General features: G+C 43.5%; 7 protein-coding genes across 9 annotated transcripts in view; 5 read left to right on the plus strand and 2 right to left on the minus strand.

Moving 5' to 3' along the window:
- The first annotated feature begins 11,898 nt into the window (after window positions 1–11,898).
- On the plus strand, window positions 11,899–48,747 carry rreb1b (ras responsive element binding protein 1b). 2 transcript variants are annotated; one of them, XM_063219082.1, is made up of 13 exons: window positions 11,899–12,275; window positions 25,021–25,127; window positions 30,902–31,009; window positions 31,610–31,920; window positions 35,344–35,433; window positions 35,863–36,026; window positions 39,567–39,711; window positions 40,279–40,421; window positions 41,123–41,312; window positions 41,499–44,274; window positions 44,462–44,623; window positions 44,937–45,710; window positions 45,830–48,747. In XM_063219082.1, the coding sequence occupies exons 2-13, from the start codon at window positions 25,124–25,126 to the stop codon at window positions 46,420–46,422; spliced, it is 5,460 nt and encodes a 1,819-aa protein (XP_063075152.1). In that variant the 5' UTR covers window positions 11,899–12,275; window positions 25,021–25,123; the 3' UTR covers window positions 46,423–48,747. The 2 variants fall into 2 exon arrangements, with proteins under 2 accessions (XP_063075152.1, XP_063075153.1); XM_063219083.1 differs by having other exon boundaries at window positions 11,899–12,084.
- A 451-nt stretch (window positions 48,748–49,198) lies between these two features.
- Window positions 49,199–58,706, plus strand: riok1 (RIO kinase 1 (yeast)). The gene is made up of 17 exons (XM_063219085.1): window positions 49,199–49,421; window positions 49,885–50,065; window positions 50,613–50,700; window positions 52,837–52,906; window positions 54,398–54,440; window positions 54,715–54,807; window positions 55,043–55,155; window positions 55,256–55,336; window positions 55,545–55,631; window positions 55,989–56,126; window positions 56,246–56,349; window positions 56,453–56,559; window positions 56,737–56,802; window positions 56,925–57,044; window positions 57,192–57,245; window positions 57,597–57,734; window positions 58,383–58,706. The coding sequence occupies exons 1-17, from the start codon at window positions 49,366–49,368 to the stop codon at window positions 58,491–58,493; spliced, it is 1,650 nt and encodes a 549-aa protein (XP_063075155.1). The 5' UTR covers window positions 49,199–49,365; the 3' UTR covers window positions 58,494–58,706.
- A 3,187-nt stretch (window positions 58,707–61,893) lies between these two features.
- Window positions 61,894–64,410, minus strand: nebl (nebulette). Its single transcript, XM_063219088.1, has 7 exons — window positions 64,143–64,410; window positions 63,858–63,952; window positions 63,656–63,740; window positions 63,072–63,179; window positions 62,806–62,980; window positions 62,407–62,522; window positions 61,894–62,233 (listed from the first exon to the last, which is right to left on the minus strand). Exons 1-7 carry the CDS (start codon window positions 64,209–64,211, stop codon window positions 62,057–62,059), a joined length of 825 nt encoding a protein of 274 aa, XP_063075158.1. The 5' UTR covers window positions 64,212–64,410; the 3' UTR covers window positions 61,894–62,056.
- A 1,053-nt stretch (window positions 64,411–65,463) lies between these two features.
- Window positions 65,464–94,720, plus strand: pip4k2ab (phosphatidylinositol-5-phosphate 4-kinase, type II, alpha b). 2 transcript variants are annotated; one of them, XM_063219086.1, is made up of 11 exons: window positions 65,464–66,215; window positions 80,290–80,387; window positions 81,697–81,793; window positions 83,537–83,689; window positions 83,901–84,047; window positions 84,195–84,233; window positions 87,507–87,614; window positions 88,489–88,602; window positions 90,367–90,619; window positions 92,082–92,185; window positions 92,485–94,720. In XM_063219086.1, the coding sequence occupies exons 1-11, from the start codon at window positions 66,072–66,074 to the stop codon at window positions 92,563–92,565; spliced, it is 1,338 nt and encodes a 445-aa protein (XP_063075156.1). In that variant the 5' UTR covers window positions 65,464–66,071; the 3' UTR covers window positions 92,566–94,720. The 2 variants fall into 2 exon arrangements, with proteins under 2 accessions (XP_063075156.1, XP_063075157.1); XM_063219087.1 differs by lacking the exon at window positions 87,507–87,614.
- A 4,214-nt stretch (window positions 94,721–98,934) lies between these two features.
- On the minus strand, window positions 98,935–105,076 carry bmi1b (bmi1 polycomb ring finger oncogene 1b). The gene is made up of 10 exons (XM_063220322.1): window positions 104,740–105,076; window positions 101,920–102,047; window positions 101,700–101,796; window positions 101,540–101,595; window positions 101,410–101,460; window positions 101,204–101,312; window positions 100,766–100,805; window positions 100,546–100,641; window positions 100,284–100,364; window positions 98,935–100,146 (listed from the first exon to the last, which is right to left on the minus strand). The coding sequence occupies exons 2-10, from the start codon at window positions 102,032–102,034 to the stop codon at window positions 99,700–99,702; spliced, it is 1,092 nt and encodes a 363-aa protein (XP_063076392.1). The 5' UTR covers window positions 102,035–102,047; window positions 104,740–105,076; the 3' UTR covers window positions 98,935–99,699.
- Window positions 105,077–109,375: 4,299 nt separating this feature from the next.
- dnajc1 (DnaJ (Hsp40) homolog, subfamily C, member 1) lies at window positions 109,376–119,244 on the plus strand. Its single transcript, XM_063219089.1, has 11 exons — window positions 109,376–109,681; window positions 110,504–110,605; window positions 111,118–111,164; window positions 112,230–112,395; window positions 112,577–112,674; window positions 112,778–112,971; window positions 114,094–114,260; window positions 114,640–114,759; window positions 115,373–115,421; window positions 116,266–116,858; window positions 117,941–119,244. The coding sequence occupies exons 1-11, from the start codon at window positions 109,535–109,537 to the stop codon at window positions 118,007–118,009; spliced, it is 1,752 nt and encodes a 583-aa protein (XP_063075159.1). The 5' UTR covers window positions 109,376–109,534; the 3' UTR covers window positions 118,010–119,244.
- A 22,987-nt stretch (window positions 119,245–142,231) lies between these two features.
- Window positions 142,232–144,179, plus strand: part of si:dkey-29d8.3 (uncharacterized protein LOC556220 homolog) — a 9,474-nt gene continuing 7,526 nt past the window's right edge. Inside the window, exons 1-4 of the mRNA XM_063219091.1 lie at window positions 142,232–142,520; window positions 142,640–142,784; window positions 143,000–143,113; window positions 143,319–143,463. Of these exons, the coding sequence (XP_063075161.1) occupies window positions 142,421–142,520; window positions 142,640–142,784; window positions 143,000–143,113; window positions 143,319–143,463 (504 nt within the window). The 5' untranslated portion in view covers window positions 142,232–142,420. The remainder of the gene's footprint in view (window positions 142,521–142,639; window positions 142,785–142,999; window positions 143,114–143,318; window positions 143,464–144,179) is intronic.

Genomic DNA, 144,179 nt, shown 5'->3' on the forward strand with positions numbered 1-144,179 from the left:
ACTGAATGGGGTAGTGAGGGCAATACTCAGTGTTCATGGATCTTACATTAAACTGTTATCAGTTCTTATTGGTGTCATTGTCTCCTGGTATACCTATGCTTACCTAAAACAGTAGAGAACCTTGTTTACTGGCACTAAAGTCAAGATCTTTAAACAAACAGCAAAATGTGAAGAGTGCAGGCAAAATGTCGGTCATCCATTCTAAAATGACCACTACAATATGGCATTAAGTCTCACCACAAGTCTAAACATTGTGTTAAAACAGGGGTGGGGAAACCTTTTGCATTCGAGGGGCCACTTCAAATTTTCTTAAGTCCTCCAAGGGCCGAACTATGAGCACAAACCAGGATGTCAGCCAAAAGTGGTGCAACCTTTTAGACAATTTATTCTAAAAGTGATGCTCACATGTATTGTACAAAATCCACTGTCACATACAAATATAGCTCACCGTTATAACTCAATGTTAAGTGGTAAGTGTCTCAACTAATTCATTTTCAGAAATATGTTAACATTTCCTCTTTATATTCATTTTAGCTTAATATGTTCATAATATACTTCCTTGGTCTTAAAACATGTGTTTATTATAGTAATGGCCTTTTTTCAATTTATTCAGGAATTACGCACATATACGTAACTAAATGACATGTTAAGCCTATCAAAAGTGCAAAATGAAAAACATCAAAGCAACACCAATCCAACATCAAGTAATTCACTTAGGACAGTCCCTGGTACCACAGCAATAGACATAAAACATATTACCAATTTCTTTCTATGGCACATTTTGCCATAACTTTCTGTCTAAACACCAGTTGAATATGTGCCATAATTCAGCTATTCGCCCAAGGTGGGTTGGACTTCATATTTCCTGAGTATGACTTTCACCTGTAAATTCCCTGTAACATCTATAGTTTGCTTTCAACTCCATTTGGTCCACATCAAAACTGACAGCAAACAAAAGAAAAAAACACTACATTGTGCAATTCATTTGTAGCAAACTGTATAATCATCATGTATCATGAGATAGTGCTTCGAAAGCAGCCAATCGTTTCATGCATTTGAGGAACTGGCACACTACAGCATACTTGTTTGCGATAATGGCCTGCCACATGCCATATTTCCATAATTACATGTCCTGCTTCATGTGATGTAGTTGGCAATTGGGCTTGGTTGCTTCATGTTGGTCCTTGATTTCGTTTTTTGTGCTTCCTCCTTAGTATAAAAGCCAGATTACAAGCGTGGAAAGAGCTGTTAGAATTGTTGTCACTCCATAAGATGAGCTGTGTCTAAGTGCCCCACTGCCCCCGCCACAGAGTTCAAACAGACTTCCCTCAAAGTTCAAGCTCCTGGACTGATGTTTCAGCTGCTCCCAGACCTCGGATGCGGACTCCGGGCAGTCAGCAAGTGCTGTCGTGGCACAAGAGTGGAAGTCATCCCAATACCTGCAGAGGAAATACAGAGGACATGGATAGCTACATACAGTAGCTGTGCACCAGCAGAATCGGTGTGTGGTTGTGTGTGAATGGATCTAGACAGTGTGGGCAGACTGCGCTTAATCAATGGATTATATCCTCAGTGTTACGTAAAGAAATGCCACGACTTTGACATTGATTACAAATTCATTTAGATACAATTAATAAATATCTGTACTACACGCTAAGCAGGCAAAAACACATCCGCTCTTTCACAGATGCTATGGGTAGTCTCTGCCATGGATTTAGCTATCCACTACCGTGATAGCTAAATCCATATGGCAGAGGAAATATTGTGTCCTAAATCATAGTTAGACTCACATTAGACATACAATTGTGGTTGTTCAACAAAACTGCTTGTGACACTGAATCCATACAAAAAAATTCTGTTCATGGCCGTGTGAGTCTAAATGTGGTATATTTGTCATGGTATTATGAGAGTCTGAGTCCTACAGTGACGCAGACCAAAACGTGCTTGGGCCATCTGCCTCTATCTTGGCAGGGTTGCCAGGTGCCTGTCCCTGGTTGCGACAGCGCCCACTGCCTCTCTTTACGCATACTTTGTCAAACAGAATAAATGTTTAGGTTATGGGAAGATAGGCTAGCAGTAGCCGTATCAGGGCCATACATACGAGCAGAGGGTCTGAAGATTTTCCCTGTCGTTCAGGGCCTGGGGATAGTTGACCATGTTTTCTCCAAGGCTTAGCAGGCAGTCAGAGAAACCCCTGAACACCGCCTCACACGCCCCTGTCGCATCCACTGTATGATGTCTAGAGGCTTGAAAATATAAAAAGAAAAATCATGGTTAGAAAGCTTTCCCGGGTCTGTCACTGTTAGCTTGTGTTTTTTCTAGGTTTGACACATTATAAAACTATGTTGGGGCAATGAGATTTGCTTAGACTGAATTTTGCTTAGACTGACCTTAGAGTCTACTCCAGATGTGGACCATGGCGAGAGTGCATGCCATGGACACACATTTGTCGTGGTCAACTAATTGAGTAGGCCTATATTGAAGACATAAAAAAAATCTGGGGCCTAAATCCAGACATTCCCAATAGGAGGACACACACGCCGGTCGTGCACCACGACTTCAGCGTGGATTGCTCAATTAACTAGACTACTTCATAAACTGTACAATAAACTACACTGACAGAATATCGAACCTCCCGCGTGTGGGTCAAGCAGTGTGAAAGCAGAGTAAAACGGTTTGAACCAATTTACTGAAAAAAGGAGGCAAATGTACAACCCCATGCAGCTTTACAAGTCAAAATGTCTCTCAGCATCCGACCTCGTTATCAGATTCTCCACTACAGCATCCAGGCATGCCATACAAATTACCCTAAAGTTTATCCATAAGTATTCAATAAAGAATGTAGTTTTATTAAATTCCATAATATCCTTCGAAATATTTCCAATCATTTAAAAAAAATGACGATGAACAAAGGCAAGGGAGGTCTATAAAAGCTTTCAAACATTCCTGTCGATCAGTTTGTATGAACTTTTCTGACGGCAGCTAATTAACATCCTTCAATATTTTAATGCACAACTAGACTTTTTAGTAATCGACGATAATTCAAGGATGCGCGTAAAGAGAGATGCAAAACATCTTACCTAATAGTTCCAAAAAGAGAAGTAATGAGATATATCTAGTAGCCAAACTTAATCCCATTGTAGGCTCCAATCAGTTGAACCACTCAAATATGACGTGTTTCTTGAAAACACCAGGAATTATATTACAAGACATGTTCGAGGAGTTCAGGATGCCCAAAGTCTACCTTGCTTTCCGCTTGTCTCCGCAGTCGATAAGGCGAAGTGCAGCGTGAGCGGCAGTACACATCACTAGACAAGGGTGGAGTGGCCAGCGATGATTCAGTGACGTAAATATTTGTCCGTTGCACTGCCTCCTACACCCTCCAACACTGTCTCTCTCACCAAAAGGTCACGAGCCACAGTGGTTAGTGTAGGGATGAGTGCGCCGTGCGGTATTGATTAACGTCTCCGGTTATTAGTCATTTCGCAGGTAGGATAAATGACAGAATTTGGCGGACGGACGACGTTATTCCTAAGTACTCACATGCATGAACTCACATTGTTGGCGAATTGAATATAAGGAGTGTATATTTTGGCATGCCAGCTATGGGGTTGGGAATGGTCCCATGTTACCTGACCCATAGTCTGACCGCAAGTGCACCCGACAGCGAGGTAATTGAGTCCCTTGACATTTGCTACCCCGATTGCATTCAGCATTCGAATACAGGATATGGGGAGGGGGTCCATGACAATCCGAGCAAATCAGCATGGCGTGAGTCCTTTTAGAACACAACAAAAGCACACAATAAAAAGGAGAATATTGCTCTCTATGCCAATCTGTGTGTTCTCTCCATCTCCTGTCACTTTTGCGTCCAGAAGAAACTGAAACCCTCTGTGTGCCCTGCAGTTATGAGTCGATCACATTCTTATAGAACTTAACACACTATATTAAATCGCTCTGTTAATCAGAACAAGTTAAAAGAAAGGGAACTTTGAGACACAATTAGGCAACAAGTTCTTCATCATGACTCACTTCTTGTAGGCTATAGATTGTATTACAGTTGATTGGTGCATTTATTTATTTATTTATTTATTTATTTAAAACCTTTGTGCATTTTTTTTATACAAAGTGACACCTATTTGCTCTGTCCTTGAAGACAAAACTGTCCTCAAACAATAACTGTAAATGCCAGCAGAATAAAGTTAACCACTCAATAAAATGTCCAACTTGAACCAAAATCTTTTTTCCCCAGTCCTACAGCAAGGCAATACTGCATTACTTATGGGAAGAGTACAAGCTATAAAGCTGACAAAGCACCTCATGTTGAACAGAGATGGGCCCATACAAAATAAAAAGCAAATGTGTTCAGGATCATTCACATGAATAAATTGCAGCAACCTCCAGAAAAAAGATGGCCAGTCAGTATGAGCACATGTAAACCTTTTAAAAATGTCCTTGGGAGCACCTGAAAAGATTCTGTAGTCCGAGGAGAATTACTCACAGACCGACTGTGTGTTAAGGACAGTCTGTAACACACCAGAGACATTCAGCAACAGTTGCTCAGACGCTTGTGTTCTGGGGTAATAAAAGAGATGAACAAAAAATGTGGAAATTCACCGACATTATAGTTCAGTTTAAACTACCAGCCCCACACCTACATACACCAATGCTTTTTCATCAATATTTCGTCTTCTCGTCTCATCAATGCTTCGGTTGTTTACAAATCTTGGCTCATACTCCACTGACATAACTATAATTTTTCTTTAATGTACGGTTGAGAAGTATCATGACACAAAATCAGATGTTTGCTTTTGGATGCGCATAACTCAGCCCTGCCCAACAAATTCAGTCGCGCTATTAGGCATGTGCAATAGATTTCTGGTTGGAAACATTCTCCCCACACACCTATGGAAATGCTGGAATAACAAGTGATAATTGGGCTTTATCAGGGCTGCCAAGTCTCACTCATCTGGAGTGACAGTCTTTCAGCCTTAATCTCACACTCTCACTCACACTCTAAAAATAAATCTTACTCTACATGTTTTTTCTTTCTTTTTTTAATTTGTGCAATCATTTCAAATCCTGGCTGGACCACAGTTGGGAATTGGTGATACCAGTATGAAGTATGAGATGTAATATCTAATACATATCTGTTTAAAAATAAAATAATTCAGTCTGTAGTTATTTGTGCACAAGCAACCAGCTAGCAAAACACCCCATTGGACTGGCATTATATTTATCAGTGTATTTAGCAAGTGTTTTCGTCTTGTGTCGATAATGAAGATAGGTAGAGTAGAGTAGCGGTTCCCAAACTGTATTATGACAAGGCCCCCCATATACCAGTAGATTCCAACCAAGGGCCCCTAACATGTGGATCGTGCCACACCCCCCCCCCCCCTTTTACAAGTCTTTTTTAGTCTGTGAATCAGTGCCCCATTGAGATACTGTATATAAAATAATAGTAATGTTCAATGCAATGCAATACATTATGTTGGTCTTGGGAATATTCATAAGCTCATTTTTGCCTTATTTTGGAGTACATTTATTATTCAATTACTAATTTTGCTTTGCTATACTTTTCCTGCCAACCTGCTCCCCTCACGGAACCCGCAGGGGTCCCTGGCCCCCACTTGAAAACCACTGGAGTAGAGTATATCACTGTATATGGAGAGAGTATGAAAACTGGTACCCAAGAAAAAGTAAAAAGCATTTCATTTAGAAGGAGATCTCCCTGAAGGAGATGTCTCAAAACTCATCACAGAGAGCTGTCCCACTACCTGCCTACTGGACCCAGTGCATACCTGCTTCATGACATTGCCGCAACAGTTGTCCAAGCGATTACATCCATCATGAACTCCTCACTGTCCTATCTGGCACTGTCCCCACTGTGCCTTCATACAAGCAAGGGTAACGGCTAAGCATACACTCAACCCTGCACACGTTGAAAACTAACGCCCTGTCTGTCTCACTGGTTCCCATATTCAAAACCCTGGAAAAGGCAGTTACACAACAGGTTACCAACTACCTAAAGCAGAATGGACTACTGGACCCAAAACAATCTGGTTTCAGAAGTGGACACTGAAACCGCTTTACTCTCAGCAACTGAAGCCCTAAGGACTGCAAGAACGGAAGGACTATCCTTGGTCCTCATCCCACTAGACCTATCTCCTGCCTTTGACACAGTCAACCACAAGAAACTCCTGACGATAATCACTACTGTAGGAATCACTGGTGTTGTCCACTCATGGTTCAACTCCTACCTCCTTTCTGGACGCACCTTCTCTGTGTCATGGCAAGGAAAATGGTCTTCAACTCACATCCTCTCCAAGGATCAGAGCTGGGCCCCCTTCTGTTCGCAATGTAAACCTCCTCCCTGGGACATGTCATTCGAAAACATGGGTGCTCCTATCACTGCTAGTCTACCATGATGACACCCAGATGTACCTGTCGCTCCAGCCAGACGACTCCACGGTTTTGGCACACATCTCAGCCTCCCTCATCGACCTGTCACAACATGGATGAAGGAACACCACCTACAGCTGAACCTGTCTAAGACAGAGCTCCAACATCAGTCTCAAAGTTGCCAAAAACCTTGACGTCATGATTGATGACCAGCTGTCATTTTCCAACCACATCAATTCAGTCACCCGAGCCTGCCAATTTGAGATGTTCAACATGCAGAAAATGTGACCCTCTCTAACCCAATATGCTACACAACGACTGGTTCAGGCTACGGTCATGCCCCGCGTTGACTACTGCAACTCCCTCCTAGCAGGTCTACCTGCTTGTGAGTTAAGAGTTGCACTGGCTACTGATCGCTGCACGGATAAAGCCGGAGGAACGGCTCCATCTTATCTGAAGGACATACTAGGCCTTATGCTCCTGGAAGAGACCTACTCTCCCCATACACAAACCGTCTGGCCCTGCCGCCTGCTCGCTATAAGTGATCCCAGTCAAGACTGTTCTCTGTCTTTGTTCCTCAGTGATGAAACAACCTCCCAGAGGCAGCAAGACTAGGCACATCTCTCTCAAACTCTTAAGAAGCAAGTGAACTTTCGTGACTATCTACTATACTAATGCTTGAGCTGCCCCTGTCTCTTGCCAGACTCTATAGCAGGGGTGGGGAACTTATGTCTCGAGGGACGTTTTATCCGGCCCCTGATATAATTTTAATGTTAAGCAGCTTCACATGAAATATTGAATATTTTGTAAAGGAATCTTTTCAATACAATTGGAAAAGGGCTATGGAGGATAGGGGTCTTGAGCGCACATTTTTGTGACATTTCTTATTCTTCACGCAAGGCGTAGAAAGTTGGCCCTAGTCTATCTATCGTAGGCTATGATATTTGAAATATTCATGCAGCGGTCTTGCTTTTCACGTCACACTGTGGTTAATATATACTAGCTAAGAAATGGTTGAAACACCATCCTCTTTGGCTGGGAATTTATGCAACCCATTCACATTTTTTGTTCTTTTCAGACATATTTACTAAGTAATAAACTAATATTTACTGGTCTGAAAAGTGGGTTTTGCAGCCGATGATGTCTATAGGCCTAACTGGTCATTCAAAATGGCATGACATGAAGAAGATCCACCTGGGGGGCTCCTCATTAAATTGTATGTATTGGATGGGCCCCCTTTCAGATGACTTTGTCCTGTGTCCCTGCCTGTATAAAAAAGTGTACATTTCTGAGTTAAATATTTAAATGGATGGTGAGGGTGAATATATAGGCCTATGAAAAAATAACATTTGTGAATGGGCAGCAATTCTTTTGTAAATAAACTACTAAAGAATTTACTATACCTTTAACTAATTACCAGTTTAACCCCCTTAAAACATGATGTTATACATTTGCTGTTATCAGAATGGCAATGACCGAGTCATAGTGCATTACTGTTATGTCATCGTAGCAGAGTAATGCTATGCTAATTAACCTTTCAATGACTATTACAGCGTGCCACTGGTGGTATGGTGTTCAGTATGGGGCTACACTTTACTGTGGTATTAGATTAGTGTTTCTCAACGGGGGCGCTACAGCCCCCAAGGGGTCATTTGGGAGCCCTAGGGGGGACGTTGAGATGGATACAGTTGAGAGGGGGCAGTATACTTATTTGTCATAGGGGGCAGTATACTTATTTGTCATAGGGAGCATTAGTTAATTCTTTTTCATACTAAGGGGGGCGTTGGCAGGCTTATGAAGAAGTCCAAGGGGGCGTTGGGAGGCTTAGGATGAGGTCCAGGGGGCGTTTGTTCTGAAAAGGTTGAGAACCACTGTATTAGATGAAGCAATGCATCATGCTGATAACCTGTCTCTCGCCAGACCCTTGTGGTTTCCACTCAGCTGCAGTAGAACCAATCAGGATCGCAGAATTTTCAGAGATGTGACGTTGTGAGTTTAAACATAGCGGAGAAGGAAAAGTAAATAAAATGTGACAGTTGTTCAAAATTGACAGACAACAATGACCACTCGCATGGACTCACTCATCGCCATTGATTCTGTAATTTCAGCTGTATTTTCGAATCTGTGACACCTAAAATGTCAGAAAAGGGTTTTCCCAATCATGGGCGCATTCTGTGATAAAACGATGCATTTGCAGACATATGCATATGGCGTAGCTCCAGATTTAAGTTTGTGGAGAAATTGCAGAACAAATTAATCTGGTGAGAGTCAGGTTATCATGGTCATTATTCACTCACTCACTCACTCACTCACTCACTCACTCACTCACTCATTCATTCATTCATTCATTCATTCATTCATTCATTCATTCATTCATTCATTCATTCATTCATTCATTCATTCATTCATTCAGTCACTCAGTCACTCAGTCACTCACTCAGTCAATCAGTCACTCAGTCACTCAGTCGTTGAAAATATAAGTATGTCAGTGTAAACAGTGGCATGGTGGTTTCTCTTGGACTGATACACTGTGATACAAATGAATTGCCTTATTCAAACCTTTCTAATGTTGGGCAATGATCTTTGATATGTCAAGATGCAACATGTTCATTCATTCATTCATTCTTTTGAAATGTTAGTAATGATATACATTACTCTCTGTAAATCCTTTATTGTGCGAAGCCCTAATCATATCATCATTGTTTTGGGCACAAATCATGGGCCTGCTTCACCCCTGGTGAGAAGATAAGCATTGTGGTGTCAATGGCTTGCAATCAAGTCCTGCACCTTTTCACACAAAAGATGAGGGGGGGGAGGGGGGGAGGGTGGAGAGAGACAGAATGTGGGCATCAAATGCAGCCCACCATCAATAGTTCAGTGAAACCACCATGGGAGGGCAATGTACTTCACCATTTCTCTTGCTGAACATGGTCCATGTGCTACCTTGATCTCTATGTCTGACTCTGTAATATATGTCTCTTCAGTTTAAGATTTGCAGCTGCTCTGATGAGCAGCAATTGCACTGAACTATACTCTACATGCACACCATATGTATGTACTGAAAGACTTTAAAATAAGTTTTCAAAATAATGCTCATAAAAGTTTGTAGCTTAACTAATGGCGTGGAGGCGGGAGGGAACTGCTGATATGAAGTCACTGCAGAAAGAGTGAATTCCGTAAGCACTGCAGTGTTTATTGTAAACCTTTGACTGGGAGAGATGAGATACAGCATGTAGGCCACAGGCAATTCTTCAGGTTGTAGTGTGTCAAAGGCTGTACAAACACAAGGTCGGGCTTGTACTGTTACATAAGGCCTTCGCAAGGGAGGGCTGCCACCTAGTGGCCAATGAAACTGAAATCCACAACTCAGCATTTCCTCAGCATTCCTACAGACACCCATCCACATATAGGACCAGGAGAGGTGGCCAGTTAATGTACAACTACCACAACTTATTACAGCACATGTCGTTTTATCCAGACCTCTGCCAAGCGATGGCAGGCGCAGTTGCCTTATGTTGTCAAATGAAGGGCACCATTCAAAACTGCAACCGCACACCTCCCTACCCGAGAGAGAGAGAGAGAGAGAGAGAGAGAGAGAGAGAGAGAGAGAGAGAGAGAGAGAGAGAGAGAGAGAGAGAGAGAGAGAGAGAGAGAGAGAGAGAGAGAGAGAGAACAGATGTTTGTCAATAATACTTGCAGGGATAACCACACTATGGCCCCAGTGATATCCTTTAGGAACATTTATTTTGTCAGGTTCGTTTAGAGAGACAGAAGCAAAGTAGGCCTATTGTAGACTTAGCAACAAGTTGTAATGATGTGTCACTCAATTAAACGCTCAATAAGAGACACAACTTTGATGACACCAGTGAAGACACCATTCCATCTGGTTAGATTTGGCAAATAGTCCGGATCCTGTCTCCCTGATCATGGAGAACACTATGCTGCCATGAGTGGTTATACTGCTGCAAGAAAAGGGTTTAAGACCAGCTGTTTCCACACATCAGCTATATGCTTGATAGGCTATATGACGGATTTTTTTTTAAGGACAGTGTCTTATTCAGGGCCAAATCACACTGAGTTCACTTGTCCCTAATATTTTCAAGTGCCACCGTAGTCTTTGTCTTAGAAGAAACAATAATAAACCATAGCCTAGTTGGAGTAGGCCTATGATTTAAAAAAAAAAAAAATGTAGGTGGTGTCCATTTACTTCACTCTGCTGTTTTCAGCCTGGTCTCTGTCTTTATTATTATATGCTAATAATAGGCCTAATAATAATAATCATAATCATAATAATCATAATAATCATAATAATAATAATAATGTTATTATTATTATTATTATTATTATTATTATTATTATTATTATTATTATGGCCTACTAGGCCTACTGTTATTATGAACCCCTCATCACCACATAGCCTAAAATCTTGCCTTCTTGGCCAAATTCATCACATTTTGAGGATAGTAAGGATGGGACCTCCCAAATGATAAGGACCTGCCAAGATCACATTTGTCTTGTAGGGTGGAGGCCATTCTTATTTAGTAGGCCTATAGGCTATAAAAAAAAGAAAGGCCTTGGTCAAGTGGGCTGTCACTGTGGGTGAAACTGCTCGATTTCGTTTAAAAAGAAGCCTAATAAATAGATGTGTCGTTTGATGTACAAGCCTGATAGAAAAAAATGCAGACTATTGTAAAGTTCTTTCAATAAGTTCTATAAAGGTCTGTTAACCGATGCTGGTTTGCAGTACAGTGCACCTGTTGAAAAGAAATATAATTTCTTTCTTTTCAGGGCAGAACTATGAGTGATGTTCTCTGTTGCACTAACGACCAACAGGTGTTCGTCTCATGTGATGGGCTGGAGGCGCCAGAGCGCGAGGCTGGGGGAAGATTGCATCACCGTCACAAACATGGCATCGAAAGAAAACTTCTACGCTACCGTTTCACTTTAACTAGAAGGTTGCGGTACCCCACCTGGGTCTAGCCTATCATGTTAGCAGATATCGATGAATTAATCCACAAAGGCTAATAAACTAGAAGTCCATTGGTGGCGCGAGCAGTTTAACTTTTTCTTTCCTCTTTGCCTTCAGGTTAGCCGTGTCTTGGCAACGACGGTTTATCAACAGAAATTAGATTAGGCAAGAGAACTCTTGTAGTGGGCATTTTGAGTCAAGTAAAGTTAATGTAACCAACTAATGTGTATAATATAGGTTGAAATATCTTAAGCACGACTTTACTTTCTCGTTCGTCTGCAAACTTTTGTGGTTTAGACTTCGAGGAGGACAGCCTATTAAAGTTGGTCCTTAGCAGCTGATTATTCAGGAAACTTTATGTTATCCTATTAAATAGGATGCTTGTTAAGTCTACTATTTGTTGCTACGTGAAACTTCAGACAATCATCCCCCACTCCGTGACGCCACTGAAGCAGTTTCAGACAGGGAAGATAACAATTTGGTAACTTCTCCACCCCTCCTCCCAGCTCGATGGAGACCCCTCCCGTAGAGATGCTCACATGCTGAACCGCAGTGGCAGCAGCCTCAGTAACACGTCCCCTTGGAGACTAGGAGCAACACGTGATGCGTCTACTTATCAGGTTTAGTGAGCAGCGCCTAGGAACGACCTAAGTGGGAGAAAGAGAAGAAAAAGTGAGTTTTCTCACTCTCTTCGACTGTCGACACCCTTTATCGTAAGTCTACTTCTTTGGAAGACAAATCAGAGGGGGGTTAAATTATTGAGTTGACGAACTTTGAACATCATCAGAAACGCCATTTTGATTGCTCTCCGGAACAAGTTTGCAGTTTTTTTTCTAACTCCATCATCTCCATTCACCATCATCTATGCCTCGGCGCAAGCAGCCCAACCCCGACAAAGTCAAACGTAAGTAGGCTAGTTTGAAAAGTTTGCCCGTGCAACAGGCATCTTGGTTATATCATAGACATTGGCAGATGTTAAACGAAATGACTTTGTAACAACTAAAGTTTACAAGTTTCGAATGGTAAAGGGATGAAGTTAGCTTTCTTTAGCCTACAGGTCGGCAGCGCTTCCTTGTTTCACTCGCATCCATAGCCTAGTCCATAGTTTGATCGCCTGACTACAGGAATTTGACTGTCCGTCCTTTGCGCACATGTATTTATAACTACCTGGGCTGCGGTAACTCGAGATGGGGGGAATTGGAGAATATACAGTGTTATCATCTCGTATCTGACCGTATATTGTGTATTTATATCGATTGGCTACTTGAAAACTTGAGGTTGAACCAAGTTTGTGTCGACGGAGTGGCTAAGCATCCACATCTTTCAGTGTACTTTGATCTGAGCCAACGTGAGGAGGCGAAGGGGGGTGGGGGTGAACACGCGTCCTTTTTACGTTTTGACCTTGCGGAGATGTTTTCCAATAGTTTGTTTGCTGTTGTCTTTAACTGCCGTGAATACTAGCTGACATTATCACCATCCCTTCTTTGTGACTTTTGCTACTCGTCAACTAAGAGGGATATTTAGGAACAAATGTCGTCCCAAAGGAGGAAGTATTATACGGGCGTCGATTCAACGGCGCGAGTTTCCTCATCAGATAGGCTACTCTCCTCAAAGATGGACTTAATATAGAAGATGTCATGGCTGATTGGTGGAGAATATAACGCGCATATGATCTGTTTGTAGTGATGGGTCTAAACGATGAAGCTGTCGACGTGGTGTTCCAGTTTGTAAACAACTTGGTAGCCTTTATACCGGAGTTGCCGATAAGTTGCAGTTTAGTACATGTTGTACACGATGAGTATCCTGCTTCTGGCGTTTCAATCGCTCTCCTCCCATCTTTCTTCCCATGATCGTTTAACTTTCGAGAGTCAGGGAAGAGCAGAGTGCAGATCCGGATGAACAGTTCACATTCCATTACGAAATTCTACACGGGTCTCCAGGAGGCCTAGGGAGGCAGTATCACCCACTATTTTACTCCAGCTCAGCGCTGATTCTTTAACCATCAGTTTGTAGATGTGTAGCCTATTGAGAAACACAGTGGGCAGGTAGACATGTTTCAAAGTGGAACTGAGTGATTGCAAAGCAGAAAATGATGCGTGGTATTGTGAATAAAAATCATCATGTGTACAAATGTTAATGTTGCAACTTCCATCACAGTTGCAGGCATTAACAAGAAAGCACCCCCCACAGCAAACCTAGTCCTGTAGCCCAAACGTATCCTCTCTATTCCCCATCTAACCTCAGTGAAAAGGCTGCTTGCACAATAGAGCTAGGTGTTGGGTGGAGATCTGTTTGTTCGGTGCGAATAAGATGTGTGAAGCCTGAAGCAGGCTGAAAAGCCAGAGGCACATTAAGCTGAATGGTCCAACATGAAATGGGGGGAATAATCTCTCCGATTTTAAATGGTTGTGAACGGGGGATACAAAGAAACAAACTATTGTCAAGAGAGCACAAAATCTTGCGGCCAAATCAGTCTGTAGTTTGCCCACAAAACCTTAAAGTTAAAAAGTTTAGGCTTGACTTGATTTGGAAGGTCACTGATGGGAGGCACACGGATGTGCCCGTAAGAACAAATGTGTTTGGGTACACTTGTGATTAATCAGCAACTTTGATAGTCTTAAGAACTAACGGGCCACACCTTGAGGTGGGCTGGCCCTTTCCACTTGTGTTCATTTCAAACAGCTGTAAAGTCCATGTTGAAAATCGTGTTACACTTTTTTTTTTTGTTCCTCTTAAAAACTTTGTATGGCATCTTCTCCGTAAAACTCCACACAGTCAGGCTAGTAGGTCAGAGAGTTAACTTGTGGAGGATGGAGAGTGTCGGGTGGGTCACCTCAGTAGGCCTTTTCTTCCCTGTGATGGGTGCTCTCTTCACTCGGCCATGAGTATGGATGGGCATCCTCTTTCGCTTGGGGCCTATTTTTAACACGCCTATTTTGGATAAGATTATGTTCCCTCTCCCTCACAGGGGGAACGGGATGCCTGTTTAGGTGTGAGACATGATGTAGAGTGTGCTACGGTACCTGCGTGGGCTGGAGAGATGTAGCTGGAGTTTTTCATCAGGGATGCTAACTTGTTTTGTGTGTAAGATTTTTTTTTTCTTGCAATCACTTGTTGATAGTTTTGTATTGTTTTGAAAAGTTTGCATTAACTCAATGCTACGAGTGTTTACATTTGTAGAAAAGCCTGCCAAATGTTATGTAATGTAAAAAATATATATTTTTTCTGTGCTCTCAAACTTTGAGGTAGAAGAATTCACATAGTTTGGCCAATATAGTTTAAGCACATAGCACATAGTTATCCACTCCCAGTGAGTTGCAAAAGAGTAACTTCTTTGTAACACTTTGTGTAACGGTGACCTTTAAGCCCATCACTGATGCTACAATGGAGAAAAGAGGAGAGAGAGAGAGAGAGAGAGATAAACAGATCTGAAAATGGAGGCTGTGTGACTAGAGCAGGGATGTGGTTGACAGGAAATGAAACAGGCTGTGCATGAGGAAGATGGAGGAAGTTGGATACAGTGACCTCCCACTTCAGCTCACTGGTCCTGTTGAAGGGAGGTTTTTTAAGCCCAAGTCCTGTAAACTCATCTCTGTCCGTGTGTGTGTGTGCGTGTGTGTGTGTGTGTTTTGAAAGTGCGCAAAAAGAAAGAAGACAGAGCACGATTTACCCACAACTCTTACTAGTTTTTCCTCCTCACCCCCGTTTCCCCTCCCCTTTTCTCCCACCCTGGCTCTGTTGCTGACTAAACAGTTTTGTCAGCTGGCAGTTGCTCACAGTCTGTGGATTTGTGATAGCTTCTCGAGGTAGAACAGAGAGGGGGAGGGCTGGTACTCCAGAAGAAGTACACTTGTTGCTCATTTGGGATCAGTGCAGGGGGAGGGAAAGAGGCTGGGAGGTGGAGAAGGGGGGAGAGAGAGAGAGAGGGAGAGAGAGAAGGAGGGAGGAAGGGAGGGAGCGAGGGAGAGAGCGAGAGAGATGGGGGAGGATGGCAGGCAGGCAAAGCAGCATCGTATAACCTGTTTCTCTAGAACAGGCCATCGCTAGTGTGAAGTTGACTCTGCCTGTTACTGGGGTATTAGTAATGCATTCATTAGCCTAGTCATGAATGGCTGATGAGTGTGTTTAAGTTGTGTGACCAAATTCAGGTTAACATTAGGTCAGCATGTCAGCTGCCACTAAAACGGATGACCCATCATTTATAAATACTTCTACTTTTTTTCACAAGACAACATAACAATTTTAGGCAATGATTTTATTGATGTCATCATTAGCAGGAAAGCATAACGCTAGTGGGTGTTTTTCACTGTGTGATGAATGATAAAGAGAAGGGAGGGAGAGGGGCTTAAAAAGAGATGGAGCAGGATGGTGTCGAGGGATTTGGCAGTAGTAGCTAATATATCCTCATCCTGACCAACGAATGAGATTCCTCTGGTCCTGCCCTACATACATGCCACATCAGGGATGTTTATGAACTTGTGCATTGTAGAAGTAGCCTGACTAAGTGTCTGTGTCTCCGGGGGCACTCCTCCTAATGACAGTAGCCTCGCAGAGAGAATCTTGACCGGTGTCGGTGTTGGGAGTCGGGAGGAGGAGGCGTAGATGCTAATCTGGCACGGCAGCCATGCCGAGTCTTAACAGCCGAGAGCAGACTCGGAGGGAGCCGCTGAAGCTCTCGCTTGGGTTGGACAGATCCTCCTCTGTGTCTCTGAGAAGGCTGAGCAATGGGAAACAGATGTGTTGGGGAGCTTCAGCTCAATACTCCTCTCATAGAGCTTTCCATCCCCAGACCCAGACCTTACCAAAACTCCAAACATTCAGCCACGGCATCATTCTGCCACTGTTAACTGTTTTGGTTTAAATTAAACGGCAGCAGCAGCCCCCCCCCCTCAGCTGCTCTACTATCGGCAGTGAAATTTAACTAGCATCAGTTTGTAATATATAAGAAGCGAATCACCTGTAGAAGCACAAAGCAATGATGATGATGGCTACCTTTTAAAATATTGCGAAGATGCTAGCCACATGTCTACTGTTTCATCAGAATGGAAGGACTTGCATCTGAGTTCTTTTTTAGCCCCCTAGTGTTCTAAAGAAGCTCTCCTCCCGTCTCTCATCAGAGAAATGTTGCTCCTCCTTTGTCCGTTGAACGGCATAGAAAGAGACACCTGGAGATGTTTGCTGTGAGAGGGAAAGAAAGGCATGGATGCGGGAGGATGTTAACACTGCGCTCTCGCCATCCCAAGGGATGAAGCCAAGTCAGCTAGGCCTTTTGCAGCCTATCCCAACATGCCCTGAGGTGATGCAGACAATGGGCTAGAGAGGGCCTCCTTTCAATGATGTGAAACCCAGCCGCTCCCGTCTCCTAACCACACCAACACACACACACACACACACACACACACACACACACACACACACACACACACACACACACACACACACACACCCACACCCACTCACATAATGGAGGACAACTTGCCTGCAACATGCAGTGCATTAGTGATGCTCCTGAAGCAAGCTCCCTCTCACGTAGCCCTTAGGTCTCTCTTAACCTGTTGAGCTCATCAGTTATGTGCAAACAGTTTAAAGGTTCACTGCCAATCACTGCTCTCTAAAAACAGCCCAAACTAGATGACTGTTGTGGTCAAAAACTTTTCGTCTTGTCAAGATGGGTGAATGAATGTGTGATGGTGAGTGAGAATAGCATCATAGCTAGCTCGTGGGCTACCTCTTTTCGAGAGGGTGCAAGAGAAGAATGAATAACATGACCTTCAGTGGGTTAAACAAAAAATATAAAATGGTGCTCGGAAACAAGGCAAAGGTCACTTGTGCCTCTTGTAGCCTGGTTCGTTCCAGAGTTTCTGTAAATATTAACTCCCTTATCACAGGGTATGAGACGTGTGCTCCTGGCTCAGAGGAATTCTACTGCGAGCTCATCAGAACAAGAATGGCAAAAAAGAGGACAAGAAAACCAGGCTGGGTCTTAAGTGGTCTTAAAACAACTTTTTTTGTCTTTAATACAACCTTTAGTTTGCCATTAGTAAGTTAGTTACTACCAATGGTGTATTCACATATTATATACTATTGAAAGACTAATTATATGAGCGATACATCAATATTACATTATTAGAATATTACAATAACAGTTAATTATTAATACAATTATCAGATAAAAAAAGGATGCAGTTTTAAAGAGTAATGTTAAGCCAGGGAGCTATTGGCAAAAGAGGACCTTCCTATTTTGCGCAGTCCAAGTGATGTGTTGCAACCCCTGTGCAGTATTGTCAGGGTGAGGCAGTGAAGTATTACTAAAGGAACATAATAGTGACAGACCTGTAATGAACGAGAGCTCCTAGTCTATAGGAGGTCTGTTTATGGTCTCCAGGTTTGTTGAGTGGGTGTGCCAGTGCAGTGCAGTGAGCGCCGCAGCACACAGGGCCGTGTCGTGCAGTGAAACGGGAGAACGAATGGCGCCCATACAGTGTAGCGAACGTCTCCGTCTTCCCTCCTCTCCCCTAGCCGCTGACCCTGACCGGTGACCTGACATAGCAGCGCAGTTCCCTGATGGACCCGCTGACACATGATGTGTGACAAAACGGAGCCATGAAGGCCCTGTTGACTAAACAACACACACAGGCATAAACGTGGGCCATCAGCATCCCGCTGCCAGGGAGACCGGGGGTTGTTTGTTGCACTGAGGGGATCTGAAGGACCTACAAATACAGGCCTGGCGGACGGTCAGCACAGACGGCTTCTCTTCCAATGAGGGCTAACATGCCCCCAGCAGGAGGGCTGATTTGTATGTGGGGATAACCTCCCACAATTAGCCACACAGTAGGCTGGTGTCTGTTTTGGGATGGTTAGTTGATTTCTTTCAGGTATTACCATTGTAAGATGATAGCTGTGGTCATTGCCTTGATCCATTGGCTCAGTGCACACCAATGCCACAGTTACCATCTCGGGAAAAAAAAGCTTTTCATGTACTGTATTTTATGACGTTGTTTGTCACTACAACATCCCTGATTATTGTCTCTCCATTTAGCAAGTGGTGTTTTGTTTTCAGTTTCATTTCATTTGGGTTTTCAAATGCGTGTACAGTCACAGCAATAGAAATCCCATCAAGGCTTCACTGCCTGTAAATCTCACCGTTGTGCCAGCCAGAGGAAAGTGCATGACACTGCTTTTCATATTTGCGGCTATAGTTAGCTTAAGGTGTGTGCTCTTGCTGATGGATGCCCACAGTGCCTGGCTGGCTGCGAGCAGAGGGAGCTTGTTTTTTTATTGTTCGGCACTTGTCATTGCCCTCGCCCTTTCTATAATCCAGATGAGACTGAAGGAGTGACTGAAAAGTGATTCAGCGCACCTTGCTTTTATCTTTGTGGCTGCACCTCATTTTCAATTCAAGATGCCCTTTAAATAAATAAAAAAGTTCTGAGTATCATCCGTTTTATCCTTGCTGCTAGTTTGTCTACAGTTGTGCAGGTAAAATGAAGGATGGTGTTTGTCCAAGATGATACAGTATATTATAAAACAGGTTTTCTGCACCATATATAGCAAATGTCAATGGGGTGGTAGTCATGAACAGGATAATAGGCTGCTCTACGAACAGGGATGCTTGTCACATGACACACATTATTCAGCAGAAGCATCAGTGTGGTCATTGAGCAGCAAGCGTGTAAGAAGGAGCAAGGGTACCCAGTGAAAACATGCATCTTACTAGTGGTCATCTCATCTGTAAGTGATGTCTAGACTGTTTTTTTGTGGTCACTAGTGTGGACTTTTGCTGTTGAAAGTAAAGGAGGCAAAATGGATGCTGGTAATTTGAGACTGGTCATGTGATGCAGTGTCATCCCAGTGATGGGAGTCGGTCCACCCTAAGAAACCTATTCTGGTGTGGAGGGCAAACTGTGTGCAGGGTTGAGAGAGGACTCTCTGCCTAGTAGTATCTGTATAGCACATGCTCATTTGGCCCTGGGCTTGTGGGTTTTCCTGTGCTCCGAGCCCTCAGACCTGCTAGTGTGTATTCCCCCAAAAGACTGAAATGAATTGCCTCCTCCAGAGAGGCAGTAGAGCTATTGCCCCCTCCCCTGTTCCAGATGAATTGCCCTCTTATACAGTAGGAGCTTGTCCCAAGGCTCTGATTCTCATAAAGCCCACTGCTACAGCGGAGCTGCCCAAGCACAATGTGACTCTTATTTCGGAGTGGCAGTTTTGGCGTGTGTGTGTGTGTCTGTGTGTGAGTGTCTGTGTGTGAGTGTTTGTGCGTTTGGCATGTACTGGTGAGTCCAAGCGCGAGTGGACATATGTGAGTATGTGTGTGTGGGTCTCTGTTTGTGTGTATGTTATTGCCCATGCCTGTTGCTGTGGTGGCAGTAGTAGTAGACACACACACTTGGTGATTGATGGATAGTGTCCTGCTGTTTCCCAGGTGTCACTCGCGCCCACAACCCCCACTCCTGAGCTTGGCCGGCCTCTTGTCATCTGACCTGCCTTCATTGGATTGGTCAGACATGGGTCACATGACACAAGGGAGACAGAGTGGAGATTGGATGAGAGTGTGTGTGGGTGGGGCTAGGAGGTGGTAGCCTGAAGGTGTAGGTCAGTGGATGGGAGTTTCTATGGGAACCTCAGGCCCTAGCTGATGATGTGGCTATCTCCGACCGTCCTGGTCCTGAAGTTTTTAAGGATGTACCCTAAACAAAAAAAATCACACTGAGCGAATACCATTCCCGTCAGTGGAAAATCAAATTCTGTTGCTTTGACGTGTACACCGAGCATGATTTCAACCAATAAAACCGGATCTCTTGTGTTAATAATTTAGTCAGCTCAGTGACTTATTCACATTCCTGTGTAAGTGTGAACATGTCTGTGTGACTCTACAGAGCGGGGAGTACTCATCAGGAGTTGAGCACCCAGGGAGAGTGAGTGAGTGAGTGAGTGAGTGAGAGAGGGAGGGAGAGAGAGAGAGAGAGAGATGGATGGATAGATAGAGAAAGAGAGACAGATAAGTACAGAGTGGAGAAGCTGTGTGTGTGACGGAGAAAACAACAAAGGCTGAAAATGACCAAAGAGACGACATGTAAGTGGGGAATAAAGAGCAGGATGCTAACGGCAGTAAGATGATCAGGTGTATGCTTATAGCAGCAGAGGAATAAAAAGGGGGGCATAGTAGACGGCAGACAGACAGAGCTGAAACTTTTGGAGCATGCGAGTATTTGAAGAACTGGATGCAGCAGAAGACCGAAAAAGAAAGTGAGACAGAAGGAGGGAGGGAGGGAAAGAGGCAGAGAAAAAAGAGAGCTGTGAATCACAAGGCTTTGACTGGGGGGGTGGAAGGCTGGTCAGACTGTGGGGAATACGGTAGAGAGGCAGAGGGATCTAAGCATGTAAACACGGCTCATCACTGCCAAATAAACTTTCTGCCCTACTTCAACTTCCAACTGTTGCTGTCGCGGGATTGTCTGACGTGCCGTGACTCGGCCCGCGTTTGTGCCCCCCCCCCCTTCTTCTCATTGTCTGCAGTCAGGAGAAGAAGGGTGGAGGAGAGAAAGGTGGCGGGCGGAAAAAGGAAAACACAAGATAAAAAGCAGTGAGGGAAAGATGGAGGTAGAGCAGGAGAAGGGGGGATGGGATTTGGGGATGGTGGTGGTGGTGGTGGTGGTGGTGGTGGGCTTGGTGAGACGGGGGTAGAGAGGGATGATTATGAAATAATGAACAGAAGTGTACGCTTGGGTAAATCTGCAAGCAGGCTGAGTTTTAAATAGCTTGGAATGCACAGTGCTGGAAATGGGTGGCTCTGCAGTGGGCTGCAGCCCGGCCATACAGCTATACGATCACAGCCACTGTGCGTGTGTTTGTGTGTTTGTGTGTGTGTGTGTGTGTGTGTGTGTGTGTGTGTGTGTGTGTGTGTGTGTGTGTGTGTGTGTGTGAGCCTGTGTGTGCCTGTGTGTCAACAGCGGTGTGCTCAAGAGCTCCTCTGGACAAAATAAACCTCCCCGTCAGCCACAGCATCATGTGTGAACGTGTTTTGTGTGCATACTGCCTTTAAGCGTTTGTGTGCCCACCATGTGTGTTTGCTATTCTGTCTCCTCAAATAACCAAACGGTGTTATTTAAAGATGCTGAGGTCTTTATACAGGTGAGGCTGACCTAGCATGTCCCCCCCCCCACTCCACCAGGAATATGGCATTGGCTAGTTTTGCTCACCACATCCGTCCACATTCAGACACACGCGGTCATTCACGGGGAATGCACTGGTGCAGAGCAACATTTGGTGAGCATCAGTTCATCTTGGACGCGAGAGAGCCCTCTTTAAGGAAAAGATGGTAGAGCCTAAAGCCTTGAAGCCTCAAACAAAATGGAGTCTCTATGCAAAAGAAGCCAAAGGTCGCGTCAGGGCCACCTGTTCGGACTGACAGCTGAGTGCAGCTTTGCCAAGGGCTTCCCACTCCGCCCCTCACTGCTCTTACTGTTAACCCCTTAGGGGTCCTCACATCTCTCTCCCGTCCTCCTCTCTTGCTCTCCTTCCTTACTCCCTCCTCCCCTCCTCCCCAGCTCTCTCTCTCTTTCTCCCTTCTTATGGACTCCCTTTCCACGCTGCCTCACCCTACACTGTTTGTTATTCTTTTGCTTCATCTCATGAAATAATGTTGAGTCTTCCTATATATTTTTTTTAAATGCACATGAAGTTGTTACTTTGTGCAGTTTAGTAGCTGGAATACGTATGGCAATATATTGTTGGGGGATGTGCATGCATGCACGCGTGTGCCTGCACGCGTGTGCGAGGAGAGAGGCGGTGTTTAGTCTATGTTTGTGGGTATGTGCCTCTGTATACATGTATACATTGGTGCATATGTGTTGTGCAGATAGTGTGCAGATAAAGTGACGTGAAAGAGGGAATTTAAGCCAAGGCTTTCAGAGGCACACAGAGCAGCAAAACCAGTCAAGCCAGACTCTATCTGCTCTCTCTCTCTCTCTCTCTCTCTCTCTCTCTCTCTCTCTCTCTCTCTCTCTCTCTCTCTCTCTCTCTCTCTCTCGCGCTCTCTCTCTGAGTCTCTTGCTCGCTCGTTCTCTTGTGGCTGCGTTTCTCTGCCTGCTGCCGGATGCCATCACTGCTGCTTCTGCCACTATTACCCCTGCCCCCACTTCTCCCCTTCCTCCTCCCCCTCCTCTTCCTCCTCCTCCTCCTCCTCTTTCTCTTCCTCATCCTCCCCCTCCTCTTCTTCCTCCTCCTCCTCCTCTTTCTCTTCCTCATCCTCCCCCTCCTCTTCTTCCTCCTCCTCCTCCCCCTCCTCTTCCTCCTCCTCCTCCTCTTCTTCTTCCCCCTCCTCTCTCTCCTCCCCCTCTTCCTCCTCCCCCTCCTCCTCCTCCTCCTCTTCTTCCCTACTCTTGTGCTGCACCACACACACACAGAGCTGAACTGAAATTGATCCAGGAGGCAGAGCGGAGTGTAGTGTAGTGCAAGCAGAACGCGATACAGCTCCCCCCCAGCCCCAGCACCTGCCCAGGCCCCAGCCCCAGCCCGAGCCTCCTGCACTTGCCTGTGCCTGTCACTGGCCTGTGTGGCGGCCGCCGGCTGCTGAGACATTCCGGCTCACTCCGGTCACTCCCTCACTGACTCACCCCCATTCATGCACCCTCACTCACTCACTCACTCACTCACTCACTCACTCACTCACTCACTCACTCACTCACTCGTAGTCACTGTCTGTCAGGCCTTTTTTTTCCTCCTCCCTCTCCTCCTCATCTCCCTCCTCCTCCTCCTCTTTCAGTCCTGTACTGCCTCTCCACTGTTGAGCACTATTGTGACATCATCCTCTGTGCTCATACGCAATGAGGAGGAGAAAAAAAAACAGAGAGAGAAAGAGAGAGCAAGCGAGAGAGAGAGAGAGATGTTAGTCGTCTCATTTCAATTGCATCTTTATTTTTTGTAAATGATGCCCTCACTCAAGCATTTTTTTTCTATCTATGAAGGTGAAGACTTACAAAAATACATTAAGAAAATTGAGTCAGTCATACTCAAAAGTCGGGAGAGTTTTGAAAGTGGTACCTCTTAGCCTCCTCCTCCTCCTCCTCCTGCTCCTCCTCCTCCTAGCTGAGTTGATTGCCTCACTCATTGTCTACTGGTCCTTTGTAATCCTCCTCCTGCCTGCCATTTGTTCACTTAGCCACGCTGTTGGGAAAACTGATGACGAGCTGAAAGTGCTCACCACCGAGTTTGTGCTCATCAGAGTTTAATTAGCCAGTTGTCTCGCCTCCAAATCCCTCTGATCTGTGCTCCATCTGCCCCTGCGCTTCCCCAGCCTCCCTGGTCTCAATCCCCAAGCTCCCTGGACCGTACTCCGCGTCCTTTCCTATCTGCCCTGTGTGTGTGTGTCGTGTGATGTGACTGGGTGGCTCTGAGGGATGGCTGGTCGCATCTTGCCGCTGTGTTTAGCCCCGTCGATCCTGTCGGTCTGTCGTTCGGCGTTTTGTCTGCCTCCTCGCCTTGGAAAGGAAACTTGGCAGGCAGTGGGGCTTTGATGTGTTATGGGGTGGCAGGAAGTCTCAGTTTACCAGCTTAACAAGGGACCAGGAGCCCTAGGCCGGGTCTCTCTTGTTACCTTTGCTCTGCTCTGCCATCACGTCCTGGTGAGCAGGGGAGCTGTGCTGCTGGTGCTGGTGGTGTGACGTCACCCTTTATGACCAGGCCAAATGGGCCTCGCACCTCATCTCTGCTGCTGCTGCTGCTCTACAAGCATGCTCTTGGTCTTGCAAGCCAACAGGATGCTATTTTCCCATGTTGCCACTGCAAGGATCTTCTTTCCAATTCATTGGAGACATTTTTGCTGAAATTTTATCAATTCTTTTTAAGACTACAACTTTTGCAATATATTGAGTATTCTTCATTTATTTACATATTGAATGAACAAAATGCAAAGCCACAGTCTTTAAGCTTAAACATTAAAACATTCTAAACTATATTAAAACTTAATGGTGCACTGCAGACCTGTTCAAAATATAACTTTTTTTATTATTTTGGAGCTAATTTCTTTGATTCCCGTTCTCCAAGGTGTGTATAGTTTCACTACCAATAGTCATAGAGTAGGTCGGCCTACGACGTGATGGCTGACAAAATGTACTTTGGTGATGCCCTATTGGTACATTATGATGACATATTGGTACATTATGCATATTTGTCTTAATTGGCATTTAGTGCATTTTAGGTGAGTATTGGAGGTGTTGAGTCAGATATTACACCATGGACCATGGGTCCATCTTATTAAATGTTACGGACTCAACACAACACAATATACTGTATATTACATAATCAAAGTTGCATGATTTCATATGGTACCACTCACACTGCTCTATGACTAATGTTGGTGAAGTTATAAGGCAAGATGGCACAACAGGAAAAAAAACAAACTTCATGACTCATAGGGCACTCCTTCCTTCCCATCAAAATTATTGTGTATCTGGTCGTTCCACACCTTATAGAATGAGAATCACAGCAATTCGCTTCAAACTAATTATTTTTTGATCTGGTCTAGTGCCCTACATGGATGGGGCTTAGCGCGCTGCACAGTTTACACCACTTTTTAACATGCTGTTCTGTGACTTGATAAAGTGTAGTTGACTAAACTGACCTATGTGTTTCTCTCCTTGCAGTATGAACAGAAGCTGCTGAGTGTCTCTGCTCTGCCCTCTCACCTACCCGACTGTGACCCCACCACTCCATGACCCCTTGACCCCCGTGGTCCCGAACTCATAAATGGGTAAATATGCCACCACCACCTGACAATCCTCACAGAATTGTGTGTGTGTGTGTGTGTGTGTGTGTGTGTGTGTGTGTGTGTGTGTGTGTGTGTGTGTGTGTGTGTGTGTGTGTGTGTGTGTGTGTGTGTGTGTGTGTGCGTGCGCGTGCGCGTGCGCGTGCGTGCGTGCGTGTGTGTGTGCGCGCGCATGTGCGCGTGTGCGTGTCGTCTTCGCCGTCTTCGTCTTGCCAGCCCATGAGGGTTCCATTCATTTTTCTGTGATCACCCTTTTTGCCATCTACAAGCAGTCGCAAAACTCCAGAACAATTTGATGAGAGTCTGAAAAGTACTGAATTGAGATGCTCTAAGATTAGTAGCTTGGTGGAGGTTAAAGAGAAGGAGAAAAGCAGCAGAGAGGAGTGATGGAGGGAGGGAGGGAGGGAGGGAGGGAGAGATAGAGAGATGGAGTGTGCCCTCGAGGTCCTTCTGAGATGGTTATCTCTCTCTCTTGCTCTCTCTCACACACTCTCTCCGTCTCCGTCTCTGAAACACACTCTCTCTCTCTCTCTCTCTCTCTCTCTCTCTTTCTCTTTCTCTTTCTCTCACTCTCTCTGACTCTCTCTCTGACTCTCTCTCTGACTCTATCTCTCTCTCTCTCTCTCTCTCTCTCTCTGACTCTATCTGTCTCTCTCTCTCTCTCTCTCGCTGACTGTCTCTCTCTTTCTCTCTCTCTCTCTCTCTCACTCATTCCTCTCTCTCTCTCTCCCCTCTGTCTCTCTCTCTCTCTTTCCTCTCTCACTCTCTCTCTCTCTCTCTCTTCTCTCTCTTCCCTCTCTCTCCTCTCTTTCACTGCTCTCTCCCTCTCTCTCTCTCTCTCTCCCTCTCTCTCCCTCCCTCTCCCTCTCCCTCTCCGTCTCTCTCTCTCTCTCTCCCTCTCTCCCTCTCCCTCTCCGTCTCTCTCTCTCTCTCTCTCTCTCTCTCTCTCTCTCTCTCTCTCCGTCTCTGTCTCTGTGCTGTGCTGAGAGATGTGGATGTTGCTCAACTGCCGCTGTGTGATCTGCTGGCTCTGACTGGTAGGAACGCTGCATTCCAAACCCCTCCCAGCTTCCCACTGGCTGGTGCTGCTCGCACTGCCACTGGTCTTACAGAGGGAGGGAGCGTGTGTACGCATGTATGGGTGGCTGTATGTGTGTCTCTCTGTGTGTGTGTGTGTGTGTGTGTGTGTGTGTGTGTGTGTGTGTGTGTGTGTGTGTGTGTGTGTGTGTGTGTGTGTGTGTGTGTGTGTGTGTATGTATGCACGCACTCTGAGAAGGGATCAAGGGTTGCTTAACACTGCTTAACAAAATAGTGCAGTTCGTTAACTCGTAGCTGTAGAGGAGGAGGTTATGAATTATGTTAAGTTTGTGTTGAAGTGTGCGCGAGTGTGCATCTCTCTCTCTCTCTCTCTCGCTGTGCGCGTGTGTGTGTACGTTAGTGAAGAGCAAAAGACCAAGATGTTAATATGTAATTCCCTTGCAGAAAGTTGTGATGGTTGTTGAATGTTAGAGTCTGGGGTCATGTTTAGTGAAACGTCCAATGAGAGTCAAGGTTCTCTCAACAGAGGCAGGTCTCAGAGGACTGAGCAGCCAGGGATGGTGGGATGAGAGTGGGGGAGGAGAGGCGAGTAGGAGGGGATGAGGGAGGGAGGGAGAATGAGGCAAAGAAGAAGAAGAAGAAGAAGAAGTAGAAGAGGGGGAGGGGAGGAGGCGAGTGTAGCAGACCGTTTGAGGCGCGCCCCGTGCCTCCAGAGTCGACTCTGAAAAAGCGGAAATGCTCCTGCTCTCTGCTAGTGACAGGATGGAAGGCTGGGACAGCCAGAGAGTGAGGGAGAGCAAGAGCAGCACTGAGGGGGGAAAAAACTTTCCATGCCTCCTTTGTCCTACTCCTGTTGACTCTCGCAGGGATGTGTGAAGAGGAGGAGGGAGGGAGAGAAACTGCGTGTGAGTGTGTGAGGAGAGAGAGAGAGAGAGAGAGAGGGAGACTGTGTGAGTGTGAGGAGAGAGAGAGGAGGGGGGGGAGAGGGAGAGGGAGAGGGAGAGAGAGATGGAGGGCCACTGCCTCTGGGTTATCAGCCTAGCAGGGCTGGAGGTGGGGGAGCGCCACTCTTGTTGCAGCCCTCTCCCCTCATTCTTCCTCTGGCCATATGAGGTCGTATCCTGGCCAGAGCACTATCCATCAGAGCCGCTGCTCTGCTCCGCTCCCCTGCACTTCCCTCTTGGAGCTCCCCCTGACCAGTCTCCTCCTTTTTCCTCTGCCTCCCTCTCTTCTTCCCTCTCCATCTCTCCCTTCCTTTCCTCTCTCTCTCTCTCTCCCCTCCATCTCTCACCCTCACCCTCACTCTCTCTCTCTCTCTCTCTCTCTCTCTCTCTCTCTCTCCCTCTTTTCTCCACTCCCAACATCCTGGTGCTCCGTCTCCATTGTCTGCTTTCTGCATCACCCTCCCAGATTATGGCACATGGGAGGAGGACGCGAGACATATATCCCCTTTAGTCTGCTGTCCGGCCCGAGCTGTGCATCAGGGCTCCATCTGGTCGTGATTAGCGTGAGTCGCTAATTAATTAGCGTCTCGTTTGATCCCGTTGCAGCGTACAGGGATGCCGGGCTAATGGCAGGCCATTAATCCTGGGCTAATCTCAGGCTCTGCTCTGCTCTGCGCAGGCCCTCGCACCCCAGGCCACTGAGAGGAGGCCTGGGCCCCTTTAGCCAAGCCGCTGCTCCCTCTTCAGCCAGGCTCGAACAGCGCTGCAGGCAGCCCACAGGGCTAAAGGCTCGAGGGGGGAGAGAAGTCAACGACATACTAGAGAGAGAGACACACACACACACACACACACACACACATCTGTCACGTGTCCATGCATTCATTTTAGAAAGGCTTTCACGTGCAATGCTGCAAAGTGAAAATAAGTATTTTCACAGTTTCGACGATAAATGATGTACTACACTCTCATTTTTCTGTTCCTCCTTTTTAGTCATTCAGCCAGCACGAAGTAAAAGCAAAACAAAGCAACAACAAAAAACTTGCCAGAGACTGCACATCACATGGACTGCAGACAGCATAGTTTGCATTCTAATGGCTGGCACAATTATGTGTTGTGGACAAGTATTTGCATCCTTAAACACTGCACTTAAAAGTGATAATGTGGCATTGCAACCCCAACATGATAAGCAGCAGCAGCAGCAAACTTGAAGTAACAGCCGCTAGTTTAAGTGTGCGGGTGCAGTTGCCAGCGACTGGGGGCAGATTTCGAAGCTCAGCCCACCTCACAAATGTTGGAGGGGCGGTTTTTGCCTGACGGAGCAGTCACGCTGCTGGCTGAGCTAGATAGGCTCCTCGTAACGGCAGCACATGTTGAAGGAACCGACAGCAGACAACTATCTATCTGCCCTGTCTTGCATGCGCTCACTCGCTCCGTCTCCCTTTTCCCAGTCGCTCTATATTTCACAGTCTGTCTCTTTTGTTGTTTCTCTTTTCTTTTCTTCTCTCTTTTTCGCTTCTCTTGCACAGTCTCTTTTTTACTCTGCCACTTCCTGCTCTAACTTGCATCCCCTCCATCCCCATCCCCATCCCCACCCCCACCCCCATCCTCTGTGCTCCTCAGCTGTGTGTGTGTGTGTTAGTGTGTGTGTTTGTGTGTGTGTGTGTGTGTGTGAGTATGTATGTGTGTATGTGTGTGTGTGTGTGTGTGTGTGTGTGTGTGTGTGTGTGTGTGTGTGTGTGTGTGTGTGTGTGTGTGTGTGTGTGTGTGTGTGTGTGTGTGTGTGCGCGCGCATGTATTTCACTCAGTGAGGAGGAGAGTTCCAAGCCTCTCTGTCTCCACTCCTCCTCCCCCATCCCTCTTCCTCTCGCCTCTCATTTCTCTCGCCTTCCTTCCCTCCCTCCTTCATTCCTGTCTCCCTGTGTATCTCTCTCTCTTTCTCTTTCCCTCCCTCTCTCTCCCATTCTCTCCTCGCCTCACCATCTCTGCCTCTCCACCATCTTTTTGTTTTGCTCTCTTCCTCAAGTGAGGTCTTGTCTTGCCTGTTTCGGGCTGTTTGCTCATGTCCTCTCTTGCCTCCCCCTCCCCCCCCCTCTCCCCCCCTCTCCCCTCCCCACCCCCACCCCACCCCTCCCCTCCTCCGCTCCACTCCTCTCCTGGGGGTGGGCCTCACTGCTGCTGCTGCTGCTGCTCTGTGCATTGCTATCAATGGAAACACCCACAGCTGTGGCAGATAGAGCAGGGCCTGGGAGTTCTCTCTCCGCAGCCCTCTCAGATTGCCCTAAACAGGACTCATAGGGTTTCTTGCCACGGGATGCTCTCATTGGTCCTGGTTCGGGTTGCTACCCAACTGGTCAACCTGTGCATCAGGAGAGGAGAGGATCTTTCTGCAGATGCAGTGTCCCTGAAGTTTTGAAAAAACAACTTTTTGGGAGACGCATGCCAGCTGGGCAGCCATTTTTTTTTCTCTTTGCAGTTTAGTCTTCCCAGCCCTCCTGTGCACATCTCAATGCTGCTGCTGCCACTGCTGCAGATGTTGTCACCGTGTGGGGAACTTAAAGGTTGACTCAGACCTCAGGGTTTTGGGTAAAGAGAGGAAGGCACTTTCAAGAGTGATGAGTTGAACGACGCAGCAACTTGTCTGGTCCGATAGAAGAAAAAAAACCTAAACATTGTTTTTCTTAAGCTTAAAGCAGATTCAAAGGGAATAGGGCAGCCTGCGGGGGATACCACACTTGACTTTCATATCTATATCGACTGCTATCTGTTTTGCAGATGTCTGCGATTTACAGACAAACTGAAGCCACAGTGACTAAAGAGCTTCCTGGAATGTGCAAACACGCACCGTGCGCATGTGCTAAAAGAGGAAGTGTCCGGAGAGGTCCTTCCTGTGGGTGTAGCTTTGGGCCCTGGGCTTGAGCGAGGGGGGGGGCGCTGTGTGTGATCCTGTGCTGCCTCAGTGCGTCTGTCAGATCAGCCGGACCCCCCACACCCCCCCCTCACCCGCACCACCCCCCTCTGACTCCTCGTTCGCCACAACCACCCACATCCTTTCAGGAAACAGTCCCAATCTCCGCATAGTCTCAGTTTCATACCCTTTACACCCGCCATACATCCCCCCCATACATCCACCCTCCACCCCCACCCTTCCAACATCTATTAGCCTTGGCCACTGCTATGTCACTGTCCTAAGTGTGATGGACTTTGTAGGGAATTTGGTCCATTGATAGTTTTTGACAACAAGATGACATGGCATGCTGTCTGACACCATGACAAAAACATTTCAATAACTGGCTAAGATGTGAGTTGTGGTATGATGACACTCTCACCTCTGCATTCACGGCTAATGCTGAACTGTGTTGAACACATGTGGTAAATTCTTTGGCACTGTTGTGATGTGCATGAAATATAAAGCTGCTTTTGCTGTTCAGTTTTTTGCAGTGCATGCAAAGCCAGTGCTGTGCCATCCTCTCCTGATGCTGTGCTCACTGTAACCTGCAGCAGCTGCTGCTGGCTGCCATGTTGTCTGCTACAGGCAAACAGTCAGGGACGGAGCTTAAGGGGGGCAAGCAGGGCATTTGCCCCTGGGCCTTCCCGTATTGGTGGTGGGGGCCCATTTATGACCTTTGCAGGCCATATGAGGGGGGCCCACCAGTGTTTTTCCCTGGGGCCCTGTGTCCAATTGTTCCTCCCCTGCATACAGTAGCATGAAGGTGCAGCCTGTTCCCTCAATCCGTCCCTCATGTGCTCTATTTGTACTTTTCTTTCCTTTTTTCGCAGATATGAACGGCGGCTCCACTGAACAGGCGGCGAGCGTTGGAGGCGGGGCCACAGCAGCCATGCCGAAGGACAAGCTCCAATTAGACACAACATGCGAGGATCTCCAAGGTGAGTGGGGCTGGCTGTTGGCGTCGACCTGGCCTGATAGTGGTGGAAACGGACACACATGGGGCCGCTGGCTCTGCTCCGATAAGGCCCGATACAGAGAAGGCAGAGAGGGAGAGATAGATACAGTGTGGCTTTTCCCGTTCCCTACCGAGGGCCATCTCAGGGCCTCCTCACCTCTAGAGCCTCACGCTCTTACGCAATACATGCACACAGCACACTCCTCCTCCTCCTCCTCCTGCTGCTGCCTTTATGGCTTATTAGCACATCACTTGAATGGCCCAGAGAGAGAAAAAATGGAGAGAGAGAGAAGAGAGAGAGAGGGAGAGAGAGAGAGAGAGAGAGAGAGAGAGAGAGAGAGGAGGGGGAGAGAGAGAGAGAGAGGAGAGAGAGAGAGAGAGAGAGAGAGAGAGGGATAGAGAGAGAGAGGGATAGAGAGAGAGAGGGATAGAGAGAGAGAGGGATAGAGAGAGAGAGCGAGAGAGAGCGAGAGAGAGAGAGAGAGTCCAAAAGTCAGCCTTTCAGTATCCCTGATTTTCCAAACAGCTTCTTTTCTTTTTATCAGTGGGTTGATTGCAGCTGTGTCTTTACCTTTGCTCTCAGGGAAGGCCGAGGACGACAACAGTGAGGAGGCAGCGGCGGTGGAGGAGGAGGAGGAGGAGGAGGAGGAGGAGACGGTGCCTCGGCAGGATCATGTAAGCGCTCGGGAGATGGAGGAAGAGGAGGAGGAGGAGGAAGAGGAGGCGCGGGGCGGGGAGGAGGGAGGCGACCTGACGCCCATCAACTCCATGATGAACACTGTCATGAACGCGGGGCAGATCAACGGCGGCGTGGACCCCATCTCCACCAGCACGACGCCCAGCAAGACGCCCAGCAAGTCCCCTTCTGTGAATCGCACGGGGAGAAGGAATCAGGTACACAGAACGTATTACATAAGCATCCAGGAAGTGCACTTGCTCACACGCCTACTGGCATCCAAGACGTTCTTGTTTTCCCTTTCAATCTTTGTCTTTCCATCTTTCCCTTTCAATCTTTTCATTCACTCTCAGTGTTTCCCACAGAAATTTTGGAAACTATGGGGGCAGCCGGGATTTTTTTTTGTCGGGGGGGGGGGGGTTGGGTCTTTTCACGGGCCTTTTTTTTGGAGGGGGGGGGGGGGGGTAATTCATGCAGTGTAAATCCAAAATGGCAAAACAATGAGTACAGTATGACATTGGCGCATGGAGAAACTATAGGCCTACGCCTACATTTCAGCCATTTATATTTGGAGAAATAAGGCTACATAATAGACATGCAGGGGTCTATGTAATGAAAAAAATAATAAAACAAAATAGGAGCAGAGATAAGAATTTAAGATTGCTGTGAAATTGTTAACGCATAAACAAAAAGGGTCTAAGAGGGTAGGCTATGCCTATTCCCCACACACACATAGGCGTACACATTCTACATGAGGGGTGCTGGTCACAGGGCCAGTTTTTCAAAATTCCTCCCATTAAAAGGGCTGAACAACATATTACACATTTATGTCTATATTCACATTCATTACACATTCATTTCTATATGCAGCCCGATGTCTCCTCTGCCTTGTCAATGAAGGCCTGTCACCTAACTCATTACAACTGTAAAACAAAGCCTGGGGAGTGTTATGCATTCCAACTGTCCCTTCTCGGAAGGTTTTTTTTTTTATTGCTCCCAAACCCAAGTTAACTACAACAACTTGACAAGGCTTTTGATCCCTCTCTCTTTCAAGCACTTGTGGTTTTCTCTATAGGATGTATTTACTCCAGGAGGAAAATGCGAAGGAAACCGTAATTGAAATCGCTTTTAACAAACACGGAAATCGTAAAAAAAAAAAAATAAAAAAAAAAAAAAAAAAAAAAAAAAAAAAATTTTTTTTTTTTTTTTTTTTTTTTTTTTACATTTTCGGAAACTATGGCGGCCAAATTTAAACTATGGCGGGCCGCCATAGTTTCCTCAATGTATGGGAAACACTGACTCTTCCTCTACCTCTACCTAACTGATTCATTAGCTGACTTGTGTGCATTTATCCACACATTTATATATTTATAGACATTTATTTATATTTATAGATACATTTCCTTTTCTCTCCATCTACCTTCATACAATTCAATAAAACCTGATGCCTGTGTTGGCGATGGGTGGCCAACCTTTAGACAGCCACTTGATGTTTTGTAGACACAGGGATGGGCAGATGCATTGTACTAGTGTGTGGTGCGTGCGCGTGTGTGTGTGTGTCTGACCACGCTGCTCATGCTCCTGACTGGCCTGAACTCTTGGCTGAACGAGCGGCAGCAAATGGTCCCTGTTGCCGTCTCAATCCCCCCTTTGTCAGCGGCCGTGCGTGTCTTATGCCTCCAATTAAAGTGTGGGGCTTTTCAGTGAAGCACTCCTCTGTGGAGCAAACAGGTGTCTCTGCCCCCTCACCACTCCAGCCCCATGGCCTTCTTCACCCCCACTTTGCCCCCCCCACACACTCCTCCCCAACACCCTAAAAACCCCTCTCCAGCCCCCACACAAGTCTGTTCTGTTCTGTTCAGTGTGCGGTTAAGCACGTTTCCATACGTGGTGGTGTTGGTGTTGGGGAGGACGTTTGGGGTTAGGGGGTATTGGCTGTTTGCCGACGGCAGGGGTCTGGCCTTGTCCCATCCTGGTGAATTAGGGATGCTCCGGCCCAGGCCAGAAGTGCCGCTTGTCAGCGCAGCCACAGACAGATGGGGAGGCCACTTGTGATCCGCCATAACGCCAGCGCTGGAACAACTGTTCCTCCAGCACACAGCGCTCCGTGTGTTCACCTCGTCGGGCAGGCAGGCGGTAGGCAGGCAGGCAGGCGCACACCTCCTACCACCCATCCCCCATCCCCGTCTTCCCCCACCACGCTCCCCACTACCACACCGACATGACCCAACACCCGCTGCCACATACACACACACACACACCCTCGTGCAAAAACACTACCCATGTTAAGAGGGATTCAGCATGGAAGAAAGTGCGCAGATGAATTTTAAAAGTTTGCTAAATGTGATTTGCTTCATTATTGTAGCTGTTTGGCTAAAGCGTGTGGCGTATGTGTGTGTGTGTGTGTGTGTGTGTGTGTGTGTGTGTGAGATTTGAAGATGTGTTGAGGATAGGAAGTTCAGTGGTGTGCTGCTGTGGCATTGCAGGTTAATCATTAGTCGCAGAGTCAACATGGCAAGGAATCCGACACACTGTGTCTTCAGACTAACAGCCCCAAGATGATGAGATGGGATTGAATGCATACAGACTTTTTTCAATCATTTATTTGTTTCTGAAATCGGCTAACTGCATTTTTAAATAAAGCATCATCTGGAAAAAGTGTCCCCCAATCATGAATCTGATTTAGATTTTAAAGTATATTCTGATGCTGTTAAAAGTTTAAAACTATGCTAATTAAACTCCAAAAGCATTCCACGTAAAATAAAGGGACATATTTAAGAATCACAAAGAAAAATATTTGAACTGAATGATCTAAATTATCCAGTGATTCTCAAATAGACTGTCTCTCGAAAACATGAAGTTGCATAATCACACATGCAGCCTGGTGATGTTCTGGAAATATATTTGAAAATGACGTACCAAACTTTTTATATACTGTACATCCAGTAAAAAATCCAGGAATATTAAAAAGTAATAATTATCACATAGTGTGTTGCGCATTCATGTGCCAATTTGTAGCATCACAAGCACGACAGATTATCAAATTAGGCCACTCAGGCCATGGTTCTGACGGAATCATATTGATGAAATGCAGTTACACTACAGTAGAGATCACTCGAATCCATCACACGGAAATGTGCTGGCTAGTAACCCTCAAGAGTCAAAATAGAAGATGCACCAGTTAATGACACCCTGAACTGCATGTGACACAGTATATGACACTCAGCAGCTGTGATTAGCTATCTCTCTATTGTAACTGAATCACATTGCGGGAGTTGTCACTGGTCAGTGTGTTCGCCCTGATGTGTTTCATGCGAAAGTGATTGATGTCCTGTGGAAACTTAACGGGGGGATAACAGTCAGCTGCTGGTGCCTGTCAGGAGGGGTGTTGGGAGTGGAGTGGAGTGGAGTGGAGTGGGGGGTTGGATGGAGAGGCAACAGTGGGGGGAGGGGGTGCAACTGGGCTGCATCGTTCGCTCCCCCCTGGCTGACTCTCTGTCTCTCTCTCCTGGGCTGGTTTATATGGAAGGAAGAGAAGGTTGTTGAGGGAGGGAGGGAGGGGGAGAGAGAGATGGACGTAGAGGGCGCTGGAATGGTATGCCCTCACTGAGATGCTTGTTCTGTCTGCCTTCATGTTGCAGGAGGTCAAAGAGGACCGCTCGCAATTCATTTGCCCCCTGTGCGACAAGAACTGTCAAACCCAGCACTCGCTCACTATGCACATCAGACAGGTAATTGCACATGTTCATGCCAACGCTCCAACATACACAATGAGTGTTTCCCAATTTCCAGTGTTCTAGCCTTGCTAGGACATGACATGCCCAGTGATTTTATACTTTGGTGAACTCCGCGAAGTATCCAATCACTGGGCATTTCACGTCCTAGCAGGGCTAGAACTCAGTCACATGACACAACTTAAAATGGATGTCCAATGAAAATACCATTACACTCACTTGACACAACTGAAAGTACAGTGAAAAAACGCTATTGCACTCACTATTACACAACTGAACTGAATATGAAATGAAAATGTGCATTTAATGTGAAACTTTGCAACTGAAATGGATGCACTGTAAAAAAAACAAATGCCAGCAATAACAATAATAGTCAGTTCCCTTGCATGCATGCTAATTCTCTACCCTTTGCTATCCCTCCGATAGCACAACACTGAGAGTGGGGCCACGGACCACTCGTGCAGCATCTGTGGCAAGGCCCTGAGCTCGGCCAGCTCCCTGGACCGCCACATGCTGGTGCACAGCGGAGAGCGACCCTACAAGTGCTCCGTCTGTGGACAGACCTTCACCACCAACGGCAACATGCACAGGTGAGACAGACACCTGTGACTACTTTGTCTACTCCTGTAAACCAATTACACATACTGAGACAAAGAAAAGTTACTACTACTATTATTACGACTACTACGACTACGACTACTACTATTACTATTACAATTACTACTACTACTACTGTCTACTACTACTACTACCCCTACTTATCATAATAATAAGCCTTTGGCTACACCTGTGAGACCTGAAGAGGTGTGAATGTTGATTGCTGATGAGGAGGGAAAAGTGTGACGGGGCGGGAGAGGGGATATTGAGGGGTGAAGTTGGAGTTGGTGATTTAAATGGTGCACTTGGAGGCAACACGTAGCAAAAGATGCTCCTCCAGCTCATGCTGCTGGGATTGGTTGCTGCGCGTGTGTGCCTGTGTGTGCCTGTGTGTGCCTGTGTGTGCCTGTGTGTGCCTGTGTGTGTGTGTGTGTGTGCGTGTGTGTGTGTCACTGAGTTTTGGTGGGGGCCCCTAATGGATTGTCAGCGAAGCAAAGGAACAGGAAGGGTGGATGTGGATGGGGGGTGGGGGGTGATGGGGTTGGCTGAGGAAAAGGGGGTGAGGAGGAACAGGGGGATCCCTTCTCAGATCTGTGGACTGCAGTCAGATGACTTCCTGCTTCTACTTGCAGTGTGATTGCAGTTGTTTACTTAAGAGAAAGGGTGGATAATTCGTTGTGTGTGTTTGTTTGTTTGTTTATTACGACGTTTTTTTGTGTGCATCACTGTTGTTGCATCTAGCCTTTGGATTTTTGGATGTATGTGTGGAGGACCCTTTTGTAGGCCATTGCAGCCATTCCTTATATGGATGGGAGGTGTGTGTTTTGAGCGAGCGAGTGAGCGAGAGGGAGGGAGGGAGGGAGAGACCTAGAGAGCGCAAGGCAGGAAGAGGAAATGGGAGAGCTTGTCGAGGATGCTAGGAGGCCATTTGCACACATAAGCCGTAAGCTCATTACAGCATGGCTTGTTGGGCAAGGATATTAACTCATTCACCCAACACAGAGAATTAATCATGTCTAATCCATTCATTGAAGAAAGGACACTCTAGGTCATAGATAAACACATCCCCTCACCGTTCGTGTGTCCCCCTCTGCAGCCTGTAGATAAATTTGAGAGAGAGGGGGGGGAGCAACAGAGAGAGGGAGTGGTAGAGAGAGAGAGAGGGGGGGGGGCAACAGAGAGAGAGCGAGAGAGAGGGAGTGGTAGAGAGAGAGAGGGGGGGGGCAACACAGAGAGAGAGAGAGACAGAGGGAGCGACAGAGATAGAGAGAGAGAAGAGTGTGAAGAGTGGAGGGGGGGAGATAGAGAGAGAGAGATAGAGAGAGAGAGAGAGGTGTGCTGTGAAATCTACAGTGCCCTCTGGCACATGTGCCAAGACGCTGCAGTAAAAGTCCCTCAGATAAAGTTTATGATCCTCTATTAAAGTAAATCAACAACACATCTCCATTTTTTCCCTCCCTTTCGCTCCTTTTCTCTCTCTCTCTGTGGGCACACTCAGGAACACGCTGTCCGTTTCTGTTTCTTAAATGCTTGTAGTAAGCCACTGAGACGTTTTGTCGCTTGACCCAACAGTAGCACTGTGCGGCTGGCCAATGAGCTGCAGTATATCTCCCATGACAACGGGGCGTGAGCAAGGCCAGAGGGCTGAGATGTGAGATGGAACAGGATTTGGGCTGTCAGAGTCGGGTCCACATATGGGCGGCCATCACGCTGCCTGACTGCTATTAATAACCTTGGCTGCCGAATGTAAAACAAGATTCACACCACTGCGCTTGCTGACATTTATACACTCCTCTCCTCCCTCTCTCTCGCTCTCTCTCGCGCTCTCTCTCTCTCTCTCTCTCTCTCTCTCTCTCTCTCTCTCTCTCTCTCTCTCTCTCTCGCTCTCTCTCACCCTTTCTTTCTCACTCATCTCTCTCACCCTTTCTTTCTCACTCATCTCTCTCACCCTTTCTTTCTCACTCACCTCTCTCTCTCTCTCTCTCTCTCTCTCTGTCTCTCTCTCTCTGTCTATCTCTCATACTTTTTCTCAATCAGTGTTGGTCTCTCTCTTCCCTGTTCTATTGTCTGGCATGTGGGTATACATAATCATACATACAGACAGAGGCCCACAGACACACACACGCTTGCACACATGCACACCCACACGTACATAATAGCACACTATACCACAGGCTTTTCATGCTGAAGGCTCTTAGTGTTTTGGGTGTGCGTGTGGGAGGAGTGGGGGGCACACAAGACTTGTTCTGAGATGAATAGGGACATGCCGAAGCACACACTCGGTTTAACAGCGATTGTGAGGGCTCCTCGCTGAGCCCACATCCAACGGCAAGCCTAGAGTCTCATATGTGGTAGAACCTGAAAGGTGGGTTTGTTCCTGCTCAGGCACTTCGTGCTGCTTGTGGGGTGGGAAGAGCTGCAGCTCAGAGGAGCAGAGAGAAGAGAAGAGAAGAGGAGAGAGCAGAGCAGAGAGTGCAGAGGAGAGGAGAGAGAAGAGAAGAGAAGAGAAGAAGAGAGGAGGAGGGGGGGGGCACGTCTCAGCATGTTGTAATGTGACTCTTCTCTGCATCTGACCTCTTGAGGAGAAAGCCCTCTGCTGTCCGTGTTTATGCCATGCATTTTTATCTTCCCACACTCTCCTCCCCGCTCTCTGTCTCTCTCTCTCTCTCTGTTGAGGAGACACACACACACACACACAAACACACACACACACAAACACACACACACACACACACACACACACAAACACACACACACACAAACACACAGGGATAAACACCACATACACAACGATTTACATACCAGAAGCTCATGCTTTTGAGTTTGGGGCATTGAATTAAATTAATGTGTGACAAGACAGTGAGGACTTGTGTGAGAAACGAGTGTTGTAAACACATTGTGGCACACTGTGGATGGATGATGGCGTGTCTCAGCCACTCGTGCACAGGGAGAGAACTTGCAGCGAGTGTGCGATGCAGACCTGCATTTTGGCGTACCTAAGAATAGAAACAATTAGGCCCAGACTAGCAATCTTCCCTAATGCTGGGTAGCTGCCCGGGATAATCTCTAACCTCACTCTAGTCTGGGATTCTGGATGACACAATGAAACGGCAACGGTGGAATTTCAGTGCCCATGCAAATTTGGAGTCACAACAAAATTATTTAACACTCCCTCTGTGACCTTTTGCCGTATAAATGTGAAATGCTGTTGTACAGTGGCCAAGATGATCATGAGGTAGTGCGTCTAGGAGTGTGTTTCTCGAAAGTGTTGTTGCTAACTAAGTGCAATGCAATGCCAATGTCCCATTGGCAACCTACTTAGTTGCTAACTGGTTAGCAATGATGCTGTCGAGAAACGGGGTCCTGCTTAACTTGGGGGGAAAAAAACAATAAATAGTGCTTTTGTTTTACTCTGTCATCTCTGCAGATGATGGCACCAGCACCATCTCTGAAGATGATAGCACCCTAAGTAAGTGTGCGTGTGTGTGTGTGTGCGTGACTGCGTGTGTGCCTGCGTGTGTGTGACCTTGCAGACACATGAAAATCCATGACAAGGACCCAAACACTGTCCTGAACACGAGCCCGCCCTCCCCAACCAAGCGCAGACGTCTGTCGGTCAAGCGGAAGCCCAGTGTGGAGGATGAGGAGGAGACAGCTGACCACTCGCCCAACAAAAAGGTACCTTGACCAACCTAATTTGTATGCACTGTTTAATTCCATTGTTTACTTTTTATTTTGCATATTTCATTGTATATATTTTCTATTTTATTTTGAGAGTTTGCCCCCAAGAATGCTCGAAAAAAAAAACTGTTAAAATGAGACGTAAAAGTCTTTATAAAACTATAAGTCACAGCATCAGTAATGGCAGACTGCAATTGTGTACTTCTTTACCACTTAACTACAGTATGCCTTAAGTCAAATTTGTGGTTTTAAAATGGCGGTTGTTCTCACCAAATCTTAATTCTATGTTGTTCCATCTTCCTGGTGTCTTGTGCCATCACTTGGGAAGTAAAGCTTACTTTTCAAATTAACCAATACATTCATCCACAAATATTTGTGGTCAGTGTCAGTATGTTACACATTGTGTATCGTGATGAATGCAGGATGCGGATGCTTGAGTGCACTGGCGTTGCCAGGCTAGGTTGGTGTAAATGTGTGATTACCTACCCTGGCTCCTAGACTGAGCATCTTGTGTTGTGCTATTTTGCCGTCTCCCCTCCCCTCCCCTCCCCTCCCCTCCCCCAGGTAATGATGGAGGATCAGGCAGGGGAACGAGGTCGAGGCAAGCGTGAGGAGGAGCTGCTGCACTGCCCCATCTGCTTCAAGACCTTCATCTGTAAATATGGGCTTGAGTCCCACATGGAGACTCATCCAGACACTACTCTGAGGTAAGAGCCTTACCACAGACCACACACACACACACACACACACACACACACACACACACACACACACACACACACACACACACACACACACACACACACACACACACACACACACACACACACACACACACACACACACACTTCCATACAGTACACACACACACTTGCATACAGTACACACACACACTTACCACAGGCATATACTACACACACACTATTGCACACACACTCTTTCACTCACACACTGTTGCATGCACACACAGGCGCACACTTGCACACACACATAAATACACACGCATACGATTGCAGGCGCACACACAAACACACACATTCTTATGCAACCTGCTCGACAGGATCAAGTAAGAGCAAGTAACATGTACACACATTCTTAGACAAGCACACACTCACAGATCACTGTTGGAGCATAGTCAAAGCATATTTCGTTGATCGTTGATCATATTTTTCTTCCCTCATTAAAAATTAAAATTAAGGCCCTGCCTTGGCCTAACGGTAGGGCACTGGGTTACTAAAGCGGCGACCCGGGTTTGATTCCAGCACGTGTCATTTGCCGATCCCTCCCTGTCTCTTTCCCCACTCATTTCCTGTCTGTCCTTCGCTGTCCTGTCAGGAATAAAAGCGAAAAGCCCCCTAAAAATACTTTAAAAAAAAAGAAAATTAAAACTTGCTGTTTGTTGCTGCAGGTGCAACCTGTGCTGCATCAGCTTCCGCACCCATCGTGGCCTGCTCCGGCACAACTCCGTCATCCACAAGCAGTTGCCCACCGACCCCTCGGGACGCCCCTTCATCCAGAGCAACCCCTCAGTGCCTCTGGGCTTCAGTGACCTGGCTTTCATCGACTTCTCCTGCCACAAGTTCCCTCAGATTGCCCAGGTTTGTGTGCTTGTTACAATTAACCCTAGGGAACAATTTGAATGAAATGAAATGGATGCACATCTTTGCTTTGGTGAAAATCAAATTTGATTGCTCTCTGTTTGTCTACCATGTAACACTATTTTAATCATGACGGATCCTATTAATATCACATTTCAATGTCTTGTTGTTGCTTTTTTTCCATAGGTGTGGTGTGAGACCAACTTGCGCAGATGCTCGAGCAAGTTTCACCGGTTTGTGTGCGAAGTCTGCAACAAGGCTTTCCCCCTGCAGGACTCCTTGGAACTGCACAGAGTCACGCACAAATCCATCGCCGCTACCGACACCAACACTGCCACTGCCACGGCCACAGGTGCAGCTGAGGCTCCGAGTGCCGATGACATCACTGCTGCAGATAAACCCGGGATTAGCTCCACAGAAGAGAAGCAGGCCGAGGGCGAGGGGGATGGGGATGGGGAGGCGGCCGTGCCAAAGGATCCGCTGCCCTCAGAGGATGAGCACAAGACTAGCTTTATGGACTATCTGGGCCTCCAGCACTCGTCCAAGGTGAAGGCCGGCCCGTCGGAGGAGGAGCTGCAGCAGGCCATCCTAGATAGCATCCGGGTGATCCGCGTGGAGCCGCCCGTGACCAATCTACCTCAGGAGGCCAGCAGCAGCCTGGGCCTGCCCCTGGTGGAGCCCCTCTCCCTCCAGGGCCTGACCCAGAGCAGCGCGCTCAACCTGCTCTCCCTGCAGCCCCTGCCGCGCGGCTTCGTGATCGGGGCCGACAGCAGCCTGCTGGTGCGTCCCATCAGCGGCCAGGCCGGCGTGGACGTGCAGCAGATCCTGAAGATGGCGACCACGGTGTCTTCGCAGATGGCTGCCGCCATGCCTGCTTTGGCCAAGACGTCCGCCCACGCGCAGCAACAGCAACAGCAGCAGCATGCTGACGCCAAGCACATTCCGCCGCTGAAACCGAAGCCACCGGTGACGCCCCGCTCCAACGTGGGCACCTCCAACCCCCCGCCGCCCCCCATGAGTGCCCAGCAGGCCTCTCCCGGCTGCATCAGCCCCAGCTTGCCCCCGCCCACCGGCCACCTCCTCAGGACCGCCAAACAGTCCTCGTCTTCCTCTGCGTCCTCCTCCTCCTCCTCGTCCCCCATCAACCAGGGCTACAGCTGGGAAAACGCACAGCTGGGCTCCGACAGCGCTGTGACCGCGGTGCCTTACGACGCGGCCGCCGGCGCAGAGGAGGCGGGCGGCAAGGACGCCAAGAGCAAGGCCCCCTCCTCCAAGACGGAGTACCCGTGCCGCTTCTGCACGCAGGTCTTCTCCTTCCCCGCCGGCCTCCAGGCCCACATGCGCCACCACCTGGGCGCCTCCCCGTACCAGTGCAGCATCTGCAGCTACGCCGCGCCCGACAAGGCCACGCTCATCCGCCACCTGCGCACGCACAGCGGCGAGCGGCCGTACGTGTGCCGCCTCTGCCACTACCCCTTCACCGTCAAGGCCAACTGCGAGCGCCACCTGCGCAAGAAGCACATGAAGAGCACGCGCAAGGAGATCGAGAAGAACATCGAGTACGTCACGTCCTCGGGCTCGGGCGGCGTCGGCGGCCTCAACCCCACCACACTGGACCTCCTGGACCCGGCCGGCACCAGCGTCACGGCCTGCCGCTACTGCGGAGAGGACCTCAAGAACTACCGCGCGCTCCAGATCCACCTGCGCACGCACAACGGCTGCCAGCGCAAGCCGTACGAGTGCCGCCAGTGCGGCGCGGCCTTCCTGGCCAAACGGAACTGCATTCACCACCTGCTCAAGTGCCACCCCGAGGTCCCCGAGAGGGAGATCGAGGAGCACATCACCGCTCTGGCGCCAGTCATGGCTCCCGCAACCATCCCGAGCTCTACCCAGCCCCTGTCGTCCTCAAACGGCCTCCTGGCGGGGACTCCGCTGCCCTGCGTGAAAAGCGACACCAGCTCGTACACCATCACTGCAGACCAGGACCAGCCCCTCGACTTCTCCAACAAGTCCAACAGCGTCCCCATCAAGCGTGAATCGGCGCCCTCGCCACAGCCGTTCGACTGCTCCATGGAGCCCATCGACCTCTCCATCCGCAAGGACCCGGAGAGGAAGCGGATGAAGCGCGAGGCGGCAGACCCCATGCCCTTGCATTGCCTTGCAGTGACCGATCTCAAAAAGGAGGTTCCGTTCGCTGCCAGCACCACACACAAAGGGCCAGAGGAGAGCCACAGCCTTCAGCGGCCCTTTCAGATCTCCCCTCCGCTGCTCACCTCGGCGCTGACCAGCGAGCAGCTCAAGACCACCCCGAGGCTGAAGCCGCTGCTGCCCAAACCCAGCGTGGTGTCCACCGCCACCGCAGAGCTTCCCCCTCTCGCCTCCATCGCCCAGATCATCTCCTCGGTCTCCGCTGCCCCATCACTACTCAAAGCAGGAAGGAGCGCCAGCAGCAGCCCTTCTGTCTCGGACAGCGGCAGAGGGCTGGTGAGTGTGGAGGTTCTGAGTGAAAAAGCCGTCGTGTCTGCCACCATTGGTCCTGAGGCTGCCCTCGCTGCATCTGAGGACTCGATCGCTGGCGGCAACCCTAAAAAGAGAGGCAGGAAGCGATCGGTCTCTGAGGACATTGACGAGAACAGTCTCGGCCTGGCCTGCGGGCTGGACCTGGAGTCCAGCGGGGAGTTCCCCAGCGTGGAGAAGATGCTAGCCACCACAGATGCTAACAAGTTTAGCCCTTACCTGAGGCCGACCGGCGTGGACTCGATGCCGGGGGACATGGAGAGGGAGAGGCAGTCGAACAGCGAGGAGGAGAAGGACGGGATTAAGGAGAAACAGAAGCCTAGACCTCAGAACAAAGTTAAGAAGAACGCTTACTCTAATTCAGTGCAAAAGATGACTTGCCCCTACTGTCCAAGAGTGTTCCCCTGGGCCAGTTCTCTGCAGAGGCACATGCTAACACATACAGGTATAGTATCATACATACAGCTCATACATAGTAAAGACTAAGTTTACAGTTACACTTTACTAGTGATCTTATTTTTCACTGTTGCTTCTGCCCACCATACCAGTTAATCCAACTTTTTGGTTTCTCTGGAGGTTTTAGGCAATGCAGGAATGTTATTTCATAATTGTGAATGTTTTGTGCCTTATAGGTCAGAAGCCATATCCATGTCCACAGTGTGATGCATTGTTCTCCACCAAGTCCAACTGTGAGCGTCACTTGCTCCGCAAACACGGAGTGACCAGTCGCCTGCTCCAGAACAATGGGTCTCGCTCCAAAGGCAGAGGAGAGGAAGGTTCCCAAGGAAGTGCAGGTATGCACGGCTACTAAGATGGCCAAAAAATCACTAGCCTAGCTGCATCCTCCAACAGCAAATGTTTCTATGCTACCATTCCTACTGTCTTATGGCTATTCTGATTTTACCTGAAGAAGGTCTGATGACCGAAACATTGTATTTAAGTTTGTTGGTGGAATGGACAGTGTTTTGCAGATTTATTTACACTTGAATGACAACCCCACTGGGATAATATCCTACGCACCTGTCTACCTACAGAGGTGTACAAAAGCGTCATTTTGATCTATTCTGATTCTAGTCTGATTTTAACACTTTTGTTGGCTTCTTCCAGAGAGCATATCTGACACCGAGCAAGGAGGGTCTTCAGAGGCGGGGGACCTGAACCTTAACTATGATGGCAGCAAGGGGGGTGCTGAGGATAAGGATCTGGATCAGCTGGACCAGTCCTCCATGGCGGGGCAGCCCGAGGACGGGTCGGACAACACTGATGACAGAGCGGAAGACATGGAGAACACTGTGGCCGAGGACAGCGACGACACTCAAAGCAACAAGAGCCTGGACGTGAATCTGGCCTGCAAACTCATTGACTTCAAGCTGACGCCCAGTGGCCAGCCCCAGCACATGGGGGTGGTCGCCGCGGCCTCCGCTGCCAGGGCAGAGCTGGACAGCGGCTCTGCGGACCATTTCCAGCACACCTGTCCCACCTGCAAGAAGAGCTTCCGCCACGCCACCACCCTCAACCGGCACCTAAAGTCCCACCTGCAGGAGGCCCAGGCAGAAGAAGCCGCCAGAAAGAAGGCACGTCAGCCCAAACCCACCACCAGCAACGCTGGCGAAGCAGAGGCGGAGCAAGACGGAGCGGCTCTGGAGAAGGACAACATCAACAGCAGCAGCAGCGCGGAGAACTCCGGGGGAGAGGAGGACGATAAGGAGCGGGAAGATAGGAGTGATGAGGAGGAGGACAGCGCCTCCACAGAGTCCAAGGGTGGGAGCGGTGAGAACGGCGGAGCAGGGAAGACGGACAAGAGGAAGAAGATCTGCAGCATGTGCAACAAGCGCTTCTGGAGCCTGCAGGACCTCACCAGACACATGCGCTCACACACAGGTTAGTACAGTACATCTGTTAAGTAAGGTTTATTTAATTAATCTTAGGTGTTGTTTTTGTTTGCTTGGCCATCCAATCACCTGACCAGTTTGTGATGTCTCCATCTCCCCGCTCTCCAGGTGAAAGGCCTTTTAAATGCCAAACCTGCGAGCGGACCTTCACCCTAAAGCACAGCCTTGTGAGGCACCAGCGCATCCACCAGAAACCGCTGGACAACAAAGACATGGAGGTCGAGGGAGAGGGAGAGGGAGAGGACGAGGACGATGAGGTGAACGAGGCCATGCTGAGGGACGATATGGGCTCTGAGGACGGGGAGGCTTCCCCCTGCCACCCTGGCAGCCTGGGCGAGTCGACCGCTTGCAGTGCCAATCCCGCTGCACTGGACGAAAATGAGAGCAAGGAAGAGGAGTCAGCAGGCAAACACGAGCCTGTAACGGGAGATGAGAAGCAGCAAGAAGAGGAGGAGGAGGAGAATGAGGATGAGGATGAGGAAGGGGAAGGAGAAGGGGAGGAGGAGATTGGAGACAAGAGGGAAGAAAATGCAGAGACGGCAGCTGTGGAGGAGACAGAGGCACTGTCTAAAGAGCCAGTCCAAGAGCCTAAAGCCAAGAGTGCTTCCTTAGAGGACCAGACAGGTGGCGCTATGGAGGCCGCTGAGGACCAGGCTGATGACATGGCAGAAACTGGGGAACAGCCAGAGTCCACTCAGTGAGTGGGGATGGACTACTGTGGGCTCTGGCCCAATCGTAACATAGTCTTGTTGTGCCATACGTCAACAAAACTGGTGCAAAATGGGTCTTGGTTCTAGGTATTTAGTACTTTTTCATGTTATCTCGTAGCTGTGGAAAAATTTAAACAATCAGTTCAAAGATAATTTTTGAGTGCCTTCATATTTTTCCCCAGACCAGATTTTTTTATAAACTGGAGAGAGTTCTTATAAATATTTTACTGTTTTGATAATTTTGAAATTAAATGATAGTTCAACAGCATTTATATCACATTCTATTTGTACAAATTACATTGAGAAGATATGGAAACATTTAAAATGTATTATTCACAATTGAAATTCCATTTTGTCTTTAGTATTAATGAGACCTTTGGCTTGAATGTGTTTTTGTCTCGTATGGGACAAGGCAGACCTTGAAGTGCCTTCAAAGTGCATCCTCTTTTTGAATATCTTTTGCATCGTCTTTGAATGGATGCTCAATGGAGGACATGGACCTTTAGAAGAGATATAAATACTAAGATGTTCAGTTCATACTTTAACACCTCTGACAGTTCACTGATGGAACATTTTTGGGGCAATATTTGCTCTTCTTTGAGCCATTCAGATGGAGACGAGAACCCCCAGTCAAGGACAAGCTTTTGTGGGACTGTTCCCCCTGCTGGCTGGGATTGTCATGCTTTATGTCGAGACACTAGCTGTGGTGCTTTGTCTTGCAGCTAGGAAGACTGTGTGCTTGTTTTATGTGTGAGTGTGTGCCAGTGTGTGTGTGTCTTCGGGTGAAACTTCTGCGTTTTTAAGACAACAATGTGTGTTTGACAACAATAAGTATTTCATTTACTGTGTTAACTGAAGTGCACTGCGTGCATCTGTTCAATGCTGTATTTGAGCTGGAAGGGTTAGCTTGTATTCTGTTGTGTGCCCTGCTGGCCCTATTGCCTTACGGAATATGCCTGTCTTCGTTTGTACTGCAGTCTTTAATAAAACAAGCCTTTTTAGTAGCTAACAGAAGCAACCTCAGTAGCTAACGAAACAAACCTCAAAATGTGTGACAGCCGAAGCTGGGAATGTGTAGGTTGTGTTTGGAGTGTTGAGCAATTGGTGAGTTGGGCGAAAAGCTCAATTCTGAATGACTAAGAACAAAATGGAGTTGCAGAAAAATCCAGTCCTGCACAGTCAACAGTGTCAACTTTAATATGCATCATTTTCAGATGAACAGATAGAACTGCTTGATTCTGAAGCAAGTATTGGTATTATACTAAACATAGCATCTTCCATTGTAACTAATTATTATAGAGGTGGCGGTTGGTTAGGACACTCCTTTAGCCATTACTCTGGCTTGTTTGTATTGCATTTATCTGCAGCAGAAATCAGAAGGCATCGTTGATTCACCCTTGAACTGTATTTGTTTTTTATTTTTATTTTAGATAACCGGTCTTCATTGTGTCCCGAATGACTGTGTGCGTGTGTGTGCGCGTGTGTTTGTGTGTGTGCGTGTGTGTGTGTGCGTATGTGTGCTTGCATGTTAACAGCTAGTCTGATCATTAAAACACACTGAATGAATTGTTTTAATCTATTTATTGGGGAAACTAGAAAGCGGTGAAAAGCAATCCTGAGAAGCCATGAGATCACGTTCATGCTGCTAAGAGGGTTGGAGAGATGGAGTGATGTTTGGATTTTCATTTAGCCGTACATGTAATGGGTTCTGAAGCATGAGATACTGTATAGGCCTTAAATTACATTTGTTAATTTTTTGTCTTGTTTTGTTGCAATTACTTCAACTCTAATTCAGAAAATCCTTTAAAAAACAAAAGAAAAAAAGGAAAAAGGAAAATGACAAAAAGTGGGTGTTGGTCTGCGTTTCCATAGACATATTTTGAGTTTGGATCTTAGAATAGTTGCATGTTATTCTACATTTTTTTTGTTATTTTTGTCAGTTCTCTTCCTCAGGGGCTTTTCTGAATATGCATACACTCTGTTATCATTATTTTGTGGGGGGAAAACCGTGATCTTTATTATAGTGAGAAAAGCAATCACTACAATTACATGTGCACTTGACTGTGAATTTTTTCAGGAAAGTTTGCCAATGGCTTCATCTCAGCTTCTTTGTATCTTTGCCTTCATCTTTTCTTGTAGCCTATCCAAATTGACTGTTGAAATCACCATAGAATATTTTAAGTTTTAAGTGGGCTTGAAACATATTGGATCTGACGTATGGTTTGATTTTCTATTTTTCTTTTACTCTGTACAGGTTCTTTGTAATGTCATTCTATGTTGAAATCATTTAAACAATAAATGTACACTAAGAAAGAAGTCTTCTTTGTGGTATACTTTTACTGTCTTCTCTTCTTGCACTAGGCATAAGTAGGACAACAGCCTGTTCTCTTTTCCAGTGAATTCCCTTAGAAATAGGCAAGTAGGCCTATTCTAGAGAGCAGAAGCAGCATCATTTCGAGGAACGCCTGATGTAATATTATTGGTCCATCCATGTGCTCTGGGAATTATATTATAGGCCTGCCAAACAACGAAATGCGAAGCACGGAACTGCACCCTTGTGGTTGTGGTAGTTTCCACAGGACAACTCAAAGATTTTTTTTTATTTTTTTTTTAAATATACAAGTTGCCAAGAGTGGATGCTATCTACTTCCCAGAGCACATGTAAGGCCCATTTAGGCCTAAACCAAAGAGATGGGTGACGAAACATCGCCCAAAAGAAACAAAATGGCGTTTAACAAATTTCCAGTTTGCATCCCCAAGCTGGACCCTTTTCGGCACCCGTAAACACATGGGCGGAAGTATTGTCTCGCGATTCACGAAGTCAGCATGGGCTACGAAGCCAAGCTGCTTCTGTTTCACCCACATCGTCGATAGTGTTAAAAACAAAGCAGTATTTCACTCACATTTTGTTTCATTCGGTTACATTTCATAATAATGGCTACGGACCACGTTGTGCCTGGACAGTTTGATGACGCAGAGGAATCGGGGAGGTAGATATGTTTTGATTTTGGGCTCATTGACTATGCTAGGTTTACGTTAGCAAACATGTCAAGTTATTCTTGTCATTAGTGTCAAAGAAGAGTATTTTCCTCTGTTGTTGGTTGTTTTCTGACCAGCAAATACAGACAATATATCCGTGTTGTACTGTTAATTAATCTACTTTTCAAAGGAGGTCTGTGTTGCCAACCAAACTTCTAGGGTAGCCTATCATCTGTTTCTGGGCAGCTATATACTGAGGACTGAAAATGTGAAAATCTTGGAGGCGAGACGCATGGCACAATATATTCTACAAAATTGAATATATTGAAATGGCTTTTGCTTGTAAAAGTGTGTGACGTAAGGGCTACAAGACCTAATGTGCTGTCAGATATGGAGCGCGAGGGTATCTCTAGTTCTATCTCTTGCTACATTGTAGCCTACAGTTAATTTGTTGTGCTATTCGTCACATTGTAGCGAAATCGAAGCCCCTCAACAAAGTGGAACTGGGGTCCATACCACAAAACAGGACGACCTTGTGCAAGATGCATTCGATGAAGACGATGATGACTACGAAGATGATGATGAGGATGACTGGGACGTGGATGGAGATTTCATCAAATGCAATACCGCCCTAAGGACAGGGAACGTTCAACAGGTTGCTTTTCTCTGCGACTTAAATTCCCATTAAAATGTATAATATGTGGTAAACATCCCCAGCATTGCCGTGTTGAGGTACATTATAGAATTCCCTTTATTCTTATTAACGTTCATATTATCTGATGCTGATTATAACCTTAAAATAGACCTAAGTCTTGTTTTAAAAAAATCTAACGCAACATGCATCAAAGTGCAGCATTAAAGTGCAGCGCTTTCTTGACCAAAACGCCACATTAACTACATTAATATAGCAATATTCCTGCCGTTATAACCATGTAGTACTCTACATTAGTACAATAGTGACTGCAGTTGTGAAACCACAGTAGAGAGCAGAATGTTTTTTCACAAGGGAACTTAACCCATCCAATTAACATCTTTCCCTACAGTGTAATTATAATAATCTCACTCTCAAGACTTGTTACATTATTGTCCTTTTATAAACACACGGTAGCATTACTTAAAAATATTGCCCTATGCACTAATTGTTTTGCAATGGTCTGATTTGAATGCCTCCTCTTGTTTTTGTTTTGTTTTGTTTTTTTCAGGCTAATCGGCAGAACCCAAGTAACAAAGCAAAAATGTCTACTCCCTCTGACAAAGTTCTACGGAAATTTGAACACAAGATCAACCTAGGTAAATTCACATGTCATACAAAACCCAACATCTGTCAGCTAAATCATACAGTAGTTCCAAAAGTGCTCAGTAAGGAACTTAAGTTGAACATTCTGATTCTCACTAGTAGAGTCGATTCTTCCCTCCCACATAACAGTTCACTCCCATCAAAGCCACCTGCATGCACAAAGGCATGTGCAGACTTGTCAGAATTTTATCAGTGCTCTGACCAGAAAGTAGCATTGAAAACATAGCATTGCTTCCACACCAAAGAGTTGTGTCTGTGGTACCCTGGTGTGCCCCTTCACAGGTGCCTGGACACTGCAACTTGGAAATAGAATTAAAGTCTATTTTTCTATGCTGGCTTTAACAGGCAGTAAGTGGAGTGCCATTGAAAGCAATGGAGTCATTACATGGTTTTATTCATTACGTGGTGGTGTCTTGGATGAATGAATGCCTTGTGAGGCAGTTATGGTGGATGTTGGGCTAAGATCGCAACAAGACATTTGGCTGTGTTACTCACAGGAAAGCTTCAAACAAATCATGCTGCCTCATGGTTCATTAATAGAATTTTGAATGTCAAGCACACCTGCCTAAATATATTTTGCTAGGTGAAAATGAATCTGGTCATAATCACAATTATCACATGCCTTCTTCTCATTCAGTAAGTTAGCTTAGTTTGTTTGCCCATTTCTTTTTTGATTATTCCATCTCTGTGCTTTATGATTTATATGATTGAGCTAATGGGTGATGAAGAACATTTTCATGTGCAGTATTCTACAGCACTGAGTGACGCATCATTATTTCAAAAATGAGGTATGGTAGTTTCTCTGGAGATGACACCATTATTTGAGACTTGGTCGTTCTGACAGTTTTTCCTTATGCCCTCTATGTCGGTGATCATTGTGCCTTAAAGGGACACTGTGTGATATTTTTAGTTGTTTATTTACAGAATTCATGCTGCCCATGCATTAATGTTACCTTTTTCATGAATACTTACCACCAGCATCAAATTCTAAGTTTTCATTTTGACTGGAAAAATTGCACTTTTCATACATGAAAAGGGGGATCTTCTCCATGGTCCGCCATTTTGAATTTCCCAAAAAATAGCCATTTTTAGCTGCAAAAATTACTGCACTTGGACCATACTAGAAAATATTTGTTTAATACTCCGTTAACTTTCATTTAATGATCAAATTTGGCAATAGGCAGCCCAATTTCAAGAAGCAGCATAGTTGCAGTACCTTTTTTGACCATTTCCTGCACAGTGTCCCTTTAAATCGGGACAAATGGGTGGTGGGAAAGAGAAGTAATTATAAATGGAGGACCAATATCTTTGCTGTCTTGAAAATGAGCAGTTCAATATTCTGTGTTCCCTTGTTCTTGCTGTATGGTGGCATGTTCATACCATAACAAAAGGCAGTGTATAGATAGCAGGGTGAGTGTGCAGAATCAGGAGGGAGGCCAGCAGAATGTTCCTTAGATAAGCCACAACCAGAATCATTGAGGAGCAGCACAAGCGTAGAAGCAAAGAGCCTCAAATGCACACACAGATATCGCAGGTCCATGTACAATGCGAATCAGCATTTTAAAAAAAAAAAAAAAATGTAAACCTACATGATGTAAAGTACATTTGTTTGGATATTTTCTCATACAAAAGTCTTACTGGCTGATGATAAGTCATTAGTTTATCTCTTTTATTTGAATCCCATGTGTGAAACATTTTGATAGTGTTTTACCAAAACTAGATTTCATTGCATGCTATCCTTATGAGGTTGTTGCCTTTGGAGGGATTGATGTCTCCATACTTGTTGTTTAATACGTATTAACAAGGTAAGGGATAAATCTATGAAGTATGCATCGAAAACCTTTGTTGGTCTAAAAAAAGATCGACACAAACCAGTTGTGCTTATCATACGTGTTGTTATTCTTTGTGTAGCACTGGCATATCTTAATGTTTTGTCATGGCTGGTGCCGTCATACACATCATTTGCATCAGTTTTCACCTTGCCTGCTCTTTGATGGCAGAGTGTAGAGTATTGTCATATTGGCACTGCATCTTCCACAGTGAAGACGTGTACCGCAACATCTCCAGTAATCCTTCTTAAAACAGGTCCGACCAGGCTGCCACTGACACTTTGTGCTGTTCTCTTACAGATAAGTTGAACTATGCCGACTCTGTCATCAACAAGGTGGTGGCCCGGGAAAGACAAAGAGAAGTAGAAACGTATGTACAGCCCTACATTTTTACAAAGCGGATTCCAAAAAAGTTGGGACATTTGGTATTTTGTGTATAAAATCAATATACTGGTATTTTCAAAACATTCAATCCATGCATAAGATGCACAATGCCACAAGGTCAACATAGCAACTGTTAAATTGAGGCAAAAGTATTGTTTTGAGGGAAATAAATTCGACCCATGCAACAAATCTCAAAAAGGTTGGGACAGGGCCAAAACATGTTGTAATAGTTGGATAATTCTAAAAAATAACACAAAGAAGAATATTTTAAAGGAACTATATTGACAGCCAACATGCACGCACAAATAAAAGACCATCACAGAGAGGCTGTGGTACTCTGTAGCGAAGATGTTGAGGGACTAATTACTAATCTATTACACAGAAAAAAATAATTATCAAAGTTGCAGGCATATAAGGCCTATTTCTGTAATGTAGAGTTCTGTGAAATCATTGCACGAGTTATTAGATCATGACATTATCATCGTCAATAAGCAAACTATGTCACTCCAACAATGACAGCTGTTGAAAAGCTGACCATAAACACAACACTTGATTAATGCATATGATGCAGACATTTAACAGTGCTGCATGTGGCAAAGCTCATTCTAAATGGACCCAGGAGACATGTGAAACTGTCCTCTGATTACAGAAGGGAAAATATTTCCTTATTTTGAAATATCCTTATTTTAAATCATGGAGTCATGCACATGTTACATAGAAGATTAATACTTCAGCTTGATGTAGTGGTCAGTCTGAAAGACAGTGTATATGATGGTAAAGGGGCGCAGTAGTGTCTTGGTTATGGTTTTCTTACGCATGTGGAGCGTTAAAAAGAAGGCTGAATGATATATACAGACTTTAAACAGCATACATAGCGACCAAGAAATTATATTTTGGCACACAGCCTTTAGATATTGCCACATAATGATCGCAAATTGCATTCCCTACTATGTTCCAACTGTATCGTTCCATCATAAGAGTTAACAGGTGACAAAATTGTTTTATTGCAGTCAGGATATGCCACATATTAAGCATAACAAGAAGGTAAACAAGTTGAAGAACACACCCATCAGTTGAGCTGCTGAAATCATGTCTCGCGCAGAAAAATATCTTTTTTTTTTTTTAAATAAAATGATGCCATCAGTCAAAGTGTTTAACTGTTAAGTCTCCTCTCTTGTTGTTAAGTCTTATGTAACTTTAAAAGCATTTTACTGGCCCTGTCCCAACTTTTTTGGGATTTGCTGCAAGGATAAAATTTTAAATTATCACATAATTACCTCAAAACAACAATTCTTCTTGACTTAAACAACTGATATATTGTCTGTGCATAATGCTCTACCTTATTAACATATTGAATGTTTTGAAAATGCCAGCATCAAAACACCAAGTGTCCCAACTTTTTTGGAATACGCTTGTAAAAAAAGGTTTTTAGTGTAGCTGCATTGAAAATAAGCTTGATGTGCTTTCTTTCACCCAGGTATCGAGTCAAGGACAAGTCAGACAGGGCAACAGTGGAACAGGCAAGTTAGAGAGCGCACACACCGAACACAGCAGGCGCAACACGGTGACATCTTTAGCCGGATGTCAGTCAGCTGTGTCCCATCGGGATTGTCATCATTAGCAATGCAGTATTGACTTTTGCAGTTGTTGTCATGCATATTTGATGGTGTTAGAGTGCATAGGCATGTTCAAGAGGTTATTCACAGGAATACCCTGACACTTGATGAAGTTTGACCAAAAACAAACAAACATGATGTAGCTAGCTGAGTGTCGTAAAGCTCTTCGTGTTTGCAGGTTTTGGATCCAAGGACGCGCATGATCCTTTTCAAGATGTTGAGTAGGGGTGTTATTTCCGAAATCAATGGATGCATCAGCACAGGAAAGGAGGTATACCTTTCAGCATGTTCCAACTGTTTTCCTAAATACCCAGTACAAACACAATATGTTACATCACAATGATGTAGCAATGAGATAAAGTAAGTTGAGGACCAATAGACTCTTTGCTATTGCGAGTGTTGGTATTGTTAGAGTTTCACTATTAATAAGCTGCTGATTACATAAAGGTATGACCTGTATTTTCCTCTGGTCTCTTATGCGTATTTCCTTTGTTAATCCCTATTAGGCAAATGTTTACCATGCAAGCACTGCAAAGGGAGAGAGCAGAGCTATCAAAATATACAAGACATCTATTTTACTCTTCAAAGACAGAGACAAATATGTCAGTGGAGAGTTCAGGTAAGGTGTTGATTTTACGATGGCCTTTACCTTCAGCTTCAGACATCTTCAGCATCCAATCTTCATGCAGTGCACTAATGAATTCCACCTGTCATTGCAGATTCAGACACGGCTACTGCAAAGGAAACCCGAGAAAGATGGTGCGCACATGGGCAGAGAAAGAGATGAGGAACCTCAGTAGGTAAGTTTCCCAGGAACAGACAAGCACTTCACTCTCTCTCTCTCTCTCTCTCTCTCTCTCTCTCTCTCTCTCTCTCTCTCTCTCTCTCTCTCAAGGTCCTTCTTTTTTAGGTATAACCACAGTCGTTAATGAGCATTCCTGTGGGATCAGTGTTGGCGTGTGATGCAGATGTGACTGTCTATGTTGGGTTTTTTTTTTTGCTTGGCAGGCTGCACACAGCTGAGATTCCCAGCCCTGAGCCCATCATGCTACGCAGCCACGTCCTCGTCATGGACTTCATCGGCAAGGATGACATGTACGTAGAACGGCTGTTGATTAGTTTGAGAGTATCCATGTGCCAATGCCTTTGCTTTTAATGAATGGTGTTAAGTAAATGTACCTCTCAACTCTAATACAGGGTTAAAAAAAATAGAATATGGATGCATCGTACTAGCAGGTTTTTTTTCTGGTTCTGTTTGTTTTACACAGTTGATGCCATGTGCCTTTGCAACATTTTGCGCAGCTTCCATTCGCCTCAATCTGTGCATAAACACAGAAGAGGATGGTGTTCAGTGAAAAACGTGGATGCATCTCTGTCTGCTGACAGGTTTTTCTGTGTTTTTTGCTTTTTGCTTTTATGTTTCATATTGCTGCTGGTGTCTTCGTTTTTTAGGCCAGCTCCGCTGCTAAAGAATGCAGTGCTCTCAGAGTCCAAGGCCCGGGAGCTTTACCTGCAGGTCATCCAGAACATGCGGAGGATGTATCAGGAGGCGCGACTCGTCCATGCAGATCTTAGCGAGTTCAACATGCTGTAAGACACATGAAGAATCCTTGTTCTATGTTTTGTTGGGCACAGATAAAACCTAACACAATAAGCAAAGAGTCCTTTTTGAATTCAAAAGATTCATTCTTTTTTTCTCTTTTTTTAAGATATCACAACGGAGACGCTTACATCATAGATGTATCCCAATCTGTGGAGCACGACCACCCTCACGCCTTGGAGTTTTTACGGAAAGATTGCAGTAACGTCAATGGTCAGTAGTAGTGATATACTTGTGCCACAGCAGTTCTTTCGTTTTAAATGAGAGGTTGTTTGATTTTGTTCATATTTTAAATGGCCCTTTGTGCCTTCTACAGATTACTTTCAGAAGCATGACGTGGCAGTGATGACTGTTCGCGAATTGTTCGAGTTCATCACGGATCCCTCCATCACCAATGACAACATGAACCAGTACCTCGAAAAGGTCAGCATAATCCTTTGGTGATGGCTCCACCTCTACCAGGCACATTTGAAAGGACATGGGTTTTCTCTTGTGGTGGTCATATTTTGGGAACATTTATTGAGTGTCTGTTAACACTGCTTTGGCCACGCTATATGACGGTCTTTATACTTAAAAGCGCTTAACTTTCGTTGCCTTTAGGCAATGGAGATATCTTCGGACAGGACGGCAGAGGAGAGGTCTAATCAAGACAAAGTTGATGAAGAGGTGCGTAACATAAACATTGCCGACATGTCTTCGCAAGCATCATAATCACATATTAAAAAACTATTTGCCGAAATCGCTTGAGGCTATTGTTTTTTATCCTTTGATATTTGTGTTGAGTGCAGGTGTTCAAGAATGCCTACATCCCCCGGACACTAACAGAGATCAGCCATTACGAGCGTGACGTGGCCGCCATGGCAAAAGCAAAGGAAGAAGAGTCGGCTCTGAACACACAGAATGACAATGTGAGTAGGAAACACAAGGGACACACACGTCTTAGACTTTTCTAAGTATTCTCCTCTGATTTCTCAGTCACCAGCCATAAGGGGTGTTTCTTGGGTTTATCTATCATATCCGCAGTGTAAACAACTATGTAAAACTCTATATTGCAGGTCCTATACCAGACAGTCATGGGCTTGAAAAAAGATCTGTCAGGAGTTCAGACGGTAAGTGGTTGAGTTTTACAATTATTCATTATTCACGTTTTCCTTATTCATGCTGCTTACATGCAGAATGTTTTTATTCACTAAGGCACATTGACATTTCAGGCAATATTAGTCTGTCACCAATACCCCAATGAGCTGATTAGACTATACTTATTGTACTGTGAAATTATACAGTATAACGCTAGCCATAATTCATAGCTCAAAAACTTGTATTGAAACTGGCTGAAGACGTATGAACTGCTACTACAGTGAATATTTGCTAACATGTAAAGTAGGAAGGATATTGCTTAGAGAGCTTCATATTGCCTGCTTCAGTTTGATTCATGCTCGTTTCAAACCTCTCCCTCCAAGGTGCCTGCCCTGCTGGAGGGCTGTGAAGAGGAGGGAAACTCGAGTTCATCAGACGAGGACAGTGAATCAGATGGTTCAGAAGAGGAGGAGGCAACCACACAAGACGGTCAGAGTGAAGTGCCACCAGTGGACAGAAAGGTACGGACTATTTATTGAAACTGCCATGATTGTACAACATCTTCAGATTTGTGTTACCACTCTTCACCACTCTGATATTGTCTTAAAAATGCCCCACTACCGCCCCCTCTAGGCCAAAACACGCTACTGTCAGTTGGCCAGCCTTCTTCTGTTGTGTCCTTCCATGTAATAATAATAATAATAATAATAATAATAATAACTTGGTTTTATATAGTGCCTTTCAAGTAACCCAAGGTCGCTTTGGCTGGTGGTGATGTAGGATTACAGCATATGCACAAAATCCTCATGCACTCAGGTTGTTACGTCCGCCAAGGAGGTTCTGTTTTTGGTAGCGGTTTGCCTGTCTGTCTGTCAATAGAGTTGTTGGAAATGACAAAAGGAAGCAGCGATTACATTTTGGTGGTGATCCAGCCAATGATCCGGATCCAGGATTTAAAAAAAAAAGATTCTTCAACATTGCGGAATAGGGCAAATTTTGACATTGCAATTTCTATCTCCACAAAAAACAAGGCAGACTAGGGTGTAACACATAGTCAAATGTTCTATCAAACAGCTTCCTTGGCGGAGGTCTGCACTCTATGAGTGCATTTGTAGTTCTGTATATAACTTACGATTTTTTGTATGTTGTTATGTCTGTCTTTTTTACAGGAAAGGAAGAAAATGGTCAAAGAGGCTCAAAGAGAGAAGCGAAAGAATAAAGTTCCAAAGCATGTGAAGAAGCGTAAAGAGAAAACGGCAAAGACAAAAAAGGGACGATGAAAAGTTGAGTTGAGTTACAAGAAATATGAGATATAATTTTGTTCTGACGGACTTCACACAACTTTCCCCGGTGGTTACCTCCCCCACATGAGTATCATTTTCCAGGAGATTGCTCCATTGTGCTGTTTTTAGTAGTGCGGTTTTCAAAAGATCCAAGCAGGGATTGGTTTCGTAGAAGTACACTAAGACGAATAAATCTGCGTAATTTTGTAACATCCATGTAACTGATTTATTACATTGCACAATTTTTGATACGTTGAATGCATATGTAATTACAAATGTCCCTTAGTTTCATTACATGAACATATTCCTTGAACTAGGGCAAGCAGTATTTTCATCAATGAAGGCAAAAAGTAAAAAACAGAATACAAAAATAAATAAAGTACAGGACTGTCAGTCAAGATCACAAAGTGCCTCTTATGCATTTTCAAGTATTACAAGCATGTACATTAATTAACCCTATTAAATCTGGCCTATGGCTATCATTTCACAACATAATGGTGAGATTCCATTTGTTAGTCTCAGAAGACCTCAAAGAAGTTGATATACAAACCCCAACTCCATAGAAGTTGGGACATTGTGAATTGTGAATAATAACAAAATACTGCCATTTTCAAAACGTCTGATTCTTACATTAGATGGAGAACAGCACAAAGAAACATATCAGCCATCGAAACTGACCAAAATGATTGTTTTGGGGGATATTCATGAATATGTAAAAACAACACGTCTCAAAAGAGTTGGGACGGGGACAATAAAAGGCAGCAAATGTCGAGGAAGACTAAAAACAAAACAAAAGACAACACTTAACAGTTAAATACATTGAGATGAGATGATACATTGACATGAGATGATTTTATATATAAAAAAAGTGTTAATTCCTATCTTGGACATGATTTCACCAGCTTAAGTGGTGGATGTATTCCTTGTCATGTTTTGCCATGTTTTCACTGTATTTAACTCTACAGATGAGTGAGAACATCTTAACCAATGCACTACTGCACCCGCATGCCATCATGGAGGCTGACTTTTGAAGTTAGCACTAACACAAGTTGGATGGTCCATTTTCACTGTAGCACAGGATGTGCAATGCTCTATTATTGTCAAAAAGAATTGACTTCTACAACTTCTGCTGACTTCTGTAAGCAAAGGACAGTTTCCCATGTCTTCTGGGTCTATTTCAAGTGAGCTCAGGTGCATAGGAGAATGTTACACCCCTGTATCATTTGCATGCATGAAGCATTCTTAATATGGTCAATTTTCAATAGCTCTAATTCCTGGAGTGCTAGAGTGAGACTACAGCCAATATACAGTGAGTCCAATAAGTATTTGATCCCTTGCTGATTTTGTTGGTTTGCCTACTAACAAAGACATGATCAGTCTTTCATGTTAATGATAATATGTATTATAATATGATGAGACAGAATATCAAAAAGAAAATACAGAAATTAACTCTAAAGAATATATATTAATTGATTTATATTTCATTGAGGGAAATAAGTATTTGATCCCCTGCCAACCATTAAGAGTTCTGATCCCGCAGATCAAATGGCACTTCCAATCAACTTGTTATCTGAATTGAACACACCTGTTAATAGTAACCTGCACAAAAGACACATTGAATCTGCAGAATCAGTCCATAGAATCAGTCAATCAATCAAACTAAACTCGCCAACATGGGACAGACCAAAAAGCTGTCAAAGGATGTCAGGGACAAGATTTTAGAACTGAACAAGGCTGAAATGGGCTCCTAGATATTAAGGAGCAAGCTGTTGGTGCATTTCTTCCCAATTTTAGGACATACAAAATGATCATCAATCATCAATCTTAGGCCTGTCTGTGGTTCCATACAAGATTTGACCTTGTGGGAATTTAATAACCAGAAAAAAAAGAGATAAAGCACCTTAAAACGGTATGGGAGGAGCTAGGAAATGATCTCAAGGCAGCTGGGACCTCAATCACTAAGAAAACTATTGGAAACACTTAATACCACAACGGATTAAAATCCTGCAGTGCATGTATGGTACCCCTGCTTCAGAAGGAACCTGTTCAGGCTCACCTGAAGTTTGCCAATGAACATCAAACTGGATTAGGATATGATTGGGAGGTGCTGGAATCAGATAACACCAAAATAAAACTGTTTTGCATTAACACAACTCGATGGGTTTGGAGGAAGAGAAATGCTGCCTATGATCCCAAGAACAACACCTTCTCCAACATCATACATGAAAGTGGTAACATGTTTTGAGGTTGTTTGTCTGGCCAAGACACAGGACAACTTCACATCGTCAAGGAATGGATGAAGGGAGACATGTAAACGTACAATGCTGCATGCCAACCTCTTTCCCACCACCACTAGACTGAAGGTGGGTCATGGATTGGCCTCCCAATATGATAATAATCCATAACATACAGCCCAAGCAACGAAAGAGTAGCTCAAGCAGAAGCACATTAAGGTCATGAAGTGGCCTAGATAGTTTCCAAACATTAACCCTATAATAATCCTGTGTAGGGGACAAAAGATCCAATTTGCCAAGCTACAGTCATACAACTTAAATGATTTAGAGATGATCTGCAAAGAAAAGTGGACAAAAAACATTTCTAATATATCCACAAACATTGTCATTAACTGAAAGAAACATCTGACCTCTGAATGAGAAAACAAGGGCTTTGCCACCAAGTATTTTGTCTTCTTTGACTAGAGGGGTCAAATACTTATTTTCCTCAATGGAATACAAATCAATTAAAATATATTCTTCAAAGTTATTTTCTGGATTTTCTTTTTGATATTCTGTCTCTCCATATTAGAATACATTTTATCATTAATATTATAGAATGATCATGTCTTTATTAGTGGGCAAACCAACAAAATCAGCAATGGATCAAATACTTATTCTCCTCACTGTATATTTCATGATGTCATGAACCTATACAATGACTTTAATGACAAAAATATGTCTTATATACACTCAATCGTGGTAAATCAACGGGAATTAAAAATGTATGTAATAACTATGGTAATTATTCCCTTTGTATCTTTAATTCTGAGTGACTCAGCCTCTCTGTGATGATCTTATACCTGGACACTCATATTGTCCATCAGTACAATTCATTTTGAAATGTTCTTCTTTGTTGTTTTATCTTATTTGGATGTTTACTAAATTTCACTGATCCCCGTCCCAACTTATTTGAGACGTGTTGCATTTATCAAATTAGAAATGAGTACATATGCCCCCCAAAACAATAATTTTTCTCTGTTTTAACACTTTATTTGTTGTCTTTTCACTATTCCCCATCTAATGAATGGATTGAATGTTTTGAAAATGATAGCATTTTGATTTTACTCACAGTTTACCAAACGTCCCAACTTCACCGGAGTTGGGGTTTGTAGAAGAAGGACATGATGCAACTACCAAGTATTACACTTAAAATATCTGAAAGGTTCACAAAAGCCTCGGAACCATAGGCTGACAATAAATGGTAATGGGTACATCACAATATATCCCTGTATATCAACAGGCCCCTGTACATTTGTAATATACAAGCAACGGCAGGCATAGTCTTTACCGTATGCCCTCTACGTAGTTTGCTGGCAGCATGCCAGAGCGACCAGTTCTCTGCACAGTCCCGTACATCCAGCCATCGTCAATGGGCTGTGCATACTGAATGATGTCACCGTCACGAAATGAAACTTCATCAGTGTCTTGTGCAGTGTAGTCATACAAAGCTCTGTACACACTCTGAGACAGAGGAAAAAAAATAATAAAAGGATAGCGAAATATACATGATCAAAATTCAAGTATTTCTGAATAATGAATAAATTAAATTAGATGATAAATTAATTAAACAGACATTTGTTAACAATTAATAATCATCATCAGTAACACACTAAAATGTGTAATAAATGGCTTACCATTACAGGGTAGGCTCTGTGCTGCTTTGACCGAAGGGAATGCATGCTTGTCTGATGCATATAGCTGTGACTCTGTGAACGTCCACTTGAGTAATAAGCACCAGGCAGGACAGGCGCTGAAAGGTCATCAGAAGGGCAGAAATGCAATTTATGTTATGTTCCTTGAGTTATTGTTGATCTTTTGTTGCGTTTTGTTGGAAAAAATCACCATTACATATCAGTTTGAACCACTCTTTGTAATGACACTAGCCTTCGTTTGAACTCTGTGGGGATATATGCACAGCTGTACATTCTATCACTAAAGCACCACCAAGGTCATTAGGTCAAGCTCTGGGAAATGCTATTTAAAGATACAATACAATGCAGATAATGCATGAAAGACCTGTTCATCTGACATACCTACAATGATGCCTGGCTTTCGGTCCATCTCCGTTATGTATTGATCCAGACCTCTGGGTGACGTGCTTCCAGCCTGTTTGTTTTGTCTCATGGGTGATCGAACCAGGTAATGTCCATACGTCCCTGGAGAGAGCCCTTGCAGTCCGGAGAGTTCATAGTCCCTGTGATATTTCGCCTGCAAGAAAAGTAATGTGAAAGCCATGAATTATATATTCTCAGCATGGAGTCTATATTCTCACAGCCCATGGTATGAAACTTCTCCATACATTGCTTATCTGTTCCTGGGCTCTTCTCAGCCTTTGAAGCTCAGGTGTGTCCAAAACAAAACTGAATCCCCGCCCCTTGCTCTCCTCAAAATCCTTTCTGTATTTGACCTGTGTGAAAGGAAAAAAAGATCACTCGCCTGTTACACATTTTGTAGGGGGTTGGAAACTAAAATGCTTCCGATCTGAGGACAAAAGCAGGGCAAATTCCATCACTCATTTGTTTTGGTTGCATTGTCTGGTCTATTTGGATGGACAGTGAGACCCCTGTAATACAGGCCTGGCACTGCCACCCAGGCAGACAGGTGGACAAGCCAGGGGGGGATCTTAGAGCACTGCAGAGATGGCAGCTGCCCGACCCATCTCCTGCTGAACCCAAAGTGTCACTGATGGCACTAGTACACACACAGACTGAGAAGTCAAAATCGAAATTCTCCAACAGATTTTTGTGTAATCTTACAGCTAAATACATATACAAATACATTTGAAACACCTTTTAAAAATAACAAATGCCACAAGGAAAATCCCATGCACACACCTCAGTGCAGGCTTTGCAACAACTATCAGGGATCACGCCGGTATCTCACCTGGCTCTGGAGCTCACTCTGTTGCCTCAGGCGCAGGTTTTCTGGGGTGTCGGCCACGATGGTGAACGTCTGTTTAGGGTAGTGCCTGCGGAGGGCATTATCACGGCCGATTAAATAGCATTGATCAAGCATGTCTGTGTGATGAGTAGGCTATAGACTATATACTAAAACAAATAAATAATAAGCCGTTTAGGCTACTTACGAATTGCAATAGGGCTTCTTCTCGTAGCCTTTATAGTTATTCATGTTGAGAGGCATTCTGCACACTTCGCAGTGGAAGCATCCTCTGTGCCAATACTGTGAAATAAAAGAGATTTAAAAAATTAGTTTGAAAAAAAGTGTGCAGGCCTATAGCTCGTATAATTTACAGTTGACATCATGCCATGTTTATTAATAGATTCGCATGACCATCGTTGCACAAGGGCAAAGATGTATAATAACAATGTTATTGAGTGATGTCCAAGGAAGAACACGACAGACCGCCTACCTTATCTAGGCAATTTATTTTTTCAGTCGCGTAGACAACTTTGCCACAACGCGCGCAGGATGGATTCATTTTTAATTACGCACGCAGAGCGCAGAAATTTGTTATCCAAGTCCACAAACAAGTCTTGACTTGAATATTCAATTAAACCTTATGGATATGATATATCCCGTCCGCACAGTGTCCAAAACAGTGAAATATGAGCAGAGACACAAAGTGCGCAAAAGCGCGCGCCTCATTCGGTCCAGCCCGTGGTGGCTTGCCAGCCTGTGTGCTGGCACGGTGGCACAACATGGAATCAGCGTGATGAAGACTGATATGGTGCCAAGACAAACCCATACACACAGTGTAGCCTGAACCAGCCAATGAAACGCAAAATCATGTCTTAATACGGATGCAAGCCTAAATTGTTTGGGGGCGTTAACCAGTAGAGTTTCATTTCCCCCATCTTCCTAGGAATTGTTTTATCCTGGTCTCATTGTTGCAGACAATTCATGCTCCTGTCTCCTGCAGGCAAACTGGTGGCCCTTAGACCATACATTTTTCACTTTTACTTGGTGTCCAAATTAATTTATAGCCTAGGTGCGACTATAGTGTAGCCTAATCGTAGATTACGCCTATGCTTGTCCGTTTATGAAGAATGAACGCATAGGCCTATCCTAAACCACCTGTGAGGAGCTTTTAGTCCATAACTCGTTGTTTGATTTTATGCTAAGAGACATCTTATTAGACAATAATATGAATATGCACAGTTCAGGTTAGAAAAACGTTTTCATTGACTGCTCATATAAACTGAAAGTGTTTGATTAACGGGGAGTGGGAGCAGGCAGCCCAGAGTTTTCATGTCTCGTACGCGCTTCTCTTTATTTTAAGATTAAAGTCGCAGACGTCTTCATTCGTGTAGCCTAGCAGCATACACAATCATTTGGTAGTATGTTTAACAACCATTATTGCTCCATTTTCCACAATTTACAATAGGCTGCATTTTATTTTCTAAGTGGCTGGATTTGACCGGCACCGTGTTTTATTAAACAAATTGAATGAGTTCTCACTTTATTTACCCTACCGTCTGTGTGATTTAGATGAATGTTGTGACGTAACCCATAAAATCGATATGTCAACGTGCGGACTCGGAGCAAGAGCGGTCTTTTCCAGCTGCAGCATCCATCCTGTATTCGGACCAGTTCAAAGGGATTGAATGACAGTACGCTCACGGCTTTCCAGTGAAGCGGTTTGAGGAACAAAGTATCCGAGTCTCTAATTATGGTAATAGTAAGCGACAACGTGTTTGTAGACCTAAAGGCAAAGACCCCCTGTCATCTGACGGAGTAACCGGTCGTCGTGCAGTGTAGTGAAATAAGCGCAGTTACCACCGTAAAGGTGATACATTTTTTTCTAGTTCTTGCTTGGTTGTCTATCTGACTGTCGTTTGTGAGACGTGTACATCCTTTGCAGAATGCCTTTGTTTTCTGTTCCCTCACGCACTGCTTATTTGATACTGCAGTGATACCCATTCTGCTTGCCGAAATCAATTTCAGAAGATGGGACGAAGATGTGCTAGCTGCATAGATTGCTAACGAACGATAACCTTCAAGCTGGCGTCAATGACGGCTTATATTGTCATACGTTAGCTAATATACATTATTCTATTATTTTGTATTTCATAACGCGAAAGGCATTGCGGCCAGCCATTCAAGTGGGACACTTTTAAGTCACCTGCATTTGGATATGCGTCTACACATTTGAAGAGGAATGCATGGACCTGAAGAAATAAAGCACGGGGCGACATATCACGCATTATATAGGACTCTTTATTTGATGTATTGCAACCTGGAGTGTCACAGTTAGCCAACATAGCTAACATTAATTCACAAGATTCATCAAAATTCTGCAGTAAATTCGTTCTTCAACAATTCAACAGCTGAACCAAACATGGCTTCTGCTGCCAGCAACCTCGCCGCTGCAATTGCCAGTAAAACTAAGACGAAGAAGAAACATTTCGTGGCTCAGAAAGTGAAATTATTTCGCGCCAGTGACCCACTCCTCAGCGTGCTAATGTGGGGTGTCAACCATTCGGTGAGTACGCCTCAAGTTCTCTTCTTGTTGCTCACTCTATGCCTTATCTATCTATCACTATCATAACAGGTTACCCCGTCATACCTTATTGATTACACAGAATATGGGTCGTAGTATCTACTGTCACTGGTCGTGGTAGAGGCAGTTGGGTTTGACCTCAGGAATGGGACCTGTTGTGATGCTCAGTGGAGGACATACTTGATTTAAATTGGTAACGTTATTGCCGTTCATATATCAACGTCAAAATATTTGGGGTACGATCATTGTCCTTTCGGATGTTGATACTAGAACCCTCTGAGTAAATTGTATCCATTGTGCAGCCAGTTGTTTCACTGTCGCCTCACTGATTAGACAAGTGGCGACCCCGCCCCCCTAAATTGCACACTGAATGGGCTTCTGTGGCTTCGTGGTTATTACAGGATCAGCGGGATAGCTTTTTGAGGCATGCTAAAAGCCTTCACTACTTCCGATGCCTGTTCAACAGAAATGAGAGATTATCTGTTTCCCCTGGCAGCAGTTTGCACCCGCCACCGTGTATTAGTTGAACGACCAAATTATTTTCTTTTCTTATTTTTTGGTTTTTGTTTCATTATACAGCATGGTTGATGTGCCCCATGTCTTAATCCATGGAAGCAGGAGAGGTATTTTACACGATAGTCACTCCACTCCAGTGCAAGAGGTTAATCAAATGTACTGCTTTCCATTCCAGAAAATCAGTGCCTTTCCTTTCTGCACAAGTCATCAGTTATGCATGAGGAGGGCATAGGCCCACGTAGTCACCAAACACTGCTGGTGGTTTATTGCACCTGCCTGGTGTAGACTTCCCCAATTGTAGGCCTATACTGGGTCAGGCTAGTCAATCTCATTTATATTTCATGCAGTAGTACTTTTGTGCGGTATCAGGGACCGGCGGACCACTTCAAGACAAATATCAAGATGCAGTGCATTGAAGCATAGTAGAGAACACAACAAGCAGATAATATGTAACAGTATAGGCCACATACCACAGTTAATCATCACAATGGCAATGGGAGGCTCCCTGGTGGGCTCTCATGAAACCTGGAAATGGATCTAACCACATGTACAGCAGGCACAGATGCATTCAATCGTGACAAAAAAGTTGTCAATTTCTTAATCTCTTCTTTTGTATCGGCTTATGCTTTAATGGTAATCTTATTACACGCACACACACACACACACACACACACACACACACACACACACACACACACACACACACACACGCACACACACACACACACACACACACACACGCACCATTCAGTTCAGTTATATTGCATGAGGCTGGTGGTGTTTCCATTTTGTTGATTAGCACGGCCTAAAAGCCAACCCCTACGACTACACTTGATGGGAGGGCATTAGCCACATATCAGATAAGTATGATTTGATTTAATGAAATGTTCAACTAGCTCAAATTGCCTTCTTTTACAAGACATTGATTTTACCATGCGTCACTGTGCACCTCGTTATATGTAGTAGTCAGCTTTCAATCAAGTTTAGTCCTAGTAAGTGCAATGTTAATCATGGAGCAAGCACATAGTCTATGAGTGCGTCTTAATATGCGACCTTGCCTCCTCCACTTGCGCTTGTCTCCTCGTCCCACCTCCTGGCCCCTCCTCCATGGAGAAAGCGATAAAGTTTCCCAGCTGTCAGCCTAGCCACAACAACTTTTGAGGGACTGTTTTTCATTCACCATCCCAATTGCAAATGAGAAAAAGACTCTACAATTGAGCTTTTGCAAGATATTGAAATATAATGCTGTTGTCAGTGATGTCATCATGACGAGAAGCAAGTGGAGGAGGCAAGGTTGCATATTAAGATGCACTCTATGTGTACTACTACTAGATGCATGGCCAGAGAGAAGAAGCAGGGGAATGAGACAGCAATCTGATCTTTCTTTACAGCTGGTGATAGACTTTAGGCTTATTTTAGAGTAGACAATACTAACCAAAGTATTAGAATAGCGTACTTCTGGGGGCGCTGTGGTGCAGCGTGCTAAGCCCCCCACATTTGGGCTTACATTGCCCACCGGGACCCCGGTTTGAGTCCGGCTGGGGTCATTTCCCGGCCCTGCCCCATCTCTCTCTCCCAATCATTTCCTGTCTACTCTCACACTGTCCTGTAATAATAAAGACCAAAAAGCCAAAAGCCCCCCCACCCCAAAGAAAAGAATAGCGTACTTCTATTTTGGTCTAAACAGGTGTAGTGTGATCTGTGCATTGAATTGGTGCACCTGCTGTACGAGGTAAGTTAAGAGACAGATGGACCTAATCGGCCATTTGTGCTTCCCAACATACAAAATCCAACCAATTGCAATCGCATAGTAACCACATATTGATTTCGAAGTGAGAGTGCTTTTTAGACCAGTGGTCTTTGCACCAGCGCAAATCCATCAGCCACCAATGTGTAGAGGCCGAGCCCATTCATTACTGTTTGTAAATAAGTGACGCGAAACGCTGCCGAGAAGAGAAGGGCCTCCAGCATTGATCAACCCGGTCAGCCAATACGGTGCGGTCAGCCTGTGGCCCCATTGGTGGCAAGACCAGAAAGGCCCATCGTCAGCACACTGCCCAGGGTCAAGGTACGTCCTTGACTGGTCCACGCACCCTCCACAGTGGCCCCTGTACACGGTCAAGAGTGCAGACTCTATCCTATGCGACACTGACTTTCACTGATGCTGCAAATATGGAGCAAGCATGATGCATTAGAGTCTGGGAGCGGTGCTCTCTCCGGAACGCTGTGTTAATATGCATGATGCTATTTGATCAAAAGCCCCCCTGTCACATGCAAGTAGACCAGTGTGGCTGTGAATTGCAGTATGTGCAATTTCAATAGAGTGCCAGAGACATGGGCGTTCACAAAAAAGGCTTGTGCTTCTCGTTGTGCAACATGATTATGTGCATTTTAATATGAGTAAAAGCTGTAATGTATTGCTTCCATGATTTGTAACATCGTACCTTTTTTCCCTTTGTTAGTAGAACTCTGTACAAAAAAAACAACAGCTGTTCATTACCATTTGTTATGCTTTTGTAATTACATTACTGCACGCACTAAAACAGAATGGAGTCTAATTGCAAGTACTTAAATCAAGACTTGTTGACGTTTGAAAGAAAAAACTCTGCGAACTCCACTATGCCTTCCTGTCAGCAGTTTGTGCCTTTGCCTTTTGGAGTTTTAAGCGCCACTAAAACTATCCATGCATCACTCAGTTTCTCTGCAGTGCCTCTTTCTTGTTTTCTTTTTTTCCATTTCAGTATTGCATAAATATTGTATTCGCAATATGCACCTGCACTACATGGTTTTATCACTGTACAACTGTATCACCATCTCATCAACACATTCCCAGGACACCTAAGTGTTTTATTGATTGTCCTCCATCCCTAGCCTAAGGACATGGCCTGTTGAGTTTGGGTTTCCTTTGGGTGGATTAAATCACTGTTCGCAAAAAGAAGATATTTTTTTCAGCCCCCTCCAGCCCCCCAGCCCCGTCAGATTGATTGTGGACTGCCGGCTTTGGCAGTGCTCCCCAGTGGGCTCGCCGCTCCTTTTAGACCGGTTGGAGGGGATTAGTGCGCAGTGTGCGCGGCGAGGGCCGGCTGAGTCATCTTCCCTTCTTTTCCAGCATGGAGAGGGTGAGGAGGTTCACTTCACTTCCACCCTCCACGGAGCCTGCGCTGTGCTAATTAACCATATGGCTGCAGAATATTGTTTTTCAACTATCACATTCACTTCTTTCTGTAATAGCCGCAGCAGTGATAGCGTGTGGTGGAGTGGAGGTGCTGGCAGTGGCATTGTCAGCTGGAAAGTTTTCATGGTGCTTGCCAGGGTGCAGCTGGATGTTCCCAGACAGCAAGGCAGAGTGTTTTGAAGGGCCCGACTCCCTGACTCAGCCTAGGCTGCTGCTGCTGGCTGTGCTGCTCCAACAGTGGCGCGGCTGGAAGCCTTGTCAACACCAGCGGGCTCTGACCTGATTGTTGTTCAGCCTACCTATGCTAACTGTGAAGCAAAGTGTAAGGACAGGACGCATACAGTAACAGCATCATTTAAGGTCGCTGTACGTGCAATGCATAGTGCTAGTTTCCCTTTTCTACCCCTGTTCCGGGCTGTTATTGGGTCAATTTCAAACTGGCCTGTTAAAAATATGAGATTTTGAAACCAAACAAATAGCCGCCTTTTACAAATAGGTTCCCCCCCCCACCTCATCAAATCATGTACTAAAGCATACTGTTTTCATTTCATTTCATTTATTGTTTATTTAGCAGGGACAGTGCACGATATACAATTGAGTCAGATTATAGCCACACAGGTTTTTGGAGCGGAGTTTTACAAAAAAGACCATGTTATTTCTTGTTGGATTGTTTGATGATTTGCCAGATATTTTATCCTTTTATGTTTTACGTTAGAACATGAGGCAGTAGAATTACAATATGTTGAATTGACTAGGTTATCACCTGGGGATAACTGAGCTGAAAATATAGTACGCAGGCAGCAGATTCAGATGCTTCGGAAAAAGCTGTGGGTTGGTTGGCAGGAATTCAGGAAGCACTAGGCTGGGACAGCACAGGACTAGTGCACCTGACATCTTGGCAACAACACTGATAGAGTGGCTAAAGTGTCAGCAGAGCTTTCCTTTTGTGCTTCCCAGATAGAGTACAGCTTTTGTGAGTCGAGTAGGCTTCTGCATCCCACCAAAAAAGGAACTGGGCTTTTCAATTGGCCAGTGTTGGGCCCAGACAGCTCCTCCTGTAGACAATGGAAAAACCTGTTGAAGCACACAACAGTTTCTCTCTTGCAAGTAGCTGTGTGCTGTAGCATGACACTGGAGGCTCACAAGACTCAATATAACCTCAAACGGCATTGTATAGTGTTGGCTAACTAATACCATACATCCCCCCTTTCTGAGAACAAATCTTTCAATTTGTTAAAAAAACCAACCAACCAACCAACCAACCCCCCACAGAAATGCCTATGTGTGGCAGTAGTACATGGCTGCATGTGGCGGGCATCAGTGTTGAGATTTCCTTCTGTTTGTTTTGACGACACGCGTAGCCCGTGGGAGACAGCGCGGCAGGCTGATCCATATGGGCAGCAGGTGCAGAGGCACAGGCAGCTCAGCTCGCCCTGCTCAGCTCACCACCACTGATGGCTGCTGAGGATGCCACCCTGCTCAGATGGTGGCACACTGCGTACAGTTTGTGTCTGTGTGTGTGTCTGTGTGTGTGTCTGTGTGTCTTTTCAGCCTGCCTCCTTCGTGTCTTCGATGGCTTTATTCGAACCACATTGTCTGTGTGTGTGTGTGTGTGTGTGTGTGTGTGTGTGTGTGTGTGTGTGTGTGTGTGTGTGTGGTTACATAACTCTGGTTTTGCCATGAAAAAGAAGTAGCACATGACCATTAATCAAGCCATGCAGAAAACATGCAACCAGCATTTGACTTCGTGCACTGACTCACTAGGGTGAAGATGATGTAGACCCACCTGATGCATGGGATGCATGAAAAAAAAAACATTTAATTCATATTGATATGTGCCGGCACAGGCAAAGATTATGTATGGGGCGTCATCATGCATGGAGGTAAAAGAATACAGTGCTTATAATGGAGACTGATTTGAAAGGCAGCTATTCCTATGACATGAAGTAGGGCTGCACAATTAATCGAAAATAATCGAAAATCGTGATATCGAAGTCGTGATTTTAATCGTGGCAATAGTGACCTACCTTTGAGAGCGTCCTTGAAGCCAGAACATACTGACAGGCTGGTGTTTCTGCCCAGTAATCTGTCCACCTACGTGTAAGTTTTATGCTATTGCCTTTACATACCGGTAATTATTACAATTCATTTTATTTTGCTCATCCCGTATATAATTCATTCTTGGTTATATTTCATCTTGTTATAATTTTCAAAAAAAATCTGCAAAAAAATCAATAATCGTGATTAATAATCGCGATGACGATTTTGACCAAAGTAATCGTGATAATGATTTTTTTTTTTCCATAATCGTGCAGCCCTAACATGAAGTGCTGCTGACTCATTTCATTTGGTCTGTCTGCATTGATTACATAAATGTCGTCCACGAGGCGGAATATGAAAATGTTTTGTGGTAATGAAGAGGTCCCTGTGCGGTAGAGAGGAGCAGCGAGAGAAAAGGTTGACCCTGGATTGTTCTCTTCTGTCTCAGCCTAAGCAGCTGCGGCTTGAAAACTGCTCCCTGTGGGCTATGGAGTGTTTGTGCGTCTGTGTGTGCGTGTTTGTGTGTGTTTGTGTGCGTGTGTTTGTGTGCGTGTGCATGTGTGTGCGTGTGCGTGCGTGTGCGTGTGCGTGTGTGTGTTTGTGTGTGCGTGTTTGTGTGTGAGTCCAGCTCGCCTCTCCTCTGTGACATAATCAGAGATGGCAGGCCCTGCTTTAGACAGCCAGAAGGAGGTGGGGCCATAGGTTCTGATTCATCCTCTCATGCAGTAATGGCCAGCTAACACAGTTGTAGCACAGCTATCACAATGGGACTTCAGCTAACCCAGTTCTAGCGCAGATATCCTAATGTCACTTCAGATAATGTCATGAGAAATGTGTGAAACTTGAAACAGTTTCATTTTGAGGCAAGTGGGAAGTGGCATTGCTTATTGGATTATTTTTCCAAGCAGTTTTATTTATTATATAAATGACAATGTGTTAATACACTGACCCTGTTACACTGTTGCAATAATGGGAATGTCCATTCCATAATGCATTGCTAAAGGCTGTGTAATGTCGTAGCAGGCTAGTGTAATACTATGCTAGTGACGTTAACACAGTGTTCCACCGGTGGAAAGGTGCACATTATGGGGGTACTCTGGCCCATTAATGTCACCAAACAAACAACATAGATGAGCACAGTCCATTTATGGTGACTGTTTTTAATACAGCTGACCCAAATGACCAAGCATGACAAATACTGGCTGGCTCCGTGGCACTGTTAATTAAATATTCATGGTCCATAGCCCCTCTGAAGCCAAAATATGAGTTAGTTGATGTTGGCAACTGTCCCTTTAATGCTGCCCGCTTGAGCTTGCCTTTTAGTCAAATCTTTATTATGGGTGATGATGCGCCATTAGATGATTACGCATGACGTATTGTCACCAGTTAGTTGTCAAAAGCATTTTAATGCATTATTTCAGTTTTATTTCAACACATTACAGAGACATGAATGGGATGTTGTATATTAGATAAATCGTTATGGGGATATTTTTATTGCAGAGTAAGAGCTTAATAGCACTGTGTGTGTGTGTGTGTGTGTGTGTGTGTGTGTGTGTGTGTGTGTGTGTGTGTGTGTGTGTGTGTGTGTGTGTGTGTGTGTGTGTGTGTGCGAATGAAAGAGCGAAAGACAAAGCATTAAAGCTGCAGTAAGACGACTTTATGTGTTTTGTGTTTTATTGCTATCTGTGGGCAGCTCAAGCTGTGCCGGAGAGGGGTGCGTCAAGTGGGTTGTATAATGTGCTCCAACCTGTTAACCTCTGTTCCCAATTAAAGACCCAACAAGTGACTCAGCTGTCAGGCACACACTGCACAGCACTGCCACAGGGCTCGGTGTATGTACTGAAGGCCCAGAGCATCTGTTGTAGTCAGAGATATGTAGCCTGATTGTCTTCGACTTTCAAATCTCTTCGAGACTTGGTCTGACCAAGAGCATACCAATTAACATTTCCAAAATGGCATGGTTGACCTGCCTCCCTTGGTTTGCCAATGGTTGTTTGCTTCCCGACAAAGTGTGAGTTCCCCCCGATTTTTCGGAAGCTCAGAAAGTTCTTGCATTGCTCTTGACCTGACTAGTAGCTACGCTGGAGGTGTTGCGTCACTAGAAGCACACGGCCTGGCTAACGGTAGGGACACATAGATGTGATTTTGGCCAAGCGAAGCGAACTTCGCCATTCATTCCTATGAGAGAGGCGAAGGCAAGCAAACAGGAGCGAAGCGAAGCGAAATCATTGAACAAAGTTTAATGTTATGCAAATGAGGAGCGAATTCGCCTGCGGCAGTCCAATCAAATCAACAACATTCCATTCCATTTGATTCGCCACAACGACCTGATGACGGTTGAGCTGTCAATGAATTTCGCCTCTCTTTGCTTCGCCCGCTTCGCCTGCTATGTGTCCCTACCGTAAGAGATATGCACAGTACTGTGCGAATAGAAATCCTTGAAGTAGGTGATCTGACAGTGGCAGTGACAGACCGCTCAGTGCCACCTAAATTAGTGGGACATGTCTGTCCGAGTCTCACACCCCTCTCATCAATCTCTTCATGGTCACTCACTCCCGCCCTCCCACCACACACCTGACCAGCTTCATCGGGCCCTCAGTGGGGACCACCACTGATATCGACCGTGGCGAGCCACCGAAAAATGCACAGCAGTGCTTTTGGTGGTAGTTCTTAAATCATTCGTACATGGACGCAGTTGCAAATCATATCCAGCCCCTGCCCCATCTACCCCCGCCTTCGTTCGTTCGCAGCCATTTATCATTGAGGATAACCTCACATAATCTACACAGTACGCGCTGCCTGCACTTCGCTTGTCTGGTGGGGAAAAAAAAGAAGCTCGCTCACTCCTCATCATTATGGAGCCTTGCAGAGCTTCATAATGTGGGGGCAGTAAACTTAATCACCCTTTTTATCTGTTTAAACTCCCACCCTCCTGTCCTGTCTGGGGGATGGAGAATGATACCCAATGGCCTGTACAGTACACCTGTTCCACTACCCACAAAGCAATACCATTGCCAGCCCTGCCAAAGCCCTCCCCCCTCCAACTATGGACATGTCCCCTGTATATTATTATTTTGTGTTAATGCTGTATACCCCCTGGTGGGCATTTTCGACATGGCTCGGGCATGGTTGGAAATTCACAGACCGATACAGCACCAACAAAAACACTAACACTGTTAATGTGAGGTTGGTTGGAGAGTGTGTTGTCTCTAATCCATTTAGTGTGGTGGTGGTGGTGGTGGTGTGTGTGTGTATTGCATTAGGTTGTTTTGTGCTACTACCATGTGCCAGAGATAGATGTTACAAAAAAGCTTGTAAAATATGCCGTGGGGAGCAGCTAATCCTCTTGAGTGAAGAGGCAATAGGGAATAGGAAATTGGAAATGATCCCCCTCTCCGCTGTTCGTAAATGAGATAAGCAAGGGGTGACTGTGCATCCGTTTTGGGCTGTGTGTGTGGGCTAAGGCTTGGTTACAAGTACAGGATCGAAAAGATGACATCCTTACATACAGAGAGTAGTACAAAACCTCTGGAGGATTTCAAGCAGTGGTATCCTCAGAGCAATTTCTTGGACATTTACCAGAATGAGGCATGGGGGGCGGGGGTGAGGTTACGTTAAGGATGGTATCGGCTCCCGATACTGCTCATTATACTCGTACTAGTACTCGTCAAGTACTTGCCGATACCAGCTACGAATACTACTATTACTCAAAACAATGCAAAATCTTGTCATGTTCTGTGGACTTGAAATCAGCATGGAAAAAAGTGCCATCTCATACATTTACTAACATTTAAAACTAGACTGCCTGTGCAGTCGCCTTCGACTGCTTAAGGTATATCCCCGAAACGCGACGCTTCCAGTCCCCCATCATTCCTACCACTCCCGTCCACCATTTCGTAAACGTATATACAGACGTGACATGACGCGCATAGGCTTAAAACCAAACGACTATTGTGAAAATGAAGCAAAAAATGGGGCAAATGGTAATACTGTTTTAATGGTTCAGTGGATATACCACATTAGGTACAGTGTAATAACCAGTGTAACAATATTTAATACAATGTAATTTTTTTACTTACATCATGTGTTTGTGCGTAAGTGGTATTACATGGTATTGCATATTGTTACACTGGTATTACACTATATTACATGGTATTGCATACTGTTACACTCGTTACTACACTGTACCTGATATTGCATATTGTTACACTGGTATTACACTAGTATTAAATGGTATTAAATATTGTTACATTGGTTATTACACTGTACCTAATATGGTAGATTCACTGAAATGGTGAACCATTAAAATAATGTGTTACCGGGCAAATCAATCCACCCAGTCAGAAGTTATGTGCCAAATGAAAATTCCGCCATTTTGAAAGTGTTGTCTTCCAAACTCGAATCAGTTCATGAACCTACCCTAGAGCATTCACACACAAAATCTGGGACAAATCCATCCAACCGGTCAGTAGTTATGGGCCAAACAATAATTCGGCCATCTTGAATTCAGCCATCTTGAAAGTGTTGACCTCCAAACTCGAATCAGTTCATGAACCTACCCTAGAGCATTCACACACCAAATCTGGGACAAATCCATCCACCAGGTCAGAAGTTATGGACCAAACAAAAATTCGGCCATCTTGAATTCAGCCATCTTGAAAGTGTTGACCTCCCAACTCGACTCAGTTCATGAACCTACCCTAGAGCATTCACACACCAAATCTGGGACAAATCCATCCACCCGGTCAGAAGTTATGGACCAAACAAAAATTCGGCCATCTTGAATTCAGCCATTTTGAAAGTGTTGACCTCCAAACTCGAATCAGTTCATGAACCTGTCCTGGAGCATTCACCCAAAAAATCTGGGACAAATCCAAACATCCGTTCAAAAGTTATCGCGTTAACACGAAAGACCTTACGCGGCGGACGCGGACGCGGACGCGGACGCGGACGCGGACGCGGACGCGGACGCGGACGCGGCGGCGGCGCACGCAAAACCATTACATCCCCGACGCTCCGCGTTTCGGGGATATAACTACATGGAAATGGACAATAAAAAATATCACAGGTGGAAAAAAAGCCATGCATTTATTTTCATTGTATTTTGGTAAAAGGTATCGGTATCGGTACTCTGTATCGGCAAGTACACACATTAATGTACTCGTACTTGTATCGGTTTTTAAAAAAGTGGTATCGGTGCATCCCTAGTTGCAGGAGTAGAAGAATGACCATGACAAGCAGTGATAGATGGCCTTAAACAAACGCAGTAAATACCTTCCCAAATACCTTCTGCTCTGTTGAGGATAGACCAAGAGGAGAGGAAAGCTGACGTGGCTGACTGGACTGATGCAGTGGAGGTATTCTGCCAGAGAGATAAATCTGAGTCTTGTTGGAGGGAGATGAGGAAGGGAAAGACCGACTGTCTCGTTCCAAAAATGTAAATTGTGAAGTTGCTGCACTGTTTTTGTTTGTTTGTTATGAGGCTAATTAATTACGTAATGGACCGACCAACAGATAATTAGGAAAGTAACTGTACAGTAAATGTTTATTTAGCTGTAAAGAAAAAAAGCTAGCAATGACAATGACTTGCAATTGTTGGTGTGCTCCATTATTATCACAATCATGATAGCGTTTATCTCTCATTCCTGGTTCAGAAAAACATAGCAATAATCATCGTACAAACATCGTAAACATTATAACATCATAATGAGTGGAATACTTTTGGACATTTGATCAATTATGCTTTAATTAAGTTCAGTTAAATATTCTCATGACCTTCTGTAATTACTCCCTATGCAGAATTTGATGGGAACATGGGAATTTGGGTTATTGGTTTAGAGTGATCTAATCTATGATTCCTCTGGAGGTACTCCGGAAAGCCCAGAGACTTTGGTCCTTAAGATCCACTATTATATGTTTGTAAAAGTCAATAAGTAGTCCTGATATTAAGATGTTGAAAATAGCCATTGCCCTTCAGTAACACCATAGGTCTGTCATGAGGACCAGGCCTGCTGCAGTGTTGACTTCACAGATGAGCGCGAACCCCCCTGATGCCGCAGACAGATGGAGGCGACAGGAAGGAGGCAGAAATAGCACATAGTACGGACAATGTGCGTGTGTGAGTGCGTATGTGAGTGTACAAGTACGTAATGTGGGTGTACGTGCATGCGTGTGTGTTTGTATGTGTAAGAGAGTGTGTATGTTTGTGTGCGTATGTGGATGTGTGTGTATATGAAGTGGATGGTGAATACTGTAAGTTGCAGGAGCAGGTTGGACACAAGACTCACTGGCAGTGATATGAGCTGCTTTCTCCCCTTGCCTTGCCTTGCGTGTTCCTGCGTGCCAGATGGACTGAATCGAGCAGTCACCCTTTTCAGAGGTCATTCAGATGGACTCCCACGGGAGCCAAACAAATATCAGTCCTGTCTGTGCTGTATTACCAGATTCAGCTCTCCACCTGAAGGGGACATTTTAGGTGGTGTTGCACTGTAGCAAGCAAGCAATGCACTTAAAAAAAAAAACGCAAGGTGTTTCTATATCGCCTGACCACTGAGGACTTTATCTCATCGATCCTTGGCATTGTGTTGGCTGTGTCTTTGCTTTTTTTTCGCCTGCGTGTTCAAATATTGGATGAAAATAGATGAGCCTTTTAGGCCCCGAGGCTAACGGTGCAACCCTCAGTGTGCTGCTGTCAGTAAGTCTTAGCCGCCTGCTTCGTTGAAAAGCAGCATTTTGTCATCCCCCTTAATATATTCAGAGGCTAAGTCGGTTGAGCCGTTATGACAGGAAATAACTGTTGAGCATGAGGGCTAAACCTGTGGCATCGCTGAGACTTGAGTGCATGCGCTATATTAAGGACCCCAGCAGATGCTGTCTTGCAGTGCTTCCCTGCACAGGATGCACAATACACTGGGAGAACTAGATTGTAGCTATATACACACGCACCACTGTATGTAGGGTATATATACTGTGAATTTTCATTGAAAAATATGTGAGCTTTCAGTGGACTCTATGTGTATTTGTTCAAGCTGCTCTGTGTACAGACGGATAGTCTTGTCTTTTCTAGTCTTGTCTACTTTCTTACGATTTTCATTTTTCACTCGATGACTAGGCCTACCTCCTTGTCCCCATTTTTAGCTTTTGTTCTCAAATGCCCTGAAACGAATCTTGCTTTTTGTGTCATAAGCTGAGGTGACTTCATGTCCTGCAGGATATATAGTCTGGTCTTTCATCCACATGTCTTAAATCAGTGGACGTGCACACACACACACACACACACACACACACACACACACACACACACACACACACACACACACACACACACACACACACACACACACACACACACACACACACACACACACACACAGATTGCTGCAGCTCAGAAGCTCCAGATTTTGCGACCGTTCTTCTCTCCGGCTGCCTCCAACTTACAATACAATGTGTAATTTCAGGGTGTTCATTATCGATACCCAAGTCCCTCATTCATATATATTTAGTGCACCGCTATCAGTGTAATGTATTTCTTTTGGCTTTAAATTGTACACGATAAACATTGACATGCTTTTCATCCTCCATGCCCTCACTCTAACTACATGCTGTATCTACTCAGGAAGATACATGGTTCAGAAGTTCTCATTTTTCATCTGCTGTGACGTGATAAGCTCACAACAGCAATGAGTATCATATTATGACTCCTCAGCTTTGGCAATTGTGAAGACAGAAAAGGGATATTTCACACAGTGCACATTTTAGCATTTTATTTAATGAGTGCACAACTGTTTATCAAGCTGGATCTATTATCATTAGGGGGAGATGGGACAGAAAGATGTGGACTAGTGTGATACTGTGAAAAGCTTTTGTCATTGTGAGTGGACAGTGACTGGTCAGCATATTGGTTGTGTTCTGCTTGGTAACACTGTAAGGTGGAAATGTAAGTGTATTTTAGTGTATGAACATGTAATGTTATGTACTCACACTGTACATCCCCAACCTTAACCCCAACGTAGGCCCATAATGCATGCTGTAATAGTCTTTAAAAAGTTTACAGAGTACAAGTTTATAGTACTACATTACTGTGTAACTGAAACGTTAAGTACCATAGTACTTCACTGCTATGACATAAGACAGGGCCTTTAGTAATGGACTACGACTTGGTAATTGCCATTCTGGTAACAGCAAATGTAACGCTGTGTCTTAACGGGCTAAAGGTACAATGTAAGTACATGTTACATGCTGTAACATCCTTTGTTACACTGTAACAAGACAGCACAATGAAGTGTAACAGGACAGTAAATTAAAGTGTAACAATGTTCTCTGCAGATAAATGAGCTCAGCCACATCCAGATCCCCGTCATGCTGATGCCTGATGACTTCAAAGCCAACTCGAAGATCAAGGTGGACAACCACCTCTTCAACAAGTGAGACTTGCTCTTCATCAGCTTTTCCTGGCGTGGAAATTCATGACGCTGCGTAAATGCAAAACGGCAAACAATGAGTAAAGTGTGACATTGGCGCATGGAGAAACTATAGGCCTACATTTCAGCCATTTATGTTTTGAGAAATTAGTAATTACATAAGATTTTACCCATGGCATGTATAGTAGTACATTGTCATTTACAGTATAAGAAAATGCAGTACAGTGAATCATTTCTGTTTGCAACACACTTTTCATTTGTCCCTCATGCAGGGGTCTGTGCAATGAAAAAAACAAAAAAAACAAAATAGGAGCACAGATAAGAATTAAGGTGCACTGTGAAATTGTTAACGCACAGACAAAAAGGGTCTAAGAGAGTAGGCTATGCCTTTTTCCTCACACACATAGGCAAACACATTCTACATGAGGGGTGCTGGTCACAGGGCCAGTTTTTCAAAATTCCTCCCTGTAAAAGGGCTGAACAACATATTACACAGTTATGTCTATATTCACAGTCATTGCACATTCATTTCTATATGCAGCCCGATGTCTCCTCTGCTGTGTCAATGAAGGCCTGTCGCCTAACTCATTATCATACAACTGTAAAACAAAGCCTGGGGAGTGTCAGTAAACTCATCCCAACTGTCCCTTCTCTGGAGGTTTTTTATTGATCCCAAACCCAAGTTAACTACATCAACTTGACTAGGCTTTTGATCCCTCTGTCTTTCAAGCACTCATGGTTTCCTCTACAGGATGTATTTACTCCAGGAGGAAAATGCTTTTAAAAAAAACGGAAATCGTTTTAATTTTTTAAAAACATTTTCGGAAACTATGGTGGCCAAATTTAAACTATGGTGGTGCGCCATAGTTTCCTCAATGTATGGGAAACACTGTGATTCAATGGAATACTTGAATCATTTATTTACTTACTTATTTATTTGTTTATTTGTTCATTCATTCATTCAGTTCAATACCGCTTCAGTTTAGCGTGCCCTGTGCAGGGTGAACAACATGCTATCCCAATAGGGTTAAGCTTAAAATAGTAAATGAGTACAATGTGTGTCTTCAAAGGAACACAGTAATGAGAAGCTGGCAACCCCAGATTGACAAATTGGCCTGTGTAGTGTCTTCTAAATTGCAAGAGCCATGGGCATTTCCACATGGTAATAAGTCTATTGTATGAGGCAAGTGTTACGAGCGCTGTTGAATTTCCATTAATATCAGCTTGCAATTTGCTTTTGCTTTTGGTATTCAAACTGCATGTTTCTGCAAGTATTAATGGCCTTCTTTTTCATCATGTCTTCAATCCACAGGGAAAATATGCCAAGCCATTTTAAATTCAAGGAGTATTGTCCCCTTGTTTTCCGCAATCTCAGGGAGAGATTCTCAATCGACGACCAAGAGTATCAGGTAAGCTTTATGCAGCTCTGCCTGTACCTAATAAAAATTGCTACATCTCTTTAAAAAAAAGAAAAGAAGAAGACAACAAAGCCCCCACCCTACTTTCTCCTTCCACCACATACTCATACATACACATTAACGTATGCTGAAATAGACATGCATACAATTTAACAGTCAGTCACATTTTTTTTTAATCAAAGGTAGCTGAAAAAATAATGAAGCAATCGCACACAAGGCACATTTCTTCTCTGCCTCTGTGTCACCCTCAGACATGCAGGCACACACACACACACACACACACACACACACACACACACACACACACACACACACACACACACACACACACACACACAGAGACAAACCTGCTCACAAACACTTCCAGACACAAACTTTTCACCCAACATCAAAGGAACATAGACATGAAAAATACTATGATGAGGAGCATTCTTTTTCACATACTCTTCCCTCTCCCTCTCACACACATCACATCCACGCAAGTTCTTCCAAATGAAAGGCAAGCAGAAGCCGCAGCCTTGAGGCAGAGGAGCTTTCATCAGCCTGAGCCTCAGAGAAAAAGGAGTGTCAGCTTGTCGTTTATCAGCTAAGCTCCGAGGCTCCTTAAAGAGGAGTGCAGGCTGCCACGGTAACCGCTGCGCCCAGAGAAGCCATGGCTGGCCTCACTGTCTTGCACTGCGTTTTTCCCTCTTTTTTCCCTCCCCCTATCTTTTTCTCTCTTTTTTTCCAGTTCTTTTTTATGAGAGAGCGAGCGACACCTGGCACCAGTCCCACAAGGGTGAAGCATAAATATTGCCTTTACAGCTTATCCAAAAATAGGACAGATTATGTCTTGTCTTTCATAATAGCATTACTGTCAGCTCTTATAGTTAATGTGCGCGACATTAGAACCCTCTTGCCTCTGTTTGGGCTGTACAGGTGGACAGCGCACAAAAAAATCCCTGCCAAAATTCGCTGCCAGATGCAAGAACAGAAAATGTCCGGTGGCCTTGGCTCCCTTCCCAGAATCCCTCAGCACACCCTCTGTAGTGTGTCCTGTCGCACTTGGTGGCAGTAACCTTTAATCCATCTGGGTTTCGGAGCGGTGGGACAATGGCTCTCCCGCGACCGCACAGCTCATGAAGCTCTCACTCGGTGGCATTTACACTAATCTGTTCTCACTGTCAAGTTGAAACACAATTTAACATAACCTCCATCTTTTTTTCCCCACCCCACACACATCTTTATCACTCCATGCTTTCTTCCCTCATTCTTCCCCTCCCTCCCTCCCTTCCGTCCTTTCCTCCCTTTCCTTGTGCCTCTCTCCCTCCCACACTGCTTTCCTCCCCTCCCTTTGTCTCTCCTTCCCTGCCCTCCTGCTTGTCCCTCCCTTCCCCCCTCTCCCTTCCTCCTCCCCTGCCTCCCTGTCCTCCTCCCTGTCTCCCGGTCCTCCTCCCTGTCCCCTGTCCTCCTCCCTGTCTCCCGGTCCTCCTCCCTGTCCCCTGTCCTCCTCCCTGTGCCCCTCTCGTGCCCTCTCCTTCCTGGCTCCTCCCTGTCCCCTGTCCTCCTCCCTGTGCCCCTCTCGTGCCCTCTCCTCCCTGGCTCCTGGCTGTCCTCTCCTCCCCTGTCCCCTGTCCCCTGTCCTCCTCCCTGTGCCCCTCTCGTGCCCTCTCCTCCCCTGTCCCCTGTCCTCCTCCCTGTGCCCCTCTCGTGCCCTCTCCTCCCTGGCTCCTGGCTGTCCTTGGCTCGCTGCAGAACTCCATAACTCGGAGTGCTCCCATCCTCAGCGACGCTCAGGGCCGCAGCGGCGCTCGCTTCCACACGTCCTACGACAAGAGGTACGTCATCAAGATCATCACCAGCGAAGACGTGGCAGAGATGCACAACATCCTCAAGAAGTACCACCAGGTGAGACTTAAGCCCTACAGCTCCATGGGAATCTGCTGCAGGCCACCACCAGGCTGCCAGCCATGTGCAATTTCAGGAGACATTAGTCATGCTTTGTTGTGTGTGTGTGTGTGTGTGTGTGTGTGTGTGTGTGTGTGTGTGTGTGTGTGTGTGTGTGTGTGTGTGTGTGTGTGTGTGTGTGTGTGTGTGTGCGCGTGTGCATCCTTTCTAGTACATTGTGGAGTGCCATGGCAACACTCTGCTCCCGCAGTTCCTGGGCATGTACCGCCTCACAGTGGACGGTGATGAGACATACATGATCGTGACCCGCAACGTCTTCAGCCACCGCCTAGCTGTGTACAAAAAATATGACCTTAAGGTAAAGAAGGGAAAAAAAGACCAGAGATTCTGTGGGCTTTAGGTGTAAAATAGTGCTGGATGTCCACGTTGTTTAAGTTCTGTGCCACCTGCAAGATGAAATGTACCTGCTGAGTGATGAAGTTAAATTGTGAATTCCTCCTTCTAGGGTTCTACTGTGTCCAGAGAGGCTAGTGACAAGGAAAAGGTAAACAGTCTTTTGCTAACTGATAAAATGGATTGATGACAAAGGCAACTGATATTGCATGCGTGCATCGGGAAACACTTTCAGATATAGGGCATGAAACTTGCATGTGAGATCCATTGCATGTCTGCTTTTGGTGATGTGGCCAGCGAGAGATCTGTTTTCTTTTTGGGAGGTATCCCCTTAACTTGCTGTCCCCTTTCCCTGTGATGCCAAATCTCTATACAAGAAGCCTTGTCAATGCAGTCGGCCATGTTGATTGGTTACTATTATTTATTTTTGTGGTCTCCTCCTCCTTCTTTGCCTGGCTTTGTTTCATGAATGGTCCCCATCTTTATTATCCTGGGTCTTGCTTCTGATTTACACCATGGGCGAGGGTAATATCTGTAAAGCCGCAAAGCGAAAGCCTTGTTAATTACTTGATGCCCAACGCATTACTGACAGCGGCCTGTCCCTTAGGTGCTACACAAGTGAGAAAACTCAAGTGAGATTATTATGTCTGTCATAGCCAACGGGCTCCTCCAAAGCAGCTGTCCCTCCGCATGGCCATAATGCAACCTTGGTGCTGTTTATACCTTTTAAGTTATATCCACAAATAAACATACATTGCTTTGAGTTTTTAAAGGGTTTGCATTTAAACCTCTTTTTTTGCATTTTGCCTTGCATATACAGTACTAAACAAATCTGACTACATAACAATGTAACAATATCATAAAGCTGTGCCCATTTTATTTGCCAATCCAGCTCTCATGGAAAACACTAATAGTGGCAAATCCACTAGCTAATACTCAGAAGCATAGCAGTGTTGATGTGTTTCCCTCATACATGTGTGATGTATGGGCATGTGGATGACATGCATGTGCCTTGTTGTCTCCCCAAAGTTTGCATGTCGACCATTTGATATGGTGGAGAACCCTTGAGTTTGTGTGCCTCTGTTTCTTGCCATGGTACATAGACAGATGTGCCATTTGTTAACATTACCAAATGCAGATCAATTATTTCAATTTGACACTGAGATCTGTGTAAATGTTCCAACTAATTTCTGCTCTAGCAATTTGTTTTGTGTCACCCTATGAGTTTAGTGGAAGTCAGAAATATTACTGTGGATTTCCTTTGTTTCGGATTTCTTTTTACATGTGTCTTTTTTTTTACAGTGTTCCTCTAAATTGCACTTTTGTTATAGTCATATTGGCATTTCTGCTTTGTTATGAGTATATTTCTTCATTACTCATTTCATTACAATATAATTAAGGCCAAATGCTCCATGAGACATGATGCTCACTGTTACTCTAAGACATGCAAATGTTAACTTCTCTGATTACACTACATTTTGAAAGCTGCTTCTTAGAGTAGGCCTGTGTAGGAAATTCGGTAACACTTTACTTAAAGCCAACATTATAAGCGCATTTATAACAAATTATAATGCACATTATAATTACTTACAACGTATTATGACTACACTCATAATGCTTCATGAAGCTTTATATTGACAGTTATGAATAACTATGAATCTAGCTTATAATGCTTTATAAATCCAAGGGTGTCATGAGTGCTCATGACTGGCTATAAACAACAGGCTGCCTGATGGGGCTTATAGTACATTATGAGTACCTATACCCCTCTATGCACAGACCTGGATGATAAACTGTCATAAGGGCTCATACGATGCTATAATGTTTCATGTGAGATCATAAGTCGTCAATGTGTGCTCTAAGTAAAGTGAAGTTCATATGCATGCATCTATAATGCACTGTATAATGCACATCTACAATGCATCATAATGTACTGTAAGCCCCATCAGGCAGCCTGTAGTTTATATCCAGTCATGAACACTCATAATACCCTTGGATTTATAAAGTATTATAAGCTAGATTCATGGTTATTCATTACTGTTAACATAAAGCATCATGAAACATCATCGGTGTAGTCGTAATGTGTTGTAAGTAATTATAATGTGCATTATAATTTGTTATAAATGCGCTCATAATGCGCTATAGATATGGTCTTCATAGAAAGTGTTACCGGAAATTCTAGCATTCTAGCATTCTAATGCTATGTGAAGTGTGGCACATACCAGGAACGATAACTACAACAATAGCTACAATGATAACTACAATGTCTTAAAGTAAAATATAAGTGAATGGCTGTGCAGTGAATACCGCAACTATAAATCACCTGAACAATACAGATCCCTTTTAGAGTAATCTCATCAATTGGCAAACAATTTAAACGATGAGGCCATTGGCCGACCCATCAAAATGAATTTCTTATCTTCCTGATACATTTTCTCATTGTCAAAATTGTACTTTAGTATGAGAATTACAGTTATAGTTGCCATTATTGTTCTTGGATGAGCACAATCATGATAGCATTACTGCTAGTAGGACAGATTGCTGACATGTAGGTAGATTGAGAGATATTACTTGTAGATAACATAGATAAATAAATATTATATATTCTGATTCACTAGTCCAGTTCTATTGGTGCTTGTGCTTGCTGGAATATCATTGTTTTAAAATGATCATGTTAAAATGTTAAACTGTCGAAATCAATAAATGTTTTAAACTTTCAGTTTATGGATGTAAACTAGAACTTGTATTGACAAGCTTGATGCTTGGATATTTAAGGTTAAAAAAAAGTAATTTCTTTCAGAACAAATTTTAACTCTGTGAAGTTATATACAGCGTTATGCGGATGTGTTTCCCCCCTAACTGACTTTTGTACTTTTTTGCACATTTGGCACACTTAACATTTTCAGATCACCAAACAAATGCAAACATTAAACAAGGATAACCCAAACAAGCATTAAAATGCAGTTATTCACTGATTATTTCATTTGTTAAGAGAATAATATCATAAAACCTCAATGAGCCTGTGTAAAAAAGTAACTGCCTCCTTGTTAAATGAGGAGGTATCTGTGATCAATCATATTATTTTGGACAACTGAGTTATATTTCACTGCTGACCAAGTCTGGCTGCTACCAATCCTTTCAAATCAAGAGACAATTGTGATAGAACCTGTTTCACAATGTGTAGTGGCTCATATAGAACCCGTGACATCACACTGTGATCCATCAACATTCAGGAGCAAAAACATCCGCACAGCACTGTACTTCTGTTAAATTGAACACACACACACACACACACACACACACACACTCACACACAGTGGAGTAGCCCTCCTAATGCGATTCCAGGCAGCACAGGCTGGGCAGGGTTGTGAGGAGCTGCTAACCAACCAGCCTTGCTGCTTCTCCCTCCTCCTGACTTCCTTAGCAACCACGTCTAGCCGAGGAGGGCGCGCCCGCACCAACAAAGTCGCGCATGAGCCAAAAGCTGCAAACCATCCGGATCGCCACGCGGTTTTACTGTGCCATCAAACACGTAAGGACCTCTTCGGCCAGCACGTACTACGCCCTCCCCTCCAGTCCTGACCCTCTTTGTTCCTCTGGCCAAGGGCTCTTGCCTAATGGCCGTCTTGTCCTAGCTCCACACTGAACACCCTGTGGACACAAACTAGTGCTTTGCTGGTGTCCCCCACTCACTGGAGAGAGTTTGGGGTGTGACCCCTTATTCATGTTTCTCTTTGGGCAGATTAGAGAGTTTGATTTTTAGCGAACAGCTCAGCAAAGATGGTAGTTGGTAGATGGTGTTGTGGAGCTACAGGTCCAGCAGAGCCAGTGAGTGCCCTTGAGGGGCAGGTGTCGTACTAAGCCACGTCTTGTGTCATGTCGCCATCGATGTGACACATCTGGGTGTGTGGAGTAGTAAGTGGTTGAATGTAGTAGCAAGGTGGCCCTCCCCCAGTGATCTCACCAGCATCTTTCATGGCCTACACCTGAATCTGTTTCAGTGCACTCTTAAAGGTGGGGTTGCAGGTTAACCCATTTTAAGAATATGTACTATTATGACATCCGTTGCGGGTTCCGCAGGCTCATAGGAGTCTATGTAGAACCTTGGAATCCTGGGGGAGTTCCCCCAACCCCACCTTTAAGTTACCTGACACTGTGCGGAATGTTACTTTTTTGTCAGGTATTGTGTGCCATGCTGTTTTAGGGAAGACATGAAATAATAATAATAATGTGGAAATATTTTATTTAGTAACTTAACTCACTCTTTCTAGGTGTAGCAACTAGAGTGTTACTAGAAGTGTAACTAGAAGTGTTACTGTTAATATTACTGAATTGCACTTGATCTTTCAAGTATTGAAAAATTACCGTTGTAGTCATTGTTGAATGCTTTGTATTGATGTGTACAGACAAAAGAGCTCCCTACATACAAAGACAATGACTTCATCAACGACGGGCAGAAGATCCACATTGGTGAGGAGAGCAAAAAGGTGTTCCTGGAGAAGTTGAAGAATGATGTTGAGGTTTGTTTTCATCACAGATCTCAACCTTGTGTAGTTGCTTTTTAGATACTCTTACTTTTTGCCACTGGTCCCTTTGAGCCCTATCTCACGCCTTTCGTAAAGTCTTCACGAAAATAATAGAGTCATTTTCGTGGTGCATTCACGTTATTGCCCGCCTTTCGTAAAGTCTTCACGAAAATAATAGATTAATTTTCACGCTGCCTATTCACTTGAATTGCCCCACTGCTGCTATGGTTATCCAAACGTCTGCAGGGGCGGGGGGGGTGCTGACAGAACACTGCTGATACACTCGGGACTCACTAATTCGACACCCTTTCGGCTCTTACGCCTTATGTGCCCTAAACCTAAACCTAAACCTAACCCTAACCTTAACCCTACTTAACCCTAAACCTAACCCTAACCCTAACCCTAACCTTGACCCTAAACCTAACCCTAAATTGCTTGTTTGAAATGTTTGATTACCATGTGACGGTATCAAACTAGTGGGTCGCTAGGCAACAGTCGGGCAATTCAAGTGAATAGGCAGCGTGAAAATTAATCTATTATTTTCGTGAAGACTTTACGAAAGGCGGGCAATAACGTGAATGCACCACGAAAATTAATCTATTTTTTTCGTGAATACTTCACAAAATGAGTGAGATACGGTTGTCCCTTTTGTTGTTGAGCTGCATCAAAACAGATGTAGACAAGAGAAATCAGAAATGTCAACCTGGCCCCCTCAAAGGGGTATGCCACTATTTTTTGGCCAGGGTTTATAAAGTGGTAAAGTGTCTTATTTTCCATGTTAGACGTTGTCTTGCTTTAAGACAAGTTAAAAGAGGGAATATGTAGCTAAGCTAGTGAAAGTCAATGGATCACTGTAGCATGTGTGATCCATTGACTCTCACTAGCTTAGATACTTACTCCTTCCTCAGAACAAGACAACGCCTAACATGAAAAATAAGACACTTTACCATAAAACCATGGGCGTCTCTCAAAGTGGGCTGGCCCTTCAGTGACCAGTGCAGGGCATGCAGATTGAATTACACTTTGGCATGGTGCATACTCATACGGCTCGCTGTGACCTAGCACATTTTAAAATGAGTGACAAAAAGAGGTTTCCCGCGAAAGTTGTTCTTTAACCGTATTCAGCCCCAAAATAGTGGCATAGTGGCTTGATGCATGTGGTGATGTGTGTTTAGCGCCACACTCAGGCAATCCAAAACACTGCCAGTAGACAGATGGACAGACAGTCATTGCAAGACCTGTCCCAACCTCCTGCGGGGAGTGAGGTGAAAAAGGTGGAGAATGCGGGAACATTCACCTGAAATAGAAAATGCTCAGACTTGTTTTACAATTGTGATGATTTTTTCTTAACATTAATGTCATTAGCATGAACAGGGGTGTATTAGGCGCGGTATGCTGGGATACGCAGTCCACCCACTTCTCCTGGAGTGAGATTTAAAAAAAAATGTTTGCCCATGTTTGAATACGAAAAGCAATGATCACATAGCAGTATTGCAGGTGATTGACCAAACATATGAAAACGTAGAAACAATGACGGTAGATTAAGGACATTTGGGGGGTTTGACATGATAAGTTGCCTAATTATTTGATGACGTTAAAAATTGCGTACCCCCACTTTAATAATCCCCACTACATCGCTGAGCATGAATGACCTAAACTCCAGACTTTTTAATACCCTTTGTTGCCCCAACAATACCACCCTCTCTAACCTCCTCTATCTCTCTCTCTCTCTCTCTCTCTCTCTCTCTCTCTCTGTAGTTCCTGTCGCAGCTCAAACTAATGGACTACAGCCTATTGGTGGGCATCCATGATGTGGAGCGAGGGGAGCAGGAGCAGCCGGAAGAGGAGAGCGAGGACAACGACGCCGGGGAGGAGGAAGGGGCGGAGAGCGACGGGGGAGCCACGGGCACCCCTCCCGACAGCCCCAGCAACACCCTGGACAGCAACAAGCCCCTGGGGCCCGGCGAGTTCGACCCCACCATAGACGTCTACGCCCTCCGCAGTCACTACAGTAAGTTTACTCAGAACAGCTCTCTGGGAGTGTTGTTTGAGATTGTTATTATAGGAAGACATACACAGTCATATGGCATTTCAGCACAGGCTGTTCTTGTGAGTGGAATGTAACAGCAGGTGCTTTAGGTATTAGAAAACAGTGAACTGTCCCTGGAGTACCAATGGGGATACCAATAGGTGCATTGTTCATTGGCACTTTATACATGCATGCAGTACAGGATGCAATCAACAGTCTTTCTGCCGGTACGAGATTCAAACCTGCAACACCACTCACAATAATTGTACACACCTTTTCCGCATATTGTAAGATGGCGAAAAACAGATCAAGTTATCGGTATGTCATATTTGATTTTGTTTAAATTCTGTATAAATGATCTCTGTTGGACTGTTTTTAGTTGAACATTGAATGTCCACTTCCAAATGAATGTACTGGAGGTGAACATTGCAGAAATCACACGTTTAGGGGTACAGCCACTAGGGGGCGTCCACAATTTATAGACCAGAGATGTGTTTTATCTACAGCTCTGGTAGAGGACAGGACAGTTATATACAGTATAAGTATTCCAAGAACATACCTAAGTGGGGTTGCAGGTTAACCATCTTAAGAAAATGTACTATTATGACATCACGTTGGGGGTTCCGCAGGCTCATAGGAGTCTATGTAGAACCTTAGAATCCTGGGGGAGTTCCCCCAACGTGATGTCATACCTGCAATCCCACCTTTAAAGAACAATTAATAATTTTAAGTTAACCTGCAGGAAGTGGTAAAGCTGTTAATAGACAGCCCTCAGGTATCATTGGGTTAAGAAAACGAGGGACCCAGGCTTATATATTACATGATTTACTACTACCTCAAGGTTAACGTAGCCTCTTACTGCAGATGGGGTCGCCGGCGGGCCTATTCACTATTTGCTGAACATACTCAAATACATCATAACAACATTGCTATGACAGTGCAGAGAGCCTTAAGTAACAGATTAAGACATAGACATTACAATTTTGGTGACAGTAAGGTTATAACATAGGTGCTGCGCTAAGGGATTAACTTGGTTTAATACTGAGCCAGGTTCTTGGAAAAGCCCCCCATTCAAACATATGTAATATTTTCAGTCACTTGTGTAAAATCGTTTGATGAAAGTCTCACTCCCAGAGAATAGTATTTGGGGAGGTGTGTGCATACTACTCACCCCACTGTTGTTCATGTATGTGTTTTGGTTAGGAGGGCCTTATAACAAGCCAAGGGTCAAGTCATTTCTTTGGCGGTGGCTGGAAACTACCTCTTGAACTATCTGGATAGTACAGACTCTCCATGGAAAAGAGGGACTGAAAGTATGCTGGGTATTATGCTTGAGACTCTTCCCCAGCCCTGACCTGATTTTGTCTCTTCCTATTTATTAATGTGGTAAAGACTGATTATGTTTGCTCATGTTTGATTATGTTTGCTTGGTGTGTGTCATCAGCTGCTCCTAAGCGAGAGGTCTACTTTATGGGGGTGATTGATATCCTCACGCCGTACGACGCAAAGAAGAAAGCAGCTCATGCGGCCAAAACAGTGAAGCATGGAGTAAGTATCAGTGGAACACATTTATGTACAGAATTTAACAACCTGTGCAACAAATTATGTATATCTCGGTAATCTACAGTAGCATATGGTATATCTACAGTGTATGAAATACAATATAGATATAACACATTAGGTCATTTAGCTTGAAAGATGTTTCTGAAAACGCGATGTGATGCGACGTGATGTTCACCTTGTGTGAAAACCAAAACATTATCAGCCACGAAACTAGCAACACACAGTGGCTAGCCTCTTTCAAGCAGTGAACTAACACCAGCATTCATTTGTTTTGACTCACTCAGTCTGGTGCAGAAATATCCACAGTCAACCCTGAGCAATATTCCAAGAGGTTCTACGATTTCATCACCACCATCATTCCCTAACCTGGTCAGATGTGGAACTGTGAGTGGTGCTTACCCACCCAGGTCAGGGAGACGGACACCTGAGACTGGGCACAGAGGCAGCGCCTCAGGGGGGGAGAGGAACCGGCAGACACTCATCATCCTGGGCTCTCGGTCCAGGGCAGTTTACACCCTCCCCCTGTGTTCTTATTAATTATTATTATTATGATTATTATGATTATGATTATTATTATTATCAATACAAACTGTAAGGGTGGAAAGATGTAATGTAGTTATGTGTCCAAAAAATATATACCTGTATGTTAGATATTGTTGAGTGGGAAGTTGAGTGATGTTCTTGTGCTGAGTTTTACTGTGTTATCCACCCCCTGGCATTGTCAAAGCTGCTTTATATTATGTTCTGTTTGTTTTCTAAAAAAAAAAAAAACTGTTGCTGAGAGGTATGACTAAATGAGCAAGCATGTTGCTGTTTGCCTGTTGAACTGATATTGCTAAGTGATATTCATTTCTTAATTTTGTTACTTTACTATAGTTTTTATCTTGGGTTGATAACTAGGGAAGGAAGGAATATAAGGGAAGAGATGTACATTTTCAGATTTAAACTCCTTTTTTTGAAGGAGGGCTTACCATATGTGCACTTTTAGAGCGCACTGACGCAGCCACTGGAAATGGACTCCAAAAATGACAATTTTATACTTTGCACTTACACTAATGCACCAAAATGTTTATGCAAATAAAGCTGGTTGCAGAAAAACACTAAGATGCAATAGTAGTAGTACTGTATTGAGTGTGTTAGTTTGTAGAGCATTGTAGACAACATCCAGCATTGGCATAAAATCACTATAGTGTAGTCCAGAGAGCTGAACAGAAATATGGCCCTTTGCATTGCTGTTTTTTTGTTTGTTTGCTTGTTTTGTGTTATAGAGCATATAATATATATTTTTACATTTGTTTATTTCAGTATAATAAGATGTGTTTGTTAGTGTGCCATTCTCTTGAAGGGAATGAAGTTGTAACTGAAACTGTAACACTTTATGAAACATTACAGCACTTCAGACAATGAGAGAAAGTTGCCTAAAACAGCTGGACTCCTCCACGCTTCTCTCTACCGGTACTTAGCTGTAATTTATTGTAGTCTTGGCATAGTATTAAGTGCAGTCTGTGGATGTATTTGTTTTCCTCTGCATTTTCATTTGCAATTCTAAGCAATCCTAACCATGCTAGGTAATGTTATAAAATATTTACACTGTGCGAGGGGTGTGCCTTTTTTACTATGAATTGTTTAATTTTGTATTTCTTTTTTTTAACGAAAGATTGAATATGTTATTTTCTAAAAATGGATCATATATATATCGAAAGAATATTGAGGTTGCCCAGCTGTTCTTGTGTAGGTTTATAGTGTATGTTAACTTTGTGATTTATCACTGAATGTTACTCCTTAAGCTAAACAACCCAACAAACCTTGAACATGTTGACTTAACTTGTTGTGGGTTTATTGCCCAATACTAGTCTGATTTATCAGTGTATACCTGTTTTGCTGCTTCTGTTGGCTGTTTGAAATGAGGTTTTTTGAGTCACAATAACTTGGAGTTCAACAGCTCAACAGTGTAGCGCTTGCACTACCACAGGAAGCATTATTTATGACATTAATGTGTGAGCGTATAAAAAGAGAACTTTAAGCCATGCAAGGCATAGGATTTGAAAGGAGGTCAATGTATAAAAAGTGATCCTTTTTATCCGAATTTGACTTTACAACTTCAGCTTTAGAAGATAACACTTAAGAAGTTCAAAGCTTTTTCTAAGCAGATTCGTCTCCCTGAGATTTTTCAACGATTGACTTTGTAACTACATTATTGCAAATTTATAAGAGGAAAAAGTAACTGTACATTCACATTGAATATTAAATACTGTTGAGTATAAACATCAAAAGCCCCTTTCCCCCTGCCCACCCATGGTGATAGCAAAATGTGGCTTTGAGCTGAAGAGGAGCATGTTTCATGATAATGAGGTGCTGTCCATCATCAATCTGGTGACGGGTAGTAAATTGTAATCCATTGTTGTCTATGCGTCATAGTCGTTGTGAATTCAGTCGTGGGAGCCAGTGTCAATCTCATGTTTGTGTGCTGTAATGCACCCTCTTCTCACAACACTCCTCAATAAATCTAAACATTGCTCTGCATAGTGTTCTTTGTCTTGGTGGGTGTTTGCTTTCTTTCTTTGGCATGGCCTGTAGGCCTGCACTCTTCAGTGTCACCATAAAGGTTCCTGACCACTTCATGGCCGGCCATAGGTGAGGCCAAAGTAGGCAATCATGTTGTAATATGGATGTAAAAATAACACATTTTAACAATGTCATGTTAGGAGTTAACTAAGTTGGCACATGTACCACGAGGTATTTTGGCCCATTTATCCATTGCAAATTGTTCTAGCTGGTCCAAATTGCATGGATGTTGAGCACATACATTTGGCACAGACTCTCGATGGAATTGAGGACTGGACTCTTGAGTGGGTCCTTGCAGTATCATGGTTTTAGTATCCTTGAAGAACCTCTGAAATCATTAAGCTGTATGCTTTGGGTTATAATGTTGTTGGAAGACCCAGTGATCCAGACCCAGACTCCCTGTGTCCGAGGCTGAAAAAAAACTTTAAAAAAAAACTTTATGCTCCCACCACCATGCGTAACTGGGGGAACTGTGCTTAGTCTCATTAAACCAAAGAAGCCGGGGGGGCGTTGTGGAGCAGCGTGCTGAGCCCCCACATTTGGAGTAGCATGCCCACGGGGACCCCCGTTCGGGTCTGGCCGGGGTCATTTCCCGGCCCTGCCTCATCTCTCTCCCAATCATTTCCTGTCTACTCTCACACAGTCCTGTAATAATAAAAGCCCCAAAAATTACTTTTTAAAAAAAGACCAAAGAAGCCATGGACACCTGCCTAGATGATTGTTATTGACCCGGCATCACCTGGAGTTTTTATTTCAAGAAAGACAGGCTTGTCATCATATTGGCCTTTGGGGCTATCATCACAGATTAACCCCTTTACTTAAGGCAGTGCATATCAGAGTCTGATTGAGCTTTGCCTGTGAGAATTGAAAGTCAAAAATGTCCTCATATGTTGGAGCTGACTGTACATAGGGTCCAAAATTTGCTAGCATCATTCTAAGGCAGCCTCAGGCACAGGAAGTCTTGTTTGGGTGTATGGCACCATGAAAAGAAAAAAATATGATAGAATGTCAAAGGTGACCATGCAAGAATATGGTCATAGATTAAGCAAAGGTCTTCGCTGGAACTTTCAATAAGATAATAACCCAAAACTAACCAATAACCAAAATAGTTCAAATGTTCTTCAAGGACACTAAACCATGCATGGTCATGGAGTGATTCAGACCTCAATCCTTTAGTTAGATAGTCTTTGAGGAGTGCTGAAAATGAATGTCCATGCTCAACATCCATGCAATTTTGACCAGCTTAACTATTTGCAATGGAGAAATGGGCCAAAATTGTAGGTAGGACATGTGCCAAGTCAACCTAGTTAATAAATCAAAGAACCTGGTGTAAGTTTTGGTCCATACATGGCACCGTATTGACTATTAATGATCAGGGGGCTAATCATTTTGTCGGGTCATTCTATATGCCTGAAGGGGGGTGGCTAATGTCCTCAACTGTACATCTTATTTAGTAAGGTCAAAGATGACTGAATTAATTTAGTAATCAAGGTGTGTGTGTGTGCGTGCATGCGTGCGTGCGCGCGCGCAACATTTCACCAGGTTAAAAAGGGAACGGTGAGGCAACAGAGCCTGTGCAGCCTACCGGTAGGAGGCGACATGTTTCAGGTTTTTACTGCAGCTTCAGTGCCATCAGATTATGTCTGTGCACAGCACCATGCATGCGGAGGCGGATGCGCTGTTCGTCCTCCTGCCAATCATCAGCTAAACAGGCATCATGAACGGTTGCGCGCAAAAATCAGAGCGAGTTGTCAAGCGTCAGTTTTATGATGCGCCATGAAGCCTACAAAAGATAAAGTCGATATAAACAATTATCACTGGTAAGTAGCCTTCAGATGATGGCATCAAACTTGACCTCTGCAAATGACTGTGCAATGCAATGGTTGTCAATCCGACATCGCAACGACTCCCGTAGCCTACTACCCACAAGTTGTGGCCTAATCAAACAATTTAGTCAATGTTAAAAATTCGTTCTTGGTAGGCCTGTAGGCCTACTTGTAACTTTTTGTGCAACTTTTTTTTTTGTCAGTTCTAGTTCGTGGAAAGAAATCACCGAGTCTGGTAAGGATGCACAGGGTTTGTAACATTTAAAATTGACCTACAGAAAGGCACGTTATGATTGTAATGGATGAACATTGAGTAGAAGACTAAATTCAGACCAGACGAAACCTCGTGGCGTAGGTCACAACGCCATGAAGCCAAAGAAGATAGCCTATAATTGGACAAAGGCTATTTCAAATTTCTACGTTTCTGATGTTTTACAGTTTCTCTCTGATTGCTTCCATAGAAGCCTTGGCATTTTCACCGAGTGACTATGGAGTAGGCCGTCCAAGTGGTGCCAGACTGAAATGGATAGGCCTATCTAGCAGGTAGGCTAAATCAAAGTCTGATCGTTGATTTTCCGATTCGTTTGTAAACTTATTAATGGCTGCTGACAATGCTCCAGTAGCCCATCATCCAACAAGAACGCTGGGTACTACTCTTGAAGCGCACAGTAAAAATAATAATAATAATAATAGTAAAGGACACGTCCCTAAATTGTGCGCAAATCAATCAAGTAAATGTCGCCTTTTCCCCTCTTTAATTCACACATATAGTAGGTCTATATCTCCGTCTACCCTTGATTTTATTTATGCCTAATTTAGCCTATCATACTGTTCAAGCAAACTAGGTCAAAATGGTTCTAACTGTAACTTTTGTAAGTGACAAGCTACACTATATTACATACTATGTTCACGATAAACCACATGACGCAGAAAGCAGGTCGGCTATATAGCCTAGTTGGGGGATCAAACCACCATTGAATCATACAAAAGCAACAAACTAACAAAACGTGTGAAGCTGGCCTGCCAAAGCTCAAACCCATAAGAGATAGAATTATGTATGCTACTTAACTGTAAAAACTTAAGTAAAATGTCAGCTATCGCATAGTAGGGTAGAATGCCCTAATGTGGGACAATTTTTGTCACTTCAACTTTGGTGGTTTATTAAAATTTAATGACAACATTTCAATACAAACAAATTACACCCTTTTCATCCTCTAGTTATGCTCTAATCAAATAAAACCTTTAAAAACATGTTATGTGTTTCTAATTCGAACAATTTGGATATTAATGTAAGTTGGTCAAAAACCATGGTTATCCCTAAAGTGGGACAATGGGTTTCCTAATGTGGGACAGTGTATATTAAAAGGTCTCTAAAACATGTTTGTGTAAAATATTAATTTAAAATGTGATCTGCCACTCTTTAAGACATATCAGCTACACATTTAGAGCATGTTTTCTGAATTATTTTTACTTTCTTTTATTGGTAAATATGACTCAGACTGTTTGAACCCATTGCACACAATTGGTCACTTCAACATGGCAGCTCTATTTGAGGAAAGAACTTCCGGTTTTTGGACCCAAATGTTGTGTTGATAGCTGTGCTCCAGTAGATTAGGCCAGAAAGACTGAAATACATCTATGATATAGATTTTAATACCCATTTTCTCATGTGGACATGGTGTTTGACTTCATAGTAATTGTTTGACTTATTAAATTACTACTTTTATAACTGTCCCACATTAGGAAAATCTTGTGTCCCACTTTAGGACGCACCTATCCTAAAGTGGGACACTAATAATATGTTTTAAAAATAAAATATTACGTTATTTTATATACATCACACATTATTTTCTGATGAACATATACCTACCCAACATATTTATCAAAAAATTGACAATGTTGTTTTGATTGGAATTGATTTATACCCTAAAGACAAATTTGGCCAAATGCTATGTAATTGGTCATTTGATGGACTTCACCCAGGGTCCTTCTTCATAATTGTAACCCCTCCCTGGAGTATTACTATACATTTACTAAATCATGATATTATGATAACAGGATGATAGGGCTTTTATTTGGTTATAGTTTTGTAAACATTTACCAACTTGGGGCAAAGCTACACCCCTTAAACCTTAAGGTGTCCCACATTAGGCATCGTCCCACTTTAGGGCATTCTACCCTAATTGCCTTGCCGATTGTCAAAGGTATCTGGCCCTTCAACTTGTTGCACTGAAACAACCAGTACATCTGCAACAGCCTGTAGAGATTAGGCCGCATCACAGCCCTCTCCTTAAACCATTCTCCGGAGCGCAAACGAGTAAAAATGATATCGCCACCGCCGGGTAGGTTTTCATAATAAAATGTAAAAGGTTTATTTTATACAATTTCATCCCCTCTATGCGACAACAGGAAATGGTATAATAAATTCAACAAATGGTACATGTATTTTGAGTGACAGCAAACACTAGACACTGAAATAATCCATATGTTTACACATTCATCTTTTCTGAAAACGATATGACCCCTTCACTGAACTGTTCTTGTCCTCGGCTCAGTTTCATGTTCCACTGGCAATAGTTGACAGAAATAATCTGAGCTCTTTAAAGAAAGACGGGAAAACACTGAGAGCACTTTCTAAGAAGAAAGTCAAAATACATGAGCACATAATACTGTTCTAAATGCTTAGTATTAAGGCTATAGAACAAACCTAATAACTGTGAGGGCAAACATGGGATCATTCATTGATTAAAAATAGGCAACATATAAATGTTATGCAGTTCATAAAGACAGAATGAGTAGACTTCTATATGCCAAAGTCCATGTTAAAAATAAAAAATGAATGAAATCTCCTTCAAAGCTTACTCAACTAAAATAATTTGTCCTAGAAAGCCTTACAATTTCCCTTGGTGCAAAATGACAGAAAACAGAAAAACACTTGAAAACATGTAAGCTTAAATCATGCCGTTTTCATTAATAGCCTACACTGACACACAACATTTAATGTGAGCATGTCAAAACATTATGTTTTTTTTTAATATATATAAAAAAGAAAGAGACTTTCCACAAAAAAGAACAGCTGTGTTGGTGGGCCAGGGTCAGGGCAGGGGGTCAGGCTTTGGTCACGTCATCCCAGAGAGGAGGGGAGCCATTCACAGTCGAGGGTTTACAGGCTTTGCTGTTCAGGGGTAGCAGTCTGTTCGTTGGGGCTGCAATACTGGTAGTAGTAGTGGAGGTGGAGGTGGTGGTGGTGATGGAGGAGGCACTGGCAGAGGATGGTAGGCCATTAACTGTGGAACCGAATGAAACGCCGACATGGGATGGCTGGGCACTGGGGCTGGGCAATGGGGAGGCGGAGGCGATGGCGGTGGTGGGGGTGGAGGTGGTGGTGGAGGGGGGATCTCTCACAGGGGGGCTGCTGGGCTTATCGCTGCCGGAGTCGCTCTCCACGTCAGGCCTGCTGTCCGTGCCGCCACTGGGCCGCTCATCTCGGGGACTGCTGAGCTTCATCTTCTTACAGCTGGGCCGCACCCTGTACTTCAGGGCCATGGGGCCGTTCTGGAAAAGGCCATGGGGTCATGGGAGATAGCGCTGTTATTCATAGTTATTGCTACCTATATACACCTTAAACTGTGCTTTGCTTCACTCAAAAATCAAACAGTAAATGTTTTTGGATCGGATTAATTGGACCATACCCTTCTCCACGTGTAGATATATGCTATGTCCATTAATGTGTAATAATCTTTCAGTGGTTCATCTTCGTACATAACATCAACCTGGAATGAAGAAAGACAGGCAACTTTGACATCCTCCCCAAATCACATAGCATCTTCAATCCTTAGCCTTGTGAATTTTGCATTTGAGCACATAATTTACACACCTTAACAATTATACACACATGTTTATGAACACTTCCCACAGATATACATAACTGTGTCATTTTACAAACAGTCCTACCTGAAAGGTGCATGGTATGTCCATTTTACTTCGCAGAAATTTTCTTAAATGCATGACAGTCATTGCAGCTGGACACTGCAAGTACCGCTTCACAAACTGTTAAAATCACACACACAAAAATTACTTACATGAATTGGGAATTTCCCAATCAACCCATTGTCCAAACATTTGCCATCATTAACTTAAATACTTTTTTTTAACACAATGTTCCAAACCTTACCTCTTTACTGCTACTTTTTAAATGCCCAGATCTCTCTTGTCTACAAACAAAAGCAAAAGGGGTTTAGACACATCCTGTACAGTCAGTACAGTCAAACTCAGTTAGCTGAGATCAGTTAGAGATGAATGAATGAATCTTTAATGATCCCACAGGCAAATGGAACATGTTTTCAGTACAGCATCTGTTACAAGTTCCAACATTCATCAGACATCAAGACTTGAGACATTCCATCATTAATCCTGAAAGCAGTGGGATAGGAATGTTTGAGCAATGCAAGTTCTAAAGAATGTTGGTTGAGAAAAGAATGTTATAGTAGAATGTTTACAATCTTGCATTCTACAACAACGCAAGATTCTAAAATAACACACTATATTCTATAGAGACCAACATTCTTCAGAACTTTCATGGTCCAAAACATTCTCATTGTCCAAAGCTCACCTGTTTTGGTCAAAGAACTCTATGGACAGGCTGATTATCTCATCATCTGTAATTATTCTCTTGTCCTCGTCAGCTACTTCTCCTCTGTCTTCGTTTGAGCCATTTGCAACTGGGCAGTTAGATGAACACAAATGAGCTTCAGTTATTCTTTCACAATGCTTTATGTGATGAACACAACTGTCAAATTATTTTTTTTAATTAATTACCATCTACTGATGGATGGTCCGCATAGAAATCTCTCCTCCGTTTCATTTCATCTGAAGGAAAAAACAAGACCACTTAGTTTTACTGGAAGCAACAAGAAAAGTTTGTCTTTTGTGCTGAACATAAACTTACTTTTGAACAGCCCAGGGACCAACTTGTATACGATGTCTTGAAGAGTTTTGTCAGACCTTAAAAACAACACAGACAACACTGTAGCTCACTCGAGTTCATAAATAATAAGCATACTAATGGCAGGTGTTACATGAATTCTGCACACTGTGCGGCAGCCTACCTTATATTCAGCAATGGTTTGGTTTTGTGGACTTGGACATCACAAATAGGGCAATACTTGCTTGTCTCCAGGTACCTCACAATGCACATTTTACAGACTACAGAAAGAAGGGAAATCATGAATCAAACGCATGTATAGATATGTTTTAGGCATTGGCTTGTACAGTACTGCTACAGTACATGGGAAATTGAGAGTGATAAAGGGTTAAACAGAAACTTACAGGAATGCAAACATTCAACGATGGTTGTGGCATCTATGAAGTAACCCCCACACAAAACGCACATCAAGTGTGGGTTGAGTTCTGTTATCTTAATTCTTGTAGTTCTGTGCATCATGGACAAACAAGATCTGTTGCAAAAACAAAAGCATTAATTGATTATGAAGTGGTTACTTAATTTCTGGGGGGAAACATTTAGAGACTGTAGTGTGGAAACTTCTGGAGATGCGCGCACACGCATACCACAGTACGTAATAAATTAATTATGCAAAGTATGCCTGTATCCTAGGCATAGGCCCACATAGTGCTAGCCTACCGGCACAGACAAGACTGGTCGAATTCATCACGAATTTATTGCGTGAAGACCACTTACTCCACTCCGTTCTAGTAGGCCTATGCGAAATCTGATTCAGTCTGTTTTTAGTAAAAATGCCAAAATACCAGTACTTACAGTTGCCATAGCAACCGGTAATATTTGGCACCTTGCCAGCAGAGGGGCGCCTTGTGAGGTGAGGTGTGGTGAACACACCGCGTATACCAACACGATGCCAAATAAAGCCACCCATAATCTGTTTAATTTTAGCACCACAATTAATCGTTCTTGGAAACTCTACGTGCAACTCATACGTGGCTGCCATCTTGGCAAACAACCCCCTGCAAGTTTGTTCACATGAGTCTGCCAATGTCAACACACAATATATTGGTTTTTCTCTCTCAGATTACAGAATATGGTGTTAGGACACAAATCGTGACGATGTATCAGATTACAGGAATGGAGTTACGCAGAGCCGTAACGATTCGGGGATGATTTTCCTGCAAGTGGGAGACCAAGCTGTTGACTTCTTGGGGATCGTTCTCAATAGGGAGCTACTGGTGGACAACTCTTCACTCTACACGATTAAGTTCTAATATATATAACACGACACGCATGAGAGCAGCTTCTTTCGATCTGCGCAGCCTCCTGCCTCTATTTGCACCGTGCCAACGAAAATAATATAGCCTACCAGTATGCGCGGAACCCATGGAACGTCGAATTGCATATTCAGGAAATCGTGTTCAACTTGGCGCTTTTGGAAATGTGGAGTTCACCACAATAACTTAAATCTACACGTGGACGCTGTAATGGGCTGCAAGCCAGTCCGCTTGAAAGCTTCGCCTTGCTATGGATAGAAAGTAACAGGAAAAGGGCTGGCTTGGCTTCGCTTCGTCTACATGCACGTAACAGCCTACTAGGGGGGAGACAAGGCATTGGCGCCAAAAAATATGGCACCAACTTTCAACGCGTTTAGTTCACGTGTCCAGTAGAAATGTCAGGTCTAGAAGATTACAACCTAAGAAGTGATAACAGGCTTGATATGTTTCTTATTTTGTTCTAATCCAGTGTTAAGTGCTTAAAGTGAAATGAGCAATCTTTTCTTTTCCAGCTCTTTGAAATTCTGATATGAGGCTCATATAGGCTACATCTACATTCTAGAATGTGTTTTATTCCATCAAGTCAATCAACACCATGATGTGACCAACACGACAAATGAGCGACACAGTGACCAGTTGCCAGTCTACCACTAGGCTACAGTCATGACTACAGCACGTCTTTACTGATAGACCTTCTGTTATTTCCAGAGATGATTCCATGGTCATTGGAACCAAAAGGCTGTACGTTTTGACCATAGCAGCTTAAAGGCGAACCTGTGCCAACAAAAAATAAGAGCATCAGTCCAAAGTAGGCCCATTCATCATGGGGAAAAAAACCCAGACAGGAATAGTCCAGCAGCTCTCAATAGAGATCGTCTGTCAAGGCGATGCACCAGTTTGCCATGACAGCAGAACTGTTCACCATCGGTTGACCATCACCATACTGTAGGTTTCATCAAAGGTACACACTTCCATTCCCATTATTTTATTTTTTTCAAAACTTTGAATTATCCCACCAATATTAGGCTATTTATTTAACAGCGCATGTGCGTTGCACTTTCTGTGCGCTGTCTTGTGGGATGATTTGACAATATTCCAAAATATACGACCAACAGTTTGCAGGCTCGGGGGCAATCTACCACAAAGCCATTGATTCTAATAAAATATACCAACCTGACCTACATAAACTGTCATTTTATAAATTTCAAGATGAAAGCGTAAATGTCAAACAAAATAATATCCAAGGATATGACTCCAGTGTTGTATATTCACAAAGGAAAAGCGTTACGGAGAACCACTTTAAAAAGCGCTTCGCCATAAAATTAATCAAAACGTGGACCTGTTGTTGGTGAATAAAATACATGTTATATCTTCATTAAACCATGTGTAAAAACTAAGGTTTACCAGGGAGCACATACACGGGCTATAGGAGGAGCCTCTGCATGCGAATTTAAGTTCATAAAGTCTTAAATCAGTCACCAAAGGATATTATTTTATTTTTGCCTATCACTACATAGCCATCAGTTCTCATTCCTATAATATCAGGTCATCAAGATCATCAGCAAGACTTAAATAACTGTTTCAATATGATCACTTAGAGATATAGCCCTTGCCCACTCAGGTTTTCCACAACCTGATACTTTTTACGCATTAGTTAGGCCGTAAAATGCCAATGTTCCATTAAAGTAACGCGTAAAATACAATCTGCGTGTATTCGTGGAGTTGCATTTGAAGACACAATTACGACGTGTGCCAAAGAGATACACATAATAAACATTTCTGCATTGAGCAAAGAACATGATCGGACCAGGCAAGCAGTCCGCGACATGGATTCGCTATAGCTGCGCGAATACCTCACTGTATCACACCGCTAAACAGTCTGAGTGGTAAGGGCACTTCCATCATACTTACCAGGTCTATCAGAGCCAATATCCAAGCTATTTTACATACAATGAAACTTGGAAGTCGATCAGCAAAAAATGAATGCAACCCACGCGGCCATTTTGGATCGAGCTGCAGACGCTGTCAGAGCGCTAACGCACCAGCGTCGACTTCATTGTAGTTACGCAATTGCCGTTTACGCGTAATTCTCCGGTATTAACGATGGTGGACTGATTGGAGTCCCAGTGCTGATGTTTCTCTTCCCCGATCGAATTCTTGTAATCCTGTACAGGACCAGCGGTTTAAAATATGCCGTGTATGATGGTTCAGTAGAAACTGACACTGTCTCCAAAATGGCTTAGTTCGACCGCCCTGCGCTGTCACGTGATCCCATTCCTGAGGGTAGCCTGGGAATTAGAAACGGTGAGCAGAAGATCATCAATACTCCGGCCCTAGAGGAAGGTTCCCCATTGTCTTCGGATGAGCTCTCTTGCAACTTTTTCGTCTGCCGAGATGTGCAATATTATGGTCATGCGAGATGTGCTTCCGACTTCAGCTTTGTCATTATGTGGGCCGCTATCATTTCGTCTTGGTGTGATCAACGTTTGTGCTTCGACGGATTGGATGTATACAGGAAAGGCGAACCATTCAGGGTACAGCCCAGTGGTTCCACTGAAAAGTTCCAATCCACATAATCAATACACTTTCTCAATTATCTGAACGATTGCGTATTTGTCCACGATCACGGCTTATTGATGGATTATAGCCATGGTTATTCAAATGTTATAATTGTGTTTTACAGTGTAGTACATGGGTAGGTTAAACTTTCCTAACGTTACTCAGAACTGTGCTGCAATAGCCTACTCAACGCTGGGGTTTTTTCGTTTTGTGAATGACCCAGTCTTTCTCCAGTGTGAGACCAAGCACGAGTCCAATACAGTCATCACTTGTCGTCTCAACATCGAAAAGCACAATCAACTAAAGAAAGGGGGAAAGAAATCTTACTGGATTGTTAAACAATATTTACATTTAGACCCTTGAGCGATGGATATGCCCAGCGGTCGACAGAATGACGAAGACCAAACCCCAAAGTCTAAAATTCTGCACATTAAAGTTTCATATGACCTGCCCTCAGAATGGGACGGTGAAGGCTGGCATTCGCTTGTTTATATGAAGTGTCATTTGTTCCGAATAATGAAACAAACGAGACTGGCACCATTTCATACAGCCAACTTACTTAGCAGACGACAACAGTGCGTAGTGCAAGTCATGCAGTGATGGTTTTTACTTTACGATGCAGACGAAGAGAACAGGGTACCAGGGTAGCCCTCCCCAAGTCCACAGATCAAGAAGAGTTGTGCTGTTTGTGATGAAGGAAATGCGAAATGTGGCATGACAGTTCTCCTTTGCCACAGAACTTTCCTCATGCGGCTGTTGGGATTCATTCTGTTCTGTTTGATCCCAAACATTCGGGGCAAAGACGCAGGAGATGTCCAACATCTGGCAATTTTGGATATCGATGGCAAACAAACTGCTTGCCAGGAGGGAACAGGCTGTTACGAAGATGTTAAGTCAACGAGATTCCCTGACGTCATACGCGGGAGCACGTTTGCGAGGAAAACAAAGGACCACAGGTCCACAGCTGAGTGCAGCTGAAAGAGATTTCAGATTCGGAGCATTGATCGTGGGCGAACTTATAGTTCTTGGATGAACTCCATAGTGTGGCCATTAAGATGACCTCACTATGAATTGCCATATTTCAGACAAAAGCAATTCCTGGGCCGAGCTTTCTTACAACATCTTAAAAACAAATAGGCCAAGGTTTCTTATGAGGCAATATTCACATTTCACTCATCCTCATGGTGTTGTCAAGCTCTTTGATTTGATGTGTGCACAGCACCCATATATTTTGAAGATAGAAGCCAGAAGATTATTTGCGTCACAGTATAATAGCCTGTCATTCTTCAAGGCTATCGCGTGTATTATTTATATGGACCAAAGTGGCATCACTTCCAAGCATGTAATGGTTATCTGAGAAGTGGTCGAGGTTTGAAAAGCGGGTCTTCCTGAAGCGGGTCGATGACATGACTTGGTGGGGGGGTCAATACAGCAACTCCTCGCCTCCCTCTCCAGCAACTTATGAGTTTTAGTCTTGTCCCAGCGGCATGACTGGCTGTGCAGAAAACAAAGTGGAAATTGGTGGGTTCTTTCTGTCTCTTTTTTGAACGCCATGCCCCCCTTGGACTTAACTGCCCACAAAGTCTGCGTGTGGAGGTAAACGCGTTCGCACGCCTGTAACCAAATTCATCCAACCGTCAAGTTTCCGTTACCACGCTTTTCATCCCATGCGAGTCCATCTCATCATCTTCCAGGGACGCCACGAAATACTTGTTTAGGGAATAAAGCATGTCTTGTGTACAAAATGCTGACTTGAACGCATCAGTCATAATTCCCTTAAAATATGTTGTTAATCCATCATGTTCTTGGTGACACTGAATGTAGCCCACCACTCCAAAACACGCTTGTTATGGCACGCCGTCTCTGACGGATATAGACTACAATTTACTACGGATATATGTATTTACGAAAATTACTCTTGATGTGGAATCATCCCACAGACGTCAATTTCAACACACGACTGGGATATACTGTTAAACTCACCATGGTATATTGCCCAACTTAAAACGTTTCGAGTAGATCAAGCCCTGTAAAGACCGTTGCGCAAACGCACAGGGAAATATTCTCTAAATATAACCATCGGCCAAAAGCGCTGCATAGTTGTTGTAACATTTTATTCTCTCTCCACCAGCTAAAGGGGCTATATACACAAAAAAGTAAAATTGAGTTAATCTTTAAAATATTTTCTCATGTTAAAGACGCATGGCTCCACAGATAGGGTCGAGCAAGTCATTGTTACGGGGTAGTCTCAATATTTAAAGCTTGTGAACAAATCAGCATTTTTCTGGATATCATGCTCCTCCTCGCTCGGAGTGGACTAACTTTTGTTTCGGCGTTTTGGCACCTTGCTATTCCATAATCCTTGACATTTAAAAGGCTTGCACCAATCACGAGTGTTATTGGCTTCCACTCACTGTTATGGTAACCACACAAAACACCTGCCCTTTGGATAGGCTGCGTCTGTATATAGAGGCCCATGCAAGAGCTGTTGGGCATTGGTTATAACAACATTTATGTCAGTCAGAAAATGACAGTTTGTCTGTTTGTAGACTACTATCTCGTGCAACGATGTTGTGTATGCTATATATTTGCATTTTAATAAGCGTTAGGTGCTGCGGAAAGTGTCAATTAAGTTGCTGCCACGAAACCCCAGCTGCAGTCTGGCAAGGACAATATGAAGTGTCAGTTAGAAGCCTTGAAAGGTTATTTAATTCTCACATTGGACTTTCAAGACTTATCTAGTTTTCAAATCAGCCTCTGCCCAATAAAGTGATTATCTTCATAGTGTAATGGTATGTTGTGCAGATTTTAAAAAATATATACATTATCATTATTATCATTACAGGTGAAATATTTCGTCTTACGCCATTTTATTTATTTATTTATTTATTTATTTTATTGTTAAGCAGAGGTGTGGGCCTATTTGTCATTCTCCATACACTCCATAGGCTCGTTTTAAATGCGACTTTAAATTTCCACTAAAGTGTTCTAATGTCTGCTGGTACCCAGAAAGTAAATTGTTGAGAAATACAGATAGCCTTCAAGATAGTTGCTCTCTTGCTGTCGTTAGATTTAGGCAATAGAAGCAACTGTAGATGAATATTTAATTAGCCTATCGCAAGGTCCCTGGCTTGTCAAAATGCATTTTGTTTCGATATCTGGCGCGCTGGCTCTTCACGCAATGGCATTATGATATTATTAGTATATTGGTGCCAGATTTATTTTGATGTATGCGGTATCCTGTGTTCCACTGGTCATGTTTGAAATGTGATTATTATTGTAGTGAATAGCCTATTCATGAATGTGCATTCAGACATCTATAATCATTCAGACTTGTACCAGAGTAGGCCTAGTCAGAGTATGTCATCCTTGGTTTGAATATCGACTGTCTGACCTATGCGTTACTGTCCCTCTCTTACACAGTCCGGAATGTTGGATCGGGTCTGCAGGTTACACCCAAACTTAAATAAATCATTTAAACATATACAGTATAGATATTGAGCGTAAAAGACTATATCTGCGGAATTATGTTTCAAAAAGTTACAAGGACTAACATCTGCGGTGCGCTATGATAAAGAGTGTGCGTAAAAGGGCACGCATGTCCGCTGCGCAGGCATTACACTAAGGTCAAATTAAAGTCATGACGAATATCCAGGTCAAAGTCATGTCAGTTTTCCATGTGATTTAAGCAGTGAAACTTCTTTCTTCTGTGATGTTTTGGAGATGCTATACACAAACCAATCTGTATCTCATTTACGGATGAACGGGGTGGCCGTATTTGTTCCAGGACCATGGTAATTAGCCACCAAAGACTATCGGGAATACAGTATAATGGTGTGAGTGGCGCGGGGTAGTTTCTGAGAAGCGAAAATGAAAGAAGTGGCGACGCTCTGTGGACGACTAGTGAGATGCAGATGCAGAGACGATGGGGGAGGAAATACTGTGCCAACAAGAGCCATATTGCTACGTTCCCTTTAAGAGCAATAGGGAAGCGGTAGCCACGTTTGACTTCAGTAGGAAAAGAGTATGCCTCGGCGTGTAGGCCCGAGTAAAGATCTTGTATATCAGCTGTTTGGCGGATCTATCGCAGTTGTGTTGGTGGAGGGCCTTACCGGTGTTTTTTTAATTACAAGGGAGACCTACAAGAATGACCTCATCATGGGTCTCAACATGTGTTTTACTTTTCTGCCTTTCTATCGGGAAACCAATCCCCACACTTGCATGGGACCTGGAGCTGTTCGATCTCGTAGAAGAAATACCCCAAACATTTTATGAATTCCTGTCTGTGGATCAGGTATCAAAACTGCTTACGCCGTGTTGAACCTTTTGTTTATCTACGCGTTGTTTAGTTGCGTTTTACGCATCATTCAGACTTGGATCATGGTAGTACGTCTCTGATAGTTTTAATGACCTGTCGTCTCAGGACCACTCAGCGGTAGTGTGCTTGTTGTAGCTACACTGTGGTGTGTTTTGTTACCTTGTAACAGCTGCGTTTTAAACACTCGTCTGATTAGCAGTGAAAGATCTATTGATGATCAAGCATCGAGGATTGGAAAGTCTTCGGCTGGATTGTCACTTGACTTTGAAGACTTGTCGTTGCAAGCAACCGGTATTTTTGTAATTGGTTTCAAGCAGAAGTAGATGTAACATGTGTGCTACGTGTACATCAGTGTTACGCTATACGACGTGGCGTTAGTACCCAATGGTGCTGATGGACCACTTGTGTGAGAATTAAGCTGATACGAAATGGCATCTCCGTGATTTCGAAAGTTGGCCTTCCCTCCTTTGAAAAATGGAACCACCAGAATTTGAATAGTCGCCAGTATGCGTCTCCCAAATGGCTGGTATACCGGTCATGGGGATGACATTACCCTGTGTCCATATTCTCCTGGTGCATGGCGACAGCTAGGCCTCTGATGTAGTGTGCCCTTTATTTGACTTAATAGTATTCAAATGTATTTTGTATTATTATTTAGTCCTAGGTGGCACTAGTGACATGAGGCAGTGGAGAGACACCCCTGATCATTCATTCACCTGCTGTATGTCCCATTTCCACTAGTCTTTCCTCTGCTGTACTCAGTGTCTGTATCTCTGTCTGTCTGTCTGTCTCTGAAAGGATGCTTCATCCGCTGATATCAGGAAGGCCTATCGAAGGCTGTCCCTCGTACTGCACCCAGACAAGAACAAAGATGAAAATGCCGAAACCCAGTTTAGACAGGTAAGCCTGCAGACTGTTATGGTTTCCTTCTGTCTCAGATGAGGCATTTGGACATGCACCATGAGCCTCACGTGACCATGTCTGGCACCTTTTGAATCCTGAACATTTCCATGCACTCTGTTTCATACAGTGGCATAGACATATCAAGTCAAGAAGGCTTTATTGTCAATTTCTTTACATGCGCTGGTCATACAAAGAATTGAAATTACGTTTCTTACTTTCCCATGCAGACATGGACATAGACTTTAGGTGTGGACATAGACAATTAGACTGAGACAGTACACATACATTACACCTAGAGTACCAAATTACACCTAGAGTACCTATTTCGACGTGACTGTTTTCTGAGTGAAACTGATAGTCGTATACCTGTTTAGCTTCAAAATGGGACTACAACAGGAAAAAGCCTAATTACAATCTTCATACCCTGTTTCTATGATCCTCTCATGAACATGTATCTGTAGGAAAACGATGTGCACTATTTAACGGTCTCATTGTCGTTACGTTTACAGCTTGTGGCCATTTATGAGGTCTTGAAAGATGAGGAAAGGAGACAGAGGTGAGTGGTTCCTTTTTTCTGAAAAAAAGTCAATCCACTCAGTTGGCATATGTTTACAATTCAGTGTGTCGGCACTTTTGTTGAAGTTTAAACTATTTGGTTGTGCCCTCTATTATTGATGTCTTCTTGATTCCGTTGAGTGATATTGAATGCTATCAGTGCAGTTTGGAAGTAAAACACTATACTGACTCAACACTACACATGGCTAGCCAGGCCAGTGACATCATGGAGAGAGAAATTTGCCACTGTAGCCTAGGTACACAGTAATTGCCATTGTCTACCACTAAGCGATGACTGCTGAACTAAACACTGACTGCTGAAATGCTGTCTGAGTGATCATTACACGCATGAATATAACATGCATATAACATGCTAAATCTGTCACCGTCAGCTCATGCCAATGCACATTACTTTTATACACACAATCATCCTCAATGCCAGCAACACATTGTACATTAGGACTGTAACGATACACTCAACCCACGATTCGATTCGTTTCACGATTTTTGACTTACGATTTGATACACCCCACGGTTTCTGAAATGTATCTCATTTGAAGCTTGGAAGCATTATCACATCAAACTATATGGTTGTTTTCTGGACTGAAGGATGACAACATTTTTAAAGGGCATATCACAATACTGTCTTCTTACATCAAGATACTGTATCACGACTCTGAGTATTGCGATTTCTCGGTTCGATCCAAAATCATTACAGCCCTATTTTACATGTACATGACAGAATTGCAAGCAAGATAATGACTAGGGGTGTAAATAATAATAGATATGTGACGATGCATTGATCCTACAGCCGATGATCACATTGTATCGTATTGTATCGCGGGGAATTCCAAAGTATCAAAAATAATTGAATCCTAGCCTATGCCCAATGCCCCAGCTCCATAACATAACAGAAATGGAAAAGTAAGTGGAAGTATCGAATCGAATTGTATCCTGGGCATTTTTAAGTATCGAAAATAATCGAATCGCTGCCTTAAGAAATCGATATGGAATCGTATTGCTTTACACCCCTAGTAATGCTATCATCCTCTGTTCCCGTCCACAGGTACAATGACATCCTGGTCCACGGGCTTCCTAACTGGAAGCAGCCCGAGTACTACAGCTGGCGGGTGAGGAAGATGAGCAATGCAGAGCTGGGCTTAATCCTCTGCCTGATCTTGACCATAATTCACTATGGAGTCATCTGGGCGGTCTATTTTCAAAATCTGATGGTGAGTCTTTCAGATGCACGTCAGGCCTACAGTTTGCGTTGCTTGTATCTGTATTTACCTGTAATTCTGTCGTGAACTATTTTTGAAAGGTGCTGTTTGAAATAACACACTTATTATGCGTTATGAACCGTGTTAAAAATGTATCATCAATACACACTTATTCTGCCATGCTCCTCTTTAGGATGAATTCATGGTCAAAAAGAAGAAAGACAGAAAGAAAAAGGGCAGCAGCAAGGGGGCGGATGAAATGAAGGCAGTTGGTCAAGAGAAGAATGAGAGGTAACACTATTCTGTCGATGTCAATGACACTTACAGTATGTGCAGATCACTGGCAATATACTGAAAAAAAACTAAATTCCCGCCCTCTTGATTCACCCTTCAGGTCTTTCGAGAAACCCCAGTGGTATGATATCCTGCCTTTCAAACTAAGCATCGGGCTGTACCTCTTCGTGAAGTCCCTCCCTCTTATCATTCAGGAAGCGAAACAGTACTATGAGGACTATAAAGAGATGAAGCTGAAGGAGAAGGAGGAAGCCGAGGCCCTGGCGGCTGAAGAGGCCCAGCAAGCCCAGCAAAGTGAGCCATGAGTGTTTCTCGTGTGAAATCTCAGTCGTCAGTTTACACAAGGAAGAGCGCGACACTGCTTCTTCACGGTTCACCACTTTTTTGTATTTTTCTTGGTGCTGACGCTTCGGCACTTAGGCCTTCATCAGAGTCCACTTCATCCACTTTGATGAAGGCCTAAGTCAGTGTTGCACTCTTCCTTGTGTAAACTGACGACTGAAGTACCCTGAAAAGCTGCACCTGGTGAAAAAGAAGCCTTCGAGGTGTGCAGGCTCTCACAAAACTCTCATGTGAAATCGGAAAATAAAGTCAGCGACACCAAGCTCCTGTTTTCTCCTTCTTTAATGTGACGTTTCGAGCAGCATGCCCTTCATCAGACATTAAAGTAACAGAAACGGGAGCTTGGTGTCGCTGACTTTTATTTTCAATTTTCATGTGACTTTGCTATAGTCCTGCGCCCAATCTTTTTGAGACTGATGTGCATGTTTTTTTCCTTTGTTACACCACTGTGTTTCTCATGTACAGGGGTATACTTGTGTAACTCTGGGAGAGGGAACATTTTGTTGTTAAGCAAAGCAGTCTGTGATTGGGGCTCTGCTTAAAGCAGCTATTTGCTAAAATACCAAAGTTACATTTCTAATAAGCAAGCATTTGGAAATGTACATGGTCACTTTAAACTTTAAAACCTTCCTCAATTCTGATACATCCCATCTTTTCCTATCAACCAAGTGTTGAGCAGTGAACTTTTGGTCAAGAGTTTGAACTTGCATCAGAAGTTTCCTAACTGATACAGGGGTTGTGGTAGTGACTGACCAGGGGTCCTCTTCCATTCTTTGACTGATGTGGTCTGAGCATGGTACAGTTCCCTGGCCGACGTTGTCATAGCAATTTGTTTATGCCTTGGTGGGTTAAATGTAGATGTTCAAATTTCTTATGTGCCGTGATCAATGGCAATCCCTCTTTGTTGTCAAAACAGAAGAAGAAACAAATGAGGCATAGCAGAAATGATTTCTGTTTTTTCACATTTCAAACTGAAACGTCATGTCCGACCGTCCTTAATTCAGCGCAGCAGCAGCACCACAGTATTGATATGAATGAATCAGCGTTGTTTTTGTTTATGTTTTGCATCTGCAGAGGAAAAGTATACCAAAGTGAAGAAGCCCAAGATCGAGTTCCCCGTCTATGAGCCCAGCACCTCAGATGTGTCTTTCGCAGCACCATATGATCAAGGGACATCCATAGAGGACATCGAGGACCAGATGGACGACTGGTTAGAGGACAAAAAATCTCAGAAAAAGAAAGTGTGTACTGCACTAACTCTTCCTCTCTACAATTCCTCACCAACTGCTTGAACCCATTTCAGCCTAAGCCTTATTTGGGAGAGGGTGCCCTCTGCCTATTAAATCCTAAATATCTCAGCCTCCGAAGGACATACAAACATGACATATGTTGCATTTAAAAGCTAGGACCCTCGTTTTGCATTAGAATGCGTTCATTCAGCTCTAACATACCCACAAAACCCTAAAATCTCAAGAGCCGGAATGCAGCGTATGTGGGTCTCCAGGCTAAAATGGGTTAAGTCATAACTTGCGTAGCATAGATAGGTCCCCTGTTCTACTTTTCCTCTCTATAATAGCTCACCAACTGACTAACTAGATAATGTTCTCTGTTTACTGTCAGAACCCTGACTGGACAGACGATGACATCAGCCAGCTCAGCAGGTGCATGAAGAAGTTTCCAGGGGGCACTCCTGGACGATGGGAGAAGATTGCTCACGAGCTAGGCAGATCCATATCAGACGTAAGTACTGACTGTGTGTGTGTGTGTATGTGTGTGTGTGCATGTGTGAGCATGCCTGTGTGTGTGTGTGCATGTGTGAGCGTGCATGTGGTGTTTTATATAGAGCATGCATCAAAGTGAATGTGCAAGAACTGTTTGCACATCATTAGTGTGTGTGTTAAATTTGAAGGTCACACAGCCTCATACACATGATGTGTAGACTACACTGGTGGTTCTAGATGTGCTTTAGTTATCTGTGAGTCTTATCACTTTCTCTGTGCTGCACTATTTTCCTGTACGTGCAAGGGCGCTGGAACACATTTGAAAGTGGTGGTGCATTTTTTTCTCTCATTCTTTATTTCTTATCAATGTTACTACTGCTGCATCCACTCATTTGTCTGTAGTAAAAGTTGAGACAGCCTCATTTAGGGAGCCCAAAACTGGGGATGCAAATGCACCACTGCATCCCCCTTTCCAGCGCCTATGTGTACGTGTCCTGTCCTGTTATGTGTGGAGCACGTTTTACAACATTACAGGTTGGAATTTTGACCTTACAGAACATCTCATTGAATGTCAACAGTATATTGGCTCAACTACATAACATCAATTGCTGCAATGTATCCATTCTACATAGGTGACTGCCAAGGCCAAGCAAGTTAAAGACAACATCACCACCACGCCAGGTGAGACTGAATGAAAAGAGAAAAAAAACATTGCACATTATATGACATTACCAGCCTGATCTCCAAAAATTCCGTGCTCCTGGACACGGATGTTAAGGACACGAAATGGACACGCTCCTGGACACGGAATTGTTTTCCGTGATGGGCACACGGAAGTGCTTTCTATAGGCTATTACCACAGCAATGTGTTAACTCTATCATTAGAAAATACATACCAAATGCTAATCCTAAACAAAATAATGCTCTAGCAATTTAAGTTGTGCCCTGACCAAAACATTCCCTAACCTTAACCTGTCATTAAAGACATATTTTTGAGAAATACCTTTTCCAGTTGGTTGCTAGGCTATCAAATTCATATAATGAATGAAAGAAAAGTAGCTGTGCCCAGACCAAAACAATCCCTAACCCTAACCTGTCAGTAAGAAATGTTTTTTTGAGAAAAGGTATTTGAAATTAGAAAAATCCTGAGAAAACACAAGACTGTGAAAACATAGAGCTGTGGGAGTATAGAGAGAGCACTTCTGTGTGTCCATCACGGAAAATAATTGAATTTTGGCAAAATCCGTGCTCCTGGACAGGGATTTTGTGTCCTTAACATCCGTGTCCAGGAGCATGGCATTTTTGGAGATCATGTTGGACATTACACATTTGTTTTACATAAATAAAGGTCATTTTTGGAGCACAATTGGCAGTATGCAGACCTTACTTTCCATCGTCTGCCTCCTGCAAAAAGTACTTTGGAAGTGGACGCCCACCACCAAAAACGAATGTTTTGATACTGACCACTGGGATGTCACCACTTTTGTCATGGGCGTGTCCTCTCTGTGGCCTCTCTCTCTTGCAGGGATGGTGAAGCTGTCCAATCTGAAAGGTGCCGCCGGCCTTGGCAAGGTCTCCAAAGTACCCGACGCCCTGATGACCCAGCGGGAGGAGCCCCCGGCAGCCGAGGAGGTCACGAGCATCGAGAGCTCGCCAGGAGACGGCGGGGAGGAGGCGGAGGGGAAGACCCTGAGGAGGAGGGCGAAGAAGGGTGCAGCAGCAGCAGCAGCAGCTGCAGTAGGGGCTGGAGGAGGAGGAGCAGGAGCAGCAGCAGCAGCATCATTAGTAGTAGTAGTAGGAGGAGGAGGAGGTGGAGGAGGAGGAGGAGGAGGTGGGGGGGCTGTGGAGGATAAGCCCAGCAGGAGCAGGCGACAGAGGGACTTTGACCCCAATGCGGTGGAGGAGGACAGTGAAGAGGAGAGGAGAGCACAGCCCACGGCACCACAGAAGGAGAAGGAGAAGGAGAAGGCTGGTGCTGGTGCAGCTGCTGCTGGCGCCACAGAGGAGGTTTGGACCCAGAACCAGCAGAAGCTTCTGGAGATGGCACTGCAGCAGTACCCACGGGGCACCACAGAACGCTGGGACAGAATCGCCAAAGTGGTGCCCGGGAAGACCAAGGTGGGTTTCACATAGCCAAGGAAGCGTGCCAGATAAAAACGCTGTCTGCAAGTTGAAGAGATATCATCACTTGGAATACTTTTACATTGCATTGGATTGCTAAGCCAAGGAAGAGTACAAGATAAAACGCTGTCTGCTCGCTGAAGAGATATCAGTTGGAATACTTTTAAATTGCATTAGATTGCATTGTAGCATACAATACATAGTTTACTAATAAACAGTGTTACTCATTTGAATTAAGTTTTTCATGAATTGCTTTTCGTTTTGCACGAATGTCCAGCAGGACGCTATTTACTCCCATGGAGTTAGGAAGGACATCAGGGGATATTGGAGACAGTAAATTATGTCATTACTGATGGTGTTGATGTTTCCAACCAGCCGGTGTTTGATTTTGTATTATCTTATCTTATGAAAACAATGGTCGTTGTACACTCAGAACTTAAGATGACCTTAACCCATTGTGTCCAGGAGCGACATATACGCTGAATTGAATGATGATTGATGAATACATTCTAGTGCATAATGAAGGTTCTAGCTTTAAAATGCAACTTATTTCATGTTTTTATGTGCTTCGCAGGCTGAGATATTTAGGTTTTAATAGGGAGAGGGCACCTTTTCCCAAAAAGGGCTTAGGCTAAAATGGGTTAATAAAGGCGTGAGCAGGGTTGCCAGATGAGACTGGTGATTTCCAGCCCAAAAGATGCACAAAACCCAATGTGCCCAATTTGCACTAAATTCTATTCATAACTTTGCAGGTAAAAATGGGTAAAAAGGGCATTTGGGTGGGTTTTTCTGCAGATAGCCATCCCAAACAGCCCAATTGGGTGGGAAACAGCCCAATCTGGCAACACTGGGCGAGAGCCAAAACGTTGGTCTCAGTAAATGTACTGCATGAAGTTCTGAGTGTGTGGCGACCATTGTTTTCATAAAGTTTACTCTTGACCGCTGTGCGCACCACACGGTGTGCGTTTACTAAAACCAAAGAAAGACTTATTATCTTCTCTTAACCTTATGTATTCAATTCAATATATCCTGACCAGGTTTCGTTTTCCCCCTTTTCTCCCCCCATTTGTCTTTTTCAGGAGGAGTGCATGATTCGTTTCAAGATGCTGGCAGAACTCATACAGAAGCGAAAGCAGGCCAAGAGTTGACTGCCCTCTGGTGGCCGTGTTGGGTTCTGACTTTACCTCTCACTTGTCTGTCATGTGCCTTATGCCCCACTCAACACACACAGAGGGTGCATTCCAATATGCAGGACTCCCGTCCTCCACTTGTGCTTGTGGCCTCGCTGTTTTTGCTGACGCCCCGCCTCCGTGGAGAAAACAATCAAGTTTCCTTGCTGTCAGCGTAGCCACAACAATTTTGGGGAGACTATTCTTCATTCACCATCCCGTTTGCAAATGAGAAAATGACATTAGAGTTGAGCTTTTGGGAGATATTGAAATACAATGCTGTTGTCGGTGACGTCATCACGAGGAGGCAAGTGAGCAAGGGAGGACGGGAGTCCGCATATTGTACTCCACCCATAGAGAGCCACCGTTAGCTAACATCAAGAGTTTCCAAGGCTCTACTTGTTATGTAAGCCTTAGTATTGTACTTCAGGAGAATTTAACATCTCCGTTGAAACCAACTGTTGCAGTATATACTGAGAATGGTTTTTATTTATTCTTTGTTTTGCCTTTTCATTCATTGTCTTGGCTCCCTATTGCACCATAGTTTATCTGTTTTCAGATATAATGTGTGGGAAACTGATGTGTCAACATTGTTTAAGGTGTTTTTATAAATCTGTGAAAATGACTATTTTTCAGAGGCATTATAGAGCGTGTTCATTCATTCTGCATATTTGTGTATTTCATATTCATATTATTGACAATCTCACATTATCGAATATTGTCTTGAGAGAAAATAAGATATGGGCTTGAATCAGTCACAAAAGACTGGAGTGCATAATAAATGCAACAAACATGTTGGGGTGTGGAAAGAATCTTTGGGTAAAAATGGCAGAACTATTATGAGAGAAATATGAAGTGCACATGTTTGAACGATGATACTGTATTTAGTTAAACGTGCAATCTTGGTACTTACCACAGTGCTTAATTGCTAATGCATTGCATTCATTGACATGTACTGTGTATGTACTTGGACCCCAAGTACATGACAACGATTGGAATACATTAGGCTTGGAAATAAAAAAAATACACTATAGCATTGGACATAGACACAGACTGGGAAATATGTCAGTGTAAGTTGGCCTACACGTGTTTGTGTCTGCCGTATTCGTCATCTTAAGCAGTTCAATGTCATCAAGGACATTACATCTCATTTGTGAATAGTGCACGGCAAATGTCCTTCACTGGAAAAAGAAGCTCGAACAGTTCTTCCTTATTGAATGAGCTTGCTTATCCAATGAAGTACAATGGCCTTTTTTAGACTAAGATATGGGCTTGAATCAAAGTCATAACAGGAAACATGTTTGCATAATAAATGCTACATGCATGTTGGGATGTGGAAAGATTCTTTGGGGGGAAATCAGAGAAATGTTATGTGAAGAAAAAGGTGAAATGTACACACAAGTGCTATGATAGGATTCACTTACGTGATTAAATGCATTTGAAAGCAGACTTCGGAGAGCAAAACTACACTATAATAGTATTGGTCTTAATAGATAGCCCACTGGGGAAAATGGTCACTGCATGTGTGTGTGTTTGCCCATTCATTAGTGCACATAAACAAGACTACAATAAGGTTTGTACCCAAGTCCATTTGTGTAATATATATATATATTTTTTTAAATCTCAAACAATATAATTTCAAGAAGCATATTGCATTACTCTTGTGTAAGTAGTGCATGCTTCCTTAATTGGACAAGCAAGCTCAAACCTACCACCATTATTGTGTTAGCAAGTTTTGTCCTTTAAAATATTCCCTTGATAGATGTGCCATACATACACCATATCCAACATTTGCGTCCATTACCTTCCGGCGCCCTGTCTGTGTGCAAAACCCATCTGACATCTGTACCACATGGCCTGAACAAATGACTTTCTACCTTCTACAATCGCAGTGGCACGCGCCCACTACATTTATTTACATTACAATCACAAATTATTAATGGAAATGTGGCAAGCATGCTGTGGTGGTGCCAATCTTGGCGCAATCAAAGATGTTTACACAGCCATGGTGCAAGAGCCATTCCTCATGGTACAAAGACTTGGGCTGTGTCTCAAATCACGCACTTGTGCACTTCAGACACTGTTTTCAGTGCCTAGGGTGCTCACGCCGGAAATTTCAGTTGAGCCAGTGCACTGAAAGTGCCAGGATGATCCCCTAACAATGGCGGTAAAATGCAGTGCTTGAATGATGGACACTGCACAGTGCATACTGCTCAACTATGCACAAAAGACCTGAGTGCACTGTGTGCACTGTGCACTGACTGTCGGTGCACTGACACAAGTGCGTGATTTGAGAGATAGCCATTAAACTGCTATGTTCCTTCCTGTAATACCAGTAGTCGACCAAGCCCTACAGTTCTCCACGGTAGTTTGTGGCAATAAAGCTGGAAGCCCCTGCATTTGGAGGGATGATTGGGTTTGAAAAGTGGATTTTAGACTTAGGTGATGGCCTGGTGGTCAGTAACGTTGGACCCAGCTGGTGAGTTGTTGCTGAAAGGATCTATATTCTTTTTTAAGATAACAAAGCACCTCAGTTTCCTTAGTCTTTCCAATAAAATAAGGATTTGTCAATGTACAGTCCAAGTACTACACAAATAAACTAGCAGATGTATGTATGAAGGAAGTAGTCAGACTTGAGGACATTTTAAAATCATTCTCCAAACACCCCAAGTCCTTAGGCAATACCACTCCATGTGTTTCTGAGAACCGAGAGAGCAAGAGGCAGGCAAACAGTAACAGCTACAGTGTGATGGGAGGGAGAGACCAGTGTTTGTCTTTCAGACCAGTGTTTTTTTTCATGTGTTGTGAAGTGAAAGTGAAAGCCCATTGGGAAACTCCAACTCCCATTGTCATTGTGACACAGCACTCCACAGCACACAAGTGTACATTGCACACTGCACACAATGAAATTGCCTTTATGCCTCACCCGTGCAAGGGGGCAGCCCTCAATGGCATCCCTAGGGAGCAGTGCGGCGGGACGGTACCATGCTCAGGATACCTCAGTCATGGAGGAGGATGGGGCAGAGCACTGGTTGATTACTCCCCCCACCAACCCGGGAGTCGAACCGGCAACATTTGGGCTACAAGTCTGACGCCCTAACCGCTTACCCATGACTGAAATGTGTTGGTGATATTCCTCAATATCATTTGGTATTGATTTTACTGAAACTGGTAAATAGACTTAAGATAAGCTGCAGCATTGCTGGGAAAAATACTGGAAGCCACCAGAGCATGGCGTTCCTTCCTAACTCAATGAGTGCGTTTTAATATGCAACCTTGCCTCCTCCACTTATTTCTCGTCATGATGACATCACTGACAACAGCATTATATTTCAATATCTTGCAAAAGCTCAATTGTAAAGTCTTTTCCTCATTTGCAATTGGGATGGTGAATGAAAAACAGTCCCTCAAAAGTTGTTGTGGCGAGGCTGACAGCTGGGAAACTTAATCGTTTTCTCCACGGAGGAGGGGCCAGGAGGAGGGACGAGGAGACAAGCGCAAGTGGAGGAGGCAAGGACGCATATTAAGATGCACACAATGTCCTCCCTTGTGCTTGTGGCCTCGTGATGACGTCACAAGATGCCATTGACAACAGATGTTTAATTTAATGTCTCACAAAAGTGAAATTCAAAGGTAATTTTCTCATTTGCAATCAGTATGTTGAATGGGGAAAAAGTCACCCAAAAGTTGTGGTGGCTAAACTGACAGTGGGGAAACTTCTGTTCACGGAGGCATTTGACTTTATAACGTTTAGCTTGTGTCAAGGACATTCCTTTTCTTTGTTGGACATTGCCAGATACAGAATACAAAATATATTTTAAAGGGAGAGAGATAAATACCCTATTCACACAGTCTTCAAGTACAAACCCCAACTCCGATGAAGTTGGGACGTTTGGTAAACAGTGAATAAAATCAAAATGCTATCATTTTCAAAACATTCAATCTATTCATTAGATGGAGAATAGTGAAAAGACAACATATTAAGTGTTAAAACCGAGAAAAAATATTGTTTTGGGGGACATATGTACTCATTTCTAATTTGATAAATCCAACACGTCTCAAATGAGTTGGGACGGGGACAATAAATGGCAGCAAATGTCGAGGAAGACTAAAAACAGAACAAAAGACAACACTTAACAGTTAAATACATTAACCGATGAGATGATTTTATATAAAAAACAGTGTTAATTCCTATCTTGGACATGATTTCACCAGCTTAAATGGTGGGTGTATTCCTTGTCATGTTTTGCAATGTTTTCCTTTCTGTAGTGCTTACAGTGTGACAGGTCTTGACCAAAAACCCACCATTTTATCACCTGCTGGTCCTTATGATGGAGCCAAACTGTTAAAACATAGTAGAGAATGCAATTTGACCTTACTATGTGGCAGTAATCGAAGATCTCCCTTCAAAATATAATGCATGAGTGGCTTTTCATGCTGTTTAAAACCCATTTATACCATTCAGCACTGTATTTAACTCTACAGATGAGTGAGAACATCTTAACCAATGCACTACTGCATCCGCATGCCATCATGGAGGCTGACTTTTGAAGCTAGCACTAACACAAGTTGGATGGTCCATTTTCACTGTAGCACAGGATGTGCAATGCTCTATTATTGTCAAAAAGAATGGACTTCTACAACTTCTGCTGACTTCTGTAAGCAAAGGACAGTTTCCCATGAAAAAAACCAAACTAAGGGAAGCTAAACAGGTGCACAGAAATCAGCTGGAGGAAAATTTTAAAGAAAAAAAAAACCCTAAAAGACTCTGGGATAACATGAAAAAAATGACTGGGATGACATCCTCCAATAAACCCATTGTAACTGGAAATGAACTCATGTTTGCAAATGAACTGAATGACTTTTTCTGCAGATTTGATTCTTCCTCTCACCTCAATGACTGTGAAGATTTAGTTAACACTATCAAACTATGCAACTCTGACAGAATAAATATAACAGTGGAGGAGGTCAGGGCTACTTTCCAGCGCAACAACACAAGGAAAGCATTAGGACCTGACCAGAGTAGTGCACTCATTCTTAAAACCTTTGCCAGGGAACTTGCCCCAGTTTGGCAACCTATCTTCCAGCAGTCACTAGACACCCACCACATACCTCTAGCATGGAAAACATCTCATATTAAGCCCATCCCCAAAAAGAAATGTCCCAAGGAGCATAATGACTATAGGCCAATAGCCCTTACATCAGTGATCATGAAATCACTTGAGAAAATCATAGTCAAACATCTCAATAGACAAATGGGGGGGCTTCACGACCCATATCAATTTGCTTACAAACAAGGTCGTAGCACAGAGGATGCTGTGGTTACACTGGTGCACATCATATCGAAACACCTGGATAAACCCAACACCTATGCCAGGGCTCTCTTCCTTGATTTTTCTTCTGCATTTAACACCATTCAGCCTAACCTACTCTTGTCCAAAATGATTAAGTTTCAGATAAATCCATACATTATTTACTGGTATTTTTCTTTTCTCACAAACAGGGTACAGCTGGTCAAGGTAAATGACACACTATCTTCTCCCATTACCACCAATGTTGGAGTTCCCCAGGGTTGCATAAGCTCCCCCAGGTTGTTCACCCTGTATACTTCTGACTGTATCACCAATGTTCCAAATCAATATCTTCTCAAATATTCAGATGACTCTACTCTAGTGACCCTCTTCACACAACCTGAGGACCACACCCTGTACCAAGGCAATGTGGACTGGTTAATTGATTGGTGTGATAACAACTACCTCATTATTAACACAGTAAAGACAGAGGAGATAATTTTTGGTAAACCGCCCAAGCTCCAACTACCTCCCGTAAAAATCCATGACTCTGACATCAGCCAAGTCCCATCCTATAAATATCTGGGTGTTATGATCGACCAAAATCTGACTTGGACTGACCACATTGATTTCACCTGTAAGAAAATACAGCAACGCATATACTTCCTGCGAAGATTAAGATCCTTTGGTGCTAGTGCCCAAATCATTTTCTTATTTTTTACATCTGTGATCCAGAGCGTCATGCTTTACTGCAGTACAGCTTGGTATAATAGCCTCTCTGTAAAAGACAGAGCAAAACTCCAATGACAAATTAAAATCTGCTCTAAGATCATTGGGCTGCCCATAGCAAACCTATTCCAGGAAGCCCATAATAAAAGTATGCTCCGACTGGCCACATGCATCTCTACAGATATCACACACACTCTCTACCAAGAATATCAGCCATTACCCTCAAGTAGGCGTTTCAGAGTTCCCCGCTTCAACCGCAACAGACTTAAACATGCTTTCATACATCAATCTATTCTTTTGCTAAATCAGTAGTATTTATTACTTCATGGTGGTATTATCTTCAAGTTATGTGGGTTGTATGTAATATATGTATGTATGTATGTATGTATGTTTGCCTGTACATAGGCCTGTGTCTTTGTTTTGTCAGCTGTGCAATAGTCTTGTGATGTGATGTTATTGTGTAGGCCTATGTTTTTCTGTTTTCTGTATTCTGTTTCGTCTTAACGAGTGTTGCTCAGGGATGCAAACCGAATTTCAGTGCAAACTGACAATAAAGTATCATCGTATCGTATCGTATCGTATCGTATCGTATCGTATCGTATGTCTTCTGGGTCTATTTCAAGTGAGCTCAGGTGCTTAGGAGAATGTTAAACCCCTGTATCATTTTCATGCATTAAGCATTCTTAATATGGTCAATTTTCAATAGCTCTAGCACTCCAGGAATTAGAGTGAGACTACAGCCAATATATATGTCATGATGTCATGAACCTATACAATGATTTTATTAACAAAAATATGTCTTATATACACTCAATCGTGGTAAATCAAAGGGAATTCAAAAATGTATGTAATAACTATGGTAATTATTCCCTTTGCATCTTTAATTCTAAGTGACTCAGCCTCTCTGTGATGATCTTATACCTGGACACCTATATTGTCCGTCAGTACAATTCATTTTGAAATGTTCTTCTTTGTTGTTTTATCTTATTTGGATGTTTACTAAATTTCACTGATCCCCGTCCCAACTCTTTTGAGACGTGTTGGATTTATCAAATTAGAAATTAGTACATATGTCCCCCAAAACAATATTTTTTCTCGGTTTTAACACTTAATATGTTGTCTTTTCACTATTCTCCATCTAATGAATAGATTGAATGTTTTGAAAATGATAGCATTTTGATTTTATTCACTGTTTACCAAACGTCCCAACTTCATCGGAGTTGGGGTTTGTAGAACACCTGTACTTTCCTGTCATACTGTTATTCAGAAAAAAAAACATTTTAACTGTACTCTGTATAAATCTAAGGCTACCACCAGATAGATGCAGGCAGGTCGGAAAACAGATAGCAGATGATGTAACCCAAACACATTAAAGTTCAAGTACCAGCACTATTTCAAAGAATGAAAATGATAGTCTGGGCCTGCTTATACACACCACCTGTGCACAGTTGTATAAAGTAGAAGTATACTCTTACTGATGCAGTTACAGCACTAGTGTATGATCTTGCAACTCATACACCAGTTATTCCACTGTTCCTAATTAGTTACATACGAGTAAGAGTACTTTTACTTTTACTTCATGCACCCTTGGGCCTGTGAGGCTGTGCTGAACTGACGAAGGCAACAGCCGAAACGTTTGTCTACACTTCTGCTGCTATGTAAATAATAAAAAATAAAAAAGAAGGACCAGAGTGTGATCCACTTTTTCACCTTCCAAGAACTTCTTGTTCAGCCTACGCTGGCTGTTGGGAAGGACGAGTGGTCTATTGGTTTGGTCATCCTGCTGAGGTTTACCAGTCATGGCAGGGGAAGGAAAGGTAAACCTGTAATGTCTGTAATTTCATGATGCATGATGCACCAGGTGAACAATTGTCTTACACTTCACCAGTGTATTGGTACTTGTGTCATGCTTCATAACTGTAGTCTAATTGCTTGTACATTCCATTATCTAAGTTAACACAACATAAGAACTACCTAACATTTTATATTGTAGCTACAGGTATCAAGCTGCTTGCCTGGCTGGCATAATCTGCTTTTGCCAAACTGTGTGTGTGTGTGCGTGCGTGCGTGCGTGTGTGTGTGTGTGTGTGTGCATGCGGTTTGTGTGACTAAAAGACATGACAGAGATGTTCAGCAACCCTAGAACAGTGCCCATGATCATGAGAGTGAAGAACAACAGCTTGTGGCATCTGGGGCCTATACTACAAAGCTGGTTCAGGATAAGTTCAGGTTAAACCAGCTTGGAGTCCTCATTTTGTTAATAAAAGCTCTTGTATTAGATGATTCACCTCTTAACTTAACCTTAACTTATCCTGAACCAGCTTTGTAGTATAGGCTCCTTATGTGCAATGCCATGTGGCTCACACAAAGGCCCTATGAATTTGACTTGTTATATAGCATGTTCCATGTAGGCTATTATGTCTAAATGTTCACAGGTTTTCTACAATGCCAATGCCCCTTGCTATGGATAGTAACATCACCATTGATTTTGTGTTTGGTGATGGTGGTGGTGGTTTTGTTTGTTGTTTTTTATTTTGTTGGTTTTTTGTTGATAATGCCGTTCTTGTTTTCGCCAATATTCCCACTGCATGATGACAAGTGCAGTAGTATTGCCAGAGCAGCATGTAGGCCTACAGCAGTGTTGTCATAATGTTGGGGGTTGTGAATTGTGATCATCTATGGTTGTGATAAGGCCACCCACTTTCACTTCCTCTTTTGGAACTCTTCTCTTTATCACCACTTGGTGCATACGTGAGGAGAAAAGTATGTGCAAATGCATCATGCTACTTTTTTTGTTTCTGGTAATGCAGAAAGTGTCAGCAGTCATTTCACAGCCAAGCGCCAGTCTGACACACCCAACAGCTACATATAAAAAAATATATATTGAAACACCGGAGGTATAATGAAACAGATGTGTGACGCACACAGCAGTTCCTGAAAATGTTTAGGTTGAACAGGAGGTTTGTTTACTCTATTGCTGTTCAGTCAAGTTCCCTTCTTCTCGTGTGATGATCAAGTTCATAATTCATCAAACCATACTGTTTAGTACCAAGCTTTAAAAATATTGAGGAAAAAATAAGCTTCTTCAGGAAATGCTGATAAGATTTTTCAAATGTTTCATGTTGCTTTTATTATTTATATACAACACAGGCCTATATAGGCCTTCATATTAAAACTTACTTTGTTGCGCTGCAATGCACATATTTTACAAATTTATGTAGAAAGAAGAAGACGTTTTTTTCCAAATAATATTTTCTTTAGGGCCTGACAATTACCATATATACAGAACATGGTTAGGTGTTTTTGCTTTCATATTAACATGCAACAACAAGTCCCTCACAAGTCCATTGGCACTCTGTTGGTCATTGACTGTCATAGTTTGATGTCTAAATCCTCTTCTTGTTGGCTTTGCCCTGTTAAGCTCTGTAGTCTCGCCGGTAGCCATGGTATGTTGGGGCTCCCAGGATGCTGTATTTGTACTTTTCTCGACCACTTCTTTGAGCTTTTTTCCAAACATGTTATCAGAAGCATCAAGAGGATATTGAAGGCACCAAGTGAAAGCAAGAAATAGCGATACCATGTGCCAATATATCCAGATGATGGTTTAAGGACTGAAAACTGCGGGAGAAGACCTGTAAAACAGTGCAACAGTGTACAGAACAATAACTCAGCATGCCAGTCTGTGGCTCTGATCAAAATCAAATGCCCAAGGCAACATTTCTTTTACAGCTTGGATGTCAGGTATGGCTTACCCCAGATAGCCCATTCGTCTTCCATTTGAGACACTTCCATTCACCACTGTCGCCTTCACCTTGAATTGTCCTTGCTTGGGATGACAGGAGTAAAGGACTTATAACCACCTTTTAGGTTAAATTGGTAGTTCATATTGCACATCATTAGTAATATTGATCAAAGTCCATTGCTAATTACTTACCAACACACCTAGGCTGGCTTCAGAGATGCACTGCTTGTCTGAACTTGCATGATGTTAATTGGTTTGTGCAGACCCGCCTCTGGGGTTAGCCACAGTATGGGTGTGGATGATAGTGCATAGTGCACATCTTCACTCTTAAAGGAAGTGCGACTTTTCTATTCTATCCAAATGTTACAATTCCGTTATCCTGCAGAAAGTCTAATGAGGTAGAAAGTGTACTCCATTGAACACAAGACACCATAATGGACCACATACTGGACACCATAAAATGGTCAAATTAGCAGGGTGCATTTGGTATGTGGGGAATGTATGTGGGAAATACCGTACAGAATGCTGATGTAGTCATCAGCGTCTCTATTGAGCTTGATGGCTGGAGCTCAAGGGCGTTGGTGTTGCTGCTTTGTGATGTACATGGGTAAGGGCTGATAGTTCCTGCAACTGCAAGCTCCAGTGGTGAGTGTCATCTCTGACTGCTGCAACCAAACCACTATCCCCTCTCGCTCAGCATTTTACTCACTGTGTCTTTCTTGTTCTCACACAGACACTGAATCTACATACCATTCAGGTCTTATTCAGTAGGCTATCTTGTACTGTATTTCATCAATTTCTGATCTGATTTGTAGCCGAATCCATGTTTGTTTGTTTTTGAATTACAAAAAATGATGTTTGTATCACTAATTTAGCTGTTTCATAGATTTGTTGTATGTTATTGACTGCCACAAGGGTATTTCTGTTTGTTGAGAAATTGGCTTGCTCACAAAAAAATGAAATGATATCCTAATAACCTATACACTTTATACAGGCTTTGTTTGGGTGGTTCACTGTCATCTTATTTATTTATTTATTATTATTATTATTATTTTTAAAAATCAGATTGGCTGAGATATGTGGTAGTGTAATTGCAAATCCAGATTATTCTTTTTTTGTAATTTTTTTCTATTAAACTTCCAATTAAATGTTAAATTCCATTACTAAACTTAACAATAAGGTACTATGTGGGAACTGCTTGCTGGGTGGCGCTACTTTAACAATATTGATGATTACATTTGGTTTGATTATTGATGGCATCAGAATCATCCTTAGCTCCATCACATACCGGAACACGAAAAACATCAACACAGCCGAGCTTTCTAGTTTATTACAAACACAGCTCTCAACAGTGCCTCCCAGTTCTTGCCCTGATTACCCCGTATTGTCTTATAGCCTAACTTCCACCTTGCCGAAGCATGAAACAAACTTGCTAAAAACGTAACGTCGCCTTCACACAATCCGCTCCCTGGTTTACACCTGAGAAGACAGCTGGCAGACAGCTAGAGTGGCTAAGCAGGAGAATCGGACTGACTGTGCATGCACAGGCCTTCAAACACCACATCCTATCACACAAACAGTCCCTAAATGAGACCAGGGGTGAGTTTCTCAAAAGGGAAGTTGTTAGCCTGTTAGCAACTTCGGTAGTTGCCAATGGGAAAATGCATTGAAAGCAACGAAGTAGCTAATGTAGTAAGCAACTTTGGTTTCGAGAAATTCACCCCTGATCACTAACCAGAGGTCATGGCAACCCCAGAGTCCTCTTTTCAACAGTTAATAAACTAATCCAACCAGCTAAGCCCTTCCCACTTACCCCCACCACAGACCTCTGCTGTGAGTTCCTAAATTACTTTGCAAACAAAATCAGCATCATTTACAATCAGCTCCAGACACTACTCTTGACTGGTTACCACCAGACCTAATCACAAGTGAGATTAGAGCTGGTGATCTGCCTACTGTACTGTAAATTCTGTAGGGGGCGAATTAGGAATACTGTAGGGGGCAGATTAGGAATACTTCGCCGTTATGACACCCACGCCCTGTCCTCTGATTGGACAGAGACACTGCAAAAGGTTACAATACTTGGCCAATATGACACACCCATCCCACTCTCTGATTGGACAGAGACAGGGGCCATGATCTGGTCCGTTTCTGAGCAAAGCTTCCATGCTGCCTTTCAGATGATCGGAACGATTGTGGGAACTAAAGCTAGTATGGGAGTCCCCAGGCTACCACTACCCACTACCCACAGCAATACTCCATCTCTGACCACCCATTCCCTCTCTTCCTTCTCCTCTGTTGATGAAAACACTGTCTGCAGCCTAGTCAACAAGGCTAGGTCCACCACCTATCTCCTGGTCCCCATGCTAACCCCTCTTGTCAAAGCTTTCCTGCCTGATCTCTGTCCCCTCCTCATTGACATCAATACATCCCTCAATACCGGCATTGTCCCCTGCCCTCTGAAGACTGCAGCCATCACGCCAGTCCTAAAGAAGACAGGAGCTGCTTCTGAAGGTTTAAAAAATTACTGGCCCATCTCCAACTTGCCTTTTTATTTCAAAGCTGCTTGAGCGCACAGTGGTCTCGCAGCGACAAGAGCACCTAACATCCTGTGGATTGTGGGAGGGGTTTCAGTCAGGTTTTAGGGCCAAACACTGAAACTGCTTTGGTCAAGGTGGTGGATGACCTGCTAATTGCTGCCGACTCAGGTCATTTTAGTATTTTTTTTTATTACACCACCTGCCTTCACGATATCAGCAACTGGATGACGTGCAACTTTCTCAAACTCAACCATGACAAGACAGAAAGTGAAAGTGAAAGCCCATTGGGAAACTCCAACTCCCATTGTCATTCTGACACAGCACACAAGTGAACACTGAACACTGCACACAACGAAATAGCATTTATGCCTCACCCGTGCAAGGGGGCAGCCCTCAATGATGCCCCTAGGGAGCAGTGCGGCAGGACGGTACCATGCTCAGGTTACCTCAGTCATGGAGGAGGATGAGGGAGAGCACTAGTTGATTGCTCCCCCCACCAACCTGGCGCGTCGGGAGTCGAACCAGCAACCTTTGGGCTACAAGTCTGACGCCCTAACCGCTTACCCATGACTGCCCATAAGAAGCCATAGTCATTGCTACTCCCACACTGCTCAAAAAGATAAACCACTCAGAGTTCTCCATTCCAGGCTACTTTACCACCACCTCCTCCGAAGTGAAAAACCTGGGTGTCATCATTGACTCATCTTTTGTCTTTCACATACATCAATTCACCAAAACAGCTTTCTTCTATCTGAAAACCATCTCTAAACTTCGTTCCTCTCTCACCCTGGCCTGTGCAGAAACACTCATTCATGCCTTCATAACCTCCAGACTGGATTACTGCAATGCCCGCCTCACCGGTCCCCACAGGTGGAATGGCGTGCTATGATGTGAACTCAGTTCAGCTCATAACTAAGGACTCGGCTGGGTAATATAGAAAGCACTTCCGTGTGCCCATCACGGAAAACAATTCCGTGTCCAGGAGCACGGAATTTTGGCAAAATCCGTGCTCCTGGACACGGATTTTGTGTCCTTAACATCCGTGTCCAGGAGCACAGAATTTTTGGAGATCAGGCTGAAGGACTCATAGTGGCTTCCGACTCAAGAGTCTACAACAATCACCTCCTCGTCCTTTAACCCAGTAAGATGTGACCCCTGCGACGAGAATTAACTGTTAACAGAATGGCAATAATCAAGTCAAAATATCATAGTGGTGTAGTGCTACTGTATTGTACTGAAGTTTATTTCAGAGACTATTACAGTGTTCTTAGTGGAACAGCGTGCGTCTGCATATGACAAATGAGTTTACCGCCTGTAATTGCAAATGAGAGGTGTCACAATTACAGAACCATAATTCTTACAGGTACTTTGACTAGATTTTAACAAGATCTTTTAACAGATATTTGCAAATAATACAATTAAATATATTAAGTAAAATATGTTCATTTACAGTAGGTCTACAAATTAATAAAAAGCTCTGAATCTGGGTTAGACAACTTTATGTCAATACATTTTATGAGTTTTTCAACAGCATATAAACAAAAGATCAACCAAAAAGAGACAGAATGAGGATGCAGAACTTTTAAAAACTATTCAGGTATTTGCACATCATCATAAAGTTCGTCTTCGTCTGTGAATTCACGTCCTGAATGAATGTTTCTGTGTCTTGGCTTTTGCACTCTCTTTGCAAGTTTGTCAGCTTTTATTGCCAAATGTGTTACAATGAATATCAGCACAATAACGACAAGCCACAGACCAAACAAGAGGTATCGGAATTGTGGACCAAAAATCCCTGTTAAATGAATATGAGAGACAAGTAGAAAAAGTAAATATCAGAGGTAAAGGTTAGGCTATACAGATAGTTGACAAAAAAATATTGTGTCTCATATAATGTTTTACTTCTGGTATTGCATTGTATTCACATTGTTCTTTCTTAATGCATTAAGAAAGTTACAATAATAAACCATGGAAAAAAGCAGAAAATATAAACAATTAAGGTGGTTTATAAACAATGAATATGCCCTCATCACTTACATGGCACCTGTGGCAGGAGTCTTGCTCTGAATCTTTCTCCTTAAGTACAGGTAAGGTTATGAATGTGAAAACACAATATCTAAGAAACATTTTCAGCTTTTTGTATTGATAATTTTGAATTCGAAAAAGACCCCATTTTCTGAACAGTGCAAACATACTTGCAGACCAGTCTGATTCCATGTCTGTCCTGAAGCTGTGAACAAAAAACAAACTATGTTCTGAAAAGCTGGAGAAAAAACTGTAAATATGGAGATTATTGAATGACTCAGATTACACTGTTGATGCTATCTCAAGGAGAGTTTGGGCCTGTTTGTGCTAACTCTCCCCCCCCCCACTGAAGATGTGGCACCCCCAAAGTGCCACTGGCCCTAGCAAGACAAAGGACACTTTTGGTGTGGGGGGTTGCCGTATATAAGCTCACCTCAGAAATTCCTCTGGGAGTCTCTTTCCATCTCTAAAGGGGCTCCAATCTTTGTCTTTCTCTCCCTCTCTCCCTCTTTCTCTCTCTGTCTATCTATCTTGGGTAAACTGTATTTGATTTCACTGTACCCTATGTAACCTACAGTAGCCTTGAGTTAAATGTAATGTTACCTTGCAGTTGATAATTAAATTGTCATATAACTTTCATTCATTTGTATCTCCTCATCTGTATCATGCCATTTGCCTTTCCTGTGTCTTAAGTTAAGTTAACACTGCTTCTGTTTCAAATGCCCACTCCTTTCCGTCGTTGGTTAGGAATAAAGTGGAGGGAAAAGTTATTTTATACTTTTACAAAAGTATCAACACAAGATGTGTTTGGAAAGTATTTGAGGATGTTAAAATAATACCAGTTTCTTACCGTGTTGTTGAGATTACCTATGTAGAGAAGAATTCAATTAAATCTGACGTTTTAAATGCCAACTGCAGTTTACAGAAAGGAACAGGAAGTCCACACTTGAGTGTCCTCGTTTTTTGGTTTCTTGAGAAACCAGACTTGTCTATTAATGACGTATGTGTTATTGAATCTTAGGCTATATTATAATAGACATGAGAACTTTTGGACAGCCATGGCCTTATGGTTAGGGAGGTTGTCTTAAAATCAGAGGGTTACAGGTTTCAAATCCCACCCTCGCTTCTCCCTATACATCCAGGAACTGTAACCAATATCCTGCTGATACCTAGTCCCCCTAAAATAGGGCTAACGACGGCCCTGATGGAACGAATGTATTGTTGGTGTGAGCTGTACGCCAGGAGCAGATGGGCAGTGAGACTGGCCACTCACTGTTGGCCAGCTAGAGACAGCTAGAGCTAGAGCGGCTAAGCAGGAGGATCGGACTGCATGTGCATGCAAAGGCCTTCAGACCACACCACCAAAGACCACTTCCTATCATACAAACAGTCCCCAAGTGAGGCCAACTCACTGTGCGGCTCATCCTGCTCTTGTTTCTGAAAGGCCTTAGTTGCTGGGTCGGGTTTTTGTTTGTTTGTTTGTTTGTTTCTGATATGTTTTGGGGTTTTCTGTTGTCTTGTCAAGTCAAGTCAAGTCAAGTCAAGTTTATTGTCAATTTCTTTACATGCACTGGTCATACAAAGAATTTGAAATTGCGTTTCTTGCTCTCCCATGCAGACATAGACTAATCTAGGTAAGGACATAGACAGTATAGACATAGACAGTACTCATACATGGACATAGACAGTATGGACGTAGACATTGCTCATACAGACATTTAAAGTGCAAGACTGGACAACAGAAGACTTGTAGAGAACATACATTAAGAGGAGGTATTTTGTTGTTCTTTTTCTAAAAGTCCTTTATAGCGTTCTGACATAGTAATAGTAGCATTTGAAGAAATAAATAATTAAAAAAGGTTTTTATTAAATACACCAGCAGCAGTATGTGTGTGTGTGTGTGTGTTTGTATGTGTTTTGTGTGCGTGTGTGTGTGTGTGTGTGTGTGTGTTTGTGTGTGTGTGTGTGTGTGTTTAGTGCAGGTAGAAAGTGCGGTGTGCGTCTGTGTGTGTGTACCTGTGTATGTGTGTGTGTGTGTGTGTGTGTGTGTGTATGTGTGTGAGTATGAGTTGTGTGTCAGTGTGTGTATGTTTGGGTTTAGTGCAGAAAGTGCAGTGTGCTTGTGTGTGTGTGTGTGTGTGTGTGTGTGTGTGTGTGTGTGTGTGTGTGTGTGTGTGTGTGTGTGTGTGGTGTGTGTGTGTGTGTGTGTGTGTGTGTGTGTGTGTGTGTGTGCATGTGTATGTTTTGAGTTAGTGCAGGTTGAAAGTTCAGTCACAGATGTAGTAGTGCAGGTGGAATGTTCAGTCGCACTACTGTTTTGCCCTCTTCCTTCTCTTTCTTTCTCATATGATTTCTTTACCAACTAATGGCATTACCTTGTTATCTTGTAAACTATACTATTGTAGCATGTTGGGTGGTGGGGTAGTTTGGTTTTTGGTTTTTGACCAACTTACATTACTATCCAAATTATTCGAATTAGAAACACATAAACAGCGAGACTGGTCGTCTTAAAATTTCTACAGCGATAAATCACACTGTTGCATAGCCTGCTGTAGGCCTACATTAGTAGTACAACGTGAAATTTGTTGTTAGCTGTTTAAGCTTCTCAGTACTGCTCAGCATTGCGAATGTTACTGCCTAGGGCGTAGCACACAGCAAATGCAATGCGATGCAATGCAGGGAATATGACAAGACTTGCTGTTCGTAGTAATAACTTCAGATAAACATCACAGGTGGTAAAACTGTTGTGATTATCACCACCGAGACAGTTGATAGTTTACATATTTGTGGTGATTAACTTTATATTTTATTACTGGTACCAGCACAACTGACAGTATGGAGTCAGGTAAGACTCCATGTAGACCTGTGTAGCACATAGCCATCAGAGGACATAATTTCTGGCTGGCATACTTGATGTGTTCTGCTGTAATATTGTCCAGACCGCATGCAGTATTCTCTTTTAGCTTCACCATTGCTTCCTGGACTTCAGCAGGAGTTACAATAACATCATTATTAAACTCAACATTATCCACTATAAATAAGTCACTTTTTACACAGTTTAGCAGCTCAGAATAACGTTGACGCCATAATTGTGAGATCTCTTCAAGCCCACTCACACCATCTATATTGGAAGGGAGAGGGGTTTTGCTATTATTAATCTATTTAATTTCTTTCCAAAAGTCATTAACATTATTCTTTTATAACCACCTTTTCGATTAAATTGGTGGTTGATATTGTACATCATTAGTATAGTTGTCAAAGTCCATTGTTAATTACTTACCAACAGATCTAGGATGACTTCAGATGCACTGCTTGTCTGAACTTGCATGCTATTTATACTGTATGTGCAGGCCCGCCTCTGGGGTGAACCACAGTATGGTGTGGGTGATTGTGCATTGTGCACATCTTAACACTTAAAGGACAGAGGCCCGACACACTGCGACTTCTCTATTCTAAAGATTCGTTTTCGGTTTTCGTTTTCGTTCCTTGAACCGGTTCGGAGCCCTGACACACACACACACACACACACACACACACACACACACACACACACACGTGCACGCGCTAGAAACCTGCAACTTAATATCGTGTCCCCAATGTGCACACATCCTGCTTGCGCAGACACACACTCCCACACACACACACACACTGTAAAGCTGCGACTTAGTATTGTGTCCCCAAAGTGTATGCACTATTACACACACACACACACACACACACACACACACACACACACACACACACACACACACACACACACACACACACACACACACACACACACACACACACACACACACTCCATTTCACGTCAGTTTGAGGTGCTATTCCTGAGTGCTGCAGCAGTCAGCAGCAGTAGAGGACCTGCTTTTAGCTGTGTGTGACCTGCTGCTATTTTATACATAGACACACTGCAATTATTAAATGTTGCTCTATTTTAATTTAGATTTTAGATCTATCCAACAGATGTTACCCCACTCTGTAGCAAGTCTAATGAGATAGAAAGAGTACTCCATTGAACACAAGAGAATATCACACTATGACATACTGACACCACAAATAAGGGCCCTACCGTGGCTTACAGTTTTTCTCAATTGGTTTTGTACATTTCTCACAATAGAATAATCATTCTCAAAACGTTTTGTTCAATTGTAACTTCCTGGTGTTACTGTAGCTGTGCACATGATAAAATCAGTTTCTCATAGTTTTCAGCATACCTGTATAGCAAATGCTTTCGTCCACCATGCAATGGTTGTGTACAATTCTCAGCTTTTCTGTAGCCTACATTCTCAATTGCTTTGGTCATATCACTCAAAAAGCTTTCTCACTGAATACACAAAACTATCTCACCCCCCAAAACATTTAGGTCCTAGGTCATAGTATAAGTCTTGCCATGCAAAATTTTACCAAGCTGTCATAATGTGTTGTGCACTGTCTAATTTCCATTACATTTTTGTCTAGAAATATGATCTGAATTGGTAAATTGCTCAATAAACCCAAAATTCTATAAACCCAAAATTTATAGAAATGTCATCTCGGTTTCTAGAAATTAGCCAAACCAATCGAGAAAAACTGTACATAAAGTCAAATTTACAAAATTTCCCAATCTAAACAACATTTCGCTTCAGAAAAGATCCTCAAGAGTGTACTAGTCAATTGACAACATGAGAGATCGATTTGACTAGCTTGTCCGTACACTATGACACAATGACTAACCATTCTGCTGGCACTGACACATTCATTGACACAAAAACTTGGTTTTGAAAGACAAACTAGGGATTTTGAGCAAGAGACGCGGTTTTGCAGGTCATCCACGGTGTTTTGCCATTTGTTAAAGTTGTTTTGAGAATGAATATTATGTTTTGCAAATTGCGAGAGAGACTCGAGAAATGTACAAAACCAATTGAGAAATACTGTAATGTAAAGGCACTCGTCTGCTATGCGGCCTGCCTGCTCTCTGTCCCCTTCGCGTTGACATCATCAATACATCCCCCAATACGGCATTGTTCCCTGCCTTCTGAAGACCGCAGCCATCACGCCTGTCCTAAAAAAGCCAGAAGCTGCCTCTGAAGGTTTTAAAAATTACCTCCCCATCTCCAACTTGCCTTTTATTTTAAAGCTGCTTGAGCGCACAGTGGCCTTGCAGCTGCAAGAGCACCTAACATCCTGTGGCTTGTGGGAGGGGTTTCAGTCAGGTTTTAGGGCCAAACATAGCACCTCCGTTGGCGCCCCTAGAGTGCAGTACCACCTAGAAGGGTGAAGTCTTGTAATACCCTACATACAAACGTTTGTAGATCTGTATAAAAGACTAGATTATTCTATACAGATCTATGTTAAAACCTCTCTTGTGTGTTTGACTCAACGATGCGCACACATTCAGTGAGGACGTCGATTCTGTACGGGTCAATTATAGAAAACATTTCAATTCAAATTCCACATCCACTTGCACCTGACCTAACCATTTGTAGTCTACGTGACAATGACGTAAGTGCCACCCAAAAATGGTCTGGCCCACTCGAAACTGAAATTCTGGCGCCGTGGCTGCCTTGTCCGGTGCAGCAGCTTTTTCTGGGGGTGGACCCCCAGACCCCCGTCCAAAAATGCCCTAGGGCCCCCAACGATCCCCTTGCCTAGGCCCCCCAAAATCCTAGAAACGGGCCTGGAGCTAAGAAGGAAGAAGATAGCCAGCAGACAGCTAGAGCGGCTAAGCAGGAGGATCGGACTGCATGTGCATGCACAGGCCTTCACACCACACCACCAAAGACCACATCCTATCATACAAACAGAGTCCTCTTTTCAACAGTTAATAAACTACTCCAACCAGATAAGCACTTCCCACTTACCCCCACCACAGATCTCTGCTGTGAGATCCTAAACAGGAGCTGCTTCTGATTATTTTAAAAATTACCAGCCCATCTCCAACTTGCCTTTTCAAAGCTGAGCGCACAATGGCCTCGCAGCTGCAAGAGCACCTAAGATCCTGTGGTTTGTGGGAGGAGTTTCAGCCAGATTTTAGGGCCAAACATACAGTAGCACTGAAACTGATTTGGTCAAGGTGGTTAATGACCTACTCATTGCTGCAAGCTCTGGCTATTGTAGTATTATTTTATAACTTAACCTGACAGCTGCTTACGACACAGTCTGCCACTACAACACACTGCTCACATGACTTGAAACACTCCTGGGCATCACGGGCACTGCACTTTCCTGTTAGGTCATACATCACGGGTAGGGAACAGGTTACGGGGAACGGGTTATGTTCATTCAGTGCATTTCTACAAAGGCCCTGTGTTATGTCATAGTAATGTAGTATAGGCTATGGTTAACTTTTCAAGCATTTTTTGAAGTTGGTATACTGTATATATTTATGCCATTCTAAATAATGGATCAATCAATTTTAAGTGGGTATACTGAAGCCCCTAAAATTTAGAAGTGGGTATACTCCGTATACCTGCATTCTACGTAGACTAGCCTACACCACTGCCTACAGCGTTCCACAGGTGGAATGGCGTGCTATGATGTGAACTCAGTTCAGCTCATAAGGACTCATAGTGGCTTCCGACTCAAGTGCAGCGGTGTAGTCTACTTTTTTTAAAATGGGTATACTGTATATTCAAACATTTTTTGAAGTGGGTATACTATGTATATTTATGCTATTCTAAATAATGGATCAATCAATTTTAAGTGGGTATACTGAAGCCCCTGAAATTTAGAAGTGGGTATACTCCGTATACCTGCGTTCTACGTAGACTACACCACTGCTCAAGAGTCTACAACAATCACCTCCTCGTCCTTTAACCCAGTAAGATGTGACCCCTGCGACGAGAATTAACTGTTAACAGAAGCAATGATCAAGTCAAAATGTCATAGTGGTGTAGTACTACTGCATTGTACTGAAGTTTATTTCAGAGACTATGACAGTGTTCTTAGTGGAACAGCGTGCGTCTGCATATGACAAATGAGTTAACCGGTAATTGCAAATGAGAGGTGTCACAATTACAAACCATAATTCCTAAAGGTACTTTGACTAATCTTTTACCAAGATCTTTTAACAGATATTTGCAAATAATACAATATATTAAGTAAAATATGTTCATTTACAGTAGGTCTACAAATTAATAAAAAGCTCTGAATCTGGGTTAGACAACTTTATGTCAATACATTTTATGAGTTTTTCAACAGCATATAAACAAAAGATCAACCAAAAAGAGACAGAATGAGGATGCAGAACTTTTAAAAACTATTCAGGTATTTGCACATCATCATAAAGTTCGTCTTCGTCTGGGACTTCATGTTCTGAATGGATGTTTCTGTGCCTTGGCTTTGTCACTCTCTATACAATTTTGTCCAACTCTATTTGATGATGTGTTACAATGAATATCAGCACAATAACGACAAGCCACAGACCAAACAAGAGGTATCGGAATTGTGGACCAAAAATCCCTGTTAAATGAATATGAGAGACAAGTAGAAAAAGTAAATATCAGAGGTAAAGGACAAAAAATATTGTGTCTCATATAATGTTTTACTTCTGGTATTGCATTGTATTCACATTGTTCTTTCTTAATGCATTAAGAAAGTTACAATAATAAACCATGGTAAAAAAAACTGAAAATATAAACAATTAAGGTGGTTTATAAACAATTCATATGCTCTCATCACTTACATGGCACCTGTGGCAGGAGTCTTGCTCTGAATCTTTCTCCTAAAGTACAGGCAAGGTTATGAATGTGAAAACACAATATCTAAGAAACATTTTCAGCTTTTTGTATTGATAATTTTGAATTAGAAAAAGACCCCATTTTCTGAACAGTGCAAACATACTTGCAGACCAGTCTGATTCCATGTCTGTCCTGAAGCTGTGAACAAAAAACAAACTATGTTCTGAAAAGCTGGAAAAAAACTCTGGACACAACATGTGTTAAGAAAATATTTGAGGATGTTAAAACAATACCAGTTTCTTACGGTGTTGTTGAGATGACCTATGTAGAGAAGAATTCAATTAAATCTGAAGTTACACTTTTAGATGCCAACTGCAGTTTACAGAAAGGAACAGGAAGTCCAGACTTAAGTGTCCTCGTTTTTTGGTTTCCTGAGAAACCAGACTTGTCTATTAATGACGTATGTGTTATTGAATCTTAGGCTATACTACCCCATTTTAGCCTGGACACATATACACTGCATTCAATCTATTTAAATTTGAAAGTTTTTTTTAAATTATTAAACATGTGAGTATGTTCGAGCTGAATGAACACATTCTAATGCAAAATGAGGGTCTTAGCTTTTAAATGCAACTTATTCCATGTTTTTTATATGCTTCAGAGGCTGAGATATTTAGGAATTAATAGGTAGAGGGCACCCTTTCCCAAAAAGGCTTAGGCTACAATGGGTTAATAGACACGATTGGTCAGGCCATGAGAACTTTTGGACAGCCATGGCCTTATGGTTAGGGAGGTTGTCTTAAAATCAGAGGGTTACAGGTTTCAAATCCCACCCTCGCTTCTCCCTACACATCCATCCAGGCACCAAATCCCCCATTGCTCTAGGGACTGTAACCAATATCCTGCTGATACCTAGCTTATGGTTTCCATTTCTAGGAAGGCCATGATTCTAAGAAAGGTCATTCTACAACAGCCAATTCTTCGGCATGATTACTCTGTGGATTCACATGTAGTTTGTGGTTGCTGTTGGCGCTGTAGCTCAAAAAAAATGGTGATAACTGATGCACCTTGATAGTGTTGACAGTATGCCGCTTTCTTCACATGGCCAGGGAAATACGCCATAGGCTGGCATTGTCAAATACATACAGACTGTAATGTAAATGGGTGAGTTAAGACTACACTGTAAGGGCATGAGAAGCTGACAACTAAAAACAATAAAAAGAGGCAAATAAAGGGTTAGGCCTATGCAGCTGGAGGGAGCGTACCTATGTTCCCTAGGTCCTATGTTCCCCTGTCTTTGTATGGGACCGGGGAATTTAGGACCCTTTTTCCAAAAAAGGGTTCTATGTTCCCCGCATTGTATGTTTCCGAGTTTTCAAATTGTACCCTTCCCAAAACCACACCTAAACCTAACCCGTCAGAAATGCAATGTTTCTGAGTTGTAAAATTGTGGCCTGACCAAAACCATCCCTAAACCTAACCTGTCAGAGGTGCAACAACAACCTGCGCTTTGTCATGTGGCAGCAGTCTTGGAAGCAGCGGGGAACATAGAACACGGTCCTCCGGTTGCGGGAAACATAGGACCCGGGGAACGTATGACCAGCTGGATTGGCCCACTATGTCTTTCATCAAGTTAGGCTATTTCATTTAGGTATGACCTACGCGGTTTTAAGATTAGGAAGCAGGTCACCAGACCTCAGAGCTATTTTATTCAGGGTGGGATTACTCAGTGGTCGGAAGGATTTACTCTAAAAAGAAAGTTGAATCGAATTTGCCTTCTATGCCTCACTCTGAGAAAAATCCAGTAGGTGGCGACACAGTATTTTCACATGTTTATTAGATGAGGCCAAATTATTACGGTGCGCCTTTACGCACGGCACAATACGTCAAAACTGCCAATTCCACCTCGGAATGAAGAGGACTTTTGCAATTGAAAAAAGGCATTCATTATCCTTTTAAAAATGATTGGCCTGCACAATGTTGACATCATTTTATTTAATTTTGACGACATTATTGCAAAAACCACTAATGGATTAAAATAGGCTACAATACAATAAAATGTAATTGAAGTGTGCAAGTAAAGCGCAGATCAAGTAAATGATGACTAATTGGTTAAAAGCTACCGTATATGTATATTTTTAAAGGCACGTTTTATCCTGAGATTATGGTAGGCGTGGAAAAAACTTTTCAAAACAGGAAGTTGCTCTATCCTAATTTGCGTAACATGTTGTCATGTGCGAGAGCGATTAAGCCTGTCCGTAAAATGAAGATTTAAGATTTAAAAAAAACCCAACAACAACAACAAGAAGTAGAATTGTGAGCAACTTGGTTTCGCAAAGATTGCGTTTTAGTCGGTAACTTAGGGTTGGCCTTTTCTGTGCAATCAAATTTTGACTTGTTTTACAATGGGAGACCACAGCCCACCTCGTTTGTTGTTAATACTTCTATTCGTTATAGTTTATGCTATTGCTTTGGCCATTAACGCTCTGGCAGGGTCTGGGAAAGGTAGGAGTTTACTCGTTATTATATCCCATAACACCACGGATTTTTTACCACAATGTTTGATTACGTTACTTTAAATTTTTAATTGTTTCGCTGTTCCGACGCATGTTTGTTGTCCACAGGTCCATTCCTGCATAACACAGGGAATGTGTCTGGTAAATATGAGACCGAAATCACCCCAGCGGGATGGGCTTTCTCCATTTGGGGAATCATATACACTTGGCTCTTGATCATGGTTGTGTATGTCCTCACATGGCTTTGCAGAAGGTGGGAACCCCTCATACGCCAGCCTACCACATACCACTACTCATAACAAGCCAACAGCGCATCTAGACTAGCCTGGGAACTCCCATACTGCCTTTAGTTCTACACAATCGTTTCGATCTAATCTCACTTGTGATTAGGTCTGGTGTTAACCAGGCAACATCCAGACCTTGTAGGCCTACTAATGACTCAGTTCTTGTCCAATTTTACCATTTCAGAACTCCCAGTGGCTGGATGTACTGCAGCCCAGCTCTCCTTCCCGCTGGATTCTTCCTCGCCTGGATCTGTAACATGGTTCTCAACATGACCTGGCTTGTCCTATGGGACAGAGAGTAAATTGCTACTTAATTGTCTTATGAAGCGTCTGAGATCATCTGTTCTATGGATTTAAAAAAGACCATAATTGCACACCATTTGTATTATTTGCTCCTCTGTGATATTGATGTGTGTTTTTTTTAACACACATCAGTGATTTTCTTGATATTTATGATTTGTGTGCAGTGAGTAATAGCTACTTATCCGTCTTATTGCTCACAGGCAGATTATATCTGGTCTGATAGTCTTGGCACTCACTGCCTTCTCCAACTACCTGCTCATCTTCTTCTCCTGCCGAGGCCTCAGTGAACACGGCACCTGGCTGCAGCAGCACTACCCCAGAGACCTGTGGTGCATCAGGATACTAGTATGTCAACTGCCATGCTCTTAAAGGGAAACTGTGTGAGATTTTTAGTTGTTTATTTCCAGAATTCACGCTACCCATTCACTAATGTTACCTTTTTCATGAATACTTACCACCAGCATCAAATTCTAAGTATTCATTATGACTGGAAAAATTGCACTTTTCATACATGACAAGGGGGATCTTCTCCATGATCCGCCATTTTGAATTTCCAAAAATAGCCATTTTTATCTGCAAAAATGACTGTACTTGGACCATACTAGAAAATATTTGTTTATTACTTAGTAAACTTTCATGTAAAGATCAAATTTGGCAATAGGCAGCCCAGTTTCAATGAGCAGCATAGTTGCAGTACCTTTTTTTTACCATTTCTTGCACAGTGTCCCTTTAAATGGTGATGAAATTCAGGTGCTTCAATGGAGCCGTCAGGCCATAAAGAGTGAAAACTCTTTGAGATAACCATTAAAGCAGAGAAAATAATAACAATGTCCATGACACGAATGCCCCTGTTTTTTAATCATGCCCTTTCAGACGACACGCCCCTCATCATGATTAACAAATATTAGCGGGAGCTGTGGTGTCGTCACATATTTTATTTTTGTTTTCTCACTTTACTTGACTTTACTTTGTCCAGCATCTAGTAGGCTACATTTATGGATGCACTAACATGTTCTAACCAGAATGCGTCAAACTGGCAAAGTGCGCATGCACGCTGCATA

This window comes from Engraulis encrasicolus, chromosome 16 (assembly GCF_034702125.1).
Source record: "Engraulis encrasicolus isolate BLACKSEA-1 chromosome 16, IST_EnEncr_1.0, whole genome shotgun sequence".
NCBI classification, from domain to species: Eukaryota; Metazoa; Chordata; class Actinopteri; order Clupeiformes; family Engraulidae; genus Engraulis; species Engraulis encrasicolus.

Coding starts and splice junctions, on each gene's coding strand:
- rreb1b (XM_063219082.1), top strand. Junction 31,921..35,343: donor GCACGGGGAGAAGGAATCAG/GTACACAGAACG, acceptor TTCATGTTGCAG/GAGGTCAAAGAGGACCGCTC. Junction 44,275..44,461: donor GCACATGCTAACACATACAG/GTATAGTATCAT, acceptor TGTGCCTTATAG/GTCAGAAGCCATATCCATGT.
- riok1 (XM_063219085.1), top strand. CDS start 49,366: ATGGCTACGGACCACGTTGTGCCTGGACAGTTTGATGACGCAGAGGAA. Junction 56,127..56,245: donor CTTAGCGAGTTCAACATGCT/GTAAGACACATG, acceptor TCTTTTTTTAAG/ATATCACAACGGAGACGCTT. Junction 56,803..56,924: donor AAGACAAAGTTGATGAAGAG/GTGCGTAACATA, acceptor TGTTGAGTGCAG/GTGTTCAAGAATGCCTACAT.
- nebl (XM_063219088.1), bottom strand. CDS start 64,211: ATGAATCCATCCTGCGCGCGTTGTGGCAAAGTTGTCTACGCGACTGAA. Junction 63,180..63,655: donor AGAGTGAGCTCCAGAGCCAG/GTGAGATACCGG, acceptor CCTTTCACACAG/GTCAAATACAGAAAGGATTT. Junction 62,523..62,805: donor AAAGCCAGGCATCATTGTAG/GTATGTCAGATG, acceptor ATGACCTTTCAG/CGCCTGTCCTGCCTGGTGCT.
- pip4k2ab (XM_063219086.1), top strand. CDS start 66,072: ATGGCTTCTGCTGCCAGCAACCTCGCCGCTGCAATTGCCAGTAAAACT. Junction 80,388..81,696: donor GACAACCACCTCTTCAACAA/GTGAGACTTGCT, acceptor TTCAATCCACAG/GGAAAATATGCCAAGCCATT. Junction 84,234..87,506: donor AGGCTAGTGACAAGGAAAAG/GTAAACAGTCTT, acceptor TGACTTCCTTAG/CAACCACGTCTAGCCGAGGA.
- bmi1b (XM_063220322.1), bottom strand. CDS start 102,034: ATGATGCACAGAACTACAAGAATTAAGATAACAGAACTCAACCCACAC. Junction 101,313..101,409: donor GGACCATCCATCAGTAGATG/GTAATTAATTAA, acceptor CTAACTGCCCAG/TTGCAAATGGCTCAAACGAA. Junction 100,365..100,545: donor ACATACCATGCACCTTTCAG/GTAGGACTGTTT, acceptor TCTTCATTCCAG/GTTGATGTTATGTACGAAGA.
- dnajc1 (XM_063219089.1), top strand. CDS start 109,535: ATGACCTCATCATGGGTCTCAACATGTGTTTTACTTTTCTGCCTTTCT. Junction 115,422..116,265: donor CAACATCACCACCACGCCAG/GTGAGACTGAAT, acceptor TCTCTCTTGCAG/GGATGGTGAAGCTGTCCAAT. Junction 116,859..117,940: donor TGGTGCCCGGGAAGACCAAG/GTGGGTTTCACA, acceptor TGTCTTTTTCAG/GAGGAGTGCATGATTCGTTT.